Source organism: Ricinus communis, chromosome 6 (genome assembly GCF_019578655.1).
Source record: "Ricinus communis isolate WT05 ecotype wild-type chromosome 6, ASM1957865v1, whole genome shotgun sequence".
Lineage (NCBI taxonomy): Eukaryota > Viridiplantae > Streptophyta > Magnoliopsida > Malpighiales > Euphorbiaceae > Ricinus > Ricinus communis.
Genome location: NC_063261.1, coordinates 26,102,933 through 26,247,111, shown reverse-complemented (window position 1 = coordinate 26,247,111; position 144,179 = coordinate 26,102,933). Strand labels below are relative to the sequence as shown.

At 29.9% G+C, this 144,179-nt stretch overlaps 6 protein-coding genes, 2 long non-coding RNA genes and 2 pseudogenes across 15 annotated transcripts in view; 4 read left to right on the top strand and 6 right to left on the bottom strand.

Annotated features, from left to right (window-relative positions):
- LOC8270734 (ethylene receptor) overlaps positions 1-2,243 on the bottom strand; it is a 7,612-nt gene extending 5,369 nt beyond the window's left edge. The window contains exons 1-2 of the mRNA XM_002533206.4: positions 1,794-2,243; positions 179-1,120 (exon numbers count right to left, since the gene is read on the bottom strand). Coding sequence (XP_002533252.1) covers positions 179-1,084 — 906 coding nt within the window. The 5' untranslated portion in view covers positions 1,085-1,120; positions 1,794-2,243. The remainder of the gene's footprint in view (positions 1-178; positions 1,121-1,793) is intronic.
- A 25,302-nt stretch (positions 2,244-27,545) lies between these two features.
- On the bottom strand, positions 27,546-31,817 carry LOC107262481 (annotated as a pseudogene).
- Positions 31,818-32,132: 315 nt separating this feature from the next.
- LOC8259335 (lactotransferrin) lies at positions 32,133-36,327 on the bottom strand. Of its 4 annotated transcripts, XM_048376083.1 has the most exons (7): positions 35,873-36,325; positions 35,308-35,767; positions 33,716-34,303; positions 33,563-33,619; positions 32,765-32,914; positions 32,527-32,660; positions 32,133-32,422 (listed from the first exon to the last, which is right to left on the bottom strand). In XM_048376083.1, exons 1-7 carry the CDS (start codon positions 35,949-35,951, stop codon positions 32,310-32,312), a joined length of 1,581 nt encoding a protein of 526 aa, XP_048232040.1. In that variant the 5' UTR covers positions 35,952-36,325; the 3' UTR covers positions 32,133-32,309. The 4 variants fall into 4 exon arrangements, with proteins under 4 accessions (XP_048232040.1, XP_048232039.1, XP_048232038.1 ...); XM_048376082.1 differs by having other exon boundaries at positions 32,522-32,660; positions 35,308-36,327; XM_048376081.1 differs by having other exon boundaries at positions 35,308-36,326.
- A 12,581-nt stretch (positions 36,328-48,908) lies between these two features.
- LOC8260100 (serine/threonine-protein kinase-like protein CCR2) lies at positions 48,909-51,728 on the top strand. Its single transcript, XM_002529520.3, has one exon. The coding sequence runs from the start codon at positions 49,156-49,158 to the stop codon at positions 51,430-51,432; it is 2,277 nt and encodes a 758-aa protein (XP_002529566.1). The 5' UTR covers positions 48,909-49,155; the 3' UTR covers positions 51,433-51,728.
- Positions 51,729-61,338: 9,610 nt separating this feature from the next.
- LOC125370365 lies at positions 61,339-70,974 on the bottom strand. Its single transcript, XR_007216255.1, has 2 exons — positions 70,462-70,974; positions 61,339-61,567 (listed from the first exon to the last, which is right to left on the bottom strand). It is a non-coding gene; the product is annotated as an uncharacterized LOC125370365 (long non-coding RNA).
- A 6,533-nt stretch (positions 70,975-77,507) lies between these two features.
- On the top strand, positions 77,508-83,733 carry LOC125370482. 2 transcript variants are annotated; one of them, XR_007216505.1, is made up of 3 exons: positions 77,618-77,844; positions 77,935-79,141; positions 79,626-83,733. It is a non-coding gene; the product is annotated as an uncharacterized LOC125370482 (long non-coding RNA). The 2 variants fall into 2 exon arrangements; XR_007216504.1 differs by lacking the exon at positions 79,626-83,733 and having other exon boundaries at positions 77,508-77,844; positions 77,935-79,458.
- Positions 83,734-91,527: 7,794 nt separating this feature from the next.
- Positions 91,528-94,911, bottom strand: LOC8260101 (putative serine/threonine-protein kinase). Its single transcript, XM_002529521.4, has 6 exons — positions 94,494-94,911; positions 94,247-94,365; positions 93,944-94,154; positions 93,507-93,744; positions 92,653-92,803; positions 91,528-92,021 (listed from the first exon to the last, which is right to left on the bottom strand). The coding sequence occupies exons 1-6, from the start codon at positions 94,639-94,641 to the stop codon at positions 91,710-91,712; spliced, it is 1,179 nt and encodes a 392-aa protein (XP_002529567.3). The 5' UTR covers positions 94,642-94,911; the 3' UTR covers positions 91,528-91,709.
- A 10,878-nt stretch (positions 94,912-105,789) lies between these two features.
- Positions 105,790-105,889, bottom strand: LOC112536439 (annotated as a pseudogene).
- Positions 105,890-134,106: 28,217 nt separating this feature from the next.
- LOC8260104 (aminodeoxychorismate synthase, chloroplastic) lies at positions 134,107-142,560 on the top strand. Of its 4 annotated transcripts, XR_007216403.1 has the most exons (15): positions 134,107-134,398; positions 134,503-134,855; positions 134,966-135,097; positions 135,405-135,472; positions 135,610-135,674; positions 135,946-136,012; positions 136,652-136,936; positions 137,020-137,146; positions 137,640-137,947; positions 138,928-139,007; positions 139,163-139,265; positions 140,064-140,146; positions 140,813-141,430; positions 141,530-141,644; positions 141,754-141,893. XR_007216403.1 is itself a non-coding variant. In XM_048375852.1 (14 exons), the coding sequence occupies exons 2-14, from the start codon at positions 134,528-134,530 to the stop codon at positions 141,582-141,584; spliced, it is 2,319 nt and encodes a 772-aa protein (XP_048231809.1). In that variant the 5' UTR covers positions 134,108-134,398; positions 134,503-134,527; the 3' UTR covers positions 141,585-141,747. The 4 variants fall into 4 exon arrangements, 3 of the variants coding, with proteins under 3 accessions (XP_048231809.1, XP_015581113.1, XP_002529570.1); XM_048375852.1 differs by lacking the exon at positions 141,754-141,893 and having other exon boundaries at positions 134,108-134,398; positions 141,530-141,747; XM_015725627.3 differs by lacking the exon at positions 141,530-141,644 and having other exon boundaries at positions 134,110-134,398; positions 141,754-142,560.
- A 1,317-nt stretch (positions 142,561-143,877) lies between these two features.
- The window catches only part of LOC8260105 (chorismate synthase, chloroplastic), a 7,830-nt gene continuing 7,528 nt past the window's right edge, over positions 143,878-144,179 (top strand). The window contains exon 1 of the mRNA XM_048375947.1: positions 143,878-144,143. Within this exon, the coding sequence (XP_048231904.1) occupies positions 144,011-144,143 (133 nt within the window). The 5' untranslated portion in view covers positions 143,878-144,010. The remainder of the gene's footprint in view (positions 144,144-144,179) is intronic.

Below are 144,179 nucleotides of genomic sequence, written 5' to 3'. Positions count from 1 at the left end.
AGGCAGCCAACATTTTGCAAAACTGAACTTACAAACAATCACCCTTTAATGGACAAGTAAATAACATAACTCAAATAGCCAAACAAAAAAGTGCATACATGCATTTCATCTACGTTTTCAATAAAGTAGGAAAATGAATATGATAAATTGCAAGATAATAAATAAGGCCATTTAAAACCTGATCAGCAACTACTTCAACGAGCTCCAACTCATAAGCATGCCACTGCCTTGCACTATCTGAGGGAAGCATTAAAACCATCAAAGCATAACGTTTGGTAGAAAGCTCGGGCCAATCATTAATTTGGAAATTAGAGAGATGAAGAAGTGGCACACGAACAGCAACCACCTCCCCAGGGATATATTTTCCAGCAAAAGGCCGTATTCTTGCAACTGGACAATTAGGTGATATTTTAACAGCACGATTGCGACTGAATACTTGATTAATGACAGGAAGTTGGATAGGTACAGTATATCCAACAGGATTCTGCTGACGAAGAGTGTACGAAAGTTGAAGTTCCAACCCAGTCCGCGTGGGCATCCACAAGGCACACTCTTCCAATGCCAAGGTCCTACCTAGTTCAACAAGAGTGGTCTTTAGAATAGTATGCCTATCAAGTGTGCTTCTGATTTCATGAGTCAGCATCCTAACATGCCGGCCTGTTTCTTCCTGTGTACGAATCAGACCCATCTCCCTATCCAATTCTGCAGCTTTGTTTTTCAAAAATAGTTCTCTAGTTTTAACACTCAAAAGATCAGGAATAATGTGTACTAGCATAAGTGCAGTAGCACATGACACCACAGCAGTCAAAACTTTCGCCGTGGTCATTACAATGGCCACAGTTCGTGAGTGCATAGTAAAAGTCCATAAGTTAATAAGATGCGTTGCCCCACATAGAACTATAAAAGCACCAAACTGCACAAGCACCCATCGATATGGAAACACTGCAGATTTCTTAACAAAGTAAATAAGCTCTAGAGGGATGGAAAAATAGGCAAGAGCAATGAAGAAATCTGAAATATATTGGTACTTCATCAATAACTCCTCAGCTGGCCATGGTGGGTCAATGCAATTGCAAGATTCCATTTGAATCGAAAGTGAATGACCTCAGGCTCTACTTCCCTGATCAAAAACATGCAACAAAAGATATAGTCATATATATGCACTCCAACCATCACTAACGCAATCATCAAACAACATTAACCAGGCTTCGAAAATGGAGCTAACCAATCCAACATAGCAAGGATTGATCATAAAAGGACAATCAATATAAAATCAGCAAGTCATATTCTAAACAAAATATTACACAAACTCAACAAAGAAGAATTCAATTTAAACAAAAGAGAAAGAGTCCATAGTACGAATTTCCAGATACATAACCTAATAAAGGAAATCATTTTTACAATTCTTGCAGTTCTTGGATTTATTACCATTTCAATACCCAATTATCTCAAACGATCAATAAACAGAATTAGGATGGAGCGTGAGGTACAAAAAAAGACTTCTGATCCACATACTTAGATCTGCCTATCTCACAGTCTACCTTGCTAACAAATTAGGGCAAATTACAAGCAATCTAGGCTCCATATTCACCATTAAAATCAATAAAAAGGCAGTGCAAATAGTCCTAAAAGAGAGCTTTTTCACTAAAGCTTTCAATAATAACCCATCTCTTCTTCATTTATAACAACCGAACCCCAAATAAACATCAACAAAAACAGCTCAGAAGTCAAATTAACTCCTACCCATTTTCAAACCCATTAATAACATTAAATAAAGAAAAATTGAATCTTACTCAGTTCACTCCAATCAGCTCTTCCTCCATATGCCACCCAATTGAACGGCAAGCTTTCTCGCTAAAAGGACAAAACTATCTACCTCATCAAGGAAATCAAAAGGCTGGGTATTTTATGAATAACTATACAGCCAAGAGTACAATATTGAAAAGCGAAGAAAGAGACAAGACTCTCGTTAAGAGAGGACTGACTAGAAGGGTATTGTGCGACTCAACAGTGTATTAAACCAAAAGAAGAACTCTTGAAAGTATGGTAAGGGTTTTGGAAAACTGGGATTATTGATTTGGGAAAGTTGGGAATCGGCGGCCGGCTTTTCCATGGTCAATTTATACAATGTATCCGATTTATTGCTGTCTGGTTCGAGTCGGTTGAGTCAGTTTGTCAATGTAATGGGTCCCTTCCATGATACTTTTTCGTTGTACAGAAACGAAAGAAAAACAAAAGGAATAGTTGGTCGTTGGTGAATGAAAATAAAAATGTAATATGAGGCTGCAAAATAAGTTGCCCCAATCTTCAACTATTTAGTCAATTTTAGATTTTTAAAAATTGCGGTGATACAATCTTGCTGCTAAGTAAATTTTTTTAATTAACTAATCCTTTATTAGTAGGTTATACGATTATTATTATTATCTTAATTATAATTTTAATATTTAATATTAATTTATAATATTTTAAAAAATAATAACAAATTATTTTTTAGATATTTTTAATTATTTTTAAAATTTTAAATTTTTTATTATTGTAATAATATAAAAATTTATTTCTAAACGTATTCATTAATTTATCCTAATATTACATAAATTAATAGTATCAATATATTTAATATTATTATTTTTAGAATTAAAAATTATTATACAATTAAAATTAATTTACAATGAATATAATATTTAAAAATATATTTTTTATAATAAGAATCATTATTTAATTAGAAAAATAATTTACTAGTTAATATAATATTAAAATATAATTTATATGCTACTTTTTAAAATAATTATTATTTAATTAGAAAACTAATTTATTATTAATATGTTATTTCTTAAAATTAGAATTAGTATTTAATTAGGAATGTAACTTATTAATTAATAAATTAATAGAAAAGACCATAAAAGTTTATATAAGTTTGAATTCCATGTGTCAAAATAAGTAAACATATCAAAATAAAAGTCTTATGTATTAAAAATTAAACATACATATCGAAAAAAATTTAAGTCTCAAAAATTAATATGTATATAAATTATTGAAGTTTGAGTTTTCCGATCTTATTTTCTTCTTGAAATACTTCCCAAAAGTAATTTTGACACTATTAACCTAATACTTTATAAATAATTTAGGGGGAATCATATAAAAAAAAAATGTTTCTTTATAGTCAAGTTTAAAAGATTTTATTGTTTTACCATCAATAAGTTTTTCATAATCAACACCTAACAGTTTTTAGTAATTTGTTGCTTAATTCTATTTGTTAATCAACTCCAATACTGGAATTAAGTTCAAAAATATGTTTTACTTTTTGGGATTATTTTTTTGGTGTCGTACACCATTATTATAAAAACTTTATCCTTAACAAAAATGATATTTTTTAAAAAATTATATAATTAATAGAATAAAATATTAATATTATTGAATTTCTCACTTATATTGTCTATGACCGCTAAAAAAAGTAACTTATTATCTCTTTAACTAGTTTTTATCCAATGATTATAAATAAATTTAATAAATTTAATAATTCAAAATATTCATAACAGCGGTACGAATGTACACCAAATCATTTATCTTACAGTTTAATTTTTTTATAAATTTTTTTAATTTTCCACTTTTATTAAAATTATTATAAAATTCATAATTAAAAAAAGTCATCTAAAATCAATGAGCAATAATGAAGTTCCTTTTCATGCAAAATAATTCTCTTTCCATCCGGTTAACAAAATAACTTCATAGTCCACCAAAAAATCACAATGTAAAAGAAGAAACAAATTCCTTTTTTTTTTTTTTCAATTAGTAGAATAGTTTTATCATCAAAAGAAATTTTATAAATAAAAATACTTTAAATCAAATAGTGTTCATATCAAAAATAAAATATCATTCGATCACTAAAATTAATTGGGTACAAGTATAAATAGATGAGTTACAACTCAAGAGCATCTTAACTAATTTCATCTTTACTAAATTCTTTTAAAATAATGGTTTTTGTGGTTTATCTTCAAATATCGTTGAGAAGCCAATTGACTAATTTCATTTTTTTTAGTTTTTCATCGTTTATTCACTCCATAGTCTAGATCTATCAAGAATCGGAGAACACAGTTTAGTAGATATATTCTGTTTTGACCTAAGACCATGTAGATGATACGATAAATATTTATTCTAGTTTAATTGAAATCTCGAGTTCAACCATTGATATGCATTAACACTCTTGAGATGATACTCTCTTAATATATGTATAGTAAAAATATGCTTTGCTTTGCCTTGCCTCTTTACTAAGATGAAATCATTTTCATCCATGAACATCATAAACACTTGCATAAGTCTCATCGAATGAGAAGAAGAAGTCACCTAGGTTAAAAAATAATTACATTGAAATTAAATCTAAATGAAAAATCACTTTTTTCTAAGAATAATTTGAAATTATTAAATGCATTAATATTTTCCATGACAAGTTAGTATAATCGGATTTTTTTCAACCACGTAGTAGTAGAAGTGCTTTCACCAAGCTATAAGGATCTAGATTTGAATTCTAGAAAACAGTTCTTTAGGCATTTATACCTCCTATAAGACCATCTAAGTCATGCATTGATTGGATCTCATTCACTTGTCCTGAGGTTGGAACCTACCCAAGTGTCTTTAGTGACTACGGCACGACAAGACTTTTCAATCTAATCAAGAACATGCTAACTAGTCACAAAGATTAGCGTGTAGATGGGAGTCGCCACTTGGGTGACCGGAATAATTTTACTAATTAGTGGTGTTTCTTTGAAGCCAACTTTCTGTTTTATGTATATTTGTCTTTAGTTTTAGTATTTAACGAGTTATTCCTTATAAATGCAGCATAATATTTTTATACATCCAACACTACAGTAAGTGAGGTCCACTGAATGTCTAACCCTTTTTATTAAAGCCAAGCCCAATATTTAAAGTTATTAATCTAATTTACTAGTTAATTATGTATAAAACCCCATATAGTCTAGCCCAATTACAAGTTATATTTTAATAAGAAAGCATGTTAAGCCTAATTAACTACTTTTTATGGAGAGGCCCAATTTAGTGACCTTAAATCTAATATGATCCAATTTTAACCTAACTAAGCATAGAAATACCCATTAAGTCTATATGATTTTATATTAAAGCCCAATTACCATCTTAATTAAGTTAATAGACTACAGTTTTCATGCCAAGTCAATTTGAAGACTTGAGTATATATGGCCCATTTTAGTTAATTAATCACACAACACTTATTTAATCATACAATAAGCAAAATAAGGTGCAGGAAATAAATCTAGCTATTACAATTTACCTATAATTGAAAAAGGAAATAAATCTAAAACTAAGTACAAAACATAAATAACTTAACAAAAACGTCTAAAATTCATAAATGGTCGTGGGTTTTAGGGTGCAGAGCCAATCAACAATGATGAACCGAATCGGCTCTACACAGAGCCGATCAACTCTAGGGCTTTGGCAGGTGACTTTTGACGGTTCTTTCCTAGACCCGATGCCCTGGAGTCAATTACACATGCACAGGAAATGTGAAATCAATTAAAACGTGTAAAATTAAATATGAAATATAAAAAGAACATAAAATCAACTAAGAAAACCTTAAACAGAATATGCAAACCCTAAAATACCTAGACTAGCAGTAAGCAAGAAATGGCTTAATATAAAATTTTGATCATGTAATTTCTAAAATATTAAACTATCAAATCATTAAAGATTTACATATCTAATCTAACATCTTAATCATGTTACTAATAATTGAAGAAAATAAAATAATTAAAGCCCTACATGTTCATATTATCATATTCAATTTTCAAGAAGTTCTTATTATCATATTCAATTCCAAATAATATTATAACATGCAATCATCCACACAAAAAACCATTCTAATCATAAAAGAACATAAATAAATAAAAATAACTCTAATAATTGATGGATGTAATTATTACGTATATTTGAAATGACTTTTAATGAATTTTTTAGCTAAATAAATATTATTAATTGCTTAGAATTTTAGTTTAATTAGGAATATTTTAGTTTAGAGTTTCAATTAAGATTTTATTGTTTCTAGTTCAATGTCACGACCCGATATGTAGATCCGTGACCCGCACTAGAGAATGGGTAGCGTTAAGACCAACGAATCCCATAATAAGCCTTACAGACCAATAATTCGAATAAAAAAACTAATAAAATATTATTAATCATGACTGACATGTCATAAATAACTTTAACTGGTCTTTATAATATCCCACGTCCATCAGGAACCAAAATATTTATAATAAACTTAAAAGTACTCTACTGCGGAATGTGTAGTTTTCTAAAAAAAAGTAATAATAATAATTATTATTATTATTATTATTATATATATATAAAAGAAATTTTTTTCTCTCTTTTTCTTTCCTTTCTCTCCTCTCTTTCCCTCTTCCCTTTCCTTTCCTTCATTCTTCCTTTCCTCCCTCTCCCTCCTCTTTTCCTTCCCTATTTCCTCTCCGCCTCCCTCCCCTCTCTCATGCGCTCGTTGCCGCCGCAGCTCCCTCCTCCTCTTCCTCCTTTTTGCCGACGTCATCAAGAGTGAAGAGGCTGCCATTGTCGGATCGGTCTCCTGCCGGTGTGCTTTTGGCGATCCGACGCTGGATTCAGACTTTCCACCCGCGAAAACCCCAGGAACGACCTCCCTTGCTGCAAAAATCCCCACCGACAGCCTCGGGAAGCGTCACCAGTGCAGCCTTTCAGGTCCCGATCCGGCGCCTTTCGGCCACTTTCCGGCAAGAATTCTTGTACTTCCGGACTCCCCGCAACTCGAGCTTCGCGTAGGCGCTTCTTGATACGAACTCGAACCGGATACGTTCAAACACCAAGATAAGTAATGGTGAGAAAATCAAACTGATAAACGCTCTCCCTATTTAAGAGGAAGCACCCTTACCAATAAGTGTGATTTTTGCACAAACAAACTTGTGTTTCTTGGTTTTGTTGTTAGTAAAAATGGAATTCAGGTCGATGAAGATAAGGTAAAAGCAATTAAGGAGTGGCCAACACCAAAGAATGTTAGTGATGTGAGGAGCTTTCATGGGCTTGCAAGCTTCTATAGGAGGTTTGTCAAGGACTTCAGTACCCTTGCCGCACCACTTAACGAGCTTGTAAAGAAGAACGTGAAGTTTCATTGGGGAGAACAACAAGAAAACGAATTTAATATGCAAAAGGACAAACTTACTTCATCTCCCATTCTTTCACTTCCGGATTTTTCCAAAACTTTTGAAATTGATTGTGATGCTTCTGGTGTAGGTATTGGAGCTGTTTTAATGCAAGATGGGAAGCCAATAGCCTATTTTAGTGAAAAGTTGAATGGAGCTAGCTTGAAATATCCAACTTAGGCTTGCTTGAACCTTTTACTCCTTGCTCGTGTCATCGGTCCTCCATAGGCTAGTGGATCCATGCTAGTTGACTTAGATGCATCTTTGGTTGCATCACTTCTAGATTCGAATTCCAACACCGTTGACAGGACCGGCTTTTAGACCCCGATGTTTTCCATACGCCCGAAATATTACAATTTCGACTCGGTATAATTTTATTTAGACTCTAAAAATTATGTTGTAATTTTAGAAAAATATTGTGGCTATTAATTACATATGATGAATAATTTAAAAATTTATTGAATTTAATTAATTGAGTTGTGGTGTGTGCGGAGTCGGGAAAAATAATGCAGTTCTTGTAGCCCGAGTAATAGTATATTTTTTGTGTCTTTGGCAGGTTATGGACCCATTTTACGGGTGGTAAATGCTCGTAATTTAGGGGAAGTTCTGCAGAATTTTCAACAGATTTCTCGAGTCTAAATTAATTTTAGATAGTCTAATCTAAGGGTCTAGGCGTAGGGAAAATTTAAGAATGTCTATTAATTGAGTGTTTTCGTGAATAGATAATCAATCCTTCCCACCAACTCCACCCGAGGCATAGGAGCGAACTGCGGAGCGCGTCAAAACTGTGAGTTAAAGTCACATAATCTTTGTACTATTGTTAAGTCTAAATTTAATACGATGCTTTAGAAATTATGTTTAATATAATTATCAGTATCGCATTATAATAATTTCATTTAATTATAAATTATTGAGAATAATTTTAATATTATTATCAGTAATATTATATTGTTAGTTTGATATCATACTTAATGTTATATTAATACAATCACCATTATTATTTCTACACACAAATTTCATGTTTGTTTTTTCCGATTTTCTAAATCTTTATTTCGGTATGTGTTGAATGATTATGTTAGACTATGATTATTATATATGAGTTGATTATGATATTGGGATGAGACTGTAGAACATGTCACCTGATGGGTTACATCAGGACCGTGTGCGCACCGATGATGATTAAAGACAAGTAATAAAGTTATTATGGATTTTTTCCCTAGTCGAATATAACTCTCTAGGCTGTAAAAGTTGACTGCCGGAGAAAGGTTCCTGGTCGAGCAATGCTCTCTAGGCGCCGGCTTAGTTAGGAATCAAGCGTTCAGGCTGGATGTAAGGACCCTAGTCGAGTTTCGCTCTCTAGGTGCCAGACTTATTGGAATTAAGAGAGGCGAAAGGCTGCTAGTAATTGATGTTAGGGTTATACTGAACCACTCGTCCCACAAGTGTTAAAATGTATTTTATTTTTAAGTTTATGGTATGATTATAGTATGACTCGTATTTGATGTACATGGCATGTTATACTGATGTAATAATTATTATTTTTCTGAGAAGACTGAAATAGTCATAAGATTATTTGATTTTAACTTACTCCCAGACCACATGCATTGTGACAAATTCACTTCTTCTTCATCGAGCTTTTTTTTGTAAATAATTTGTACTTCCATATTTTAAGTTATTTTATACTCTAAACCTTCGGCAATAGAGTACTTTTAAACTTGTTGTGATTATTCTGGTCCCTGATGGACGTGAGATGTTATAAAGACTAGTAGAATTATTTATGGCATATGTCAGTTATGATTAATGATATTTTATTAGTTTTTTTATTCGAATTATTGGTTTGCTACGGGATTCGGTGTTCTTATGCCTACCTATTCTCTAGTGTCGGTCACGGACCCACATATCGAGTCGTGACAAAGTTAGTATCAGAGCTTAAGTTTAGTTTTCCTTCGATCTAGGTTAGCTTCCTTAACTATTGCAGAAATTTAGGGGAAGTTTTAACTATTGCAGAAATTTAGGGGAAGTTTTGCCGAAGTAATGGGTTGAGAGACTTGCAAGCTTTGGTGGAGATACAACTTCACTTAAAGTTATTTCTTACCGCATATTGTGTGCCTTATATATGCCTCTTAAAAATGAGTCTCCACTGCAATTTTGGCCTCCCAAGGTGTACCTGATGCAACCCTTACTCTTGAACTTGCCTAGTCTGAGCTAATTGACAGAAGCTTCACTTAAATTCTTGGCCAGACTAGGTTGGCTCTTGGTTCACTTATGCTAGGTTTAGAAAAAACACGCCTAAATAGGTTTTAGCGATGTAAAGTTCAAAAAGAAAAACCCTATAGAAGGGTTAGTTTTAAAAAGAAAAGAAATATATATATATATGTATATTAAAGTAGAAAAATAAAGAAAAGTAAGCAAGAAAGAAATTCCTAATGTCCATCAAAATCCTTCCTATTCATCATTTTAATCATTTTTTAATTTGTATCTCAACCTCCCTAATAAAACTAGAGATCCAGTGAATTTTTTTGTTGAAACCGCAACCAAACTAAACTAATTCCAATCGACATGTGTTTTCAATCTGTTATTTATCACAATACAAAACAAAACCAAAAGGGTTATGAATATAAAAAATCCAACAAAGACAACCAAAATAAAAACTATCCACATTAATAAAATGGAGCAATAACTTGTCAATTTCCTTGTTATTTTTTGTTTGTGCAATATCTCACACTAATTTCCATCATTTCTAGGCTTTTCTTTAAGATATAAATGAAGAAAATTTGCATATGTGTACAAAAGAAGGGAAATTGATGATAAATTATTTTGTTGGTATCAAATGTTTTGACTTTATATCCAATTGGTATTAATATCTTAGATTTTTTTTCTGTACCGGTACTTTTATTTCTATTTGAATTTAGGAAATTTATAATTTTTTCGATCTAATTTTGCTAATGTGGCCATCAGAGATCGAATATTCTTAGTTATTCGCTAGATCAAAATACTACCTCTCTAATAACTTATCTTACTATGCATACTGGATCCATCCTCAAATATATATAGTTTGAAAAAAATTTAAAAATGGACCCACATACTTAGTGAGATTAGTTATTATTGAATTGACATATAGCGTATCAATTAAGAATAATTTATTTCTAATAGACACATCATTAAAAATATGCTGAAAAAGTTGATAGATACCCTAAATTGAAGTAGAAATAGAAGTATTGGTAATTGAAAAGAAAAAAAAAATATTGGTACCAATTGGATAATTAGATCCAAAAATTTAGTACTAAGAGGGCAATTTATCCCATTTCTATTGCAATGGAGAATAGAGGATTTAAACTGCTGCATTTGAAAAAGCAGGAATTTAGAGAGGTTAGGTATATATATATATGTGTGTGTGTGAATTTGATAGTCCATAATTAGAAGAAAGATGTAAGAAAAAAAATTATAGATTGAATGTTTTTAAGCTTGTAAAATTTAAATGGAAAGACAAAACAAAAATAAGAAGTAAAGTAAAATAACGCAACAGAAGTGAATATGGGGGCCAAAATAACAAGAAAAAGACATTTTACATGATAATTGACTTAAGGGCAAATGTATTCTACAGAGTAGATATTAGGGTACAAATACACCTTCTCCTAACAAAGTTAATCAACCTTTATTAAGAACTATTAACTAATAAAATTGATAGAAGAAATAAAAAGGATTATCAAATAACAAAATTTATCATAGAAGTAGATGATTGAGCAAGAATATGGGTAACATGATTCCTAGATTTAATCTAATAGTATTGGAATCATCAACAATATTAATTATATTTTAATATTATATTAATAAATATATTACTTTTCTATTTAGATAATAATTTTAATTTTAAAATATAATATTTTAAATTAAATATTGTATTAATAAATTAATTTTTATTTATATAATAATTTCTAAGCTTAAAAAGTAATAATATCAATTATATAATACTAAAATCAATTAATAAATATTCTTAAAATAACTTTTACATTATTACATTAATAAGAAATACTAAAATATTAAAAATAATATTTAAAAATATTTAATTTGCTGTAATTTTTTAAAATATTATAAAAATACTAAGATTTTATTGATAAATTTAAATTTATAATTAAAATTATAACAATTATCATACAACACATGGATAACGATTAGTTAAATATTTATTTAAAATCTAATGATTTTTTTATGCAAAATAAACAATAAGAGTGTACTATTCGACATAGGCTCACATCTAAGGTAAACAAAAAATGGTGATAAAAGATAAATATGAAAATTGCTGGAGCTCTTTAATATAAATATATCCAAAATGCATAAAAAGTTAGTAAACGAGAAAGAACATTTGGCGAAGGACCCTACAAGCTATATTACCTTCAGAACCTGACCTTCTCACACATGCCAAATAAGGAGCAAATTCAATGCCGTTTATAGGAGGAAAATGCGTTTATTAAGTTTTTAGTTTTTTAATTTTATTTTATTGAACTTTTTAACTTTTATCAATTTTTACTTTAATTAAAAGCTATTGAATCTTTAACTAAAGTGAAAATAAAATATAATAACTCAATAAATAAATAAAAAGCTCAATAATTAAAGTGAAAATAAAATATAATAACTCAATAAATAAATTAATTGAGTCCCCTTCGTATAACACTGAAATTGATGCTGCGGACATAAATTTGTGGCGGTCTCACGCTAGAGCTAAATAAGAATTTATACAGCCAAGGAAAACCTGCATGGTGACGTCCTTCTTTGCCTTTTAGTTGACGGGAAAAAGAAGAGCCGCAAAGTGATGTGAAGTTTCGTTCCCAAAAATACATGCATGTGCACAAGTTTGCATAAATGACTTTTCGGCCATATTCACGCACGTAATCTCCAACCAGATTTTATGGGCTTGGCCATGCAATTAAGTTGGGCCTAATTTAATTCAGCATTAGCACCCTCGGATAACAATGGCGGTTGGAGGGAATGGCGTAAATTACAGCACCGACTATGTCCACGTAGCTTTGTGAATTCACGCTATTTTATTTATAAAAAAATTTACCTAATGTAATTATTTTTTTAAGAATATAATTTATATTTACTAATTTTATATTAATATTTATTATTTTATATTCATTAATTATATATGTTGAATGTTTATTGTTTAAATGTAAAATTTTTGATGTTTGTTAATTTAATTTTGTTAAAAAGATATGAGTTCTATAATATAAATATTTGTAATATAACTTTATCTTGATATTCTTTTTTTATTTACCAACTATGTTTAACAACGATCTTTATGTTATGTATATATTATATATGTTTATTTGAATGAATTATTGATATATTTTTATCAACGATGAATATTTATTGATAAACTAATGAATATTATACCTATAAATGATAAATGTTTATACCAATCATAATTTTTTTTCAGTATATATTAAAAAATAATAAAATATTTCATAAACAATCAATATTTTTATTTGAGAATATTGATAAACATTATATATAGAAACAATGAACATTGCAGTACCAAATAATAAAAATTAATATTAACATTGATGAATAATATATCAAACAAAATGAATATGAATATTAACTACAATAAATATTAAGTTAACATATAATGAATATTTCAATATAAAGAAAATTAATTATTATGAAATATTACATCTAATGCACATTATACATATAGGAAATGTCATTTTAGTACATGTAATGAATAAAAAATATTAATATGTTTATGGTCTAATATATTTTTTTTTAATGTGTTACTATATTCTGAAACATATAATTTTTAATTTTGACATGTATACTTATTATTGATAAATAGAATTCAAGTTTATGAATAATTTTATAGTTTCTCCTATTAACTTATTTATTATTTTTATATTATTAAATTAATAAAATTTTAAAATGTAAAAAAACTAATAAAGACGTTAAAAATATTTAATTTATTTTTAAATATTTTAAATAATTATAAAATATTAAAATATTTATTTAATTATATATATATATATATATATATATATATATTTAATTTATATTCAAACAGATGGATAAACAACTAACTTTCATAAATATATAAAATATTTATTCAAAATATTATTTTTAATATAACATCATTTTTAAATTTATTTATTATAATATAAAAAATAAAAATCTCATGTGTTAAAAATAAAATACATATGTCAAATCAAAAATCTTTAAAAGTGACAATAAAATAAATACAACAGTTGTATAATACGCAAATAAACAACTAATTTTTATAAAAATATATAAAAATTTATTTAATATATAATTCTCAATATAATATTAATTTTTATAAATTAATTTTATTATAATTTAAAAAATTTAAAAGCCATACAATTTTAAAAAAAGTGAAAAGTGGAGACATAGTCTAGTTTAAAAAGAAGTCATGAGTATTATGACAATTCAAACATGTGTTTTACTTTTCCCTCCCTCCGCGTGTTTATGGACTCCGGTACATATAGAATCATAGACCGAAGTACATATTATAAGAATTGGTGGATATACACGTGAATTAGATGCTGATGCAACGTGTGTTAGATGCTGACACGTGTCGGATGTTGATACGGACGTGCATCACGCTGACGTCCATTTAAAAAAAGTTATGTTCGTTAAATTTCTATTAAATGTTTATTAACTTATACTCATTAAACATGTATTAAATGTTGATTGTTTAAACGTTAAATGTTCATTGTTTAAACTTTTAAATGTTAATCGTTTGTTAACTTAATTTTATTAAAAAGATATATATACTATGATATAAATATTGTTAGTATAACTTTAGCTTGACATTTTTTCTATTTACTAACTATGTAAGAATGATTTTAATTATATCTATATTATACATACCCATTTGGATGAATCAAATGAATATAATTTTTATTAATGATGAATATTCATTAGCAAACTAATAAATACTATGTCTATAAATGATGAATATTTATATCAATTACAAAAAGTATTTCAATATGCATCACAAAAATAATGAATTTTTTTAAAAATAATCAATATTTTCATTTGAGAATATTGATGAACATTATATATGCAGATAATGAATATTATAGTGTTAGATAATAAATATTAATATTAACACTAATGAATAATATCTGAAACAAAATGAACATAAACATTAACTGCAATAAATATTAAGTTCATAGATAATGAATATCTAAATACAAAAAGAACTTGTTATTATAGAATATTACATCTAATAAACATTATTTATATAGAAAATTCATTTTTAATATATATATAAATGAAAAAAATTAATATTTACATGGTCTAATAAATTCTTTTTGACATGTGTTACTATATTTTGGCACGTATGATTTTTATTTTGACACGTATACTTATTATTGACATCTAAAGTTTAGGTTTATATATAATTTTTTAGTTTTTTCTATTAATTAATTTATTATTTTTAATTATTATATCAAAAATCTTTAAATATAAAAATAACAAAGACATTGAAAATATTTAATTTATTATTATTTTTAAATATTTTAAATAATTATAAAATATTAAAAATTCTATTTAATTTTATATATAAACTCAATTTATATTATTAGTTATAATCAAAATAATTACGATAGCCGTACAACAGGTGGATAAACAACTAGTTTTTATGAATATATAAGAAAACTTATTAAATTTTTAAATTTATATTGTCATAATTAAAAAATAAAAATTCTACGTATCAAAAATAATTACACATGTTAAAAGAAAAATCTTCAAAACAACGACGATGCATGTAAAATAATTTGAATGAATATATATATAATTCAAATAATTATAAAATTAGAATGAATCAAATTGAATTGAATTAAAATGAAGAATGAGAAAATAATTATTTTAATCATTATTTATAATTAAAAAAACTATGAAAATTGAATGATACGTGAATAAATTTCTATAAATATATATAAAATTATTGAATATATAATTTTTATGATACGTTATGAATGACATTAAATAATATTTAACTTATTATTATTTTTAAAAATTTATAAATAATGATAAAATATTAAAAATCTTATTTAATTTTATTTATAAACTCAATTTATACTATTATTTAAAAAATAATAATTAAGACAGTCGTATAATACACAGTTAGAAATTAATTTTTATAAGTATGAAAAATTTATTTAATATAATATTAATTTTATAATTTATTGTATCATAATTATAAAATAAATAAATAAATAAAAAAGAAAGAAAAGAAGCAGGAACTGTTGCATTCCGACCACAGTGGAAAGTGGTCCGGGGTGCATGTAATAGCAATTGAGAGAATGGTGTTGGGGATTCTATGAGTTTTGTTTTGTGTGATTGTGCTGCCAATTTCAAGGCTACAGCTTTGATTGGCCATGGTTATAAAAAATGATTTGCAGTTATAGGAGCAGAGTACCATATGAAAAAGGGAGAAGAGTGGTTTATACTTTTTTGAACAATTACAATTTTGTGTATGACTGGTGGTTAAGAGTGTGAGCTCTGCAGCTGCCATGTAAGTTCTCATTGTTCTTCTTCTTCGTCTAAAAGTGTGAGCTCTGCAGTTGCCTGCTTATTATTGGACCTTTATATCCATGTCGGGGTTACTCAAGCTTGAAATAATGATGCAAACTCCTGTAAATGTATGTGTCAAGGGCATGGACATATTGATGATTTAGTTATCTAGTGTGAATCGTTAAAGTAAGCACCAAAATTGTTAAAAGAGTACTCACTACCTGAGAATAAGGAGAGAAAGCATCTAGAGTTGAGTTGCCTATTTTAGAAAATATTTTAGAACATAGGATATACATCCTATTACATTATTAAGGAATATGGATTAGAATATGTACCTCCAAAACCATGATGTCTGATTGCTAACTATTGTGGAATAACTTCAACAATCAACTAAAGTACATGGGTTAGTGTTTGACTCGATCAAATCACTGTACTTTGTTTAAATGGTTAAATGGCTGTTTGTCAATATTCTTAACGGGGAAAGTAAAAACTGAGATTGATTTGATATACGGACAGCATAACCTATGAGTCTCTTTATATACCACTCAATTAAGTTCTTCGTAAACCCTAAGGAGCTACTATAGGTATTTATTCATTAGAGTTCATACCAGTATTCTTTCGTAATTTCTTGAGATTTCTCCACTAGATGATTTAAATTAAAGAATTTTTTTTATAAAAGTATGAAAAAGTGGGGGAGAGTTTTATTTTGACATGTATTTTAAATTTTATTTAATATATTTCTTTATATATTATGATATATTTGTTTAAACACACATTTTCATGTCATTAAAACACATTAGTTGCTATAAAAATATATATAAAATTATTCAATTTATGAATACCAAATATAAAGATATAAAATAAAAATGATAAATTTATCTCATTTGACTGATTTCACAATAGTACAAATTAAATTTACACTCTAATATATATATAAGATACTATCTCAGTATCTTATATATATACTCTTAATATTTTTTTCAACGAGATTTGAAAAAGAAAATTCATAATAATAAAAGTTAAAATAATAAATTTTAGGTATCTTTTAGGTATATATTTAATATTTTTTTAATAAAATTCTAAAAAATAAAAAAATAAAAAATAAAAATTGGATTTACAATAATACAAATTAAAGTTAAAATTCTTTCGGTATCTTTTAGGTATATTTGTAGTATATTTTTTGAACAAAATTCTGAAAACAAAATTCATAATAATACAAGTAACAATAAATAAACTTTACGTATCTTTTAGGTATACTTTTAGTATCTTTTTTCTAACGAAATTCTGAAAAAATAAAAAAAGACATAAAATAAAAACTAACTTCACAATAATATAATTTTTTTTTTATGTATAGTTTAGATATATTATTGGTATCCTCTTTTCTGAAGAAATTCTAAAAAAATAGTATAAACACAAATATTTGAAAAAAATCGTAAAGAAAACCTTTTTTAACCGTAAAAATAATTTTATAAAAAAAAGTAGTACCCGATGAAATTTCTATAAAAAACATAATTTATAAGTATCATCATGGCAATTTTAGAGCTTTAAGATATCAAGATACTTATTTATTTAGGAGTACTTTCTATAACCTACTTATTTATTAAATTAAGATTAAAAAAATACATTTTCAAATTAAAATATTATATTTGAAGCAATTATAGACATACTTTTTATTTTCGAAAAATATGATAGCCTGTGATGTAACTAATCATTTCTTTTTCGTTTATAAATTTAATTATTTATTATATTTTAATTTACGAAATATTTTACACTCATTTATCTTCATAATTTAAATTAAATAAGAATTATATTTATCACAAATTATTTTGATGTTTTCATATTTTTTCTAAAATAAAATATATTAAAGTAATAAATATTTTAAAATAAAGATTAATATATCGGTATATTTTTTATTACTTTTCTTCTTGAAAATCTTTTCTCAATTAATTATAGAATTAACTATATTATTTTATAATTTCTCTATAGTTATTGTTTTGCTTTTTTATATAATAGCATGAAAATCGATGTAAACCACTTTTAGTTGCAATCATAACTATGATTTTCTTTCATCTTTAATTATTTTTTGCATCAACAAAATAAATAAAAAATAGTCATAATCAAGCACAAAAAAAAGAAGTATAAATACTAAAAATAATTCTTAAAAAAATTAATTTCTAATATTTTAGATCTTCTTCAACATGTAAATAATAGTTCAAGAATTTAATTTTTTTCAACAAAAACTAATTTCTAATATTCTAGATTATCTTCAACAGGTAAACAATAGTTCAAGGAAGGAAATTAAAGACACTTCTTCATATATCTGAAATTCAACCAAACATCAACCAAACAATAACCAAATATTAACAAAATTATTTAATTGCATAAAGACTTAAAATAAATAAAAGAAATGTAAAATTTAGCATAAAAATTCTTAACGGAACCGTAAATAGAGTCCAAAAATTAGAAGACTCCATATATATATATATATATATATATATATATATATATATACCAAAATAATTTCTTACAAAAAGTTTTAAAAAAGTCCAACTTTTTACAAAAGACAAAATCCAACAAATTTAAAAAAAATTAAAAAATGATATTTTTTCTTTTATATAATAAAGAGAACTGCAGTGAGAGAAATAAAAAAAGAAAGAAAAAAAGGAGATTGAGACCCATAAGAAAAATAATAACATTTCAAGAAAAAAAATTGAAAACAATTATTCATAAATATGAAAATCAATAAAATGTAAACCAAGCATTAATCAAACATCAATTAAATCATTCAAAGTAACTAGTTATATAACACAAAAAGTACTTAATTTGATTTTTTTCTCATGTTTCTACAACATATTAAAAAACGCCGATCAATTTGTCAATGTAACCTATTATTAGTTTTTCATTTTTGTTATGTATATCATATGTATTAAAGAAAAAAAAGTAGATTATTTAAACTTATTTTTGTGAAGGTATACATATTGAATATGGTTGGATTTTTGTTGTTTATTATAATAATATAAATCTTTATTTTATTTAAATTTTTTAGTGGTACTGTATTAATTTAATACTTTTGAAACATTAAATATTTCGAGATAAATGTAGATGTGCTAATTCATTTTTTATTTATTATATTCGAGTTATTATGTTTCTCTTAAATTATTTTATTTTAATATTATATTTTATTATTATTTCTAATTTATTTTCTGCAATTATCATATTACGAAAAAAATATAATATTTGCACAAATACTAAGAAAAATTTTACCAGTCTCAACATACTAAAATAACCAATAAAATACCATACAAAAATATCTATACAAATACTAAGAAAAATCTTACTCGTCTTAATATACTAAAGCAACCAAAAAAGACTATGCAAAAATTTCACTAGATGACTTAATAAAAAAGTAACAAATTTTGAATGAAGCATGAGCTATTTAAAATTGCAATGAAATGCATAAAAAAAGTTAAAATTGATAAATATATATACTTTTCATATTTATTTACGTTAACATATAATACATACAGTTATATGATCTTTTTATAAAAGATTAATAAAGGTTTATAAATAAAAATATCATAAAATTAAAAATAGAATTTCTTTTTAGACTAATATAATTATAAATTAAATTATATCTAATATATAAGATAAAGTTTTAAATATAAAATTAATAAAATAATTATGCATGAGTAAATTGCTAAGTTTTGCCACAAGAAGTAAAAAATGAAGGATTTTATAAAAATGTGGCTATTATTTTAAATGATGAAATTAGCTTCTTTGTAATACCCGAAATTTTCCTTTAATAATGATAATGTTAATAATAATTAATAAATGAATTTTTATTTAAATTAACTTTATTTTATTTTTATTTGGTTTAAATTGGAATGATTTAAATAGAATTTTAATACTAGACAAATAAGTGAGTTATTTTCTATATCCAATTAGTTTAATTTTTAAGAAATTAATTAAGTAAATTCTTTGAGAAATAAATTTTTTTTAGTCATTCAATTTTTTCCAAAATGAATATCTGAATTAAAATTATATATTTGAGAATTATGAAAGAATTAGTAAATAATATTTTTATAAAAGAATTATTGGGAAAATGATATTTTAATTAGCTAATGGTGTAAGTTTTAATTGGAAAATATTTAGCAAATTGATTAATTAAATTAATTGAGTGTTAGGACTAAATTGAAAATTTATTTTGGAATAAGGATTAAAAGTATAATTTTATTAACATGGGTTTTAATAAAAATTTGTATGTTTGATATTTTTATAATTAAATATATCGGCAATGGCTTTTTGATAATTTTACTTTTGAAAGTAAGGGTAAATATGTAATTGTATATTTTCAATAATTCTAATTTGGCCTAAATCATATAGTTAGGGGCTTAATTGAAAAGCTAAAGAAAAATTGGAGGGTCAATCAGAAATTTTGTAGTGTGAAATTATTAGTAATTAAAGAAGTTGAGGGACTAAATGATAAGGAAGAAAAGTTTAGGGACCCAATGTCGATGTAGAGAAGAAAGAAAAGAAAAGGAGAAGAAGGGGATTGGGGAAGAAGGAGGAAGGAAGGGGAAGAAGCGGCCGAGCGATCAAGTGTTTCAGTAATTCTCTGACCCGTTGATTTTAGAATTCATTGGTAAAATTTATATGTTTATTGAATTGTGTTGAGCATTACAAAATATTATGAGTTAAAATAATTGTTTGTCGGACTATTTGCCATTAGTCGTGATTTATGTGTGTGGCGGAGTCAGGATAAATAGTGAAGTCTTGGGGACCCGACTCCCGCTAAAATAAATTGTTGAATATTTGAAGTATTTTCTGGCATACGGGGGGTAAACGTTCGTGTTTACAGGAGGTTCTGCCGAATTTTCGGTATAATTTATCCTAGTCGAATTTGTTTAGACAGTCAGTCCTAGGAATCTAGACCTAGGGTTAATTGTCAAATGTTTCAATGTTATTGATTAATTATTTTCCGTGATTAGATAATCCATCAGTTCGGCTCGCTCCACTCGAGGCATCAGAGCAGAGCTAGGAGGTCATCAGATCTGTGAGTTAAAGTCATATATCTGTTCACCTGTCATGCTAAGATTTTATGTGATAGTTTTGATTAACTAATTTAATTTTTTAATTATTTATTTAATCACTATTCATATATGTTTCATTTACTGCATTGTAGTTTTGTGTTGTCGTGTTGACTCGAGATGGGACGGCTATAGAACATGCTATCGATAAGTTACACCGGTATGAATCAGAGACAAAAAATAAAGAGGTAAAGGTTTGTAAATATTTAAAAGATAAATTAGGACTTGCCCCGGTCAAGCATTGCTCTTTGGGCTGAGTCGAGTGAGTTTTCCGGAGTAAAGGTTCTTGGTCGAGCATTGCTCTCTGGGCGTCGGCTTATTTGAAAACCTAAGTGACCAGACTGGAGCTAAGGACCTTGGTCGAGCTTCGCTTTCTAGGCATCAGTTCTGTTGGAATGAGAGAGTCGAGATGTTAGTGTTGGGATTATGGTTCTTCTGAAGTACTCCGTCCTGTAGTATGTGAAAGTTATTTTTATTTAAGTATGGCATAACACGCATTTTTTTAGAGGACTTTATTTCAAATTAAATAAATGTATTATTGAAGTGTTTGAATTTGTTTTTGGATATATGATTTTAACTGACTCTCGAGACTGACAGTCTCATTTTCACTGTTTTTCAGGTGATTGTTAGTCTTCCCGCAGTTCTTATTCAGCAACACGACTCCTTCATCATCGGGTTGATGTAATTGATTTTGGTATGCTTGACTTGTAAAATTTTAGATTCTCCGTAGTAGAAATAATAGAATTATCAGTTGTAATTTTATGTAAATTCAGGTCTTGCCTAATTATATTGGCAGACCGAATTTAATATGTAGAATTTAATGGTTAAGATAAATTGTGAATCAGTACTTTGGACTAAGTCCGAAATTCAATTTGTTTGAGTTAGTGAATAATCAGGCTTACTACGGGATTCAGTGACCTTACGCCTACCCATTTCCTAGTGCTGGTCACGGGCCCACAGGTCGGATTATGACATTCTTCACTCAAATTAAACTTATTAATCCACTGATCCACTAATTTTTATACTGAAACACGATCATTTCAAATAGTATAGTGTAAAAGCCTAAAAATATAATAAAACCAAACAAGAGATATTTTTATAAATTTTTAGAGTAAAGTGTACAGAGTGTGAATTTCTCTATAATTATTTACACAGTATAAAGCCCATATAATAATTATTAAGAATTTTCCTAACAGCCTAGTCCTTGCAACTCATACATAGAATTCAATCATAAATTACTAACAGGGTCCAATGCCAACTTCGTATTCAAAGTCAAGTCTCTGCAGTAACTATGCAGCTCTGAGTATTTTGAAAATGAGAATGAAGACCAAGTAATTTGACAACCAAACCATCTTGTATCGTTGATATTGAGAACTGAAAAAAGGGAATTTTCTCCAGTTAATATGTGATGTTCCTCCTCAACTTCTCTATCATGTTTATTTAGCACATCAGATTCCTGTCGCACAAAAATTAAGATTTTGTAATGCATAAAAGAGCGGGAGAGTGGTGGTACTTTGATAGACAAGGAAAGACCTGATAGTAAAAATGCGGCTTGGGTGTCAACGGCAATGAAAAGGCAGTATTTTGATTGTTGAACCATCTTGTGATGTCACTTTTGGGGATACGAAAAAGAGCCCTTTTTCCAGTTGAAATCTGGTGCTCATTGTTAGTTTCCAATTCCCTTTGTCATTTTCAAATACCTCACTGCCATCCTGCTGAACCACACATGAGAAAACCATGGTTTGGTAAGCAAGAAAGATGGATAAAGAGACACAAACACAAGAAAGGAATGGAGAAATCAACCTGATTGAACATATTTGTTATTATACAATGAACTAGCTGTAAATTAGCCACACATGTAGTGAATGCTTTGGGATCCAAGTTAATGAAATCAATCCACTTGATAGTTGATCCACACTCTTCTTTATCTTCTGTGGAAATACGTGCCACTGATTCTGAAGATGAGCAGTTGGGCACATTGTGAAAATAATGTTCAATGATGTATTGCTTTTCTATGTGAAGTATTCTGAAATTTATAAGGAATTATTGATTATATATATACACTATGATTAACGGTTGCCTATTTCTATTCTAACGGTTGCTCTATACCTATGTCAACGTCTAATTCTTCTTTAGGTAAGGTCGAAGTGACCTTTCCTTCATGGCAGGAAAGGTTGCTCCTTTTCCTGAGAGTCTGTGAGGAAAAGCCTATACAAGCTTTCTTGCCTGTATAGTCTCTGAGACTCCTTCTTCTGGAGTCCTTATTCTGCCTTTCTTCTTTAACACTCCCCTTCAAGTTGAGTTCGTATAAATTTTCAGAACTCATCTTGCTGAGAATTATTTGGTGATTTAGTCCATCGAGTGCCTTTGTGAATATGTCTGCTAGTTACTCTTGACTTCTGACATATGGTGTCTCGATCTCTCCTTTTTGTACTTTTTCTCTGATGAAATGACAATCGACTTCAATGTGCTTGGTTCGTTTGTGAAACACTAGGTTTGATGCGATATGACAAGCAACTTGATTGCCATAATACATTTTGATGGGTCCGTCATCTTCGATTTTTATGTCTTAAAGGATTTGTTTGATCCAAATGAGCTCACTAGCTGTAAATGCCATGGCTCGACATTCAGCTTCTGCATTTGATCTTGCAACCACACTTTATTTTTTGCTTTTCCATATCACCAGGTTTCCTCTTATAAAGGTGCTAAATCCTGTAGTTGATTTTCTATCACAGCTCCCTGCCCAATCTGCATCAGAGAAACCAACTATAGTATTAGAGTTGTTTTTCTTCATCCAGATTCCCTGACCTGGGGTCCCCTTGAGATACCTAAGTATCCTATCTATGGCTTCCAAGTGACTAGTACGAGGAGCATGCATGAACTGGCTTACTACACTCACTGCATATGTGATGTCAGACCTATTAACCGTTAAGTAGATCAATTTTCCTACTAAGCGATGATATTACCCTATGTTAGTTAATGGTTCACCATCCTATAGATTGAGTCTAACTTTAGTTTCCATTGGGGTGTTGGCAGGTTTAGCTCCTAGTTTTCCCATTTCCTTCAATAGATCAATAATATACTTTCTTTGTGATAGAAACAATCCCTTGTTTGGTTTTGCCATTTTTATGCCTAGAAAGTATGATAGTTGATCAAGGTCTTTGATGTCAAATTCCCTTTTTAGGCCTTGTTTAACTTCCTCCATCTCTTGATCGTCATTTCCTATTATTATAATGTCATCAACATATACAAGAACAATAATAGTGTGTTTTTGAGTGTGTTTGACAAACATGGAAGAATATGATGCACATTTATTGAAGTTAATATTTAAGAGGAAGAGTCTTAGTTTGGCATACCATGCTCTTGGAGATTGTTTCAGTCTATAGATTGCCTTTTTTAGCTTACATACCAGAGAAGTGTTTGATGCTAATTCATGTCCAGGTGGGAGAGTCATGTAGACTTCTTCTTCCAAGTTTCCTTGTAGGAATGCGTTTTTGACGTCCATTTGAAATAGATTCCATCCCTGATTGGTGGCTATTAATAGAAGAATTCTGATGGTGTTCATTTTTGTAATAGGAGCAAAAGTTTCTTAATAATCGACTCTATAGGTTTGAGTGAATCCTCTGGCTACTAGTCTGGCCTTGTATCTTTCAAGTGTTCCATCATAGTTATACTTGATTTTATATACCCATTTACATCCTACGGGTTTTTTGTTTGGTGGTAGTGGGACAATATTCTAGGTATCATTTCTTTTAGGGCTTGAAGTTCTTCTTTCATAGCCTTACACCATTTTGGGTTGGTATTGGCTTCGTAGAAGGATGTAGGTTCGGAGTGTGTTATGATGTTGCTTAGGTAGGTCCACTATTGGTTTGAGATGGTATTGTAAGAAATAAAGTTCTGGATTAGATATGTTACCTTATGGGACACATAGTCCCTTAATTTTACAAGGGGCATAGTTTGTCGAGTGGATCTCCTCAAGGTGATTGCTTCTACTTGAGGTTCTTCTTTGAGTGCTGCATCTTCTCCCCCTGAAGGAATTGGCCTTGAGATTGAGGGTGGCTCCCCCTCGAGGTGATAAACCTGTTCGTGACTACTGTGAAAAGAATCAGAGTTATGCGAAAATTATAGAGTGTGTGTGGTCCATGAGGGTCTGTTGAGGGTTCGAGGAGTCTATCCTTATAATAGGGTTTAGTTTAAACAAACGAGACATCCCGAGAGATATAGGTTTTGTGAGTGGTGGGGTCATAACATTTATACCCCTTTTGTCAAGAGGAGTATCCTAAGAAAAGGGTTTTGATGGAGCTTTTATCAAACTGTGGTGACGTTTGATGTGAACATAACAGGAGCAGCCAAAGACTCGTATATGCCCTAATTCGAGTTTCAGGCCTTTGAGGATATCTAGTGGACTGAGGTTTTTTAATGTGACAGTAGGCAACTTATTAATGAGATACGTGGCGGTTAAGAGGGCATCCTACCAATAGCTAGTAGGAACGTTATTTTGAAAAAGAAGAGTGCGAACAACATTAAGAAGATGTCTATTTTTGCGTTCGAAAACTCCATTTTGTTCAGGAGTATTAATGCATGTGGTTTGATGTACAATTCCCTTATGCTTAAAAAATTCTAAAAAATTTCGGTTTATGTACTCCGTGCCATTGTCGGAGTGACAAATTTTGATGTTGGCAGCATACTGGTTTTGAATAAGATTAAAAAATTCTTGGAAGTGAGAGAATACTTCATTTTTTTTCCTTTTAACAAATAAACTCAGGTGGTACGTGAATAGTCATTAATAAAAGTAACAAAATATCGGAAGTGATTATAAGATTCAATGGGGGCAGGTCCCCAAACATCTGAGTGAATTAAATCAAATGGTTTTTCAGACATACTAGATGATAAAGGAATAAGGCAAGCGAGTATGTTTAGAAAACTTGCAAACATCACAATTACTAGAATTTAAATTGTAATAAAATAATTGGTTTAAAACTTTATCAGAGGGATGCCCAAACCATCGATGCATCAACATGCCTTGATCAGTTGTGTTGTTTGACATAAGACACTGTTTGGGTGGATTTTTGAGGTATTATAACCCATTTTTTAATTTTTCCTCACCAATCGTCTTCCCGGTAATTCGGTCCTGAATTATGACTGAGGATGGTGAGAATAACATTACAGTTTAAATCACAAGTAATTTTGCCAACAGGTAAGAGATTTGATTTAAAGTCAGGTAATAGCAAGATATTCTTAATGTGTGTATTAAATAGTGAAGTGGTACCGCAACCATGAATTTTGGCTTTGGCCCCATTAGCAACTGTCACATGTTGGGATTTGCTAATAGGAGTTAAATTTTGTTATTTTATGGGATCCAAGTCATGTGATATGTTGCACCTGAATCAATAATCCAAGCATCATGACAAATATTTGTAATGTTTTGTAATGAATTTAAGGAAGTTTGGACCAAACCTGACCCACCGGGTTGTTACGAACCGAACCCATCGGGTTGCTAAACCAGGGCCTGAATCTAGGCCAGCATGTGAGCTAATTGGGCCTGGGTTGCTGTTGGGTCTGATCCAGTTGAAGAATGGGCCGGATCTGGATTATAGCTGGGCTGGGTCAGTGAGTCGGGTCAGGTATGAGGCTCTGGTCTGGTTACTACATGGCCTTCGGGGCCGGGTCGGACTAGGTAGTCGGGTCGAGCTAGGTAATTGGGTCGGGTCGTCATATAACTCTCAGCATATGATGACCCAACTCTTTCACCCTTTTCTCTAGGGTTTTCTTCTCTTCTGCTTCCCCTGCTGAATCTAAACCTTCTTCTTTCTCCTCTCTTCATTTCCCCTGCACCGCTTCCCTTCTCCCACCCTTGAACCGACCGTAATTATGGGTGTAGATGCCAACACTGGTCGCGATGATGACCCTATTTTTTTACAATGGTCGCATCGTTCGACTGTGTTAGGTCCTCCCCTTGTTTGGTTTCCTTTGAGGGTGTTGAGACGTCGAGTGGTGCACGCTTGACTTTCTGTGATGTCAAGAGAGAGTGAGGAGTTCATTAGGGTTCTTTGCGTTTTTTCTCGCTGTACGTTCGCAACGTCGATTTTTGGCAACTCCGTTGACAGGAGGATTTGGGACTTCAAGCTTTTGTAGCTTAAGTCCAAACCTCCCAAGTAGGTATACACAAGGTCTTGTTCTGCCCTCGTTTGTGTTTCTTCTGTGTCTGTTGTTGGAGAGAGATAATTTTGCAGTTCTTCCCATCGGGTTACAACCTTTGTTGCATATTCTAAACTGTTCTTTGTGCTTTGTGTGATTTTTGCTAATTCTTGCTTGAGATTGGAAATGTGTGCAAAGATTTATTGATGGCCATACAGTCCTTTCATTTTGTCCCAAATTGCTTTTGATGATTCCATAAGCATATAGAGCTTGGAAATTTGGGGCTCCATTGTGTTGATGAGTAGCGACATGACCATGTGGTATGTCGTTTGCCACTTTTTCAATTTTTCTGCCTTATACTCTGTTGGGGCTTCTGGCCTTTCTGGTTTGGGCTTTTGCTTTGTTCCTGTGATGAAGCCTAGCTTCCTTCTGCCACTAAGGCCAATGTACACAGACTTTGCCCATTCGAAGTAATTTTGGTTGCCTTGAAGAATGATTTTGGTTAGTCTGTGTTCATTTTGAGACATGGTTGGTTTGTTTGAAAGGATTATGAAGGGTAGATGATGATTACAGGCTCATAACCTGCTTTAATTCCATGTGAAAATAATATTCAATGATGTATTGCTTTTCTGTGTGAAGTATTATGAAATTTACAAGGAATTATTTATCATATATATACACTATGATTAACGGTTGCCTATTTCTATTCTAACGGTTGCTCTATACCTATGTTAAGGTCTGATTCTTCTTTAGGTAAGGTCGAAGTGACCTTTCCTTCATGGCAGGAAAGGTTGCTCGCTTTCTTGAGAGTCTGTGAGGAAAAGCCTGTACAAGCTTTCTTGCTTGTACAGTCTTTGAGACTCCTTCTTCTGGAGTCCTTGTTCTGCCTTTCTTCTTTAACTTTGTTATGCCTTTTTTCTTTAACACACATCTAAACATTTTAGACCCAGTGGAAGCTCTGTTAGACATTGAAGCCTCTTTCGATCCCTTAAACTGAGTGCAATTTGCTTAAAAAGACACTTAGTCCTTGCCGGAGTTTCCAACACTCCATAGTCATCGATGCAAAGCTTTCCTAGATGGCACAAACCTGTGAAGAAGCCAATATGATCAAATCCTTGACCAAAAACAAATTATGTATAATATTCAATATATGAATGGAAACTATAAATGAGCCTAGTTTTATACCACTATCAGCTATAAAAAGACTTCTCAAAGATTCTGAATTCTCTGGCAATCCATTCACAATTAGACAACTCTTAGGAATCAGTGATTCAACTGATTTTAGATTGCCAATGCTATCAGCAAAACCTGCAGGTTTTGAGCAACCCTCAACATCAAGCACTTGGAGATTTTTCAGATTGCTAATGCTGCTTCAGAGTCTCTCAAGCCTAGTGCAGGATGCCAAATCTAGTAGAACAAGTTAAGAGAGATTAGACGAGGGAACTTGTTCTATTGCAGTTCCACTTAAAAACAAATATTTTATATTCCATGGAACCTCCGGAAACTCTGTGATCTTTGAGCAACCGCTGAGAGAAAGAATTTCAAGATTTGTTAGATGAAGGCAACTTGGAAAACTGCTGAGACTTTTGTACTGCTCTACATTCAGATAAGTGAGCTTTCTCAGATGTCTAACAGATGATGGAAGTTTAACCAATCTTCTACAGCCTTTCAGACATAGATTCTCAAGACTCGGAAATTTTCACAAGTTTGGAACTTTGATGAGGTCCATGGAGTAGCTCAGGTCAATGATTTTCAACGTCGCAAGCTGCTGCAGTGAAAGAAACAGGTTAAGAACAGATTGACACATGTATCCAATATTGGCAAATAGAACCCAAATCATACCAGGAAGCATACCTGGACTCCATCCAGAAGCTCTTCAACCTGAGTATGTCACATATGAAGTTCAACAAGATTTTCTGGACAGAAACTTGATGGCAAAGTTTTTAATGGATATTGATCCCAGTAAAGGAACCTTAGATCATCAGGAAGAGATTCAAGGCCGTCATCAAGAAGTATTTTGATTTTTGAGGACTAAGGATTGTAGAACCCCAAGAATCGTAGATTATGACATGCTCTCAAAGGCTGTAGAACTCAGTTTTAGATCTCTAGTTCTAGATAAATCTGCTGATATGCCTTCAACAGCTTCGATTCCCTAACAAACAAAAGCAAAGAATATGTAAGAAGAAAAATGCTCCATACAAAAATCCTTGGATGGAAAAAGAAAAGCCAATGCTCTTACCTTATCCTTTGTTAATACATGATATATGTCCTTATAATTCCACAACCTGCTACGTTTTCCTGGCTGTTTAATGCATTGCTGATAAACAATGCGCTTGCCCATTTGCTGTAGCAAATTGTGCATCCCTAACCTGTTATTCTCAGAAATAGAAATGAGAGAATTATCTTTGAGATGGCTCATACCACTTTTTGCAAAGAAACCACAACCATCTATATATTCTCGACTCAATATTTGTACTCTCCTTTGAAAAAACATGCTATATCTAGGAATATATTCTTCTCATTCTCATCAAGCCCATCATAACTAATTTTCAGAATGTTTTGAATTTCCATTTTAGGAGAGCCTTGCAGTTTAGCCAACTCGCTTTCCCATTCTTCTATTCCCTGGTCACAGAGATCAGACCCTAACACTTTAAGAGCTAAAGGTATGCCTTTGGCGTAGTTTACTGATCTTTTCGACAACTCCATAAGTCCTTCTGTTGGATGATTTTGCTTGAAGGCATGTATTCTAAAGAGATAAAGAGCTTCAGAGTAATTTAATTTCTTAACCTCATATATTTTGGTGCAGCCATTCTTGAGCACTTGCTTATCTCTACTTGTTACAATAATTCTAGTTCCTAAACCATACAGGCTGAGCTCTCCTATTAAAGATTTTAGCTGCTGTGAACTGGTCACATCATCAAGAACAATGAGAATCTTTTTCTTCGAAAGCTTGTTCCTAATGAAATTGGGTAACATGTTAGGTGTGCCTATTTTCAAATTTTCTAGCCCTAAGACATTAGAAAGAATTTCATCTCATAAACGAACCAACGTGCTCTTTTTAATTCTTCCCTCACATCTGGAACAAAGAATTTCCCTTCAAATTCAGCAGAGATTCTATCAAATATAGCTCCAGCAATGGTTGTTTTGCCAATGCCAGCCATGCCCCAAACACCTATAGATCACACACCTTTCAATGCTTAGTAATGATTCGACTTCCTTGACACGTGGATCAATTCCAACTAAACCAGTCAAAATCACTAGACAACATCTGACTTAGTTTCTTGGAAATATCAGCTACAATTTCTTCAATCAGTTTGGATTCAGGCCTGGCATGAACAAAGAACAAACACCAGTAAGTAGTTGAAATGAATATCAAGATATTAACATATGAAATTTTCATTAGTGATATTTATACTTTTCCCACTGAGCCGAAGCTCATTCCTTGGTGCTCCTTTTTGAGATGTTGGCTTTGTTTCTCCAATCAAGTAGTCCAATTATATGGTTTTGGTTTTGTTTAGTTTTCTCTGGGTTTGTTTTTCCATCTACATGTTTCAGTTATTAGGATGGAAAATAATAGGAAAATTTAATATATATGAGGGTTAAATCAAAGAAAATTTAATATATATGAGGGTTAAATCAAAGAAAAGTTAATATAATATGAGGGTTAAATCAAAGAAAAATGTATGTAACAGAGTGGAAGGTTTGGAGTGATCAAAGTTAATGTAGTTAACATAAATAAGAAAAGGAGTGAATATTGAATGTTTTATTTCCAGTAATGTTTAAATTAGAAGAGGAAAAAGAAAGTAATGGTAAACTAGAACTTACTTAATGACCTGTGAATCCCATCCTTTTAGATTGGCAATCTCCATCAAAGCTTGGCTCCACTTCTCCACCTTGTCTAAATTATGCTTAAATTCCTTTCTATGCTTAACAAATGCATCTGCAAAACTTCCTGTCAGCTCTTGAACATCAGTTGGATCCACTTGGTAGAAAACTGGGAGGACCTTCTGTCCTATTGTCTCCTTGCATTCAACAATCTTCACAAGCTCATCCAAGGACCAAGAAGAAGATGCATAGTTTCTTGAGAAAACGACAATGGAAATATATGATTCTTGGATATTTTGGAGGAGGGTCGGTGAGATCTCTTCTCCACCATTAAGTTTATAATCGATGAAGGCATCAATTTGGTTTCAGTGTAAAGCATCATGCAGATGACTAACAAAATTTTGGTGGGTATCTGCACCTCTAGAACTAAGGAATACATCATACTTCCAAGGAGGAGCAATGATGTTAGAAGCCATACACAAGGACAACTTAACTCTCAGTTGCACAAATTCTGGAAACAGGAGATGAGCATGATATTCTTGTGTGCTTATGTGTAGTCAAAAATCTCAAGGCAACAAAGTTTTGAACACTAAATCATAGAAATAAGATATTTGAAAATTAATAGGCACCGAAAGAGAGACTTGAAAGATATTATTTAGGACTGAAAGTGATCAACTTTAACTTTTGATCTTTTTTCTATTTTGTATATTGATAACCAAGAGGGAAGAGCATTAGAACATGAAATGCACTTTCAAAGAAGCAAGATAATCCACCAACAAAAGTGTAAAGGTGTAGCTCTGCATGTGACACCAAAATAGAAGAATATTTTGGGTTCTGCTTTTCTGAGTCAGATTTCCAAATATCTAAATAACCCACATACAGTTTCCAATGCCTGTAATAAGCATTTGCATCGCTGACAGGAGAGTGATAATGTACTTTATATTTTAAGATTTATATCCAATAATGTGCCGTAGCAAAATTTCCATTTTACGAACAGAAAGAATTTTGGGACTATAATCTTAAAGTGCATGAATTTTAGTGAGGTTCCTGATTTAGTTATTAACAAGAAAGTTATCCTACATTTTCACAATCTAAAAGCATATACTATTGGCGGCATCCCTCAAAAATCAAATAGTCTTAGCATATAAAACTTATGCAAGAAATGAAGTTAACATGTGCTCAGAAAAGGGAGCCTTCATCAACAGTGTCATTGTGATCATGAGCCACATTACAGAAGGCAAAGAGATTAAATTCTTGGTGAATCAAACTTTGCTTTCAGCTGACAGCTGATAAATGTCAATTATCATGAACATATGATGCTACAATGAGAAAGTGCACGATAATTTAAGGAAAGATACAATTTCTCGAACTAGAATTTCATCATGCACTCAACTATAACATAATTGGTTCAAAACTTTGACCTGGCTAAATACAGTACATTTTCTTTTCCTTATCACTATGTATTATCCTTATTGAAAACAAGACTACTTTATGCGAAGTGTAAACCTGTGCTCTGTAGTGCTCACATTATAGAAACTCAAATGGCCTCTTGCATAATTGGGCGTGTAAACACCATCAACATGAGCATTGTTACAAACGAGGAAAAGGTGATGACCATTGAATGTTGATTGCATGAAGATGCAGAGATATCTGTTAATGGAAGTAAAGGAAAAAAGAAATTAGAAAATCAGAATTTCATCCAAAAGACTTATAACCATATATCATAGAAAAAAGAATGAAGTGGGTTACTTTACGTGAATCTGAATTATTTACAGATTGTATGACTTGGGTTCTGGGAGTATTCAGTTTCTGTATGTTCTGAGAAACTAAAGCTGAGTTCCCAAGGTATAACCTAGTGAGTTTCTTGACCGCTGCTAATTGCTGCATACTGCAAAATAAATTGATTTGGTCAAGCAGATATTTTCTTTTCTTAGATTTAGTTATTATGCATAGCAAGAAGTTGACAAGAAATAATCAAGGTTAGCCTATGACCTTGGACTAAGCAAGTGGCTGGAACCTCGTTTCCCAGCATGAAGAGCATCTCTCCAAGTATCATTGGTCAGTCTTTGGAGAATGAGCAATTTCTTTTTATTTCGTATGGAATTACTTGCCATGATGACATTTGCAGGGACTGCTCCAAATCTGATTACGTAATGAGTAAATTAGAACTTTAGGTTAGAGCCCAACTCTGGGACAATATCAATGCCAATCCGCCATAGGAATGAAGCATGTCAAGTTCTTCCATTTATTGCTAGGCGACAAAAGTTATTACATTTTTGTTCAGAATGTAGAATGAAATTAAAATTTCATTACAATATCTCACACATTCCACTTGCATACTCTATAAAATGGCAACTCATAATTTAGCACATTATAAAATAGTGCCTAGTTTCTCACAAAAGTGTATCATAGTGCCCAGTTTCTCCCAAAAGTGTATCATCTTCCAATTCACTGCTTATGGCATTAATGAAGTCTTTGTCATTACAATATTATCAGGGTCAGATGAACTAGATAAAATTGAATTAGCATTTATGTGTTTCAAGAAATATCTCTTGCTTTTGTTATATACTATAGTCGACTTTCACATAGAATTAGCAATTAGGTTGGGTCAGGCAGCTTCAGGTTGGATTGGTTCAATCTAATATCATTTCAGATTGAGCTATGAAAGGTGGGTGAAAGAGTAAAGCATCAGTTTAATTTGGATTAGGGTCATCAACTTCATAATGAACAACTTATGTCACAAAGAATTGAAAAAAGGGGCAATATATGAAGTCTGGTTGTAAGACTTACGAACAAGATCCAGGATAGCCATTGATTTCTCTGCAGCCCCCTTTTGGACAAAGATACCTACATCACATTGTAGAAACTAAAATTACCATGGAAAAACAAAAAAGAACTAAAGTAGAATAAATTGTAAAATCTTGATGAAACTAATGCACCTACATGAAGTCTCGGACTGACTTCTTCGACCAAGATTGATTATAAGGCCCCTCCATAGAGTACAAAAGAGCAGTATCTCCTCTGACAAATGCAAGATCTCCCAATTCCTCAACAAGGCAACGAAATGCTCCAGAATGGCCAAAGTACAAATTGTTAGAACCCAAAGCACATGTGCCATTCTCCTTTTCACACCCACTACAAACACCTTCTCCTTCAAACTGAGAAGGAGCACAAACCTTGGAGAAAAACTTTGTTGCAATTTCTTGATCATTCATTTCTTCTGAACCAAAAAATCTGTTGATATGATTAATTGGATAGTTCCAACCAGCAGCTGTAGAGTGACCTCCATGGCAAGATTTGTGGCCTTTAAAATCCATTAAACTGATATCCTCCTTTTCCTGGCATGATTTTCTGTTTACTAGTACCACGGCATCATAGCTTTTTGCTTGATCACAGTATACTTCATTGGCAATGGCTTTCATTGAGTAAGTTGTGAATGCAATGTAGGCCATCCCTGCTTCTAAATTCATTAAATCTGCTTCTCCATTTTTTATTGATTCAAGACACTCCTGAGTCGTATCTTTGTTTATACTGTATGCAGAAACAAGAATGAAATACAGCATAACAAACCAACTGGATATATTAAGCATATGCACAGTGATGAAAGCTTAAAAGAGCATGATAAAATAGGGAGGACTGGCAGTTGGATACTATTACTAATCCTTAGATAAGAGGGTGGGACAAGGACTTTCACATCTTAATTACAGGACCGCTTGAATTTATCACGGTTATGCTCTATTTGCTATTAAACTCATCTCCAGCAAATTGGTAAACAACATACCAAACTAAATTCTACATGAATTTAAATTGGATAATCACTAGCTTTTCCTTTTATATTTTTAGAATTTCCAAGCATCATTAACTGAATTGATTGAGGATTAAAACTTGAATTTGCAGACTAAGGAGCACAAAACCAGTTGTCTATAGCAATGTTTAATTTTCTTTTTGAACTGCACAGCAATGTTTAAATTTGTCATTCAAGTTGAGCTCTACTAAATTAAGAGTATAAAATAAAAAGAAATTAATACAATAAAGGGTATTATTTAATTTCAATCTTCTACAGTTGAATTTCCCAATTATTTTACAGTTTCTTTATTTTCTAGAAAAGAAATTGCAATATGTCTTATCTTATTTATTTATTTATTTTGAATGGAGATTGGTAACATTAGTTTTTTTTTTAATAGAAACACCTTATCACTGAAGTAAGGCACTCATTGGAAATTATAATAGATCTTATTTTATATTTAATATTACACTCACAAATTTAGCCTGACAGTATGTATAAATTTTAATTTGAATTAATAAAATTTAAAATATGTAGTGCTCTTCTATTGTTAAAATATAAACGATTGGATCCAAAATTATTAGATGTATATGCCTTGGACAAGCCATTCCTATTCACAATCATACTGCTGGTAAAGCTATAATTCTTTTGTCTTCACATACAGAAAATTGTAGCAAAAACAAAATGTAAAAGGATAAGCAAAATTGCAAATAAAATAAAATAATATTAAAACAATCAAAATTAAAATTACCATGTCCACGTGTAGTCGTCAGTTTCCTTCAAGACACTGACCAAAGACTGACACTCCTCCACCTCATCTCTCCCAGTGCACCACCTGATCACCCTCTCTGATCCTTCCTCTTCCGCAGCATTCTCCTCCTCCTCCTCCACTGGCGCCGGCGACGGAGTTACCTCCAATCCTGCACTCTTCTCCACCGTTGCTGGCGCTTGCGATTCCGGTGAGAGCGGAGAGAATCCAGCGATCGGGGATGCATTGCTGTCTCTAGAATCAGGTGCAGGAGAAGAAAATCTTACAGACGGTGATTCAGCGTTGAAGCCGTATACCGGGGCTTGCGATTCCGTTGATTGCGGAGAGAATCCAGCGATCGGAGATGCATTCCCATCTCTAGAATCGGGTGCAGGAGGAGAGAATCTTACCGACGGTGATTCAGCGTGGAAGGCGTAAATCGGTGCCGGTGCTGGCTCGAAACCTATAAAGGAATTACAATTTTTGAGAATTAAGGTTGATTGTTCAGTTATATACACACACACACACACACACACACACACACACACACACACAGACACACACGTACCTTGGATATTGGTGAAGAAAAGAAATGAAATGCTGAGAATAGAGAAAAAGAAGAGGAGGAGACTTCTGTGAATCTGCATTGTGGGATTGGTTTGTCAGGTGAAATTGGATTCATTTTGTTAATGAAGTAACGTTAAGTGGAAGGAACAAAGCAGTATTAGCTATATAGGCAGCCTTTCAAATTCAATTTATTTTGATATTTTTGTTAGGTGGCATGTTTTGATGGTTCTTGTAATTTTTGGATCTAGATTTTGTTGCAGAAAGAAAGAAGCGAGCAATGCAAGCAATGTATACTGTATGGTAAATGGTCTCAAGTGTTGTTCAATAGAGTGATCAGCACATGCTTCTTCTTGATTCTTGTAACCTCTGCCCTTATGATTCTTCCCCCCCTGATAGTATGCATGGACAGAGAGTAATGGAAAGGGAAGCGAAGGAAGTAGGAGGAAAATCAATTTTAATTATGTTTGACTTTCTAATATTATTTTATAAGGATAGGAAGTATTGGAGTGGAATATAAAAATTTTCAAATTTTAAAAAACAATAAAATTTAATTAATTGTTATTTATATTCTTATAACTTAAAAAATTTAAAATTTAATTAGTTTTTTTTTCTTTTAACAATTATTTATTACTTTTAAAATAATAAAATTCTTTTATCTTACCTAAAATTTCAAATGTGTTAAAATTTTTAAAATAGTATTTTATTATACTTAAGAATCTTATTCGATTAGTTCTAAATTAACTTATATGTCAGAAAATTAAAAAAAAAAAAAAGCCTTTCATTTCTCTCCCTTGACATACATAGTGTAAGACTATTTTTATTAGGAAAAATGGATAAATGGAAAAATTTGCGATTTGAAATTATATAGTCTACCTGCAATTTCTTTTTCTTTTGTATTTAGATTATATTATTCTTAAATTCAAATCCCTCTGCTCTTTTTTTTTTTTTTTTTTTGCCCATAAAGAGACAAACAATTGAATCTCATTTATTATTGTAAGAAATACTTTAGAAATGCAATACTTGAAATTGTACATCAGATGTTGTTAATTAGCTACAAAAGTTATGTTGTGTTAGAAGAGCAAAATGATTATCAATAAGTGCTTATTTAGCTGCCAAATGCTACGCAACTACAAGATCGAGGTACAAAAATAAAAGATACTGAAGAAATAAAAGAACTGTGCCAGAGCTTTGCAATCTTCAACTACAGTTTAGACTTCGATCGACTTGCCCTCTAAACCATTGACAGCATTTGTAATAATTTTAAGCCTTTCCCATCAGCCTAGTATTAGTAGCTTACTAGAAGTGACTGATATGACCTGACAGATGAAGATGACATTGCGAAAATTTGGCTAAAAGACCGACAATGGCAAAAAAAGAAAAACCGGAATTGAGGATCAGTCTAGTGCGCAGCTAGTTATGCTGTACTACCCCAGTGGAGGCTACTCCGGAGGTTCCAACTAATAGACCGAGCGAAAAAGCTACCATATCCACAGAAAGGATAGACACGACCGAAAAGATAGTAGAGGGCTCAGACTAGGACATGGCTTCAATAATAGCAGGTAGAGTTCAAGCTACAATCTGAGGCTCCAACTAAGTAACCTGAGTGAGATTTTACCACTACTGCAACAGTTCCTAGCCTATATTTATTACTTGTGGCTGCATCAAAGTTAATATTAACTGCACCCACTTGAGGATCTTGCCAATTGAGCTTAGCCCTAGACCTGCTGTTACTCTTCATCCTAGTTAACCAAGCTTCACCTTTCACTACTGTATTGCACCAAAATCCTCACACTCCTTGTAGCAATTTTATGTATAATTAAAATTAAATTAATAAATATTTTTATATTATTACATTAATTAAATCTTAAAATTTTTTAGATTTTTTTTTAAAAGACACTTAAGATATTTTAAATTATCATTTATTTTTTAAAATGTGATAAATTGAGAATTCTATTACATTTTGTTTGTAAAATTATTTTATATTATTATTTATATTTAAAATAATGAAAATAGTCATATAATGCGTGGATAAACGGCTAATATATACTTTAAATTTGCATATACTCTAATATAGTGCACTAGATATCCTCTATAGTGTATGTGATTTTTGCCCTCAGCAACTCTATGACAGATTTAATCCACCATCTATTTATATTTATTTCATCATCTATATATTATTTGCTTGTTTCATATGTAATATTTTAAAAAGAATTTATTGAAAAATATTATCTACCATAATACTATGTCGATGATATTTGAGTAATGCAAATTTATTAATATTAGATTATTAGAATATATATCAATCATGCAATGTATAATTATCTTAAGATTTTATTATTTTGATTATAAGACTTAATTGTAACTCTAATATACTTAAGAGTTTCTTTTTTAAATTCTACAAAAATATAAAATAACTATAAAATGCCTGTAAAAGTTCTTGACTACCCAAATAGGATTTTATTTAAAAAACATCTTAAAATGAAATTTTATTTATAAAAATACATGATTTAGTTTTTTAAATGAAAATGTACATGTTAGATATATTTTGAAGAAAAAATGTATATGTTTAGTATACTTTTAACAAATAAAAAATCTAAAACACATTAATTTTTATAAAATATTATCGCATTTTGTTTGATTTTGTGATATTATTGATAAATAAATAAATTTAAAAGGTAATTTTCTGATTTAAAGATTTGGAGATGTGTTGAGAATATCATATCTGAAAAATGAGATAAATTACTACAAAGTAAAAAAATAATATATTGAGTGTATATTAAAAAAAAGAGTATATGTCTGGTATATTTTTCACATAAACTAAATAAAATACATGTTGATTCTTAAATATATTTATGTTTAAATACTAATAATATGAAATATCAATTTCTTTCAATATTAAAATTTAAATAAATAATTTAATCAATATTTACAATATTTGCACATATTTTAAAAAGCTAAAAAGAATGTAAAACATTAATAAAATAAAAATAAATAATAGTAAAAGGTATATATTTAACCAAAAATAATATAATTAAGTATACGTTAGGTATCTCAACTTTTTTCAAAGAAAATAAATGTAAACTCAAAAAAACTGAACAACAAAAGGTTTATGTTTGCCAAATAATAATATATTTTTTGTATCTGAAATTTTTTTAAAATGAAACAGAATTTAACTCAAATTTTTTTTTAATAACAAGCGGTATATGTTTACTAAAATATTACATACGTTATATATCTGTAAAGTATTTAAAATTAATTTTGAAAAAACGAAAATATGAAAAAGGTGAAGAACGAGTACTATTGAAAACAATAGTGGATAATTTTGAAAAAAATAAATTTGTAATTATTTTTTTAAAATAGAAATAGTGAGACTTCCTCTATAATTAACACAATATTTAATAATTTAATTATCTCGAAAAAGTCTGCTATTAAATTTTAATAAGATCTGTCATTTTAAGATTACCATAATATTTTCAAGTCTGAATATTATTTAACTATCAATCCTTTTATATTTAATATTTAACAAAATAATAATTTTATTAATTATTAAATTCTTATAGAAGTAACTCCGTCTCTTATTGCATAATTAGTAATTCTATTATTAAATAATTAATAAATTTGAGAAAACTCTATAATTATTAATTGTTATATATCATTTTCTAGTGGCTGTTGTTATAATTCTTATGAAAAATAGTAAATTTTGTGTTTTACAAGAAATAAAAAAAATTTAAAAGTTGCAAAGAAAGTTATGAGATGAACAGGCAAATCAAATTCAATTATCAATGGTCCAGGAAAAAAGCTAGCAACTCTTTTATCGTGATTTGTTTCTTAGAAATCACCTATTGGGTTAAACTTGCATTTGTTCTGATAATTTTAATTATGTAATAATGTAATCATTTTTAATTTTTTTTCTCATTTTCTTTGAATACATTGATTTTATACTATTTCATAATTTTATTATTTATAAATTTAACAAATTAATAGTTTTAATATTGAATAAATTTTTAATGTATCAAATATATTAATTATAAAATAGTCGACTATAATATTTAATTTTTAAATTAAATATATGCACATATACATTTAGTATTTAATTAAATAAATCAAGATTAAATAATCACAATATTAGTTTTTATTTGATTTTATATATATTTATTGTTTTATACTTTTATTTTTACATAAGACACAATTGATATTGAAAATAAACAGTTGGAGTCAAATTAATAAAAATTGATACATAACCAAATATTGAAAGATTGAGATTTTTAGAATCCTAATGATAAGAAAATTAGGATAAAATGTAATCGATATATATTTATACTTTTCACTTAAAAGAAATTCTTCACTATAAGAAAAAAGTAATTAGCCATAGAAATTTGTATTGGTAAAATATATAAATTCATTGTAATTTTATTAATATAGCAATTAAAAAATTAATTAGAAGTATTAGAAGATTATTTTTTTGGTAAAAACACTATTGATAAAATTTAAATGGAAGTTTGCATTGTTAATTTCTTAGATTTTATTTTTTAATTAAAATAATAATCACAGTCTGGTTAAATATCAATTTTTAAATTTTTATATATCATTAAGATTAAAGCCAAGTCATCAAGCCATCAAAAAATAAATAAATAGCTAATAAATTGAAGATAAAAATATATTAACTTGAGAAAAAAATTAATAAGTTGATATAACAAAATAATATCAAAATAAAATAAAAATAAATAAATAATTTAGAATATAACATAAATAATATAAATTTATATAAATTTATTTTTATAAATCTGAAATAAAAAAAATAAGGTTGGAACAATACTGTTACAGAATTTAAAAATTTAAAATTATCTGACATGACATAAAAATGTGCATATATTCTTAAGAATATTCTTTTCTTAGTAGTCCCACATCTACATATATTACAAGTTTCCATTGCTATATCATTTATGAAATTTGGTATTCAAATTATTGTATAAACAGTCTGGTATCATTTTGTTATGAATTTAACAACCAGATGATTTTGAATGTAATTTTAAACAATATATTTAAAAAAAAAAACCAATATATGTAACATTGAACTAACACTTTATATTTTACATACAATGTCTCAAACTTAGTATTCGCAAGTGTATGAACCGAATCATAGTAACGATAAGTTTACTATGAGGTAATCTCACAAAGACCTGTAGAGCATGTATTATAAAGATTAACTATCACACAAAAATTGTTTATCACTATTTACAAGGCTACTTAAATATATGTTCTGTTTCTTCTTTTAATTTCTAATTAAAACAATATTCAATTATAAAGTTTTTGTTATATGTTTGTTATTCAATAATCTAATAAGTGATTTTTTTCTATTTTTTTCATATAAGCAATGGATAAAACTTAGATACACGAGCAAAATAAGATAAGTTCTAGATATTTGCAAGGAATAGCTAATTTTTTAGCATTTTCTTTCGTTAATGGAAAAATTGCATGTCTATGTGTTAATACATTTCAATATGCCCTACACATTGTCACATGTCATTTATTTGAGCATGGATTTTCTCCAAGCTATACATATTGGTATTTTCATAAGGAGTCTCTATTGACAAATACAGAATCTACCCAGAGAGATATGGAATCTACCCAACCAGGTCATTTTCAATATGATATGGCACAATCTAATTTGAATGTTAGACAATTCATAAAAGAAATAGTAGTAGGTTATGCTCACATTGGAGAAATAAGAGATGGTGGGAAGCATGTTAACTTCATGGATGAGTACAATAATTGGGATAATCCTAGAGAGTTAAATGATGAAGTTAAAAAGTTTTATCAATTCTTAAAAGAAAATGATGATGAACTTTTTAGTGGATGTAATCAATAAAATAAACCCTCATTTATATTAGATCTATTTCATAAGAAATGTATGGGTGGATGGAGCAATCATTCTTTTAAAGAGCTACTTAATACATTGAGGAAAACATTACCAGAGGGAGACAAATTGCCAAAAAGTTCTTATGAGATTAAAAAAATAATGGATAAATTAGGTATTGGTTATGAGAAGATCTATGTTTGTCCTAATTTCTGTATGCTATTTCAGAAGGAAAAGGCAAATGGCTAAGTATGTTCAATTTCTGGTGCTTCTAGATGGACAAATGAAAAGCCTTATGATGTCGGATCATCTACATCAAAGAGGAAGAGAAAAAAGAAGGCAAAAAAGATATTACGATGGTTTCTATTAAAGCTAAGACATGTCCTTCAAAACAGCATCCTTGATGAGATGGTATTTTGATGAATGCAAGGATGATGTATATTTAAGGCATCTTGTAGATTTTCATGCATGAAAAGATTTTCATGCTCGTTACAAGAATTTCTCAAAAGATCCTCGTAACATCAGGCTTGGGTTAGCTAGTGATGGGTTTAATCCATTTCAGGCAATGAATGTTGTTCACAGCACATGTCCAGTTGTTTTAATTGTATATAATTTGCCTTTATGGTTTTATATGAAACAACCTTCATTCATATTATCTATGCTCATACCTGGACCCGAGTCACCCAGAGACACTATAGATATTTTAATGCAACCTTTGATTGATGAGTTGAATGATTTATGGACTAATGGAATAGCGACATTTGATGCTCATACAAAAAGTACCTTTAATTTGCATGTTGCTTTAATATGGACTATTAATGATTTTCTTTGTTATGGCATGCTATCAGGGTGGAACATAAAAAGTAGATATGCATGTCCATCTTGTAGTTTTAATACTTGTTCAAAGTTGTTAAATAAGGGTGGTAAGTATTGTTTTATGGGGTCATCGTCGTTCTTTGCCTTTGAATCATCCTTTCAAGCATGATATAAATAATTTTGATGGCAAGAAGACCAACTCTAACTCCTACTACTAGATCTGTTGCCTTAGCATAGTTAAATGGTGAAGTGACTATAACAGGTATGGATGGAAAATTAGTTAATATGTCTGATGGATGGAAAAAGAAAAATAATTTTTTTCGCTTCATCATACTAGGAGTTTAATCTTATTCGACATAATCTTGATATGATACATATTGAGAAGAATGTATGTGATAGTATAACTCTCTTAATCTTTTTATTCCCTTTTATCCACCTACCTTGCTTCGATTTGATTCTCGAGATCTGATTATACTGCCTCCATTGAATCATAGATAAATGAAAAAACTTTGAGTTTTGATCTCCATATTTCAACCAGTTTAATATGGATTTATGGTGCCAAAACATCTCCTCCTACGATTGGGCCTCTTTGAATTGCCATAGTAGGCTAGCCTCTCAATCTTTATCTTCATATGTATACTCCTCGCCATGACATAAATCAATCTAAGTTTGCGACTATTGGATTCGTAGCTAAATTACCATACTCCCTCGCATGCTATTGAGTAAGCTTAGCCCTGCACTTTTGCAATTTCTCAACAATGGGCCTTGTGGTATTACCTCCTTCATCATTCAACCATGCTTCCTTATCACTTGCTTACATTCTAGAACCTCTGCCCATCTAGACTAGAATTTAAGATGCCTTTTAGCTCTATGTACATTAGCGTTCATACTATTAGTGACCTATGGTTAGATGGTATTAAGCTTTCATGGAGTACTTGTGCAAACTTAAAATTCCCTCATGCTACAATTCTAATCCACGATCCAATCTAGCCCTTACATTATCTTCATTTTTCATTTGATTAGTCCAGGTATACTTCTCTTTGTACTCCAAATTTAGGAATCAACAGTTATTCATAAACCTATTGAAAGCCACCAATTGATTCTAAATTACCTGTCTCATTCTCTTCTTCTCCCTCCACTCTACTACAGTAATTGAAATCTCCAAGTGCCAACCATGGTACTCCTTCACTGACATTAAGATGCTCGATTTGCCTCCAAACCTCCTCCTCCCCCTAGGCTAACAGAGACCCATATACCTCTGTAAAGTGCCATATAATCTCATCCTTAACACATAATATTAATAAAATTCTTTAATGAGCCCTAAACCTACACTTTTCAAACACTCTTCCACCATAAAGCCAAAATGCATGAATGGCCTATCATGTTCATAAAATATGCTTCATTAAACCCTAATCTTCTTTTATCCTTCTAGCACATCACTTTGTTGTTTCGTCTCCATCAAGAATACAACAAACGGGGTATGTTTTTCGATAAGCCTCTTGAGGGCTTGAATTACCAGAGGTTGCCCAAGCCCTTGGCAATTCCAGGCGACAATACTCATGGCTAGAAAAGTGGACTTTAGTCAGCACCACGACATGAGCAGTATTAGGATCTTCATTAAGAATTTGTTCACCACCTTTGGCTTTCTCTCGTTGTCTACCAGCTTCATTCGGAATTCTTTAGAATTCAGTATCCAGTTTGAAAATTTCCTTAACTTCACTCTTGTTATAGGGTTGACAGTTAATGGTATTTGACTAGGATAGAAAATGAATAGGTTCACGGGCCATCGTCTTAAGTTTATATTTTTTAGTGGGCTTTGGTGTTTGAGTATGTCTCATTGAGCTGCTTTTTTTTTTTTTTGGTATTCTAGTTAAGAGGTTATGATGTGGGCTTAGGATCTCTTGTGTATTTAGGCTTTGTCTACCATCATTTTGTTTGTTTTGCTTTTGTAGGGGATCCCCATCTACATCTCCCTTACTTCTCCTGGTTCATCATCCATTTTTCTTTCCAAACATGTTCTCCTTTTCGATTCCTATTTTTCTTCTCCTTCTACCTTACTTTCATGTCTTACCCCTACAACTTTTAGGGTAACCCTAATTGGAGACACCATTCTTAGCCTTCCTAACATATTTAAAACCTTCAGCAATCTCGCTTGCTCCTCTACCTCTTGCAACTCTTTTCTAAAGCCTAGAGCTTCCAAATGATGTGACTGGTATAGAGTGAGCTCCTTACCCAGCCCACACTTAGATGAATTCTCTGAAGCCATACACGGCTCATCTTGCTCAACCATTTCTTTTGATCTGCCTATAGCTTACCATGGAAAACCTTCCTATGTGTAAATGCATCAGTACAAATCCACGGGCCATATATTCTTCTCGACTTTAAGATCTCATCTAATGGTTCGTTAGTTTTGATATATATGCAAGCAGTTTGTCGTAGCATACTCTAACATTTCGCACTTTAGCATATTAAGGAGAGCCTTTATACTAAAAATACACCCACTTCTTCATGCCTTCCTTCCTATTCATGAAACCTTATAGGATCGATTTGTCCACATCTATCTAGACTTTTATCCTCATATATGAGTTCTACTCTGTTATATTGTCTAGAGTATAATCCACCTCTACTAATCCTGAAAAGAATCTTTGAGCCTATGAATTTAGCATTTTGTTTAGTCATCTGGAGTAAAGGGAGGTCCCAAACATGCACTCAACAAACTTCCTTCTTGAACTCAATGTCTTCAATTGGCTTTGTCGAATCCCACTCCTTTAAAATAATTAGATTCCTCTGAATGCTCCAGGAAGAACCCTTGTGCATCCTTCTCTTATCCCTCTCATTTTTGAATCTGAAAAAAAGTTGATTTATGGGGAGTCGTTGTACCTCAAAACCGTCTGATGTAGACCACACATTGGACATAATCGCCTTAACTAAACTGTTGCCATAAGTTTTTTCACCCAAGATCTTACCAATCAGAGCTACATTAGTGGCACTTGCCGCTTTTTCTTTATCATCAGCTAGCTCCAACATGCATGCTGACCAATTTAGAATATCTGTTTTAATAGACTGTGAACTCAAACTATTGTTGCTTCTTGATGCCATAACGAATATGAAAAGAGAGTTTATAACTACTAAACAACAACATTACTCGACCACCATTAATGCACCTAGAAATAGAAGATAAAGAGACGATTCAATAAAAGACTTGTTCCTTGGATAATATTCCACTATTTTCGAGATTTTGAGTGTAATTTAATAAATAGAGATGTCTAATAGATAGATTGTGAAATATCATGTATTAATTAACTAATTTATACAAATACAGGTGCTTGGCAATATATTATGTCATATAATTTAATCTATCTAATTATTATGTTAAACTCTCACTAACTGAAAAAAGAAAATCAAAGAGAGATATTATACTTACAAAATCCCTCCTTGAAATGCTCCAAGGATCATGTGCAAGAGGAATAGGAACCAAATATTGAATTAAAACTTGTTAATTAATTATGCAGTAATTCCAAAGAATGTGCCTTATGTCCCCATTGACTAAGTTTATTATATTCTCTATATGATCTGATGCACTACAATGATTTAACCATAAAAAAACCTTCACCTAAATTAAATATCATTCAGCTACGTTTGTTCCCACAGTAGTACGAAAGTACTAATAACCAATTTAGTCAACTAATTGTATTTATATCATTGATTTTTTTAATTAATCTTTTTCATATCTTTTTAAAATGCATTAATGCTGAAAACAAAAATGATAAATTTTTCGAAAAGAAACAATAATAATATAAATTATTTAATATTTAGTTAAAAGAAATGGATTTTAACTCGCTCACAGTATCAATATATTAAATTTAATGGTACGTGCATATTTAAAGCAAATAAAAAAATATATTTTTTATTGTAAAAGAAAAAATAAAAAATAAAATATTTTTTTGTCTCATATCTTTATCTATTATTATTTTTAAAATTACTTCAACACAGGACATGGAACGATGAATTCATTATTGTTAATTATGTAATTTTTTCTTTAAGATATTATTGTTTTGGTCAATAAATTCTCTTAAGATTTTTAATAAACAATTTTGGATTTTTTGATGGCAATCCCATGAGAGAGAAATTGGAGGTTAGGGAGCATGTGTATGCACAAACCCATGTTCTGTTTTTTTTTCTTTTCCTTCTATTTTTTATTTTTTCAAAATACCTTCTGAAATTTGACAAAACTTTTAGAAATATAAATTAATTACTCTAAATTATGAAACTTAATTCAGAAAGACAATTCTTGATGCTGCTGGTTTGGAGGCATTAATATAATGGTACTAGTCCATGATTAAATCTTGTCTGGCAACAGTTGTGGCATAAAATCTACTAATACATAGAAGATACAGAAAATCATCAAGAACAATATATATATATATATATCAGTGATGATCTATAGCAAAATTCATTAATGTGCAAATTAGGGTTAGGAGACATATAGACAAAAGAAACAGACTTCTGTGGACCTACACTAGCCTGCGTCATCTCCCCTGGATACATAATACAGCCTGGTTCTACTCAGAATGTGATCATGTCTGTCTCTTCCTCTTTGCTTAATCTCCATCTTTGTTTGTTCATGGCGTTCTTGTGTTTATCTAGGGTTTTCCTGATGAATATTACACCATTTTACAAATAGGACCAAACCAAGTACACTCCAGTACAAAGACAATGTGCACCAATTCCCATGCTCAAGATCTATAAACAACATTTCTAACTTCTTGCAAGTATTATTATATCAATAAGATTAGCCCTTTCTTATACATTTTTTGGACCTTGGCAGGCAGGCTCAATCTCAAATCTTTTGAAGTTTTGGTTTTCCAAATTATTTCACTTTTTTTTAAAACTCATGCAACGACTAATGAGCCATTTTGCATAAATATTCACATAATACAAAAGTAAAAACTTAAACTCCATACTTGCATTTTTCAATAGCAAATGCTTTTGCCATCTGCTGGAATTCTAAAAGAAATTAAGCACTCAAGTCATTGACTCAGCAAAAGAGGCTTGTTTTAGTGGCCACCAAGTGTATAATTTCACAGTGAAGATTGGGAGTTTAGATCCTTATAATTTCTATTTCACTTCAAAAAGATCTCTAAAATACTAAAATGAATTTGATGAAATGTTTGAAGTCAAGCGCAATGAATTAGTAATGGAATTAGATGTCAATGTCAATAACTAGCTATATATTGTCCTAGTTACTTGACTAATTTGGATAAAATACGTAAGCTACCTACCATTAAGTTAACAAGTCAATTATTAAATGACCTGGCTGAAACATATAAGGTTTAGATTTTAATCTATTTCCTTCAAAATGGCCCATGAACTTATTGATTTGAATATGTCAACAATTACATATATAATCTTTTAGTTTTAAGTGTCCAATTTGGCCCGTGAACTTATAGCTTGGCTCAATTTCGCTCTTTTTTTTTTATCTGTTCGATTATTTTAGTCCAAAATCATCTTTCATTATAAATAAGGTGATTTCAAGTGGTAGTAGTATATCCCAGATAGTGATAGTGAAATTTTAAAGAGTGGTGATGAATTCACTCAATTTAGATTATTTTTTACATATAATTTCATTAAAAAGAATGAACAAGTCATTGTTAAAATTTTCTTTTAGACTATTTGTTAAAATTTTCTTTTAGACTATTTGTTTGCTTACCACAGTGTCATCTCACGTAAACTTATCTGAAGAAAACTATATTAAATTGATTCAAAAATACCAACTATCAACTAAAAAGGCCAAAAGGAAAAGGTTAAAACTAAGGAAATTGAACCTAGCCATCCGGAGTCAAATTGGACTTCATTCCATACAAAAAACCGCACGCTAGCTAGCAACATTAGTAAACAACTAGAAACAGTGGATAAAGGATCAAATAACCCTCGAATTTGTACCTCATATTTTCAATTATTCTAGTAAATAGCCCATAACTTCTATTTTAGGTCAAATAGGTCCAGATTTTAACTACAACTTATAAAAATGATTGCAAAAGTACTTATGGTAATTTGATAAAGTCGATCGTAGTAGTGAAATAGAGACAATAATTATTAATTTTGATTTTCTCAATAAAACAAGAAAATATTTTTAATATATAAAAATTAAAATTTTTAATTTTTAATATTAGAAATTAATATTTATTTAATATAAATAAAAAGTATGATATTCACGTTTATAATTTTTTTTCAAAATAAATTCACTTAATTCTTAAATAGAAGTTCTAAATCTATTTATTTAAATTATTTAAAATTAGACTTATTTAGCCTTCACCTATAAATTGGAGTATTTGTTTGGCCCTACCAGATCCTAGAAAAACTTAGAACTAAGACAGCTAGGCGCGTGCACCTGTCATTTTAAATTACAGTTTTTTTTTTTTTTTTAACAGTTAACTACATGCACTTGAGTCAGACACATCTCTTTGACTTATAACTGTCTGAATCTCCACTCCTCCCACAAATAAAAATGGCAGAAACCCAGCTTAACAACACCTTTAAATCAGCAAAATATTATGAGACATATTCATATCCAATTAACCTTAATAACTAAAACCCAATAACCAGTAGACATGCTACTTCAAAGATCATGTCTCTCTGGCTCACCTCTGTTCTTTCTCATTTCTTTGCTTCTGTTATTGCCAATTACTGCCTTTGGATATGGATCATCAGGTCCAATAGCAGCTGCATTTGGCCAAAATGGATTCTTTTGTGCTATTGATGCTGGTGGAAAGCAAGCGATTATATGTTGGAATAAAAATGATAACTCTTCAGTTCCAACGGCAACAGCTTATTTTAGCTCTCTTCCGCCGATGGCATCTCTCTCTGGCGGTGAAGGTTTTCTTTGTGGCATTACATCAAACTCTTCTCAAGCATTTTGTTTTAGCTTGTTAACTCCAGGTACAGATCTTGTTCCAACAAGTTTCAAAAGCAATTCTTACTCACAAATAGCTGTTGGTAAATATCATGCTTGTGCTATTAAAGGATCTTACTTTTCTAGTATAGAATATGGAAATATAAATTGTTGGGAATTTAATCAAACATTTAATTCATTTCGCAATTCAAATGTTGATAGTCTTATTCTTAGGAGGATTGTTTCTGGGGATGGTTTTAGTTGTGGTGTGACTAATAAGGAAGGTGGTGTGATTTGTTGGGGACCCAGATCAGCTAATCTGGAAGTTCCAGCTAGTTTTGGTGATTTTGAGACTTTAGCCTCAAGTAGGAATTCAGTTTGTGGGATTAGAAATGCATCTAGAGAAGTAGAATGCTGGGGTGATGCTAATGATTATGGTGCTCCACTTTCTGGAACTAGATTTGTGGATATAACAGCAGGTGCACATCATTTCTGCGGCATCCGTGAAGACAATCATGGGGTTGAATGTTGGGGGAATGTTGATCTTTCGTCAGTTCCAAAAGGTTCTGGTTTCCTGGCAATTGCTTCATCAGATTATACTACTTGTGGTGTTAGAGAAGTTGACTTAGTTCTTGATTGCTGGGATGTTCATGGAAAGTCCCTTATGGATTATAGCCCTCCTTTGCAGCTATGTAGTCCTGGAGTTTGTTCACTAGGGTCATGTCCTACTGGGAAGTTTGCATTCAATGCAAGCTTGCTGAATGAACCGGAATTGACTAATTTATGTGTTAGGAAGGACTTGAAGATTTGCTTGCCTTGTGGCACAAATTGTTCCCAAGGCTATTTCCCATCCAGTACGTGTAGTGAGAATGCAGATAGAATATGCACTGCTTGTTCACTTTGTCAAAATAGTTCTTGCTGGGATGTTTGTGGACTTCCTTCTTCATCAGGGTTTAAGCAGCAGGATCAACAGATAAAGAAACTAGTGATTATCATAGGCCCTTCTTTGGTGTCAGTTTTATTGCTGGTTTTAATTGGTTGGTGTCTTTTTCCCCAGAAAGCTAAAGATGAAGAAAGCAGAAAACAAAGGTGCAGTTGTTGTCTAGCCAAGCCAGTGGTGGAGGCTGACCCTGATCCCAATCCTCAACTGCCTCTCTCCATAACCACTATTGGAGAGACTCAAGTGTTCCGGCTTTCAGAACTGAAAGATGCAACACATGGGTTCAAGGAATTCAATGAGCTTGGAAGAGGAAGCTTCGGTTTTGTTTACAAGGCTGTTCTTCCTGATGGTAGGCAAATCGCAGTTAAAAGAGCTAATGCTGCAACCATAATACACACAAACAGTCGAGAATTCGAAGCAGAACTAGAAATTTTATGCAGTATAAGGCATAGTAACATTGTCAACTTATTGGGTTACTGTGCTGAAATGGGAGAAAGGTTGCTGGTATACGAACTAATGCCTCATGGCACACTTCACGATCATCTCCATGGGGAGCTCTCTCCTCTTGATTGGAACTTTAGATTGAAGATCTCTTTGCAGGCTGCAAGAGGACTTGAATACCTACACAATGAAGTTAAGCCGCCCATTGTTCATCGGGATGTGAAGACTTCAAACATATTACTTGATTCTGAGTGGGGGGCAAGAATTGCAGATTTTGGACTTTTAAGCAGCAATGACAAGGATGTAAATGGGGATATGGTGAGTGATGTCTATAATTTTGGTGTTGTTCTGCTAGAAATATTAAGCGGAAGAAAGGCCTATGACAGGGACTATAATCCTCCTAGCATTGTTGAGTGGGCATTGCCACTTTTAAGAATGGGAAGAGCAGCTGCCATAATAGATCGGAATGTGGCTCTACCTAGAAATGTGGAACCCCTACTTAAACTTGCAGATGTAGCGGAGCTTACTTTGAGGGAAAATCCAAGCCAGCGTCCCAGCATGTCTAGTGTGGCAAATATGTTGGATCAGATTGTGAAGATTGGGTTGACATTATAAATACACACGATCAAGAATTAAAAGCTATCTGAAGAATTCAATGAGCAAGAGTTTGTCCACTGTAAAACATTTGTTGCAAACATGTGCATTTTTTATTCGTTTAAATTCCTTAATTTTACTCTTTTTTCATAAAGTGAAAGATATTGCAACTACTATAGCAAAGTTTTCTGCAGTAATTCTATCACATTGATAGTTCTTTGCTGGTTTCTAGTCTCATATTGTAAGTAGCATTTAGAAAGTTAGTTGGCAGGTCTTTATTTTTCTTTTAATATATCCAGTGAGAGATCACTTCTTAAGATGATAATTCTTCTTTCAGTCTTAATGTCTAAAGCTCCTACTTGTTCTGTAAATTGTCAAATTTTAATCCAGAAAATGCAGAAAAAGATGAAAATTCTCATCTGTCATATTCATGCTATGGTAGTGAACAAAGATTACCATATTTATGAGAGATTTCATTTTGATTTAGAGGCATCTATATTCAATCTAAACCAGTCTGAATCATAGAAAACCATTTGGCCCGAGCATAAATGCATTGGGTCACTTTACTACAATTCTTTGAAGCACATAGAGAATTATGTTAGTCGAAAAATAAAAGCCCGAACTTTGAATTGCCTGGACAAATGCATTTTGTTCTTCTTGGATATCTTTTTATGTAGGACTGCATATAAGTTAGCAACTAGTAGCAAACTTCAAATTCACTTTCAAGACTTGGTTGTATAATATGTAAGTCACGCTCATTAACTTCAAATCCACTCCTAAACCATCTTCTCAAATTTCTGCAGTCAATTTACATGACACAATGTAGAACTTTTACATAACTTGTGGTGACAACTTTAAAGCTCTCCCTCCTATGAGTATTATGGCCATTATCATTATAAGAATTAGTTTTTTTACTTTTCACCTTTTAGCGAGGGAATGGTGTATCGCTATAGTGTTATTTGTTATTAAAAGGAATATGTTAAAACCTCTCTACGTTGATAATCTTTACACAGTGATAAAAAATTACAGTTTCAATTTAGACAAGTTATAAATAGAAATAAACGTGCTGCAGTAATAAGTTATAAATTTTTTAAATCCCATCTTAAGAAAATATTCCTTCATATAGTAATTTTTGTATATATAACTTTACAAATATATGTTATATTATGTTTTATTTTACTATAGTATTATTTTATTTTATTAATCTTATTTGTATAATATGATTAGATATTAATATATTTTATCTCTATTTTATATCATTTCATTTACAAGATTAAATATTAAGTTCAAAGAAAAAGTTTAGTACTCCAACCTCCATTAAGTTATAATCTCTTTATAATAATAAATTTTATTTAGTTTCAAATGTGTGGATATAGAGAGGTTTTATTGTTTAGAGAGAGTTTGGTATAGTCATCGGATAGTACTTGTTCAACTTTTACTAGTTATAAGTTAACGAGTCATTCTAAAGCCCATAGCTGTATAATATCATATAAATGTATAAAATTTAATATTATTTTAATTTTAATAATTTATTAACATGATTAAATACTAAATTAGCCAATTGTATATAATATTTAGTTATTAAAAAATTAAATATATTATTTTTATTTCTTAAAATCTTTTATTTATTTTCAAAATCTAATTAGTGATGCTTGGTAATTATGAGATTTATTTATATAATTTTGACTCGTATAGATAATTAAAAGTTATATAAGAGTTCATTAACAATCTATATTAGTAGGACATATAAAATAAATAAATTATTTAAAATAATACCGACTAATTGTTTATAATTAAAAAATAGACTTATACTAATAGAGTGGCACAAATGGTACTCTCGCAAAATTCTATGTCAATACATTAGTAGTTTTTTCTATTGAGATTCTTTCATGTTTAAGTTTAACAAGATAAATCATGTTTGTAATTTAGACCTTTAATTTGAAATAGAAAGGTTAAGATTTTATTAAAAATTTTAATTTAATTTAAAAATAGATACTTTTATTAGATAAAAAATTTCAATCATTAATTTTGAATCAATGATCAAAGATAAAATTTTATAATTTAATTTCCATATAGTTTTATATTTTAACTAATCAATTTAAAAGTGAAAATACGGATTATTTCACCAGGAATAATATTCTTAATTTTTAAAAAGTTTCTCAAATGAAAACAAGAAATAGTATTTTATTTTTACTTGTATTATTTTCTTAAACTAAAAATAATTGCATATTTTCTGAATTATAACTAGACTTTGAAAAATAAACTTTAACATATACGTTGCTTGTTTTTAAATAAAAATAAAGAATTTTTATTTTTTATTCCAAATTTACCTTTTAAACTTAAGATTTTAGTTAAATAGAAAATAAAATTTTTTATACAATAATAAGTAAACATATTTTATAAATTTTTTATAAAATTAAATAGCTTTTATTTGCTTTGAAAATTAAAAAATAAGAACAAAAGAAATTTTTTACCACTAAACATACCTTGCCACCCATTCTCATTCCATCCATATTTCTTTCATCTTAATTCTCTTCCACCAAAACATTGCCATGCTAAAGAGCCTATTATAATTTGGACTTTCCCCTCTACAAATCCTAAATTCCTAGTTTCATATATTCCAAATTTTTTTATAACCCAATAATTTTATTAATATAGCCAAAGAACCAACTTGAATAAAGAATACAAATTGAACAAAATAACCCTCCTAGAAACTAAGTAACATACAAAATTATACATAGATTATTAAGTTGTCAAATTTTAACTCTTGGAATCCATTTTATAAGGTAAGCATTATAATATATTAACCAAAAAGAAAAAAAAAATTATATATATATATATATATATTATACATAGCTCTTATTTAAGGGAATGAAATTTAAACTTAATCAGAACATATTGTGGATGGAATAGGATGAATCCTGCGTTGATTAAGTACTACTCAAATAAATAAATAAATTTAAGAAAAGAAAAACATTATGACAGTGAAGTCCAATCCATCATGGTTGTGGACAAGTGTGGATGATCATATGAAATCATTATTAAGTCTTAACAGTTTTTTTCAGAAATGATTCCTATCAGTACCCACGAAATGACTGGTCGTTATATTTAGTCTTTTTTGTTTTTCAAAATAATATATTATCTATAATTATTGATATATTTTATTAATTTATTCCATAGTCTTTTAATTATATTTAAATTTCATTTAATTATAATACTAATATTATATGTTTATACAAGATGTTTTAAACAAATTGACTTTATAATAGCTCATGTTCCTCATTTCTAATTACTTTCTCATATGCTATTTCTATGTTATTCTTTTGTTTTTTTTCTTTAAATCAAATTTTATTATTTTATTAATTATTAACAACTTTATTCCTTTCAATTTTTAATGCTATTAATGGAGGGATTATTGACATAAAATTTATACGCAGAGGGTTTGATATTAACATTCACAAGGGCCATAATATTTGTATATGAAATTACTAATCTTATACAAGTAATTATCTTCATCTTCACCGTTTCTTTCGCTAAATACCGATTCTTCAATTTGTGTTTTTAATATCACATTTATTATTTTTATTTTAATTAATGGTATCTGATGAAGTTTTATATAAAGATAAATTATCATATGAGTTTAAAACTTACTAATATTTAATAATCCGCCTAGCCCACTAACATATTCCACAGGCAAATCATTATTCCATACAGCGATAAAATAGGAATCCATATTCTCATTGATCTTTGGGACCACGCCATATAAATAATTAGCAATTTTCTTATAAATACCCATTCAAAATAGCGATAAAAAACTAATATTAATACAATCTTCAAACACTATTCCTTAAGCCGCTATTTAAAACGAATTACGCTGATATTACTTTCCACTTTCGGTGATATTAGTACCCTTTGAAATTTTGATATTTTTTGCTAACGTGGTAATCAAAAATTCACCTAAACGTGATACTAATTAATTAAATCAGTAAAAAATCACCAGAATCCCAATAGATATTATTAATTGAAATAGAAATTATAGGTGTGGTACTAAAAAAAATTAAAAAATCAGTATCATTTAGATATAAGTTGCAGAATTTTAGTACAAATAGAGCAATTTAGCCAAAACCAGATATGACGTGAACGGTGAGTGGAACGCTGATGTGGAGCTCTACTCTCCATATCATAAAAAATTGAATGGATTTTCAATGACTATCGTTGCCTATAATGTGAACTAAAGTTTTGGTACAAAAAATATAAATTAAAGCATTAATACTAATTAGAAACATAAACCAAAATTTTAGTACCAGCAGAGCTATTCACCTTTTAAACCTTCATAAAATAAATTAGTTGTTACCTTACTAAGATTGTATCACAAAGTTAATTAAAAAGAAAAGAAATTGCAAAATCATATCCAATTTAGCTCTTAATTAATACTATATTTGATTGAAACCCACATGAGAATTTATTTTATTTTAGCAAAAAAAAATATGCGATAAAAAATAAAATATAAATAATAAAATTGAAATAAATATTTTGGTGTTATAGAAGTATTAATTTATTAATATGAAATCTATTTAAAAATCATATCTATTTTATTAGAATTTAATTTTACAATGATCAATCTCCTATAAATTTAATTATATAAAACGCTAAATTAACTTTTCCTCCGTTCAAAGCATAGTAACTTTAGAGTACTATGAATTTAATGGAGTCCAAACGATTGTTAGTCACTATCTGAATTCATAACTTTATGCCTCTTAATTGTATTTGTACAATTTGTTGCTATTAATGTTTGTTGTTGTTATCCAATGAATAGGGTTTTGCATATATGCTTTGTTGTTTGTTTGTTTGTTTATTTCGTTTCTTTTCTTATTTTATGAATAGGATAGATTAGAAATTTGTGACGTGGGGCTCAAATGAGCTATTTTTATCATTGTTATGTGAGACGTGGGGCTTTGGATTTTATTTGATTTTATATCTAGCATCACCCTTTATATTCAAATTTTGTTTCTTTTAGAGCAAAAGAGATAGTTCTATTACTCATATAAAGTTCATTACTTAATTATAGAAAAACTTTAGGTTTTGCAATGCAAAACGGAATCAATTGTTATGTCATGGACTTGGAAATATGATGTGTCATATATTTAGCATTGATATATGTAAATTTTGATAAATTATAAAATTAAACATGTGTTTATAAATCATAAAATCGGACCGATATAATTGAAAATCAATTAATAGTTTATGTTATTAAATACCTAATTGGCTAAAAAAAAAAAAGTAAAAGCAAATTAAAACCATAAATTTAAATTTATTGCAAAATAGATAAATTATTATATTATTTACTAATCCTAACTATTTATTTTGTATTATATTATTACTAATAATTTATTACTGTATTTATTATTTTCTATTTTTAGTGTATTTTATACTTCGTTTTACTGCATTACTAAATTTATTGTTAATAATATGCTAGCATTATTATTAAAAAAAAATACTATATGAACATCAATACCCAAATTTGATATACATTTTAATTAATAAATGTTTTGTAATTTATAAATGCAAAGGTTTATTTTCTTGCACACATAAAATATTTCGTGGTTAATAATTGGCTTGTTTAACTAGCACTGTGAGTGTGTGTGCAAATATAATTCAATAAATTATTTGTGAAAATTGAACATTTTATTTTTAATAAATGAATACTGATAAGTTTTCTTGAATACTAATTTGAAAATATAATTATACTTATTTGAATAATGTGAATATTGATTTATTTTTATATACATTACAATTTATTATATATATATATATATATATATTTATATTGTATACATCAGTATCATATTTATATATGGTGTATATTTTAATTATTGATGATGAATATTTTACATTTAATCAAATGCATATTGGATATATTTTAATTATAGATAATGAAGTGGTGATTGTTAAACTGTATGTTTATGTGTACATTTGTTTAATTGTTACTCATGCAACTAATATATGTTTCATACAATTAACATTACAATTTTGCATGATAAACATTTTTCATTTAACTAATGAATATTAGTCGTTTTTCTTCCATAGATATTAATTATCTTTTATTTCTTTCTCTATATTTTCTTTCAATCTAGTATTTGAACAAAATAATCTTTTCATTGTTAGTAATTTTCCATATGCCCTATACTTTTCCTTACTCTTTCTTACACCAAAACTCATTCTGAATGCATAATCGTTATATAGATCATAAGCTTTATTAAAAGATTTCACATACAATCACAATAAATCATCAACAGTTTTGAGTATCGACTATTAAGAAAAATAAAAGTGCTAAATATTATAACGACATTACATGAACATTAAATGTATCCGTAATGAACATTACAATTACAAGCGATGAAAATAAAATTATAATAGAACATTATAACTAATAATGAATAAACTAGTGTATATATAAATTTAAAAAAAAATAATCGACTCAAATTGAATTGAATCAGAATGAAAAATTTGAAGAAAATAATTGAAGCTATCGAAAGCAAAGAACAGCGCAAGTAAAAAGGAAGGAATTAAATATCTAAAAGATTTTTGAGTTAGTTTTCTTATTTTGTTTAAAATATGATTCATGCAACTTGAGTAGCAAGTGCCAAACATGCACAAACATTTGTTTAATTAGGGACACGAATGCATCATTGCAAAGTTAAAGGGTCTAAATATATTGATTTAAACTTAAGAGGTATAAAGCTAAAAAGAGATAAAGTTCAGGGCCCAAATATGCTTTTTGCCTTCATTAAGAGCCATGATGAATTCAGAAAAGATAAAATATGGCATATAAGTGATGGATGGAATTCTGTGACATGATAAGGAAATACAAAACATTCAGAAAATTTAAGGAAGAAAATATATCGACTTGTCTTCCGCAATTATTACTATTATATTACATTTAAAATAAAATAATAACAAATAATAAAACTTTTAATATTTTAAATATAAAATAAAACCACTTTCTATATGAATAGAAATAATTTTACAATATGTCAAAAGAATAAATTAGATACGTATCTCAAATTTAGCTGATTATTTCTAATGCTAAGTTTTTATATATACTAATTATTTGTTATGTGAACTATTGCTATTATTTTGATTACAAATTTATTTTAAGAAATTTGAAATTGTATTTTTTTATTTTTTTATTATCAACTAAATTTCAAACTTTATATTTTTTTAATAATTCTCAATCAAATTTTTTAAAATTTAAAAGTTAATACTCATATTTTTAATTTATTTTAAAAAAATATTTTTTAATGATGATTTTTATGATGAGGAAGATGACATAGTATATTGACTATATTTAAAAGAAATTTGTAATTCATTAAAAATTTGTTACATTTAAGTACAAATGTATGAAAAAATTTCATATATATAAAATTTTTAATAGCTATATTGTAAATTTAGGATAAAATCTACTGCTAATTTATAATTTTTTAATAAATATAGTGGTAAATCATAAAAGTTATTATTGAAGATATTTTTACCTTATGTTTGGTTAAAATTCATAAAATTTATAAAATTAATTTGTAAATTTAAAATTTATGTACTTTGAATGAAATGAAAGTTAATTTAGAATTATATAATCAAATTTATTTGAAATTATTTATCGTTAAACTAAATTCTACAAAATAGATAGAATTTTTAAAAAAAATTATATATTAGTCTATCTATATGCTTATAACACCAAAATATTATGTTCAACTATATTACTTTTATTTTATTTTTTCTTTTATATTTTTTTCTTAAATGAGAATGAATTTTTTAATAGATTTCAACCGAATATAGCATTAAAAATAAACTAAAAGGACAGATTATTTGTTTTCAATTTTTAAAGTGTTTGCTGTGTGCATGATCACATTCCAACAAGGTCTGTTGTTAATAGGAAGAGTAGGGAATCAATGATTTTTGCTGCCCAGTTTGTAATGCTTTGGTTATGTCCTGTCATATTCTTGTAGTGTGGTTGGCTTCTAATCTGTTCCTTGCTATGGGATCGACTCTTATTTTGCTTTATAATATCATCAAAGAATAACAAAAGGAGATGTGTTTTCTCTGGAATCCCCTGGTCCAGCCGCCTTCAAGTCCTTACATTGCTCACTGGTCTCAACATTCTGTTGGTTAAGGTAAAGGTTAGCATGGAGAGTGCCGTTTTTGAATCACAAGGATGCAATGGTATCAAAGCTCTATCATTCAGGATGACTCAGAAGGTTTGTGTCTGAGGGAAGTCATCGCTTGGGCAAACACAGGAAGGTGATTAATGCGTTCAAATAGAACCTCACTGCAAGCAAATTTTCAGGAGACAATGATGTAAATGGAAATGATGAGTAAACTTTGCATTTAACTTAGTTTTGGTTATAAAATTATAGTGTCTCATTTTAATGATTTAATATATAACCTTATCAATGAGGGACTGACACATAGCATTTTCTCTTAATTATTTTTTTCATTGATTATTTTTTAAATGTTTTAATATTTTATTTGTAAATATAACTAGATCTAAATATAATTAGAGTTGAATAATTAAAATAAAAATTTCATAATCAATTAAGAGTAAAATTTAAAATTATTTCAGAAATATTATTAATCACAAATATGATTAATATGTTATGTTTAAAATTATAAATCATTTTATAATCAAGAGAATAAATCATGTTTAATTAAAAACTAATTTATTAATTATATATTACTCTTAAGATTATGATCATTAAAAAACCAACTTATTAATAAATATAATATCAAAAATAAATTATAATAAATACAATTCTCTAAAATTAGAATATTATTTAATAAAAAATAATATATTAATTATTATAATATTAAAAATATTAAAATGCTATTTTATAGAACCAGAATATTGTATAATTATAACTAATTAATATTTTAATTATATAATAAATATAGAATTTATATTTGTTTGTCAAAACATAAGTTAAAATAAATCAAAAAATTCTTTTATATATATATATATATTCCGCGACATATATTTTTTTGACATATGTTACTAGTTTAATATATGGATTTTTTTAATATGTTTATTTTGGGCGGTGACTTCGGGCGTCCACCCAAGTGTCTTTCATGACTACGACATTGCAAGACTTTTCAATCTAATTAGGAATATGGAAAAAGAGAATCTCCACCCGGATAATCACTAGGACACTTTTTCTATTTAGTGGCGTACTAGATTTCATAAGGAAGCATTGTCACATCCAATAAAAGATTCGAAAGACAACTTTCTTATTTGTGTATTCCTACTTTTAATTTTATTAGTCAATATCCTATTCCCTATAAATGCAACATAGTTATATTTTATAAATCATATAATACTGCATATATTAGGTCCATCTACTTCTAGCCCATTTTATTAAGCTTAGTCTAATTTCTCGTTTACTTAATTAATCTAATTAGCTATTCAGTTATATAAATAAAGTATGCTTAGTCTTAACCCAATTATAAGTTATATTCAATTACTAAGTATTAATCTTAAATGGGCTATATTTTACATGTCAATGTCTGTTCTAATTTTTCTAAGTCTAAGTGGGTTAGTTCATTAAATTAAGCATAACAAAGCTCGTCTAAGTCGAATTCAATTTTATAATTTAGGCCCAATTTACCATCTTTTTAATCTAATGGACTATAACTTACATGCCAAAGTCTGATGAAGCCCTAAGTCTAGATGTTCATTTTTAGTTATCAATCACATAAAAGACATTTGTCCATCAAATTACCAAAAGAAATATAAGCAAAAATAAAGAAAAAAGGTAAAAACTAAGCTATTACAACATTTTTACAACTAAGCCCTAGGTCTAGATATCTATTTTTAATTATCAATCGTATAAACAGACATTTATCCATCAAATTACAGAAAAAGACATAAAGAAAAAATAAAGAAAAACGATAAAAACTAAGCTATTATAACTCTCTTAAAACTAATTAACTCAAAAATAACAGAAAATATACGAGATTGGCAAAAATAGTGAAAATTCTCGGAAATCAACAAAAACGGGCAATTAACACGAATAGCCGAGTGGCTGCATCACAAAGCTAATTGGCTCTAGAATATTTTCTAGGCTGATTTTGATAGTTTCATGCTCCAAACTCCCATATCCAAGATCTAAATATAAAAACATAAGAGGAATAATTAATACACGTACAAAGCATTGTAAAACGCACAATTAAACTTATTCTAAGGCCAGATATTACAAATTAATTTAAAATACACTTACAGTAAATAAAATTTTCCCTACACATGGCAATTCTCTAAAAGACATGAATATTAAACTAATCTTATGAAATCAATAAAATTAGATCTAATCATTCCAACACATATAAATTATCATTAAAGAAAAAAAAAAAATAAACCTAGCGTGTTGATCTATTCATAAGATTATCAAGTTCAAAATCCGACAACAGAAAAGTTATCTGATCCAAAACCCAAAAATATAAATATAATGGAAATAACATAAACTTAATGAAATCAATCATAATAATCCTAGATCTAGACATATAAAGCATTTGAAGTAGCTACTATCAAATATTCATGGCAAAATGCTAGAATGTTACTAATTCATAAGAATTCACAATTAAAAAAAAAAGAAGATGATGAGATGATAGAATTTAAGAACCCTTAGGTTGTCACCATATTGTGTAGATCTTCGAGTCTCAAGAGTAAAGGAGGAGTTCAAATTAAAAATTGAGTAAGAATCCAGAATATTTTAGATAAGTGTTTAGTTTTTTAGAAATCACAGTGCATGTGCCAAAATCTTACCAATCGTTCTATACTGAGTTACCAATCCCCTAACTTAGGACTTCCTTTTCTATTTATACAAAAAGTGAAGAAAACTATAGAGGCCAGGATCATCACACCTTTAATTATTGATAATTATTTAAAAGGGATTTATCAAAATCATTCTAATCGATAAATACAGTAAAAATAATAATTATTGATAAATATCCAAGTTTTCAACACTCTAAGAAAACTCCAAGAGTTATATCTCCAGAAACTTCATGTTCAGTCACGGAACTAAGGCCAGATGACTGAGATCCAGACGGTCATTGAATTGGCATCCACAAAAAAAAAAAAAAAAAAAAAGAACAGGATAAATCTCCTCTTCTTATGTATAAGGAAACCTTAGAACTTCTTGCAAAAGAAGGAAAGACTGTCATTGACATCACCTTTGATGAGATGAAGGTACTTTTGGCTCAAAAGAGAATTGTTTTTGGGCAGAAGCCTTCCACTACTTGCAGACAGGAGATTCACTCTGATTTACTAGCAGTTCAACCACCTCAGACAATCCAAAGCTGTTTCATTTCCAGCCTGAAGATTTCCCTCCCCTAAGGAAGTCCAAAAATAAAAGATCGGAGATCCTCCCCTCAAGGATTACTCCATCAGGATCCATAGAGCCTCTCACTCCACCAAAAGAAGTACTAAATTGGCATACTTCTAATTCCATAGTTCAGAATTCTTATTTAAAGAAGATAGATGGAAAATTAGATCAGGCTCTCCATTTGGCTCACAAGTTGGACCAGAAGTTGGATACCTTCTCTCAAGAAGTACTCCAACTATATTCCTCTCTAACCGCCAAATATCAAGCTTTGGATAGAGAGCTTCGAGTTCCCCAACCGATTATACCAGCTTTCATCTAGAAGGAAAAAGAAATTACAAGGCTCAAAAGGCAGATTGATCAAATTGAACATGACCTTAGAAAAGATCAGTCTTCTACAATCCCTTCCTTTACATCAGCAGCCTCTACATCTTCTGCAATTGCTCCCTCATACTATTCTGCATTTCCTTTCCTCCCACAGCCAGAACAAGAAGGAACTCTTTATCAACTCTTTGGTACTTTCTCACATCTTTATCCAAAAGGCTCCATAACCCAACAAAAGAAAATAATTCATCCTCCAGTCTCTAAAGAAAATAAATTGCCAGACCAATCACTAATCAGCCCTTATGATTCTGATTCTTCTTCAAATACCTCTGAGATGGCTGATATCACAGAAATTCTCATGAACACCTCTACTACTGAACCCAATCTAGAAGTAGTGGAGCCTGAAGATGGCACGGAGGATGCACAGTCATATTTTGTTCCTACTGGAGCTTCATACCCAAAATGGAGAGATAAGCTTTTTGAATTTTTGGCATGGATTGATCTTCAAATGACTTTTGATGGTGCCACACTTAAAAAGGTTCTTGCTGAATTTGTCACGAGATTCACAGGCAGTTTAAAGGATTGGTTCCAGTCACAGCCTGAGTATACTAAACTCCAATTTGTGACTTTGCCAACTCCATCAGCTGCGGTCACAGTCCTCCATAATCAGTTCCTTGGAAGTTATGATCTCATTATACGACAACAAAAATAGGAATACTTTGATTGAAAATGTTGTTCGTTGAAGATTAAGGATCTGAAAAGACATTATTCTACCATGTCCAAATTATATTATTTCATTGGAGGGCACGACGGCGATGATACATTGAAATATACTTTCATCACCTCATTACCAGATGAGATACAACCAGAAGTCAACAACATGATCGCCGCAATAAAGAAGCCGGTTACCTCCATTACTCTTGGAGAGATCTGGCAGTTCACTCTCTCCTCTATCAAGAGACTATATGACCAGTAAGAATTGTTCAGAAGACTGTTTCAACGAGATTTAATTGTTCAAAAGGCCTGTAACAAAAGCCACCTCAAGATTAAATGCAAGGCCTCCAATTGTGTCTGCTCTAGTCACAAGAAGAAAATTAAACACCATTTCTAAAAATACCCTCGCAGCATAAGCAAAGAATTCATAGGAAAAAAGCCACATATAAAAAGATTCAGATACTTCCAAAAAAAGAGGAATCAAGGCCACAAATCAGACAGATGCTACATCTGCCGAAAGAAAGGGCATTATGCTAAGGATTGCCCTCAAAATTCGAAAAAATCAGCAAGGATGGTCCAACAAGTTAGCATGTCCATGTCTCTACCAAGTTTATTTGAAGAAGATATAGAGTCTCTCTTATCAGAACAAGACGATCTTACTCTATAAAGTCTCTTTAGAGTAGAAGAAGAATATTCAGATTCTACTGAATCTTCAGAAGAGTCCTCTTCAGATTCTGATGATAATGAAATTCCAATTCTGATGATTAGTCTCTCCTCAAAAGAAAAGAAGGACATTCTGACAAATGTAATGCAGTACCCTTTTTCTCCATCTCCAATTCCTGAGTTATCTCAACTTGCTACTAAGATTCCTCCAATTCCTTATGTTCCTATACAAGTCTTGCCTTCAAGGTATGCAAAACCTGTTCCATTTATAGCTTTCTTTGACACTGGAGCTCAAAGAAGCATGATGAATCCTGAAGTCCTCCCATCTGAATACTTGAAATCTCATACTCAGTTCTTCAGAGCAGCAAATGGCCAAACTTTCAAGACTACCCTGATCACAAAATAAAAAATTGGAATACAGTTCTTTCCTGATTGTGTGGTATGGACGCACATCATTGGCTCAGATCTCCCAAATAAAGACCTCTTAATAGGTTTTGATGTTTATCATCAAGCTCAAAGGCTTCAAATTCTTCCCAATGGAATAAAGTTCAAGAGGCAATTTCGTCCATACATAGATACATCTAATCTGTTCACTATAGCAGACACAGAACCACCATTCCTGCAATACAAAGAAAAATTCCTTCCTTTTTATCCAGAATCCCATTCACATTTTCAACACCCTCTACCCTTGTGGAAAAATCCCCAGTTCTATATCAGCCTTCCTTTCAAGCTCAATGAAGATATCAACCCAACAAAAGCTACCCATCTAGGAATGTCTCCTACAGATCTAGCCCTTGCCAGATCAGAATGCCTGACTCTACTACAACAAAGCCTCATCGAGCCCATAACCTCACAATGGGCCTGTCAAGCCTTTTATGTGGAAAAAAGATCTGAAAAACTAAGGGGGAAAACGAGACTTGTTATTGATTACAAGCCTCTGAATCATTTTTTGAAAGATAATAAATTTTCTCTTCCTCGCATTTCGAACCTTCGAACCTAAAAGTCCACATTCAAAAGGCCCAATTCTATTCAAAATTTGATCTCAAGGCTGGATTTTGGCAATTGGGTATCCATCCCTCAGAAAGATACAAAACAGCTTTTTGTATCCTAAACGCCCAATATCAATGGACAGTCATGCCTTTTAGGCTCAAAACAGCCCCTTCTCAGTTCCAAAAAACAATGATAGAAATCTTTGGGCCCCTCCCTTACTCCTCCCTTATCTACATTAATGACATTCTCTTACTCTGAGAGACAACTGAGAAACATCATCAACTTCTAAAACAATTTCTTGCTATCATCCAAAAGTATGGAATCATGCTTTCAGAGAAAAAGAGTATTATTGGCCAGCAAGAGATAGAGTTCCTTGGCATGCATTTTAAAGACGGCCAATACACATATGGTCCACACTTGACAAAAGAGCTTGATTATTTTCCAGATGAGAATCTCTCTGTAAAGCAAATTCAGCAATTTTTTGGAATACTCAACTATGTTAGGGAAGCCATACCACACCTATCCAGTTACACATGTCATCTTTCCAAACTGCTAAAAAAGGACCCTCCCCCTTGGGGAACAAAACAGACAACAGTTGTCAAGAGACTAAAAGAATTGGCTCACAATCCTCCACCCCTTACCATTCCGTCTACAGGACATCTTATCCTACAGACTGACGCATCCGATCATGCATGGGGGGCAATTCTTCTTGAAAATCTCAATAACAAGGAACAACTGTGTGGTTATGCATAAGGACAATTTTCTCCATCAGAAAGGCATTACCATTCAACATATAAAAAGATTCTGACAGTCAAATACGGGATAAAAAAGTTTGAGTTTTTCCTGATTGGTCAACACTTCTTGGTTCGAATGGATAATTCTTTATTTTCAAAAATCTTTAAGTCCAACCAAAAGACCTTACCAGAACCTCAATTATTGAGATTAAAATCATGGTTTAGCATATATGATTTTGAAGTTCAGCATATAAAAGGAACAAGAAACCTCATCCTAAATTTCTTATCCAGACTGTCAAAGCCACAACCAAAACACCAACATATTGTCCTCCTCGCCTCAACGGTTAATCTTCTGATAATCTTCATGGCCTCTTCGTCCTCAAAAAACCCTCTGCAACCTCAATCACCACCAGACCTTCCCACAAATCTCACAACCAAACAAGTCAACAATTTTGCCAAAAATAATGATGTTTCATTATTTGGCAACAAGCAACAGACTTTCTCACTACCCATCCAACCCAATTTCTTTTATCCAGATTACCCTTGGTGCTTAATCTATCACCTTTCTCCTACCCATCCACAAATTGAAAGTGAATTATGGTTTCTCTGGTGTCTTTCCACAGTTTGTTATTATGCTATAGAAGTACCAGTCATGGACCTCCTATACTTCTTCAATATTGATACAAATGCAGGAACATATCCATGGAAATATCTCACTTGGTTCAAAACCCCATATCAATGGAAAAAGGATCTCCTCAAAATCATTCATGAAAATAAATTGTTTACAGACAATGAGTTCAAGGCTTCAGGATATTATGCCATCTATATCCTTTACAGGACTTACTTTAAGCTCTCAGAAAACACTTATGCCACCCAAAACATCTATCATTATTGGAGAACAATTGAAATGCCCTTACATCTTGCTCCTCCGCCAATAACAAGGAATTTGAAGCTCACTCTACAACTAAAAAATGATTTATGAAGGACCAATATTTCTACACCACTTGTCTGGATTTACAATGGACATTTATGGACTGAACACTCCATTATTGAACAATCCACTTTACCTATACTGTCGACCCCACTAGATGATCCAAGTCTGACCATTGAACAGAAAGATGCCATTATGCAAGATTCTCAACCCATAGACGATGATAGTGGTCCGTGAGCTGGCAATAAAGGCTATATCTCTCCTCCATAATTCAAAATGTAAAGATGTAAAAAGATGAGATTTCAATCTTATCTTTTTCGTCCTTTTAGGTGTATTATTTTCTGCTTTTCTGCATGTGATATGTAGTGTATTATTTTCTATCTTTTAGAGGATAGGTCTTATCCTTTTGTAAGTGGGAAATCTCATCTTTTCTTCTTAGGAAGACATGTGTAAAAGATAAGATTCTCACCTTATCTTTTCTGTCTTGTTGTATTTAGGCTTCTCTATATATAGAGAAGTCGAGAGTAATGGAAGTAAGCAAGTTTTTCTTTCATCTATCAATATAATATTCTTCTAATGGCTTTCTAAATTCTTCATCTCTTTCTCTCGATCCATTGGCTATGAGCTATTTGCTTGCACGATCTGTTCTTCTATGATTCAAAAGGACTAACTCGGCTATAAGAATCCAAAAGAGCACAAATACCTCATGGCAAAGGTGCCTCTATACGGTCTTAGCTTGAGGATTTATCTTGCCTTGAGTTTACAGTAAGTTTATTTTAGTAATTATCATTTAAAATTGAGAAAAATCAAAAAACGATGCGAAAATATGCGTTCTAGGCCAACCGACACTGTGTAGAGTCGATCGACTTGTACACAGAGCCGATTCGCTCTAGGTTGGCAAATTTATAGATTTTTACAACTTAGTCTCTAGACTTTATAATTTATTTAATTTTGGCCTAAATATTTAATTTTTAATCAATCTAATCCAATTTGATTTTAAAAATAATATTTTTCTCAATTAGACATAATCCTAATTGGGATTTGACCTTCCTCAATTCTGTGTGACTCGAGAGGAACAACAATTTTCATTATCAGATTTTTCATATTTTTCTCAATATTTATATTCAAAAAAATATACTTACACTTATTTATTTTTAAAACATGAGATTCAAGTTTATTTTATATGTTTACAATTTCTTATATTGCTTATTAATTAATAATTCTTTTGGCAAAATAAAAGGAGAGTGAGGGCGACAGTGATAGTAACTCGTAATGGGCGTGGTTATACAGACTTTACTCCGGTGCGAAATGTTTTGAACTAAGCCCAAGCCTGTCACTGTAACATTAATTTTGGGGCCACAAAAGGAGAGCCAACCAAAGTAAGACCCTATAAATATAACAAGTTATATTTTTAATTAAACAATGATTCTAATAGTAGGAAATTATATTTTAGATATTATAATACTTAATAAATTAGTTTTCTAACTAGACAATAAATTATAATCCTAAAAGTGCCATATTATTTCTTATAATTAATAATGAAGAAATAGAATATTTTTTTTATAATTAATAATGAAAAAATAAAATATTTTGACATGTGTACGCACTTTTAAAATATAAAATTTTTGACATAAATATTTATCTTTGACACCTATACTAATATAGAATTTTTTATGTTTCTTGTGTAATTAATAATAACTTATTTTTATAATTAGCAATGAGTCAAATTCTATATTAATTAATAAGTTAGTTTCTTAATTATAAAACTACTTTTAATCTTAAGAAATAATATATTAGTAATGTTTGTAGTATTAACTTTATATATCATTAATCAATAAATATTTAAAATTATATTGATATTATTATATTAATCAAATTTTAAAATATTAAAATGTATAAAAGGAACATAAAAATATCCTAAATTATTATTATTACTTTTAAAAATATAACAAATAATTTTAAGATATTCATATTTTATTAAATTTCTAATAAATTCATTCTACATTATTGTTTAAAATCTATAATATATATAAAAATAAGAAAAAAAAGAAAAGTTTTGAACTAACTAAAATATAGTTAAAATCATTCAGTAATTAATCTAATTCTAACCTAATCATATTATAATATTTTATTATAATTAATTTGATTTAATACTTTTTCAATCTTATTAGAATTAATTAGTAATTAATCTAGTTCCATCCTAATGCTATTATGATTTCATATACATTTCTTATCCTATAAAATAAAGAATTATTGTATTATACTATGTATATGGTTACGAGATAATCCAAATAGCTCAATTTACAAAAGTAAAAAGACAAAAGATCAAAAAGAAAAAATAAAATATTTTTAATTTAATTCTATTGATAATACTAATTCATGTATTTGTTATTATTTTATTTCATTAATGGAATTATAAGTGAAGTAGTTCAAGTGATCAATATTTATTTTTACGTTAAACTAAGTATATTGAGTTATATTACTATATTTTATTATAAATTTAAATTGTATGTTCTTTACCCTCAAATTTTGAGAGATTTTAAGTTCAAGTTATTTATTCTTACTTTTTTTAATAAATCTGAAAAAATATAATTTAAATATTTTATATTTTATATTAATATTCTGTTCATTTTATTATAAAATTTTAAAATTTTCATGTCCTATTAAACATTTTGCACTATTTTAACTTTAAAAAAATAAATTTTTATTTGTATTTAATTATAATTACACTACTATTAAAATTATTATATAATACAGTTAAAAAATAATTTAAGAAAAATTACTAAAATTAAAAATTATTTTATATTTTATTATTTATCAACATAGATATTTTTTAATGTCTTTTATTAATTATTTAAATAGTGAAACTTAATAATTCTAAAATTATAGATAAAAATAAATATTCAACTAAATATAATTTTTTAAAAAAATAAAATTCTAATAAAATATAATTAGATAACATAAATGTATAAAATTTAATATTGGTTATGGGCCATTAATCAAAATAATTTAAATATTTAATAATTTTATAAAATATAAGTCTTTAGATTTATTTGAATTAATCTTATAAAGTTACGTGCAAATAAAATTAATCAAAATTATTCTATCAGCTATAGAATGTATGGATAAATTATTAGTTATCAGCCAATTGACGCACACACATCAATTAAGCTCTATATTAACACGTGGTGACAACAACCTGCCAACAATAAAATTGGTTTATTTATTTATTTATTCTTACATCCTTTCTAACACATCAGATCCTTTTAACTCTGAAAAGATGAATTAAAAAATAAAAAGTGAAAGTAATATACAGTTTTCTGATTACCTTTTTGTGGCATTTGTCTTCGGTGTAATGCACCCAGTTCAGAAACTAGGGTTTCAATTCCAAACCCAACACACAACTCTAAAAGAAAGAAAAGGGAATTGAGAGATGAAGAAAAAAGAAAAAAGAAGAAAGAAAGAAGAGGAGAGCTGAATAAGAGAAAAGCAGCGGCGGGGAATATGTAAAAGAAAAAACATAATATTCTCAAAAGATGAGCAGTCGTATAGATACAAAAGGGCTGATGGTACTATCATAACATGCGTGTTTGTTTTGGTTAAATTCGAGGATACAAACTATTTCTTACACTATATTATTATATAAAATGGTTTTATTTTTAAATATAAAACTAAAATATATATATTATATAATAATTAAAAAGAAGGCTGCAAAGCACATGACTTGCTGTGAGAAACTTGATCATCATAATTCCAATTTGTGGAGTTCGAGGAGCATAGAATTAAAGAAGCTTACAATCTCTATATACAAAACCCTACATAGTCTGTCCAATCCAGTAACTTGGGCTTTTCTTTTAGAAAACAAAAGAATTATTATTATTATAAAACATATAATGTTTAGTGAGATTTATTTGTTTATTATATAAACATGTAAAATATATTAATTAAATGAAAAAAGGGAGAAGACGATGGAGAAGAATCAAACCGTGAGAGACACTTAGAAACAAACAGAGGAAGGGAGAAGAGACCCATAAAAAACACTGACAAGAGGATTCCCACACTTGTTCCTTCCAACACTATACACGATAAAATTCATCAATAGTTGTTGCTTTTTCCAATTATAACAACTGGGTTTTTATTTATTTATTTATATTAATCAATTAATTTTGTTATTGTTTTTTCTTTTTTTTTTCTTTTCTTGGTTCTTTCTTTGTTTAACCTTTTCTACATACAAGGAAAGGGAAGTGGGATATAAAAAATATAAATAGAAATTCCCCCACTTTATAATTAGCAGCCTTTTCAAGACATGGAAGATTGATCACACTCTCTCCTCTTCTTCCCTTCAGTCCCATTTTTTACTACCATACATTTTGTTTATTTCTCTATCTTGAAAAGAAAAAGATTCAAAAGAAACTGATGTTTTTGTTCCTTCATTAGCGGACAAATGGGTTTTCACCGTCTCTTACTTTAGTTAGCACAATTATTATCATTTGAATATTTTCTTCTACCATGCCTTTGGCAGCTTTTATTAGTAATTTAATTTTGCTTTCTTTTGATCAAGGTCCATTTTGTTCTTTGCTTTAGCTACCCTAGCTTTCTTTTGCTCAAGGTTTATTCCATTTATCTATGTTTTTTTCTTCTTTCTTATAAAGTTTGTCTCAAATGATGTATATTTCTTGTCATTAACCTTTGTCCTTAAGATTTAACTTTTCTCATGTTTTTATGTGCAAAACAAGTATGTGTAGGGGGTTGTCTCTTGCCCCTATCTTCCTATTGGCTTCCTTTAACTTCCATTTTTATACTTGTGATTATTGTCACACTTCAAAATAATTTTTGTTTTGTTTTTTCACTAATAGAATTTGGTGGGTATTTTTAGTTAAGTGTATGTTCTTCAAATAACTACAATTTCATTCCCCTAAAAATGTGATTACAATTCCAACTCATTTTATTCAAAAATAGGGACTAGGGAGTTCTCTTCTTTTCAGGCAAAGATCAATCAATTTTATTCCAAATTACAATTAGTGGTAGCCTAAGGTTTTGTACAAACTGTCCCTCATTGAAATAGCAGGTTAGTGATCAAGTATTTATCTCATAATATTACATATTATTATGAGATCAAATATGTCTCCTAATATAAGAGATAGCAAAAACAAATCCTAATAATCTCTTTTCGTTTTCTTTATCTTTGTGTTTGAGTTGCTGGATGTGAACCTTAAAATGTAGATGTGGATTAAATCTATCTAAAGTTTGTTAAACATCAGAGGATTTGGATTAATAAGATCCATGAAAAGAATGAACTTTGTGTCTGGATTTATGAATTTAGATTTAACATTTGGATTTCAAATATCAAATCAAGACTTTCAAATATCAAGTTCATAAATGTTTATCCAAATTATTTTAAATCACCATTTATTAAGTATATATCCAAATCCATTATAAGTTTACCCATTAATCTTCATTGATACAAACTCATGTGAGCTTAATAAAGAAAATTAAATCCATGGGTCCAAAATCCTTTCATCCAGACATACCATTTTTACAGGTGATGGAGGTTCGAATAATTTTTGAATAATTGATAGACATATATTAGCTTTTCCTTCAACATGCATTACACCTGACTATAATTATTATTAAACTATGATAAGGTATATATCTATGCAAATAGTTTGGGTTTAGTGTTCTTATAGGTTAAAGGTTCCTCTTGTAAAATTTCCATTATCATCTTATATGCAAAATCGCAATTTCTCTCAAAATTAAGTTTCATTTTTTATTAAGAATATTTGACAAATTCTTTTTCTAGTAATTTTTCTTATTCATTGCAAATAAAAAGACTATTTTTTTCAAAATGTATGAAATCTAGATTTCTAGTGAATTTCCATGCATCTTTCTAATCAATAAAAGTTGTAAAAAGAAAAAGATAAACCTACTATAATATAAAACATAAATCTATTTTAAAAGTAGGGTTAGTATTACTGTTGCAAAATTAAGACTAAATAAAAAGTTATAGAATATAAAAAATTTCATTGAGATTTTAGAAAATAATTATCAAATATAAGTCCACCATTTATTTCATTAAGTAGATTAAGTTAATTATAAAAATTCAAATTAGATAATATTTAATGATTTTGAATCAAAAGAATTATTATTCATATCCTAGACTACTTAAATCTTGAATGAATTTGAATTTTTTTATCCAATTAAAAAACCTAAAAATCTTAAGAAGTAGAATAAATTTTTATCAATAAATAAAAACCATATGCCCATTTATTTCCAATTTTTTTTTCCTTTATAGCCATTTTATATATAGTATGATTATTCTGAATTTATGAAGTTTAAATATATAATTACAAATTAATGCCTGCATTTGGACTTGAAAATCAGATTTTAAATATTAGTTTTTGAATTGCTAAAGAATTTCAAAAAATAGCATATAATTCATTATTATTTCAAGTCTTCACTAATTGATGTTTCAAATTCACTGTGAATTTTGTTCCAAATCCTTATTAATACAATTTCATATAATTCCTAAACATAATATTTATTACTACTTCGAATTTATGGTCCAAAAATTGATATCCAAAACTAGAGTACCTCATATTTAGGAATTCTCCTGAATAATTATAGATCACAAAAGGTTTTGGAGCTGGCTCAAGTATGTTGTGCTTGGGCTCCCCTCTTTTTTCTTTTTTCTTTCTCCAGTGCACTTTCTTGACTTGAGAATCAAAGCTTGGTCTATAAAATGGAGAACACTTTGAATAATTTGATTGATATTGAAACAGACAAAAGTGAGGATTATATCCAAAATGCAATCTGAGAATTGCAATTCACACCTAAAATGGGCAATGTGCAGCTACTTAGTCTCCATAAGTCAATGATTAATTTAGCTCTATCTTTTTGGAATTACATTATGTTGTCCTATACTCTCTCCTATCTAGCTTTGGACATTTTTGGTTCTTGTCTTGTCAATTGTCTCTGAATTTATATTTTTATATAATATTAAATTCAAAATTCAAAATATAATATGGTCAAAATAATTTATAATTTAAACAAATTCAGATTCATAATTATGTGTTATAATATGAGTTATGGTCCTATGAAATGAATTTTTATTCATGGAAGTGGGTTGGTCAAACATTCAAAAGTATGATCCAGCTTCTTACATTTCACCTGTTCGGAACTAAAAGGACAAGGACCTATTTATTCTAGGGTCCCATTAATTCAGACTTCCGATACATTTACAAAATGAATTTCTGAAATATAAATTAAAAAAAATAAAAGAATTATTAACGTTATTCAAGTGAGAATTTCTTTTATGTTTTTAATTATTTTTATTATTATTTTAATTACATTATTTTTCAATAAATGAATTCATGATTCTCCATAAGAAAAAAACTAATTTATGAAGAGGTGGATTAATAAAATAAATGTGTGAAAACTAATACATTTCTAATTAAGTATCAAACAAAGATAACTTCTTCAATTTGATTAAATTCAAAACATTTAAAACTGAATTATCATTTTTTTTAATGCTGTAATTGATGACTGAAAACATTTACCAAAATTTTTACAATCAATAGTGACGAAGCAGGCGGTGGGCCTCAAGCTTGGCAGCCTTGAATGAGACATGAGAAATTGGGAGACATAACAAATATAGACTGCTCTTTGGACGCATTGAATTTGTATATGTCTTACACTTTCAAGTTCACCTCCTTATGCATAAAAATTCACCTGCAGTATGACAGAGTTTGTGTTTATTTTCATGTTCACTGGATTTGAAGCGATTTCAACATTTAATTTAAAAGCTATAGTTTTATATTTTTAACTATACAAGTATCAAAAATTGTGTTTTATTTCACTTTTGCTGCTTTCATTTTATAGTTCAAATTTTCTGGACGTTTCCGACTGATGATATCATTTCATTCGGAAAGGATTACTTTGTAGCTAAGCGAGTCCAAAGCTACTAATGATGAGAAATGAATGCAAATTGACAAAATCAAATAATTAAAAGACCTCAATTCAGAAAGCAAACATTGTGAACAAGGTTTTTATGAACTTTTAAGTGTTAACTATGCATGAAAACTAAACATTCCAATTAGAATTATAATTTGAGGACTACATCTGTTTCGCATCAGCTTGCATTAGAGATTACTTTCAAACATATGATAAATCTTAAAGAAAGTAAACTGAGAAAGAAGGGTTAATTAATAAAAAGTCGATGAGGTTTATACACTTTTCTTCATTCTTTGAAAAAAATATAGAAATTATACTGTTGTCCCTAACTCTTTGAAATTTGATTACATTTGAATCCTTAAATGTTAATTGTATTACATTTGTTTGTTCTTGACTTTTATATTACAAAATAGTTTGCTTCCCCAAAATAACACAATTTCCTTTGATAATTGTACAAGGATGAAATGTGCTAATTATAGATATTAGGTATCAAATTATGTATTGATATAAACCTTGGGGGTTTTAGTAACTAACCCTAAAAAGATCAAGAAAAGGTTCTTAACCTAACTTTAAGCTATGTTAAACCCACTTCACTATGTCCCAAGGCAAAGCCTTTTAAACATGTTAAAAAGCTCCATATAATATACAAATTTGAGATGCTTTAGAAAATTGCCATCTAATTAAGAAGGAATCCATAGGAAACCTGTGTATTAAATTGCTGTCAAACATTGAAAAAGAAGTCAAAAAATAAGCAATTATGAATAGATGTTTCTTTCTTGGCCTTTAAAATTGACTCATGCATGTTTGTCTCTTATACTAAGTATAGACCTACATATGGAGAAGTAGGGGTATGATGGCTAGGGTTCAAAACTTCTGTTAGGTGCATATCAGCTTCCTATTCCATTCTCAGTCCTTGGTGAGAAGTGTTAGTACTAAGTGTCTTAACTTTTATTACATTGTAAGTAATATCTTCTATTTGGTACTTTGGAAACTACAGTTCTTTTTTCTTGTAACAGTAATATATATAGTTTTCTACATTGAAAAATCAAATCTTTTCTTTGTCTAAGATTTGAGAAATGTTACACATAGCTGGCTGATCCTAGATACAAACTTTCAAGCCTCTCTTTATCACATAAAAACATGGGTCGGCTTTGATCAATAAATTCTCTTAAGTACCTAAAAAAGAACAAAGACATTTATTAATATCAGGCCAAGAATTCAAATCTCTAGCTATATTAGTTAATCTCATGTGTATGTATATGTATAATCTTTATCAGTGTCGGACAAGACCATTTTCATAGAAGTGCAGATCTTGTAACATTTGGTATCAGACAAGGAAAACAATTAAGAAAATTTCAAAATTTAACAAAAACTAAATGGAATATATGCAAATTGTAATGATACAAATTTATAGTCATATCTTCACTATTTATTTTGATGTCAAAATTTGCATACCATCGATTAGATTTTGCTCTATTGTACAAGTAATTATAGTTAGAATATCATTAACAGAGAAAAAAGAAAAGGAAAGGAAAAGGAACTTTTAATAGTGATTAATAGATTTCAGCCCAAAAAATTGATGAATATTATAGGCACATACGAAGCACTGATATTAAAGGGGTGGGATAATAATTACATTTTCACATGCAATGCTATAAAATTATGGTATAAACAAACAATTTTGTCAGAAGATAATTCATGTGCTATAAACAAAGAATATTGTCGGATCAATGATTTTAATTATATAGTCTCTAGCTAGAAATTAACAAATCAAATTGCTAATATAATTTAAATGAAATGTTGAGAGGCACACAAGACGAACCTGACACTCCTGTTGTTTTTTAATGTCAACCCTAAAATTCTATTGGTGGCCTTCTATTGACAGGAAAAGATTCTTACAAGGATACTGACTATTCATAGAACAATCACATAAGGTTACAATTTGTATATTATCATTGAAATTTTTTTGGGTTAGCTGCTGCAGGAGTTCATGTACAAAAATTGGACTCTATATATATATATATATATATATATATTGACTGTTCCAGCTAGTAATTTATAATATTCTATGTTATGTTGGATTTATAAGGTAGAATTTTGAATTTACCAGATCCAACCAGAAGAGAAAACAAAAAGTGAGAGAAAGAAAGAGATATCTGTATGGCTATAGCTAGGGTTTCACATTCATCTATTCATATGTTGGATAAATTAGGTATTTGGAGAAGTGATGAAAACCTATAGTAATTAATTAATTAAGTTGTCTCAGTTGAGATATTTTGAATAAGAAAACTTACCTACTTCAAATAAAATGTTTTACATATGGGCATTGAATAATTAAAACATATTTTCATAATTTTATATTAATAAACATGTGTCTTTTTCTTTGTCTACATCTTTGGTGTATGCATAGAGATGAATGGTTTTCTTAAGTGGCAATCTGGGATGATAGATATATGTATATTTAAGAATAGATGAATGGACAGAAATGCAGGTGAATTAGGTAGCAAAGTAGAAAAGGTTAATTCATAAGATCTAAACAGAAAAAGATTAAGCAGAGAGAAGAGAGAATCTCAGTTGCTTAGAAATGTTATTAAAATCAGTATTAGTAAATATGTTAGATATGTTAAATTAAAATAATAGTAGTATATAAAGAAAGAAGAGGGAGAGAAAAAGAAGATGAAAAAAGAAGGAAGTGATGGAGATGATAAAGAATAAGAAAAAAAGAAAAAGAAGGGGAAAGATGCAGATGATAAATATAATAGTAAGAATAATGTTGTACATATATTTTTCTTCTTCTTTCTTTTATTATTATTATTATTATTATTATTATTATTTTTACTTTATTTTAAAGGGAAAGAAAAGGGGCAGACGAGAAAGAAAGTGGGAGATAGAGAGAATCCATGTATATCCAAGCACTTGCAGACAAAGTGAGGTTCAGAGAAGAAAAGCAACATTTGCTTTACGACCCAGAAAAGGAGATTTCAAACCACCGTAAGGGTTAGCTTAGGAAATTGCGTGGTTACTAACCCAACCACACCATTTCTTTTCTTTGTTGTTTTTCTTTTTTAAAAGAAATTTTTGTTAGAAAAAGAAAAGAATTTCTCTTCCATTGTTTCTTTACTTCAATTTTTCTTTTTTGCTTTTTCTTGATTCATATTTTCTCTTCCCTTTCTCTCTCATATCATGGTGTCTATATTTAGTTGCAAGCTGAGGTGCAACTACAACCCCACATCTTTCCTTCTTTCCCTCTCAAAATAACACATACAAACCCCACACATCAAAATAAAATACCAGGATTTAGCTTCTCTCTATTGCCTTCTTTTATGCCAATTCTTTAGGGTTTTAATTCATTTTGTTTTTCTTGTTTAATTTCATGTGGGACTTTTCAAACACCAATCTTCCCCCTTATTTGATTATGACCCAGTTCCTGTTTTCCATACATCTCTCCCCTCCATAAATACCACTCTCCCCTCCTCTCTCTTTCCCTTCAATCTCTACCCTTCTCTATTTCTGTCTCTCTCTCTCTCCCTGTCTGTCTTTGTTTGCCCTAATTTTGCTCCTCCTGTAGCACTTTCTTCTCCTCGAATTGTAAGCATAGAGAAGACAAATTTTTTCATCTATTTTAGATGCATACTTGTATATTCACTTCTTGCTCTTGCATTGAACATTCATGCTCATACATATATATTTATATATAATATAATATACGCATCACATACAATCATGGATCATACATAAGATACATGCTTACATAGTTAGAGAAATGCTTATTTTAAGCTTTAATCATCATGCATCATCATCATTATCATATCATGCATATAAACATATATTTTTGTATATGCCTGGCTCCCTGTATGCCATTTGCAGAGCCCACCGGAGCATCGATGGCCTCCGTGGATGGCGTATGAGGAGCCATGCATATTCCTATTTATATTATATATCTATGGTATATATATATTTTATGCAGATTGTTTTCATTTATGATCTTATCTAGCGAGGAAGATGGCATTAATGGAGAAATTTGAAGAGGGCAGCATTGTAATTTCGAAAAGATTCAGGTTCTTTGAAGTTACTTTCACTTTATTTATCTTCTTTCTGGAATATCATTATTCTTCTCATGATTTAGGGTTTTTATCTATTTTTCTTTTAAGTCTCTTCTTTGTTTTTATTTTTCATTGTGTGATGCTTATCTTTAAACCTTTGGCAGAGAGGATATTAGATGAATTATATTTAAGTTTTCTGTTTGGGAATAATTTCCATAACCAGAGGTCTCATGTGTACTCTCTATGACTTGATTTATAAATATCGGTATTACTACACTTGTATCGAGGGATCTGATAATAATAAAAAATTTCAAATCTTTCCTGCCTCTAAATTATTACAATTACATTGAAAATTATAAATACAAAAACCTGACATCATGGGAGTTATATACATATACTTATGATGCTACATCCATCTTGTAAGAAAGCTTGTCTCCTGGACACTTTCTATGACCTGTGGTTATGGTATGAGTGCCCTAACTAAAGCTTTCTTGCCCAGAAAAAAGAAAAACAGGAGATACAAAAATTAAAGAAAAAGAGAAAAGAGGCAGAGAGAGAGAATAAGTGTCCCAAAGGCAACCCAGTTCACAATTCACAAGACTGGCCAATTGTGCTAGTGTCCAAGATGCTGCTGTTGTAGTAGTGTTTGTGTGTGTGTAATATTAGATCAAAAGATCAAATAATTGTTTTGTCTTATTAACAAGGTTATTCATAGCCATTTGATGTCAAAAAGATTGTTATTTTTAGAGATATGGATGGCAACTATACAACTTCCCAGATTTAGAGAGAAGATATAAACATATAGAGCTAGCTCAATTATATATCTATATCTAGGGCTTCTTTTTTCCCATTTTTATATGGAAATTAAAGTGTATTATATGTACTACAACTTTTTTGCTTAGTTAAAAGGCAATTAAAGTGCCTATTATATGAACTACAACTTCTTTCTTTTAGTTAAAAGGCAATTAAAGTGTATCCTAATTGCTGGTTTTAAAGGGGTTAAAATTAAGAAAACGGTTCCTGAAATATGACTTCCTGTTATATAATTAGCAAAAAGACACTCATTTAATCAATGTTACACACAACCTGGAATTAGCTATAAGTATCTAAAGTACAAGTGCGTGAAGCAACAATTTTTACTGCATGGTTTTGGCAATTGATATTTATGGCACACTAATCGCATTCAGGAGCTACAGAATACCAAATGTTAATGATCTTCACGAAGTATGGTGTATTTTTCATGTTTCTGTTTACAAAGGAGGAAAGATGACTCCAGGTTGAGATATGGATCTCTTACTGTTTATTTATTTATCTAAAATTTTAACGAAATTATTTATCAAGCAATAGGAACAAGCTGTTACTAAATAGCCATTTTGTCAATGTTTTTGTTTCAGTTTTAGATGGGCATGTAGTTCTATATATAAGGAAGGGCCCTGCCCTCCTGCCCTTGTAAAACATAAAAGAAACACACAAATGACAGCACCCACTTGCTCTAGGGGCCCTTGATCATTTTCCTATTGCATGCTTTGATAAAATCAAAAGCAAAAAAGCAAATGGAATTTGAAGTTGAATAGTTAAATTAAATAATTTTTTTCCTTAAAGAAAGAAGAAAATAAAAAGCAAAGGGAACATTATGCAGATTTATATCTTATCAAGAATCTGTTCCTAACCCCATGTATATATTATCATTATCATTGTCCTTATTGTTTTTCCATAGCCAAGTGGAGAAGGAGGCTAGCTAGTGTGCAGCGATGAATAATCTTTCATGCCCAGATATAATTAAGTCACGCTCATTGTCATCACCATCCTTTGCTAGGTTTATCTGCATAAAGGGTTATAGGCATAATCATATGCTTTCTTGATATCTTGGTTTCTTGATAGATTTTCTTGAATTCTATACAGACAGAAGACATACAAACACACGTCTGGCCAGGGATTCAAGAAAATTAAAATAGAAAAAAGATAAAGAAAAGGGTATGGATTCTAGGGAAAGAAAAAGTGTGTAGCAGGAGCAAGATTATGATTATAGCTACTGGGGAATCTCAAATATATATATAAAGAATGGACCCCCCTTCTTCTCTTCACAATAACCCTTTCTCTCTCTATCTCTCTGTGTTGATTGGCCACTGGAGAATATGTTATACACGTTAAAAGCAGGTCAAAAGGACACATTGGTCAGACCATTTAAGGGACCACAATTTGAGATCTCCTGAAATCAATTGTGGGATTTTGGACAGCAATTAATCTCAGCTTTTAATTATTATTTTATTAAATTAATATTTCTTTTTCTTAAAACTTCTTTGTTTTATTTTTAAACCAAGAAACAGAAAGTGGAGAGAGAGGTTTTGGTTTTAATTGAATTGAATTTAATAATCTACAGAGAACATTCTCCCTGGATTGATCAGGGGATAAATAGTGAAAAAAGAAGATGTACTGCTTTTAGTAAAGGACCCACAAATTTCCTCAATATGTTATGTTGTTACAGGTTGTACCCTTCAGTGTTTCAGAAAGCAGATTCTATCCTATTCTATCTAAAACTCATGTGATGAATGTAATGGTTAAATATTTCAAGTACATTTAAATTTTTTTCTTTCTTACCTAATTCATGATTTCAGGTATCCATATTTAATATATATGTGCATTGTACATTTTGCTTATACATGATATAAGAAATTTCCCCTCTCTCTCTCATATATGATATATATATATACAGAGATAATGTTTTTGTACTCTGCTAGAGACACATGCATCTCTTTTGCCTATCTTCTTTCATTAAAATGGTAAACTTCAACATCAATGCTCTGAAAAAGCCTTGTAGATGTCTACCTTCATGGACTTTTCTACTATTTTGGTCGTGTGTATAAGAAAAAAAACAAACAATTTAAATAACTAAACAAAACCCTTTACTTGTTTCTCTTTACCAATATATATATATATATATATATATATAGAGAGAGAGAGAGAGAGAGTTTGCTTATGTATTATGTTAGTGACGTATATACATAATCAAGTACTTACCCACTTCAAGATTTCGTATCTCTAACAACAAGAAATTTATAGTTTCAACTACAGTCCATGCACATACACACACAGAAAGAGAAAAGAGAGAGAGAGAGAATGGAAATTACTTGTTGCATCAGCTAAATTTCAAGGAAACTGCAGTATCGTACTGTTATATGTTAAAGAAGTGTGAAGTACAAGCATAAGATTCTTGTGTTACGTACATACATACACACATACATGTATATATATAATCTATTTATTCATATGAAATTAAGATGAAGAGAAAGAAAAGAGACTGCTCTTCTTCTTTCTTTTTTTCTTTTTTGTCCCTTTTATTGTCTGATAACTTTTATTTGTTAGAACATGCATTGATGATATATGGATTCCCTGCTTATATCTTTCAGTGCTTTGAGAAGTTTGAAATTCACTTTTTCCATGAGTATATCTCTATTCTTGAATGCGTAAAATTTCTTATATGAAAGTTGAGAAATGGGAATCTAATTCCCCGTAACACAAACATCTGTAATTGGTTTCTTTGATGTACATTCTCAAACTTTATTATGTGTTTATAAGAGCTTATAAATTTTCTTTTTGTTATTTTTTCCACCGTGTTTAAAATCTTATTGTTTTAATTCTATCTTTTCGTTTTCTGATTAGCTTTATATATATAAAAAATATATAAGAATTACAAGGACAAATATTAGATGATTGGAACTGATTGTCATTAGTTACAAGAGTAGCTATTAAATGATTGGTACTAGGCCTGAAGTGGTGTTAAAGCTCTGGTTGTAACTGAATTTGGAAAAATTATTAATCGGACAAGATGGTTCAAGGACTGATCTGAACTATGATCTGAACTAAGGAAATAAATATTGTAGAATCATTTAATCGAGGTTATATAATTACATATATAAATACAATTTAAAAATCTTAGATAACATATATAGTTCGTTTTCTTAATTACTCATAATTAATTAGATTAATTGGATAAATAATTGAACTAATACTCTTTTTTTTAATTAGCTAAACATTTATATGTTCAGTTCATGAAATAGCCAAGGAAATAAAAAAGCTATTGCATATGAAATAAGTATTCGAGGATTTTGTTCAAAGTTAAACAAAGAATAAGTATTCTAGAATGCCTATTCTTCAATTTTGTAAAGTATCTATTCCATGGTTAATTGAATGACTATCACACCTTAATCAATAATGTATTTTCTTAATTAGTTTCTTATTTTAAATCCACTTGACATTATCATTATATTATCCACTCACCAACAACACCGTCGCCACCGCTACCACAACCCTGGCCGCCACTACAATTGCTACTGCTATTAAAGATTGAGACCCTGCGGAATTAAGGCGTGGGAATGCTTTAACAGAGTTGTGTGGCATAGATCTGCAAAGTTAAGATGTGGGAACATCTTAAGAGGGTTACGATTATTTGTCACTAGTTTTATTGTATTCATCTGTTGCAATTGTATTTCGTTTATATTTGTCTATTTGTATACTACTAGGACTGTATTATATAGGTATTTCTCTCCTTTATTGTATTATAGATAGTCTTGTATTATAATTAATAGTATACAATACATAATTTTCTACATGGTACTAGAGTCTCGTGGCTCAAAATTTTCTTTATTCATGGCCAACCAAATTACTGTAGCAACCTCTTACGCACCTTCATCCTCCTCCCCCGTCACTCCAACTGCCCATCATACTTTCACTATCAAGCTCACGCCACGCAACTATCTTCCATGGAAGCTCAATTTCTTCTATTACTTAATTACCATAATATGGCAGCCTTATCTCAGGTGTTCGTACAATACCTTTTGTCACCATAACATCTACTAATACCCAAACACTAACAAATCCGTCGTATTTCTATTTAACAATAGATTATAATGCTACCAGTTGTTAAGGAGTTGTCGCTGAAGTATTTCCTAATGGAAAAGCAGACCGTGGATAATTTCTGATGACTTTTTCATCAATAAATAGTCGTCTAGTGGTCAATGAAACAATTCTATTTTTTTGAGGAAAGATAAGGTATAGGGGCTGTTGAAACTGGATGTACCTATATAATCTTCTAACTTTACTTTTCCGAACCGAAGAGCTTCTAACTACTACTGCTTCTATTTTGATTCAACTCTTTCATATAAAACTATGCTATTCTTGAATATTTTTCTGCGGAGAAAATATTACTATCATTCTGAATATAAATATTAGATAAAATAATTTTAGCCAAACAAATATAATTTTATAAAACTACATAAATAATATTTACTTTCGTATGTATCTGAAACTGCAAATTATTTCTGATATAAAATCAAATAACTGCATAATCTTGATTTCATTTAAAAAATTTCGCTACTAATTTAATTTCTGATATCATACTAAAGAAAAACAGTAGCAAATAAAATGAATAATATATTATTAAAAAATACGATGTTATAAGTTTATCCACTCATCTGGTATGCAGGAAACAACCGACATACTTACGGTTAATTTTTTGCTAATTTTCTATTAGACTGTATAATTTTCCACTGGACTGTTACCCGAATCAACAACCCTAAAAATTCCACGTATAAACATCCTTTAGAATTAATCTTAAATCTATTTCTAATAATCCTTAATTAACATCTATTATTTTATATCTCACTTCTAATTCTAATCCTAATCTCTAATGTTTAATTTTAATATTATTTTTATATAATACTCTTTTTTATCTTCTTATTTCAATTAATTCTACCAAAAGTTTGGCACCACCTCCCCAATAATATGGACTAAATTCTTTTTCATAAGAACAGGTCCAAAACCTGCAATAAAAATTCACACTACACAATCCATAAAAATTCCATCTAAGGCCTTAAAGAATAAATTTTACTTTCCAATATTAATATTTATTTACTAGCCATTATAGTAAAAATTGATCTATCTCACAATTTAGACATCAAAACAATCTAATAATTATTTCAGGCCAGCAATCTTACTATCATATAGCTAATATTAATTCCACATATTTTCTCTAATCACTTAAATATAAATTTTACTACCTTTATTTATTCTAATTAAATATAATATTTTTCTATTAGTATATCCATTATCTACTAGTAACACAATTAAATTTAATTACAGACTACTCAATTAAAGTCTCAATCGAAATTTAGTAAATTAAATTTTCAAAATTTTTGGTTGTTGTTATTAAGTTCCATTAACTCAAATATTCTAACTAATTAGCTTCACCTCATTAATATTTATAAAGCAATTAATAATAGTCTTTATAAAATTATCACATTGATAAGTTTACTCAATTTAATGATACATATTTTAATTTTCAAAGATACTTATATACATTAAATTATTTTCTTCCAATTAATATCAATATAATTTTTAATTAACAAACTTCTCTCTTTTAAAAAAAATCAACAGGCTAAAGGAATTATCCAAACGCACGCTATATCGATCGATTCGCCTCCGGCCGCCGGAGTTCGATCGACCATCTGAAACGCGTCTACGAACTTGAAATAATGCATAGATGATGATTCTAGCATCTGATTCTCCGATTTGATCACAAGCATCCCAAAATCTCATCAGAAATTCGTAACTTTTGATTTTCCAAAGGAGTTTGATCATTATGAAATTAGTGTCTTCGGAAAATTCATGAAAAGTAGGTCTAAATTATATCCTCTGATCACCTGAAGCACGATGGCATTGACCGAAAAATCTTAAAAACTTGAGTTGTCCTTATAAACTTTTTCTCGTGGGATCTCTTTATTCCGACAGCCACAGAGAGTGGAGTTAGCGGAAATGGTGGCCCAACCGCTGCTGGTTCTTTTACGACCAAGATCGCTGCCAAAGGTTACTAAAAACACCATGAACAACGCCCAAGAGCTGTTGGTTTTTCCCTTGCCGTTTCCTGTCGCCTGACACCACCGGAGCTACTGCCGTCGCTGTTGCTGCACTCATCGACTTCTGCACCATCACCAGCCAGCTTCACCGTAGCTCAAACAAGCTCTCCTCTCATCTGCCATTGATGGCAGCACCAAGCTTCTCACCCTCCTCTTCCTTGTCTCCTTCTTCTCCTTTCTTTTCTTTTCTTTTTTTTCCTATATGCACTTTTGGTCCCTCACTTTCTTCTTTTAATATATTTGGTCTTGGTTTATATCAGTTTAGTCCTGAAGTTTTTCTTGTTCTTTCAAATTGCTACATAATCCTTTAAATTTGGGTTAAATTACAATTATTATAAATGTAAATTACTTGTCTATCCTTATCTTTATTATGGAATTACCATAACGCCCCTATTAACATAAATATTTACAAAATACCAGAAATGAAATTTTCTCATTTAAACCCTACGTTTAATCAAACTTTACTTTTAAACCCCCTTGTAAAAAATTAGATATCAAATTAATCCTAGTAACTAAGTAATTGAATAAATCAATACATTAAAATTTAAATACTTAAGTTATTACCACCATGAGACATTATAAAATACTAAAATTCACTCCTTAATTAGATTCTATACTTTTATATCATTTCTTAAAATAATATGCCTACAAAAATTCAGTCACCTATTAAATTATAAATGATATTCTCAAATTATATAAATAAAATTATAAAATCATCTTATTAAAATAACGTCATCATCTCTATTATCTTACCTCAGATTTATAGCCTTATTATTATTTAATTTCATGAACTGAAATCTAATTATATGCATTTAATTATATATATCCAAATTTAAAAAATATAGAGTCAACATTTAAAATAAGTAATTTATCCTTTATATACCTCACTTAATTAATTATTTAAAACTCAAACTAATTAGATATAATCTAATAAGCACATGTATTTTTATCTATCATTAAACTCCTATTTTAACTCACTCCAATTTAAATAAAAATCAAATTAAATTAATAAACTCGTTACTCTAATCATATCCATTAAATTTAAAAGACTGATAGTTTTATTATCATCATCATCATAATACTTATTATCACTATCATTACCATTACTATTATCATTTTTATTATTATTACTATTATTATTATTACATTATTATTATTATTATTATTATTATTATTATTATTATGTTACAGGTGTTACAGATAATATAGATATAAAATTCTTTTTGTCGATAATCATCGGTAAATTTTACTGGTGCCTTATTTAGCAACTGAAGAATTTTGTCTGTAAATTATTGTATGTAATTCATTAGTATTTAGTTAATAAACTGAAGAAAAAAGTTTACGTATGTTTCGTCAGTAATTCGTCAATAAATAGTAAATATACTAGGCTCATAATTTTTAAGTGGTTCAATATAGAGTTAAATTTTTTTTAGCTTTTGATTATATTATATAAGTCCAAAAAAATTATCTATAATATCTATATACACAATATTTAAATATATTTATATTTTTTAATTCAAAAACTACATCCGATCAATTATGTCATAAGAGAGATTGAACGATTTAACAATATTGTCTATTTCAAAAGATATAATAGTAAAGTTTTATTGCAACAATTAAATTTTGCATATAAATTCACAAGAAAAATTAAGAAAGATTGAGCCATTTGATGATATTGTCTATTTCAAAAAAAAAAAAAATTAGTAAAATCTAATTCCCACAATTTAATTAAATATTTTATATATGAAAACGTAAGAATCATTTTTCTTCTTAGATTTAGTTATGCATTAATTGGTTTTATTTGTTGCATCATGTCTGGTTTATGATTATGGAGTAGGGACGGTGTCATATTAAGTTTCCTTAAGGACTTTTACATAGCTTTGAGATACTTAGATTTTTCTCTAGCATATTTAGAATAGTCTATTAGCTTGGATATGTTGCATTTAATATTATGTTTTTGTCTGTTTTATTATTATTATTAATATTGACTCTTGTTATTAATAATATTGCATTTGAAATTTACTGAGTTAAAAGAATTTTACTTTTATTAAAAAAGATATTTATATAGATGAATAAAAGATTCAAGCTTTATTTTTGGGGGGCATTTCAAAAATATATTAAAATCAACAAAAAAATATCACTTTTACTGTGTAAAAGTTTTTTTTTTCAAAAATATTGCTTTTTTTTAACTTTTTCTTTAAATTTACAATGTTGTTGTTTCTCAATTAATTACAGTTGTTTTTCAGCCATTTTTATTTTCTTTTTATAATTTTGGCTGCTTTTTAGTTAATTTTAGTTGTTTTTCAATTGCTTTCGATTGGTTTATCTAAAAATAACCGAAAAAATTTACTAAAAAAATTTGAAAAAGTACAAAAATTATATTTCTGATATTTTAACACAATAACAATGAAAAATAAAAATCATAAATTTAATATAGAACTAAAATATGGTTATTTCAGAATTTTTTTTTACTTTTTAAATTGTCTTAGGCCACCAAAATGCTGGAGCCGGGTGTCTTCCCCTATGTTACTATTTTAAATGATTCCTTTACTATTTGGACAGCAGTAGATAAGGCTTTTTGATCTGTATCTCAAAATTATGAACTTTGCAGTTAAATACTCATAAGAATTAAAAAAGAATGATATGTCTGTTTTGTGATACTTGCAAAAACTAAAAAGTGTAGGTAATGAATTGATAGCAAGTAGGAGACTATTGGAAATAGCAAAGTTTAATGCAATTATATACCATAATGTTGGTACTGAATTCCATGTTATTATTACAGCTTTACATTTAAGAGTTGAACCTGTTTCTTTTAATCAAGTGCATTGTAAATTATTAGCTCATGAGATATTGTTGAAAAGTATGCAGGAGTTTTCTTTAGCTAATGTTGCAACACAAGCAAACTTCAAAAATGCAAGTGCTTTTTCTGCATCAAGTTTCGTTAACTCTTTAACTTTTCTATTAATGTTTGATCTCAAGAAAAAATGTTCAAAATAATCATCAACATTAGGGCCTTGCAAATTTGTGGATACAAGAATAATACAATAGATAATATTTGTAGGCATTATGCATCTAGGCAAAGTCAAGCTGCACAATAATTTGTTCATCCCCGACCTGTTATTCCTGTCTTTAATGGATGGTTACTCGAACTTAAAGGAATAATAATAATAATAATAATAATAATAATAATAATAATAATAATAATAATAATAGTAATTGTGATGATGATGATAATATAACTATAAGTTTTAAAAATTTAATGTATGCATTTAGAGTAATGAATTTTTTTTTTCAATTGGATGATTTATAAGAAATCATTATTGGTATCTCATTTTTAAAGATGATTTTTAATGTTAGATAAAAATAAAAAGATATATTAAACTATATATAATCAAATTAATTTTCAAATAATTAATTAATTAAGTTATATAAAGGGTAAATTACTCTTTATAAATGTCACTCTCTATATTTTTTAAAATCTAAAATATAATTGAATGTATATAATTAGACTTCAGTTCTTGAAACTAAATAATAATAAGTCTATAAATCAAAGGTAAAACAATAAAGATAATGATGTTATTTTAATTAGGTAATTCTATAATTTTATTATATAACCTGAGATTATCATTTAAAACTAGTAAATGAATTGCATTTCTGGAAGCGTATTATTTTAAAAAATGATCTAAAATTATAGGACTTAATTAAGGAGTAAATTGTAGTGTTTATAGTGTATCATAGTAGTAATAATTGAAGTATCTAAGTTTTTAATATATTTAGATTATTAAAATACTTACTTATTGGGATTAAATTAATATCTACTTTTGCAAGAGGGTTGAAAGTAAAAATTGGTTTTAAATGGGATTTAATTGGAAAATATCATTATTGGTATTTCTGTAATTAATTGTGTTGGTAGGAATATGTTATAACTAAGGGTAGATAAATAATTATATAACTTCTATAATAATTTTAAGGAGTAAATCTAACTTACTTATTTGGACCTAAATGAGCTATGCATAGTGTTTTGGAGCTGAAAGGTAAAAGTGTTAAATATCGTAGGACTAAACTGATTAGTTTGTTGAAGTGTGGCGTGGCAGCTTTAGAGCCACCCATTTTGAGCTAATAATATTGATTCTTTTCCTCATTTTTGGTGGACATCGGGTAATGCAGAAAAGAAAAGAAAAAACAGGGAAATAAAGAGGTTAGGGACAATTCTAGAGGGGAGAGAGAAAAAAAACGGAAGAGAAATAAGAAAGGAAAAGATTGATCTGATGATGATGGAGCGGAGAGAGGGAAAGAGATTGAGGGTAAGGGGAAGAAAGTAAAAAAAGAAAAAACTGATTAAAGACAATTTTTTTTTAAAATTTATAAATTCATATTATTTTTTGTCGAAATTTATAAAATTTATTTATAAATTTAAAATTTATATGCATTGAATAAATTAAAAGTTAATTTAGAATTCTATATATTCAAATTTGTATGAAATTGGTTATAATTAGACTAAATTCTACTAAAAGAGATAGAATTTGTAAATGAATTATATATTAATTTATCAAATATCTTACAACACTAAAATATATTTTTTTAATTTTATCATATTTCTATTTTATTTTCTCTCATGTATTTTTTTCAAATAAAATGAATTACTTAATAAATTTCAATTGAAAATAGTATTAGGGATTTTAAGTTTTAATTACATTGGTTAAAATCAATTGTTTTCAAGCTTACAAGAGAGTTTCGGGTGAGAATATTCAAAGGTAAACTTTGTTGATTTTGATTTTATTTTTTTTTAGAATTGTTGGGTTATTGCTTCCAAGGGTAAATTGAAATCATACTGCATTATTATTATTATTATTGTTATTATTATTATTTTTAGAATTGATTATATATCCACCTCCAAAGAGCAAATGCTCTTGCCATTTGAGTTAGATCTTAAGTGTATTTGTATTCAATTATTAAATGATATTGATCAAGTGTTTTATATTTGGGTAATTGACTTAATTATTTATAATATTTTTCACTTAACTATTAGATGAATGACTCATATTTTAGTGTTTTTAGTATATAAGTATAGACATATATTTAAATTAGATAAAAAAATTTCTTATTGTTTTATGATAGCATGACTCAGAAAAGTGATCCAATAAAGACAAGCAGTAGATGCTAGGGCAATGATAGAATGCATGAGCAAAGAGCGGCTTCTACAATAGCAACACTCTAGGGTACAAGAATGTGCATAGATGAATCGAATTACACATTGAAATGGGATAAGAAATGGTTGAAAGCATATATGTAAGGAGTTGAAACTAATTACATGATGTGTTTTATGAGGTGTTTTTGGTTGTTTGACTATCGAGTTGTAGAAACAATAAAATTAAACGTGATGGATCCGAAAAAATTTCAAAATAGTGCAGTTTCTAAGTTTAATAAAATGTTTTTTTTATTTATATATTTTTTAAGACTTAACCTTTTTTCTTTAGAAAAAGAGTAAACTTTTAGGATTTCAAGATGATTCTACTTTATAACTTGACCACAACAAGTGTAGCTATACTTTTTCACTGGAAATGTTTTGAGTTTTTACATTCCAAACAAGATAACAAACTACAAATCTACTCAATCTATCTATTGAAAGAAAAATTCCAACTTTTTAAAAAAAATGAAAATTATACATGTATTTACAAATTAGGGTATAACTGTGGGCTGCAAATGGTGGTGATGCTTTGTGAGCTCTGTCTTCTTTCTCCAATCTTCACATTCATGAAATCATTGATAAGTCCTGGCTTTGATATTTCTATACTGCTAATGTTGATTTCACCTCTCATCATCTTAACAGCTTTTGACAATTTTGGTCTGAGCCCACATTTCTCTTGAACACAAAGTAATGCAACTTTTAGAAATCTAATTGCTTCTTCCTCTATCAAGTTATTTCCATTTAGCATAGGATCCACTAAGTGCACAAGCTTGTTTTCCTTGTACATTTCCCATGCCTGCAAGTAAGTAAATCAATGAATTAATAATTATAGCATATGTGTGTCTTATAATGAGTTTTGACCACATCAATTGCCGAGCTTTGATGGTGATAACTTTATTTGCTATAATCAATATGCAAGTAGGAATTATTGGGAGATTCTTAAAATCTTTTTTCTTTGAAAAATGATAATTACATTCAAAAAGACAATACATGCATTTACAATCTTTAAAAGAACCTCCTTAAGAAAAATTCAAAAGAATTAAATCTTGAAAAGAAAAAAAAAAGGCAATCTATAGCCAATATAAATATAGAATAAAAATAAAAATCAATCTCAACCCTTATAAACAATCTGCAACAATAAAGTCCTGAAGCCAAAAATTGTGCAATATGTGTGAAATAGGTATATGGGTATGGAAATAATTGATTGATAATAGAAAGAGAGTGGATGAGCATAGCATTATTTGGTGGTGGCCTGGTGGGCATGTTTCCTATGACTCAGACATCAGGAGGACAAACAAAAACAATAATATATATAATTAAATTGCTTTTCAACTTTGTTTGGAAGCATAAAATTATATTTCACAGTCCAAAAAGTTTTAACCCACTACATATATAAGAGAATAGAATTTAGGATTAAATTAAAGTACCTTTTCGACAAGGAAGTGTTCCCCAAGTTCCAAGTCGAAATCAACAGCTGTTCTTCCACTCACTATCTCAAGAAGCAGCACTCCAAAACTATATATGTCTGATTTCCTTGTCAAGTGTCCGCTAATTGCATATTCCGGAGCAAGATAACCTCTTTTCACATACCCACCAAAAAAGAGAAAAAGAATTACACACTTGACAACATTTATCAACTTTTGCACTATATTATGAGCCAATCCAGTTCTAGATAGATTGATAAGGAGCATTTTTAGACCTCTTATCATCTTTTATAGAATTAATTTTTCATATAATACTTAAATAAAATATTTTCACTTTATAACGCTAACAACTAAAATATATTAATTATATCTGTTGGCAAAATAAGTAAGATATTATTATGAAAGTTGATAATAAATTATTATTATTATTATTATTATTGTACAGAAGCTAAAAGAAATTATTCAGTGATTAAATGCAAGTCTCATAACTATATTATAAAATTCTGAATTTGAACCCTACCGTTGCATAAGAATTAATGAAGTTGTTACTGTAGCTGACCCATAATTTCAAAATTTGCTCCTAAATGTAATGGCTAGCATTTATGTTTTGGTGAAATAAAAGATTGTCAATCTTGTCAGGCTGTGGTTAGCTCAACTTGTTTCATCTAACAGATTTTCCTTCTTTTAATTCTGTTCTATTTGTTTATTGCAAATATAACGGATATTTCTTGATTTAATTAGTATATATATTATCTAGCAATTATTGAGATGGGTGACACTTATGGCCCAAGCAATTAATATCATTCAACGAACATATTAAAATAAACTGATGATAAGGATTTAGAAAATTGACTTACAATGTGCCTGCCACTCTTGTACTGATGTGGGTGATATTATCTGCAAAGAGTTTAGAGAGCCCAAAATCTGAAACTTTAGGAGCAAAATTCTGATCCAAAAGTATATTGCTAGCCTTTATATCTCTGTGCACAATATGGGGTTTTATTTCCTCATGAATATGAGCCAGCCCTTCAGCAATTCCTAATGAGATTTCTCTTCTTACTCTCCAACAAAACTTTCTTTTAATTTTGTCCCCACCTAGCATATGAAAAGCGAATGAAAGGGACACAAATATCATTAAGCATTTTGCTTAAAGCAAATAATTAATTGTCTTATTGGTTTTAAGTTAAGGTGATTAATGAAGTCCATGTATAGATTGAGATGAAGTCTTATAACAAACTAAAAGTAAGTTTAACAAGCTTAAAAAATCAAAGTTTGTTCAAGTAAAATTGATTACCAAGCAAAATTTGAGCAAGGTTGCCATTTTCCATATAGTCGTAAACAAGAATTCTGCAGGGACCGTCAATGCAAGCGCCATGCAGTATAACAAGATTTTCATGGCTAATACTGGACAGTGAAGCTATTTCTGATAAAAATTCCTTGTCTCCTTGTCTTGATTCTGCTGATAGCACCTTCACAGCTACAAATTTCCCATTTTCTAGCATTCCCTTTATTATATCATATAACAGATTTCAGCAACGCAGTACATGCATATATATATATATATATATATACCAGAATTTATAATCATCAACATTACCTTATAAACAGAACCAAATCCACCTTCGCCAATTTTGTTCGATAGATGAAAGCTATTGGTAGCAACTTTCAGTTCTCTATATGAGAAGGCATGAACATTTTGGAGAATTTGCTGACTTCCTGTAATTATTATGAACAGTTTGAAATCACCCAAAAAAGAAAAGAACGATCATGAGAATTTGGAGCCCATTAAGTAGGCAGTAAAATCTAAAAGTTCCATGAAAATTGCACATAATATATATATATACCTTGTGAGCTTTCATCTGAAGAGGAAACTTCTGAGGAAGAAGAGAAGCATGTGAAGCAAGAGAGAGAAGTAACCAACGTGCTTCGATGGCTTAATAGACTTCGTTTCATCCTCTTCAAGATTGATGATGGGTTCTCAGCCACCTCCATAGCTATATTTCCTTTCTTGGCATTGAGAAACCCAAAACAAATAAGTAATAAAGAGAAGAAAGAAGACTTTCACATGGCCCAAATTCAGAACAAGCGGAGTTATATATATATATTACCGACTAATCAACCAAAGACAATTTTATTCATTAATATATTATGAAGCTAAGTAAACTCGAAGCAGTCGCAAGGCTAACTGATTAAACTTTGGCTGGCTAGAAATTGTATATAATTAAAAATAGGGGAGCTCTTCTCCCATTTCTGACATCTGATAAATACTCTAATGCCATGACTGAGAGTGACGTGAGGCGGCGCGGGGGATTTGCTAAAATACTTTTGTTTTTGTTCGATATGCATCGGCGTTGTTGGCTCTGTAGTATTATTGACTTTCTTGATTTAATCAGGACATAATTATTATGGCTGCAACTAATCATACGTATGACACAAACCAATATGGGAACCCAAAAGCATAATTATAATCCGTTAATTCATCCAAAGTCAATTTACTTTGTTCTTTTAAAATGGAAACAAATCTTCTGTATCCAACACTGGCTAGATTAGATTAGAAGAGACTTTTTACCTAGGCTAAGTGTCATTTTTTATTAACTAAATTGATATATAATCTAACCCTATTCATTAATATTAAATAATGAAATAAAAATTAATAATTGAATGCTAACGAATAAAATATTCATACTTATGTTATTTTTTTATATTAATGGTATATATAAACATTTGTGGTGAATTTTGGATTTTTTTTCTTCTTTTATATGAAAAGTTAAAACCTTTAAAGATGAAAGTTTCTCAAATTTATATTGTCATGTAATAGATTAAAGCTGATTCCATAAATTTTATAAAATTTCTTAATCCGAACCATTTTAATTTATTATGTATTATTTTTTACAAAATTTAGAATCATTTATTTTAAAAACTAATTTTTTTTTTTTTTTGTGCTTAATTAGTTGTCACCCTATAGATTCAATCCTTTATCCTCTTAATATTATAAGTGTAGTAGCATCTTTAAAATGGACAAAGGATGATCGTTTTGTCTCCGGAACTTGTCCAACACGATCAAATAATAGGGACATGAGCTGTTGGATAAAAACAAAACCCACGAATTTAGCATATTTGGGTTATTTAACTCCAATTCATTGCTGTTTAACGTGTCGGCAGCCATGAGGACTTCGACCACTGAAGGAATTTGAAACTACTTTTGTTATGGACTTTGAATCTTTTCAACTATAAACTTTTTTTGCTTGTATCAAAATATAGCAAATGATAAAGAAAATTGCATTTATTGTATTTTAAAAGTTTTTAATGTATTCCGATTTGATCTTAATAGATGAGTTTGATAATGGCCATGAGATTTATAAATTAATTTTATAAATAACTTTTAAAAATTGAATAATTTGTTAATTTTTTAATATATATACGGGATTATATATTATAGAGTCGTATATAAGTCATGCAGTCTTATTCTCACTGCACTAAGGTCACATATTGGTATGGTAAATCTGAAAACAAGAATATTGGCTCCAACATCAACAGAGTATTAATTGTAAAAAGGAAATGAACAAAAGATGAATTAGGCAAATAGGCCTATATATATGTACATATATATATATATATATATTCTTTCTTTTTAACAAATAGCAAAAACAAAATTGAAGGACACTGCAGATATCTTAGATATAAACAAAAAATGAAACAGAAACAAATCCAAAATATTCCATTTCAATTGAGAAAGGTTGAGAAGTGTTAATGGAAGATTTTGGGTAGTTGAAGTTTACTTGTTTATGAGGCTTTGGGTTAATATTCTACATTATCATATCTCCTAGCTATCATTTAAGCTAACTAAGTATTATAGAGAATTAATCACCAAAATTTGATATTTGGAGAATTAGAGTTATTAAAGGAATTTTGAAGATTTATGAAGGGTTTCAGTTCTCAAGCATTAAATGAGTTCTAACAAAAGGTGAAATCAAGTTTGGATGATCAAAAGTTAAAGATTCGTCTATTGTTGATCAAAGATTACTAATCTAACTTTAGGATTTAGGATTTTTGGGTGTAGTGTTTGAATATATGATAATTGTTATACTAATATAGTGAAATTCAATTGTTGTTAATGTTTTTATGTTGATATTGATTATAGACAGTATTTATTGAATTTAATTGAGTTTCATAAGAAATTTTTTATTTTTGTTTTTGGAGCATATTCAATGACGCTCTCTAGTTTTAAAAACTATAATTTTTATAATAAAAAATATATTAAAAAAATTTTAAATAATATTTAAATATAAAAAATAAAATATTTTATTTAAATCTAATGATCTCTTTATATTTTAGTTGTTATTTTATTTTTGTTTCTATAAGTATTAGTGGTTTTTATTTCTCTTTTCTTTTATTTCTAATTTTTACCAATAGAAAAATAAAACTTACAAATATCAATTAGTCAAATATGCAGAAATTTGGAGTACATTTATTAAATATAAAGTAGAAAGTGGATGTTGGCTCCTGTATAGAGAGCCAAATCAACTCTCTACTTTATATTTAAAGAATAAAGTGTATGTTAGCGTAAATTATTTTATGACTAAAGACACCCATAATTTTGGACTTTACAATTAAATTGAGTATTTTTAACCTTAGCTTTTAAGTGTTTTCTATAGAGGAATCATGCATTTAATGAAAAGGCTAAAGTTTAAGTGTGTCTCCTAAATCTCGAATACCATTAGCTTGTCATGACCGCAAATTTTATATTCAATTGACTGTTGAAGCTGATGGAGATATCGTGACTGCAAGTAGAAAGTAGTGCTCATAAAAAAGTGCATATGGAGACAATAGATATTATGCCCAACGTCACGACTACGACCAAGCTAGCTACCTTAGAAGCTTTACCTCTAGTAGATCGTGAATGCGCTAATGACCTCATGACTGCGACATCATATCTATTAGAAAGATCGCCAATGATTACTTCTGACACGACGAATCACTGAGTTCCACGTGGATTATAGTCATTGCTAATTTAAGAATTGTAACTGCAAAATGCTAATTGCGACCAAGATTAAGGTGTAGCAACCGCGACTGTGCTCTGACAGTGCATTTAATGCACTATTGTTAAAGAACAAAAGCAAGAACCAACAGTCCAGAATTATATAGAATAAGACCAACAGCTAAGGATCGAAGGTCAAGGCCTCAGGTCTTATAATGGAAAGAAGAACGTTGACGTAGAGCTTAGAGTCTAACAAAATAGCAATAAGACCGTTAAACTCAATGTGTATATATTAAGGTCTTCCTCATATATGTAATCTCAGAATACTCAATTGTAAATCATCACAGATAAATAGCAATATCAAATTACATCATTTTCACATGGTATCAGAGCAGGTTTGATCCTGTCATCATCTACCCAACCTCAATCACACAAAAACACTCATTCATCATGTCTCACAGTGACATTACCAAATTAACCAATATTATATTAAAAGGCAACCAAAAGTACTTCGAATGGTCGAGGGTAGTTTATATCAGCCTAAGTGATAAAAAAAAATTAAGATTCATCATAGGTACCCGAAATAAGCCACAGCCAATTAACCCTAATCAACCAACAAAAGAAGAAATTGAGGCAATATAAGATTGTTAGACGACTGACCATATGGTCATGTCACTACTCACCAATACAATGGAGCCTCAGATAGCCAGGCTCTGCATGCTGCTGGCTTCATCACAAGCTATCTGGGATAAAATGAAAAATCTGTATGGGCATGAGCAAAATTATGCTCATATTTTTAATTTGAAACAGGAACTAGCACAAATTAGACAAGGGACTCGGACAAGCACGAGTTATGCCACTGAGGTTTTGACTCGGTGGAAAGAACTCTAGAGTTACCTTCCACCAACCACAGACCTAGAGGAGGAGAGAAGAAGAGCGGAACAGGACTTAGTGTATACTTACCTGGGGGGCTCGATTCAAGCTACGAAGCTCTGAGATCATAGATTTTATTGTCAAGCAATCTGCCTAAAATTGATGCCTTTATAGCCATAATCCAACAGGAGGAAACTAGACGAGCAACTATGAGGATTGCGAGCAGTCTAGAAAACACAGAAAAATCCTACAACTCCAATCTCTCGCACCCTCGCGAGACGGCTCGAGCGCGAGGAGTGCCTGCCAGCGCCGAGAGGTGCAACCACTACCGAAAGAAGGGGCACACTCAGGAGCACTGTTGGCACCTCCATCCGCATCTACGATGAACCTTAACAAGAACGAAAGAGAGAGAAACGGGAGACAGGAAAAGGAAGTAAGAAACAAGTTTGGCGGCCTGGGCGTGTCTAACACACATAACCCTAATTGTTATGATGCGGGGTGCGAATTGGGTGAGGAGATGAGCAACGGGTCGGACAATTTTAACTTAATCCGACCGACTCCAATATCCTGAACCGAACCGGTACCAGTAACCCGACCCAGCCCGTGTTCAGCGACCCGGCCCGACCCGGCTCAAGCGACTCGACCCGGTTCGATTCCATCAATTGGACTGACCCGAATCCAACAGAAAAATCATAAATTTCTCAACTTATATCTCAGCTTCAGTCAATTATTCAGCCTCAGCAATCTCGTGGGTCAGGTTTGGTATCGCAAAATTATGTAAATTCTTTAAATAACTTACCAAATTGGATAATTGACTCCGAGACAATGGATCACATGACATGGAATGCCACAAAATTATGAAATTTTGTTCCCACTAATTCTCGTCATGTGACCGTTACCAATGGACATCAAGTTAAAATCTCTGGTTTTGGCTCTCTGAAATTATTGCATAATAATATTCACAATATTCTTCTCTTACCGGACTTTAAATCTAACTTATCATCAGTCGGTAAGATCACTAGAACTTTAAATTGCAATGTTATTTTCTCACCATCTGCAGTCTTATTTCAGGATCGAATCACAGGGAAGACGATTGATGAAGGTCGCTTTGAGAATAGCCTCTATTACCTCATCGACTCTCCTAACCAGTGTTTTGTCTCAATCAACCCTGTCAGTCAAGAAATTTTGTTCCATCGGCGGTTTGGGCATCCGTCTGATAAAGTCTTAAACCAGCTTTTTTGTCTAAGCATGAACACTAGTTGTTGTGAAATTTACAAATTTGCTAAACATACTAGATTACCTTTTCCTGTATCTTCTACTACATCAGACAATATGTTTGATTTAATTCATTCCGATGTTTGGGGACTGCCCCCGTTACTTCCTACAATCACTTTCATTATTTTGTCACTTTTATTGATGATTACTCCCGCACCACTTGGGTCTACTTGTTAAAAGGAAAAAATGAAGTTTTTACTTGCTTCCAAAACTCTTTCCACTTTATTCAAAATTAGTACAATGCCAATATTAAAATTTTTTTGTCAAACAATGGCACTGAATACATAAATAAAAAAATTTCTGATTTTTCTCCACCAAGGGAATTTTACATCAAACCACATGCATTTATACTCCCGAACAAAACGGCGTTTCTGAAAGAAAAAACTGTCATCTTCTTGAAGTCACAAGATCAATTCTCTTTCAAAATAATGTTCCTCATGTATTTTGGTCGGATGCCCTCCTGACTGCTTCCTACCTCATCAATCGCTTACCTAGCCCCAAGCTCAAAAATCTCAATCCCCTAGAAATCCTCAAGGGTAGGAAAATAGAATTAGGACACATTCGAGTCTTTTGGTGCACAGCCTTTATCCATATTAGACATCCCCATAAACTTGATAAAGGTTCTGTGAAAACTATGTTCCTAGGGTACTCCTCTGAAAAAAAAGGGTATAAATGTTATGATCCTTCCAAGCACAAGACCTATAACTCTAGGGATGTGTCATTTGATGAACGTACCCCTTATTTCATAAATGATTCTAACCCTACTCATGGGTCCTCTACTTTGTTATTTCCAGCTAACCTTTCCTTTTTTGACAGTTCAGTCTAGACTACTCCATCGGACAGGGAGCAGCTTCCAAAGGTAATTACCGAGGCCACCCCTTCAGGGGGAGCTAGTATCATTCCTGAGGCAACTTTTTCAGGGGGTGAGAATGAGTCACAGGTAAAAGAAATTGCCATGCGAAGATCATCTCGGCTTATCCGACCTTCTGTCAGACTAAGGGACTATGTGTCCCACAAGGTGTCGTATCCCATCCAACATTTTATTAGTTATCACACTGTATCAAATTCATATAAGACCTATCTAAGCAATCTCACCACTCACACTGAGCTCTCTTCCTTCTATGAAGCTAACACTAACCCTAACTGGTGCAAGGCTATGAAGGAAGAACTTCAGGCTCTAGAAAAAAATGACACCTGGGAATTAGTATCTTTGCCACAAAATAAAAAACCTGTTGGGTGTAAATGAGTGTATAAAATTAAATATAAGCATGATGGAACGATTGAGAGATATAAGGCTAGACTGGTAGCAAAAGGGTTCACTCAAACATATGGGGTGGACTATCAGGAAACTTTTACTCCAGTAGCTAAAATGAGCACTATTTGCATTTTACTATCTGTTGATGTTAACTCGGGATGGAGCCTATTTCAAATGGATGTTAAAAACACTTTCCTCCAAGGGTCCCTCGAAGAAGAAGTCTACATGACCCTGCCTCCAGGTTATAAACTTACAACCGATTAATCCCTGGTATGTAAGCTAAAAAAGGCTATTTATGGATTGAAACAGTCCCCAAGAGCATGGTATGTCAAGCTAAGCCACTTTCTCTTAAAAATTAATTTCAATAAAAGTGCTTCTGATTTCTCTATGTTTGTAAAACACACTCACACATGCACTGTCATTATTCTTGTGTATGTTGATGATATCATCATAACAGATAACAATAATAAAGAAATTGAAGAAGTTAAATAAAAACTAAAAAGAGAATTTGATATCAAAGACCTCGGTCAGCTGTCTTACTTCCTTGGAATAGAAATAGCCAAATCTCATAAAGGTCTATTTCTATCCCAAAGAAAGTATGTCCTTGATCTTTTAAAAAAATAAAAAAAATAAGGGTTAAACCTATAGAAACACCAATGGAGACTAAAACCAAACTTAACCTAGAAGATGGTGAATCTTTAGATGATATAGGGCACTATCAGCGCCTAGTAGGAAAACTAATTAACCTTACTATCACCGGACCTGATATCACCTATGTGGTAAGCATGGTAAGCTAGTTTATGCATGCTCCCTGCACCAGTCATTTGGATGCCATTGATAGGATTCTTAGGTATCTCAAGGGCACCCCTGGTCAAGGTATTTAGATGAAACATAATAATGTTAATGATATAGTTGGCTTTTCTGATGCAGATTGGGTCGGAAGCTGTGATAGAAAATCAACTTATGGATTCTGCACCTCTGTAAGAGGAAACCTAGTAACATGGAAAAGTAAAAAAAAACTGTAACTGCAAGATCCAGCATAGAAGCAGAATACAGAGCAATGGCATCAACGGCCAGTGAGCTAATATGGATCAAACAAGTGCTTGCAGATATGGGAATTGAATGCAAAGGCCCAATGAAAATATACTGTGATAATAAAGCAGCAAGACATATTGCTTCAAACCCTGTCTTCCACGAACGCACAAACACATTAAAGTAGATTGTCACTTCATAAGGGAACAAGTCCAATCTGGCGAGATTGAAACTCCATTCATCAGAAACCACGAATAATTGACAGACATTCTTACAAAGGCCCCAAACAAAACTCATCATCAAAACCTTCTTAGCAAGATGGGATCGGTCGACCTATTCGAACCCATCTTGAGTGTTGAAGAACAAAAGCAAGAACCAACAGTCCAGAATTGTACAGAACAAGACCAACAGCTAATGACCGAAGGTCAAGGCCTCAGGTCTTGTCATCATAGGCCTAAAAGCTGAGATTAGGAGCAACCTTTCTTCCTTAGGGAAAAAAGGTTCTACTAGTCTCAGAATGAAAAGAAGAACGTTGACATAGAGCTTAGGATCTAACAGAATAGCAATAAGACCGTTAAACTCAATGTGTATATATTAAGGTCTTCCTCATACATGTAATCTCATAATACTCAATTGTAAATCATCACATATCAATAGCAATATCAAATTACATCATTTTCACAACTATCTAGAGCTAGAAGCAAGGTAAGACCTATAAACCATAGTGTAACGTCTCTTTGGCTTTTATAGGGTATAAATACCTCTTCCATAAGACATGTATGATTGATCAACCTTCAATTATGCCTTATTCATTGCTTATTTCACACCTTTCTCATTAAAGTTTGTGTGTGATTAACCTAGTAAAGATTGTTGTAAGAGTTTTTATGCTCTTGTGAGAGTTTGAGTGCTAGCCTAAACACTTGAGATTGGGTTTAAAAGTTAGCCTAGATAAAACTCTTATAAGGGTTGTGTGTGAACCTTTGAAAACACAATTGTAAAACTTTGGTGTGCACTCTAAACACTAAGTTGGGAGTGAGCTTGGAAAAACTCCATTGTATTTGTGTAAGTGAATAGTGGAATATCCAATTGGAGATTACAGAGTGGATGTATGGTTGGTTAATACTCAAACCACTATAAATCATGTGCGTATTTATTTCTACCTTTTTACTTCTTCCTTTTATTCATTAAAAGTTCTGAGTTGGTAACCTCTCTCACATTCACCAATTCAAACCCCATTCTTGGTTCATAAGGGCAAACATAGTACATTGGAGTATTATTTTATTATATGACTATTTAAAATAAAGAGTTTAATATATATATATATATATATATATATATAAAGAGTGCATTAGATATGCGCTTATACATATGCTTTGAAGATATGTGGTTTTTAATTATGGCATTGTTGGTTCTATTATATGTGCTCGATTTCGAATTTGGTCTATGGATTGTTGAGGATTTGGTTTTATGTCCAATTTAAGGAAATTTTTGGATTTTGAAATTAATGCTAATCAAGTATTTAGACATTAATCTAGATGTATGTCAATTGGTATGCAAGTTGGTTTTAAGTTGGTTCTAAGTATGTGCTTTCGATTGGCCTAAATAACCCAAAAATTCAATATTACTATTATGAACTAGCCCTAACCAATTATGGACCAGTCTAGGTTGATTTGAGGGATAAGGCTACTGTCTCAAACCAGCTCACAAACTAGCCTTGTGGACTTCTTGGGTTTATGGTGGTTTGTATCAAAATTAAAATACTTTTGATAACTCTAGATTATAAGTATAATTTTTATGGTTTTATTGTGCAGTTATAGTCAATATATTTGTAATTTATAGAGTTTTTACTTGATTTAGTTACTAAGTTATTTATTTTGTGTTGTCAAGGTATATGGGCAATTCCAAGTAAGATTAGAGCTCTTCGGAGTATAAATTGATTCTTGGTTCGACTTAGAAGAGCATCAAATGTTGAAGAAGTGACTTAGGTCATGAAAATCAGAGTTTTATGCTGAACGAACCTAGAACTGGTCTAGAGGAGTCAAAGAAGCAAGGACTAGCTGCAGAACACGATGAAAAACGAAGAACATTTGACATGTTGTTGTGAATTGGTCCTTAAACTGGTTCACTTGAAGAAATTGGTCAAGAATGATTGAAGTACCGACCTAAGGGTGTGAAGGCTTATGAATCGATTCTATGACCGATTCATCAGTGTTTTATGGTCAGAGCCAGTTCATGAATTGGTTGGGATCAGGAAAGGTTATTCTGGACATATTTTGTGTATCTTTTAAGAGGTTTTGGATGGATTTTTAAGTCAATCCTAACCATAGACTATATATATGCTTTTCATTCAAGTTATTTGAAAGGTTATACGATTTTTAGAGACAGATATACATTGTTTGAAGGATATTCGAGTTTTGGCTAAAAGATTCAAGAAAGCTTTCTGACTCTCAAGATTCAAAGTATTATTTACTTTAACTCTTATTTAATTATATTTTCTTTAGTTTTTGGTTATATGTTTACTATTTTATGATTGAACAACTAACCTCTCGTTCTAGAGAGAAGGATGTAGTCGATTGGTTTTGATTATGGATTTAATATAGAGTTTGTTAATTCTTGATTTATTCTTCTTCAGATTATTATAAATGCTTTGATTGGCCACATCTTAGAATTTATATGAAAAATCGAAAGGAGAAATACAGGTTTGCATCTAGAAGAATAGATATAATGAATTAGGTAAAGAAAAATATATGTTTGTTGTGATGCAATAATTGTGGCTTAATAGGCTTAGCTAGATAATTATCATTGAAAATTGATAATTGCTTGATTAGATACAGATTAACACCTCAAAAGAGAATTGACATATTTTTAAAACAATTACATTTAAGAATGAACTCTAGAACTGATATCCATGATTAAATCCATCAGATGAAACTGAAATCTTTAGTATTATAAATCCTGATAATCAAATATATTTTATTAGCATTTTTAGTTTTTAATAATTTTTACTATAAATCTTTCCAAATTATTTTACACACTTCTTAAACATAAATATTTGAGTTATCCTCATGGGATCGACCTTGATTCTGTAATCCTATACTAAAGTTGCCTTATGCACTTGCATGTAAAAAATTTAGCGATAAAATATTTGGCACCGTTGCCAGGGATAATAACTAATTATATGTTTATGATTGTTATTTTCTTTTTGATTATTTATCTTTCTCTTGATTTTTGGTAGGTAATTTATGCACTTAAGAAGATCTAAGAATGCAAAGCGAGCAACAATTGTCCCATTCAATTCAAAACTTGAAATGATGTACAAAGCTAATAGGAAGAACAAGAAAGAATATATGGCAAACGAGAGGAATGTAGTTGTGGCATTAGAAGAGAACGCCCCTAAGCTTAGGGATCTCTAAAGGCCCAAGATTAATGCAAAACCGTCTTTCATTCAACTGTCTACAAATTCTAGGAATTATGAGCCAAATGCTATTCAATTGAAAATACTATCATATTATAAAGAAATGGATATTGGAGATCCACTATCGTTCATGAAGGAATTCTACAATGTAGTGTAGACTTTTCTTCTTAGGAATATGAATAGAGGAGAGTTAAGGGAAAATTTTGCTAGGACATGGTTATTGAATTTGCCTAAGGGTCCTTGACTACTTAGGATGAGGTGTATAATGCTTTTATACTGAAGTACTATTCACCTTAGAAGACCTTGGCTTATAGGTTTAGGATCTGCAATTTTACTTAGAAGGAAGGAGAATCATTCCATGATGCTTCGAAGAGATTCAAGGTTTATTTGATTAATGCCTGCATCACAACTTCCATCTTACTCTACTGGTGCAGTTTTATTATGATGAATTGACTGCGAACTGTCAAACCTTAAGTGATACAGCTTGTGCTGGGTACTATGGAGACAAGACTATTGAAGAAGTGCAACAAATCTATGAGAATTTAGCAATGAATTCTCAAGAAAATACCATTAGAGGAAGGAAGGAAATCTATGAGGCTAATGTTTAGAGTGATTTGGCGATGCAAGTAGTTGATTTGACTAAGCAAGTGAAGCTATTATTGAGCAAAGACACTTCCAACATGGAATCTTGTGGTTATTGTGAGATGTATGGACACCTGTCTAGTGCATGTATGAATGTTGATATGCCAATAACTAAAAGATAAGAGGTGAATTGCATGGGAGCTTACAAGGATTGACTCTTTTTTAGACACCTAAAATTCAGGGTGTAGGAATTACCCAAATTTTTCTTAGAAAGACCAAGGAGCTACAAAGCTAATGAGGCCATATGGATTTCTACAGTAGAGACCACCATTTTAGAATCATCAACAATAACCCTTTCAAAAGAAGAAGCCTTCATTAGAGGACATATTGATACAGTATATGGCTTCTCAAGATACTACTTTGAAGAAACTTGATAGAAAGATTATCAAGTCGTCTAAACAAATCAAACAACAAATTACAATCTTGAGATATAAATGGGATAGTTAGCTAAAAATATTGCTAGGAGAGGGCAAAGAAATTGCCTAGTGACATTAAATTCAATCCCAAAAAAGGAGTTATGGTCATTACTTTGAGGAATGGAAAAGAGTTACTTGAACATGTGCTTGTTAATAAAGTAGAAAAGGAGATTGTTATAGAGGAAAAGTCAAGTGCAGAGGGCGAGAAGGAAGTTTAGCAGAAAAATATTGTTGAAATGGAAATTGAACCGAAATATGATCCTTCTTTAGTCAAATCTTATGTGCCATTAATTTCATATTCATAAAGGTTTAGAAAGAAGAATAATGAGAAGAACTTCCAAAGTTTTCTTGACATCTTTAAGAAAATTTAAATCAACATTTCTTTTGCTGAAGCCCTTGCTCATATGTCATCTTATGCCAAGTTCTTGAAAGCGATCATTTCTAACAAGAATAAGTTGGAATATGCTATAGTTTTATTTACTGAAGAATAATGTCATTCTCCAGAGAGTTTTCCTATTCCTTTTTCTATTGGTGATATTGGTATTAAAAGTTATTTGTATGATTTATGTACTAGTATTAATTTAATTCCTTTAACTCTTGTAAAAAAACTTGGCATGATTGAAATGAAGCCTACCAATATTTCATTTCAATTAGCTGATAGATCTATTAAATATCTTTTAAGGATAGTTCAGGATTTTTTATTTACAAGCTAACTTTTTTGTTATAAACATGGAAAATGATGTGGATATGTCTATCATCTTGGATAGACTATTTTAGCCACAAGAGGAGTTATGATAAATGTGCCAATGGGCAAGCTAACATTTAGGATGGGTAATGAAAATGAATAATTTCTTTCATTATTAAGGTATTAAAAAAGTCTTTTGCGAATGATGTTTATTTTAGTAGTGATATGATTGATCCTCTTGTTGAGAAATTTTTTAGGAGAAAATCATATCAAGAATCATTAGAGGCAATGCTTAGCTCTGAGCCTAAATGAGGAAAATGAGAGAAAAATTGTAGAATGTACCTTAAGGCTAGAGGGGAGGGTATTCGAACTAGTAAGTTCGGTCTAAGTTCAAAGAACTTGGTCAAGAAAAACCAGATTCTTCGATTCAAACACTACTCAAATCTAAATTAAAATAATTTTTATCTCATTTTAAATATGTATTTTTAGGTGCTAATGATATTTATCTAGTAATTTTTTCTAAAAGAAAATACATTGTTAAAAATGTTGAGAAAATGCATACAGCGATAGCATAGTCTATTTTAGATATTAGAAGAATTGATCCATCAATCTGTATGGAAAAGATTTTGATGGATCAACTGTCCAAAATCAGAGACCTTTAAACCCCAATATGAAAAAAGTTGTGCGAACTAAGGTTTTGAAACTATTGATGCAAATATTATATATTCTACTAATTATGGTTGAAGGGGCAAAATGACTGTTTATCGCCTAAAGAGCCTCGGCCTTTTAACACAAGCCACACATTTGTAAATCCTTTCCTTTTAAGTTCGTGGTAGCTCACATAAGACACCTTCATGAACCGTCTTCTTTTTTTAATTCGTTCCACAATGAAGAAAGGATTAAAATCTTCCTTCGTTAAAAATAATTAAATTAAATAAATTAAATTTACCTTTGAAAGAGTTTAGGTTGGCAAAAATCCAAAGCCTATTTAAATAAATAAATTTACCTTTTAAAAATAAATATATAAATAAATAAAATAGAGTCTAATTTCTATTTAAATTTTTGTTAAGAAAAGTGAAATTATGTTCTGTTATATTTATGAAAAAAAATATATGAGATTAAAAATAAAATTATATCTTGAGTAAAAAATTAAATTAATAATATTAAATAATTTTCTTATAAAAGTCAAGAAACTTAATTGATAATGAAAAGATTAATTAAATAAATTCTCAATATTGACACCATTTTGAATTTAATTTTTTAATTTATATCACTTTTGTAAGTAAACTAAATAATTAAGTTAATTATTTTTATAATTAATAAAAAAAATTCTATTTTCTAAAGAAAAATACAAGGTAAATAAAAAATGATAGTTTAACAAAGAGGCGATCATGTAGATATAAAGCATAAGATGGTCCACTATAATATAGAACTTTAAACTTTGAATCTTCAACTAGAAAATTAAAAAAAAAATTAAATATGTTGAAATCAAAAAATAAAGTTAGATAAACTAATATGAACTCGATAAGTTAATCTGAAACTCGACTCGAAATTTGAGGCAATCTGAATTAGATTTTACCTGAATCCAACTCAAACCGAACTCATAATGTTTTGGATCCGAAAAATAAACAGGGCCAGAAAGACTTGCATTCGGCCCAGTCCAAATCTAATCCTACCCGAATCCACAAATAGCAGAATTTAAAATTATCCGAACTCGAAATGACTAAATTCGAAATTATTTAAAATCTGAAACGATCTTATCCAAACTCGACCCACCCGTTTGGTATCTCTAACTTTTTTCCGAACATCTTTAAAATATATCAGTATTAATTAATAACTAGTTATTATAATCATCAAATAAAATAAAGCATTCATTAATAGTAGGATATTTTATTAAAATTTATATAAAGAAATAACATCACTGATTTTACAATCAAATATTAATAATCCATAAAAATATTATTTTTAAATTTATAATTAATACTATATACTCATGATATTCACATTAAGGAGATTTTTTTTTGGTATTTAAGAAAAACTTACATACATTAATGCCATTTAAATTTGTACCCATCTATAAAATCGGCTCCGATATATATATTTTTTTCTTTTGCTAATAACACATGCATGTAAATTGTACAATCTCATTATGCATGCTACGTTTAGTGATTTTCTAGTGAAAAAAATAATAATACAAAATATATGAAAAATAAATTTAATAATACCTTTTACAGGCATTTAATATATAAATAATAAAAGTCCATAAAATTTTACCAAAGTATAATTCTTATTAATTATCAGATATCAGCTACTACGAACCACTAAACCAAATACTCTCATATTACTATATGAGTTGTTATAGACTTTTCCAGCACTAGAACAGGTTGTCTTTGCATTACAATTTCAAGTTCACAGCCCTGGGAAGTAGAGGGGTGAACTTTCCTTCCATAAGTATAACCCTAATTTTAAAATGTAAGGCTTACTGCCACCAAATTTAATCATTCTTTATTTCTCTATAAAGTATTGGCATAAGAAAAGAAATGGAAGGATTTCCTCAGTAGTCAGCAATACACCAAAACCCTTTAATTTTGTTTTTTTCCTGGTCCCTGGCAGTCATGGCTTACAATTGATTATAGTATATGGAACCTTAGAGATGAAATCAATGTTGAAAAACAAAAAGACCAAGTCTGTCTTAATTTAGAAAACTGAAAGAATGGTTTTATTCATAAAAATATTTCTTGACTTGTAAAATAGACTTGAAAAATGATTCAATCATACATAATTTAATGTGGTAATGCATTTATACGGTAAAGTCCATTCAAATGAGGAGGTAGTCAAGGTCACTGAGGAAACAGTCCCCCACGAGGACCAGTCCACCATCAAGTCCGTTACTCTCTGCCATCTCCCAGTACTGTTATTTCTAGCATCTCAAATCAAAGCAAACAAAAAAACAAAGAAATTAGGAAGCTGTTGGTAGAATTGGTGCATTTATGGTGGGCATGGGTCATTTCTAGAATTGCTTCCACTTATCCGGGGATCAATTGTACGTAATAAACCCAATGCATAATACTTGATACTTTGTGATGGATGTATGTTTGTCTATATATGGTTAAATTATAGTAGTGCTCACTAAAATTTATATTTTATAATAGAAAATATCAAATTTTTAATTTATAACTAAATAGTTATTAAATTTTAATTTTAATAATACCGATGAGATTTTTTGTTAAATATGAAAATAAGTTACAGGACTAGTCATATTTATTTTACATGAACTCTTTTGCTCTGCTCTTCTTACCCACTTTCTTCATTTTTTTTTACATGAACTCCTTTGCTATAGCTTTCAATTTGTTTTCTCATTGTTTTATTTTCCATTTTAATGATTTTTAGTTTTAGAATTTTTAGAAATATCATTATTTTGTAAAAATAATCATATTTATTTGAAATGACATTCAAATAAAACAATATACTTATACTGTATCCATTATTTCATATAAAAATTATACTTTTATAAGCATATTATCTTATGCATGTTTATATTTTATATTTTATTTATTTATAGGTATGAGTCCTTGTTATATATTTAATGAAACTCAACTCATATGTTGAAAAGGCTTTTAATTATAACATATGATTAGTGAATCTGTCTAATATATTTGATGAACCTCAACTAATAATTTGATGAATTTGCAGTTTGAAAATAATGAATCTATTCATTATAATCTATGAATAATGGATATATTGTTTTAATATATATAAAATATTTGATAAATCTAATATTATAATATTATACTGTAATGAGAATTTATAATAATTCTGTTGTTTTAAAATTAAAAAATGGAGTAGGAGGCAGCTGTAGAGCATGAGGAGTTTGCAAAGTTGCTCACTTTGTTTAAACTTGCAATAACATTAATAGAGTTTTTGTATCCCACTCGGTGCATATATGAAATCATAAATTTAACTTTTGGTCTCAAAAAATTTAACTGTACGGATACCAATAAAAGAAGATTAACTTTTAAATCTACTAAATTCTACAAATATATTCATAAAGAAAAATCTAAATATTATCATTTACTTTATGGAAAGAATCAAATAATTCATAAAAAAAGAATTAAAATTTTTTAATAATAATTAAAATTATTAAATTTACATCAAAGACAATAATATAAAATAAAAAGAATAAGATGCCACCATATATCTAAAAAAATAAATGATCAACAGTAAATTTAAAGCAAGAACTTAAATGAAGAATAATAAGAAAAGAGGTGGCTAGAACTTTTGACTTTCTCAATTCTCAAGACGTAAGGATGATCCAAAGTACAGGAACTAATACGCCAAAACTCTGAAATAAATAGTAATTGACCGAATGAAATTGGAAGTCAATTCTGCTTTCCTGTAATCAGATTTTCCGCAGCCATAAGACAGTAAACAATTCTTCGATTTGGAAACCACAACGCAGCCATCCCCATTTCACACTATCAAGTATTCTTTTTACATTTCAATTCCAAAGTCATAAACCCTACCCAATGATTAATAGTAGCAGTTCTTTTCTTTTATTTTTTTCAAAATGTGGAGATTATATCAGTGGCTGGGCCAGATAGGACCCATGTTGGGAAGAAAGAGACAAGAGTGTTACAGTGATTTTCTTTCTGAAAAGACAATTATTATATTATTGCTAGAAAGTATTCAAGAAAAAAAGGTTAGACATTCTTTAAGTGGTTCCCTGGTATAAAGTGGTAGAAATTGGTAAGCACCGTGGCTTCCTCTTTTTTTCTTTTCGGAATTATGAAAATTGAAGTATTAATTATTTTTCTAAATGCATGATTGCAGGAGCATATGCAGTATCAATTTATCAGCAGCAGCAATATTGTCTTGATTTTAAAGAAAGAAAAAAGAGTTCAACAAAATCACTGTAATGCTATTCCTATACATATATATACATACATTTATATATAAATATATATATATATATATATATATATATATCAAAAATTCGGATTGAAAATATTTGAACCGTATCTCATAAAATTTTTGTAATATTAATTTAAATTTGATTTTAAATTTTAAAAAGTTGATACAGTTTCAAAAAATTTATTCAATTTTCAAAGTTTTTCAAACCAATACTCACACTATATTCATTTATTATATGATAAGTTTTGAAATTAATCAATCGCATGTTTTTTATTTAATTAATTACAGTTTAGAATGTCATTAGAGCTGCATTGTGAAAACTATATATATATATTTGACAACATATTTTATATGTTAATATTAGAAAAATATACAGTTGAATTGGTGCAATGAACATATCTCAATGTTCAACAATAGTTGAAAAGATCTTATCAGAAAGAAAAAAATGGTTGAAAAGATTGACTTAGAACAGATAAAATCCGAAAATCTGGGTAAAGTTATTAATATGAACACAGATTATAATATAATATGATGGTGGGCCATAAATATGATAGTCAAATAATTATTTTGTATTATCCCATCTAAGCATACAACTCCTTTGGTATCAAAATAAAATCTGAAATAGGTATCAACTTTTAATTAAAAAATTGTTAAATTAAATTTGTCATAAAGCACAACTGAGAGTTTCTTTTCCCATGATAATTGCGTGTTAGTTTTTCACTTTTTTTATATAAGAAATGAGTATTTTAATTTATTCATAAGGTTGTATTGAAATTACGGCCGAATAAATTAATAGTAAAGTGTGAATTTTCTTTGGTGATTGGTCATTAAAAAGCATGGCTTGAAAGTTTTCTTATAAACGACAAACAATTAATGTTGAGAGGTAATCTACAAATAACTCTACATTCAGGAAACTAATTAGTATATGTGAACCTAAGAAAAAAGATAAATGGCAAAGATTTTTTTTTATAGTTTAATTAAAATTTTAATTTTTTTATAGTTTAACTAAAATCTCGAATTTGAAATTTAAAAATATAACTGCATTAAAACTCTTGAGGTAATGCTATTATTTTAAAACCTTTAGCTACAGTCTAGCAAGTAGTAACGACAAAAAAAAATTACTAAAATAAAAAGCTTAATTACTTAAAAAATCCTATACTTTCAATATTTTTTTCAATAATGTTATGCACTAACTAATTTCTCTAATTTAATACCAGACTATGACATTTTTTTATGTTAACGTTCTAATGAAATTGAATATCTAAAAAGTTGAGTCAGCAATTTTTCCAGCAAGTTTTCTTTTAAGAAAAAAAATGATTCAGCAAATTATATTTTTAAGACAATAATAATAAAATGACGTCGCTGTCAAAAAATTAAACCCCAAAATATAAAATAATTTGTCTTGTTCTTCCTCCCCTATTGCCATTAAAATATTTAGGGTTCTAAGTGGCCAAGAGAAGAAAATTTGATAGGGTTTACAGCTTTAAAACAATTGATTTCTTAGGTGTAAACGATTAGGGTTATGTTATTTGATTACAATGGAAAGTGAAAGCCTCTCCTTTGTCTCACCAGAATCAGTCACTTCGCAACCTCGAGCGCGCTCTCAACATGGTGCAACCTATATGTACACCTCATGGAGTATGAGGGATCCAAGTCATCGCTTTATTTAATGTCTTTTATGGAAAAAGGTAAATGAAATCTAGATACTTGATATATGAAGTGATTAATAACAGGTTGGTTATGGGTTTTTATAATTTGATTTTGTAGGAAGGAGATATTAAGTTCTTGACTGGATTGAGCCACCTATAATGGAAAGACGAAGGAGTTATTACTGGAGCTACTTAGGAAGAAAGAAGTTTTAGAAGAAAAAGTTAAAGTTAAAGAGGCAAGAAGCAAAGAAACGGATACTAAGATTGAATTATTACTGAACAAGCTGGAAAGTAAAGCTCATAAGAATTCGAGTTTGAAGTGGGAACTTACATAGTTCATAAAGAAAAGAAGTATTAGAGATTAAAAGGAAGAAGCTGAAAATGGAGAACAACAAAATGAAGAACGAAGTTGCTTAAATGAAAAGGAGGTGTATTATGTCAAATATAGTTATTTTTGGTGCTTTCATTGTAATCATGGTTATTGTATGTAGGCCAAAAATTGAAATACCAAGTTTGCCCTAGATTGTTTTTTGGCTCCAAAGAAAGTAGTTATTGTCCTTTGACTAGTTATTAATGAAATATTAAATTTTGGTTATTTTAATTCTACTATTACATTGAACATGATACTTATAAGTACACAGTTGAATAACAGTGACCTGTATGACCCCAAAACACAATGAAATAGGACATACAAAATCTAGTCACATTACAATTGTTTCATAGATAGTAAGAATTGGCTACAAAAAGTTGTCTTGTCATAATAAAGACAAATCATATGCCTAATGACCCTAAAAGATAGAATGTTTGAGTCAAATAAAATGAGCTCATTAGAAGTTTATCGAAACAAAATGAGTTCATAAGAACATTATCCTATGCCTAATCCTTAGTGACATCTAATCATTGGTTATAAAAGAATTTAACTTGATTTTCTGTGACTGAAGGGATTGAGCTTGATGTTTCCTAGGTTGTACTTTAGTAGGTACCCTAGATCTTGACCTTGAAGCTACTATAGTTATTAGTTTAGTAGAAGCCGGTGTAGCTGTTGCTATAGCACCACTAGTGACATAGTTAACCTTATTTTGATCAAACATTTGCAATAATAACACAGCAAGAGACTTATAAAAATTATAGAAAGTTCAATCCTTAACATACCACCACGAATATACATACCCTAACATACACATTTCTTGTATCTATAAAAATACGTACTCCAAATTCTTGCTTAGTTTGAAATAGAGAAAAAGATGAGGTACTAATGAGATGCAATAGCTCATCATCTTTGCAACATACTGATAAATCTAATATCATTTACAAACAAAGCTTAGCTATTTCCCTAAATTCCTTTGTAACAGACTCATCAACTTGTCTCTTTAGTTTTCTAAGCCTAGGTTGAGCCTTCCTATAAGCAGAAATTGGTTGGTTTCCTTTGTTTGAAGCTGTAGTAGTGCCTTCCTTTCTTGCCGTGCCGTGTTTGGTTTGTATACAAGTCATAGATGCATTAATTAGCTCATATGTCATTACTAACACACATTTTAACACATAAAAGATAATGTGCATTTACCTTTGGCTGTGTAGGTTCAGTCTGAATTTATAATTTTTATTTTTATTTTTATTTTTGTTACATTTTGTATTTTCTCTAATTTTTCAAATATGTGTGTTATATTTACACTTTGTTTATTTTTATTACATTTTACTTTTGGAATTTTGTATAATTTATATTTATTGTTTTAATTTATTGATCATTTTAGTTTTCTTAATTTATTAATTATTATTTTTGTTTATATTTTTGTTGCATTTTATATTTTCTCCAATTTTTTAACAAATATGTGTTATGTTTAGGGTTTGGATTAGGATAATTTAATTAATGATTGTGTATTTTAATATATATGTGTGTTATATTTAGGATTTAGGGTTTACGTTAATTTGATTAATTTTTTTGTGTTTTAGAGTCAATAATAAATTTTATGTGTGTTAAATTTTTTTGCCAATATATGTTGTGATGTATAGGGTCGTGCAAAAATACATAATTTGGTGGCCTGACTCGATATTTACATTAGAAGTATGTTTTTTATAGGAATGTTGACCCATTTTTATGGGGAGTTTTGATCAATTATTAGAAAAAATGCTATCAAAATTTTGATAGAAATTACTCTAGCATTTCATTTAATTTTATAATTATAAATAAAATTTACAATAGTTTTGTAATGTATTTACTCTTTCTAGCAAAACAATTGACTAAATTTAAATCTAATTTTATTAAAAATATATATTTACGATTTTATTAGGATTTAGTTTTTAAAATTGATATGAATCAGAATTAGTAAATGATTCTGATTCTTTTAGTTGTGCGTTGGAAAGTGGTTGTTATTATAGATAAAAAATAATTACGTATAATACATATTATCTTATAATTTAATCATAAAAAAAATTGGCATCTAAAAGTTATAGTGTAGATAGCTAGAGGTTCCACTGGTGATAATGGAGATGGGCGATCATGAGGCGGTACGGTGACATCAACTCCACCATTTACTGCATTACCATCAGCTGCTATGTCGACAACTCCAGTTGCTACTCCACCACCCCACAGCTTCCAGATAGATTTATGACTGTTACTCCACCACACCCACCCCTACAACTTCTAGAAACATCATCACGTAGTACATGAGTAGGAAGTTCAGCTACTAAGGCTTTCACCACGACTAGACCATCACTGTCCATTAGTAAGACGACTGGATATTAGTCGCGCCTCCTCGAGATTGATCCAGCAAGGTACTTTTATATTATATCAACATAGGATTTTAGTTTCATTTTACTTATTGTGTTACTTTAATTTGTTAAGTTTCTTTACTTCCGATGAGTCACGCCTCCTCGAGATTGATTCAGAGTCCTCTTCTACATTTACATGCAAGTGGCCATGATTAGAAGAGCGTCCGAGATGACATTATTGCCTTCTATTGGGATGAGTTCATGGTAAATAATTATTAAATATTTTAATTATTATATAACTCAATATATATATATATATATATATATATATATATATATATATAATATTGATTTAACTTATCTTATTTATTTTTTAGAAATTGGAGAAGGTCCCACATTGGGATCCTCGACTCGATACCTTGTGGTATCGAAAGTGGTGCGCACAGGTTGGCACTCGGTATGGTGACAAACTTTGCAAGTGGAGGGCCAAAGGATAGAGACTGGTTAGGATTTGAGAGGAGGGAGTAGCTGGATGGTTCATTCGTCCTTTGAGTAGTTTTAGAAGAAGCATGATGCTACCTCTAGGAATCAATGTAGCGAGACTTGAGGGCGAGGGATAAGGACCATCACTCCAAATGGGGGATTCAATCTTTATGGTTGAGTGAGCCAGGAAGGTGGTACGTAATCCAACTTTAAAATGTCACAGTTATCAACTTAAATTGAATTATATAGACTATTATCATGTTACGTTATAATTACTGCTTTTTAAATGTATAATTAGGCACGTGAGTTAGGCTAGGAGCCCAACCTGTTGAGCAATTTAAAGCCACGTACACTTGGTAAACACCAGATGACAATCGTCAATACATCGACTAGTGATCTCATGATGTAGTTATAAGACTAAAATGATAATTCAAATATACATATTTATAGTTTTTTCCCAAAATTATATTATTTTAATATTTAAATTTTTTCAGGATCAGTACCATCAGTTGGTAGAGATTGCTTCTCAATCAGCTGAGGGATCCATAGGGCCACCAAAGCCAGGCACTACGAAGTTATTCCTCCAAGTGGCAAGCAGTGAAAAGAAATGTCGCGTCTATGGCATGGGTGCTAAGGCACCCTCTTTCTTCAGCCATGGATCATCTTGCAGCTCCACTGCCAGGTCCCAAACGACAGGCGTCCCGGATCCTCTTGAGACACTAGTCATCAAGACTGTGTAACATCAGTTGTGGTCTGTGCTAGATGAGGACCGAATTGTCTATCGCAGGAGCATGAGGAGGTGACTTCTAGTATTTGTACAAAGGTCTAGTAGCTCATCTAAGAGGTCGTCGCAAAGTTTTTAATGCCCGACACATCCTCCTCTGCCCCAGCCTAGCAGCAGCAGCAATAGGAACGAGGATCAACTAGATTCTAAACCGTAGTTTAGATTTTTTTAATTCTTTATATATTTTTTACTCTACACTATAATAAACATGAACAATGCTCATTTTTTATTATATTATATTTTATATATATATGTCAATCAAATCTGATTTATTAGTTAATATTAATAAATTAATATTTTAAAATTATTAATCCAAATAAAAATAATAAAAAATAAAATTGCAAGGGATTAGCAACAGATAATTTATCGCTAACTGTGCTACAATCATGGTAAGATTAGTGACGAAAAGTCCCTCGCCAACTTAGCGATGGATTCAGTGACAGATAGTGCCTTTTGCTATATTTCTAATAACGTATATGTCGCTAAACCTAGCGATGGTTATGGTTGCTCAACAATTAGTGACGAACTGTTCCACGCTAGAAGAGAGCCATAAATTCAGTGTATTTAGCAACATAAAATTTCGTCACTAAACTATCAGTTCCTTGTAGTGATAGAGATTCTGAGAGAAAGAGTCTCTCACAACTATGATGAGAGAGAAAATTTGGCATAAAAATAAATATCTATTATTTTTTAGATTTGCTTCTATTCTTTTTGTCTATATGATTTTGATCTACTAAAGGTTTTCTCATTTTAGTGTTAAAGGTAAAATGTAGCTTGATATTTTATTTACTCTCGTTCAACCTTAGTGTGACTCTTCCTATACTTATCATTTCTTCTTTTGTAATTACACCTCCTTTCTTTTTGACTTTTACTTTTGTTTTTTTTGTCCTTGTCATCCCATTCCTTGTTACCATGCAAATGGACCACATGCAAGTTGATCAATTGGGGATTCAACATCTGAAACAAACTAGAATTCTTAACTGTCAAGATCCAACATTAGACCTTACAGTTCATGATTCTACAGATGATGAAGTAGATTATATCCTCATAGAGAAAGTTACCAATACTAAGATTCTTAATCCTTATATGGTTTTTGATGCTCTTTGAAGTGCTTGGAAGCTAAACAATGATTTCAATGTCTACCGCTTTGCTAAAAAGAATTCACTTTTCATTTTTCCAACTCAAGGTATTATTAGAAAATTTTGGCGTGTGGTATATGGCTAGTTCAAAAGCAACTTATAAACATCCAAGTATGTTGCTATTAATGATCTAGACTACTATAAATCACCATTTTGGTTGTATGTTAAAGATCTTCCACCAAATCAAATTAATAGACAAAATGTAGAAAGAATAATGGCTATTTTGGAGGTTTATTAGCTCTTGATACTAGAGGATTATAAGGGTGTGACCAACCACCTTTCATGTGCATTAAGGTTTATGTGAATGTGGAAAACCTTTGCCAAAAGAATTCGACAATAGGATGCATGATTTGGTGCCTTTTCAAATTTGAAAAGTTGCTTGATTTATGTTATTACCCTGGTATAATGGGACATATCACACATCTTTATAATATTAAGGAACAGGATGATGAGCAACGCATTTTAGTGACTGGTTCTAGAGAGACTGCTTTGTTAAGGTCATCCTACGAGGACATATCTAGGGGCATTCACATCTAAGGGCATTAACATAGGGAAAAACAAGGTGATGTATCAAGGCCTTCTCATGGTTCAAGCAAAAGAAAATCTAGTATTACATGGTGTTCTCTCTCAACCAAAGCTTATGGAAGAAGAGAAGTTGACATAGCTTGCTACATCACCATGTGGAAGCTCACATAACTAATATTGGAGGGGCGACTCTTCATTACAAGAGGTAAATTATTTAATGGTAGAAGACTTTATGGCTCCTACACTTCTTTCTAAAACAATTATCATAGCCACCTATCCAAGTTCTATAGACAAAACGAAAAAATTTTAAATATGTAGATAACAATTTTAAAATTATGAAAGTTAGGGAATCCACCTCCATCTAGCGTGCTTAATGTTGTTTGTGTAAAAAAAAAAAAGGCTTAATTGCCAAATAAGGAAATAACGACCCTAATGATCACTTAACTTTGCTCTAGGTTTTATTTTGATCATTAATCTTTTTTTATTTCATTTTGGCCATTAATCTTTTTTCGTTTCATTTTGGTCACTCTACTTTTATATTGATAGCAATGATGGTCATTATGTGGTGAATATACAAAAATATACTGACATATTTAAATTGGGCTATGATTATATTATACTGACGTATTTAAATTGAACTTAATTGGGTTTAGGTTCGATTAGTTTAGGTTTGAGTTAGTTTGGGGTCGTTTTAAATCACTAATTTGGTTTTGTTAGTGACTAGGATTAGGCTTTAGACACATGTCACACAATCATAGGTCAATTAGATACGTTAGCATATTTTTATATATTCACGATATGATGACCATCATTGCTACCCAAAAGAAAGTTGAGTGATCAAAATCAAATGAAGAACAATTTTAGTGACCAAAATGAAACCTGGAGCAAAGCTAAATGATGTTAGGGTCATTATTTCACCAAAATAAATCTCGTACATTACATTTGTTATGACATCTAGCACTTATTTTTTAAATTTTTTAAAAATTCAGCACCATGTTTTAATATAGATTTTAATTTTAGCATTCAGTGAAATTATTAATCAAGTGTATTGATGTAATGTGAACTTTGGCAACAACGAAAAAGAGTAAAATCAATATTACAGTTATTGACTCAACTCATCACTAAAACATTATCGTTTAAGCACATAAAAATATATTTTTTCGTTTCTTAATTCTAAAATTTCATCAATCTTATATGCTTAAACATTAATTTTTTTAGTAGTGAGAATACTAACTCAATCCCTATTTTTTCTATTGTCGCTAGAATCATGCCACATCAACAATCTGGTTGATAATTCTACGAGAGGCTAAAATTGAAATAAACGTTAAACTGCGTTACTGAAAATTTAAAATCTAAAAGTACGTGCTAGGTTTGATAATAAAACCAAAGTACATAATTTTGTTGGCAATTAAGGCAAAGAAAATAATAGGAAAAAATTAATTGAAAATACAGTGACTTCCAGTAATAATCCAAATATATTCCTTGTTTCAAATTGTTTTTTCCTCCCTTTGTATATAAGAAAAATACTAATTTGTTATGATAACATTAAAATACTTATGTTATACCGGATGTTTATCAGTGCTGTAGATAATTTTTTATATAAATAAAATTTTATTTCTGGAACTTTTTACGTCTATAAATAGAGGTTGTAATTAGGGGAATGAACACATACATACAAAAAAGTTATTCTCTTTTTTCTTTATCTTCTTTATTCTTTTTTTATTATTTTTTATTTTACAACATAATTCCATTTGTGTTATCCCTTGTTCTCTTTTCTACCAAGTTGGTTTTGGAATGTGCTTTAAGCATATCTGTACACTATTTGTTTGTTTAAATAATTTTTATGAAACAAAATTCATAACTAAATCAAATAAATACTGAATACAAAATTTTCTTTTAAACAAAGAGGGAATTGAACTTTCAAAATAATATAGTTTAAGTATAAATTAAGATAAAAATATAGCTAGACTATTTTATACGGATTGAAGACAATATAGCCTTCTTAATATGTTTATTTTATATAGAATCATAAATATTTTATTCATTGCAAAATAAAATTACAATTGGATCAATGTGTACCTAGACGATTTTATATGGATTAAAAAGACTTTATAATCTTTTTAAATTTTTTATACAAAATTATGAATTCTCATTCATTAAAAGTTAACAGTATAATTGGATCAATGATAAAAATAAAAATATATATAATCAAGAAGTATAAAAAATCATTCAATAATAGAACTTATGATCATATTTGTTGACGTACATATCTCTTTTAATTTATACTTTAGCAATTAGTGTGCTCTATTTAATGAGTATTTTAAAGTAATTATTAATATTTTATTCTTTACATGAATATGATTGTAAGAATATCAATAATATTATTTTAGATTTACAATATTCTACGAATACATCCATAAAAAGAATCACATAAATATACTCCATAAAAATCTAAAAAGAAAAACCTCAATGATGATAACTATAAGAAAACTAACAATAAACAGGGAAAAAAAAAAAAGAACAAATAGATTTGAGAGGTTTATATTTATTAATCAAAATAAAATAACATAAAATAAAAGGAAAGATGAACCATCCCCAGTTCAAATAATAATTGAAGGGTCAATTTTTTTTAATGAAGAACAACTCTGGGAATTAGAGTTTTTCTTTAAAAAATTGGAGTGGAAATAACCAAGCTACTTTCTTAATGTTTTTGAAATTCTTCCTAATATTGGAGTTAAAATACTTAAGTGAATTATAAAGAAAGCATAACCTTAAAAATCATGGAATCAGATGTTAGTATGAGAAGGATAATATAATATTAGATTCAAAAACTAAATTCTTAAGAAATTTGGAAAAATGAACATCCAAGAAAGAAGCCTAAGAGCTTTATATAATTAGTTTCAAAACTTAAAATTCTTAAAGAATTTGAGATCTTGTCAAAAAGAATGGCAACAGAAAGAGAAAGTCGGCAGACTTACTCCTTTTTAATTTTAAGAAAAAAATCCAATAAAATAACAGCAACGACCACTTTCTTTGAGCCAAAATCCATCCTGAACCCATTTGAACTTTGTGAAGTTTTAATCAAATTCCAAGCACTGAGAATTTGATCATTCAATGGGTCAGGAAGCTCTAGCAGATTTAGAAATATCAGCGTCACTGCAATACCTCTGAAATATGTAAATAATAATAAAAAAGTAATTCTTATCTCTCTAAAGTGTATAAACCGCAACAAACAAAAGAGTGACATGTATATATAAATTGTCTAAATAAAAAAGTGACATATATATATAAATCATTTAAACTTTAGAATTTGATGATTGACACATGTTCAATTATTTAAAATTAATAAAATATATGTCAGTTATATGTAGTGTATAGATAGAAACATACACTTAGACAAGAAAAAAGATTTTTCATGATAAATTAATCAAATAATCATGGAATGTTTGTAGCGCTATAGCTAGTTTGAGACGGAGCCTATACTTATTACTGCAATACTAATTTTAAAACTAAGTAGAAGAGATTCGTGACTTAAGTAGTTTTATAAGAGAATATATAATTCTATAGGAGAATAAATACCTCAAGAATCGTCTCATGTGATTGAACCCAGAAACTTACAGTTAAGTGAAAAGATTTTTAATTATTATACTGCAACCCTAGGTGGTTTATTTTTAATGAATCATATTATGTTAATTTTTCACTTTTTAAGATCATGATGTAACATGGTTCGTTTTGGCCCAAGTCTTAAAATCATCATGGGTTTCAACTTATATTCCATTCTAAGGACTAATGTTTACCTTGACTATTTCTTTTCTTTAACATTATGTTTACCTTGACTGGGTTATTAATTTAATCTTTACGAATACTTTTGCCTAGATTTTGTCCATTGAACAATTGAAGTTAATTTTAATAGCTATCACATAGCATTGTGGTCAAATGATAAAGTCACTCGTCTCCTTCTTTATTTTCTTTATTGTGCAATGTCGTTGAATTCAATCTCTACTGGGATTATACAACACATTTTAGTTTTCACAGGTGAAAAGAACTGTTGAACTTTGTTAGGATGAAAGAAATGTGCATATTCAATAAAAAGAAGGGTCGGTAATGTTTTTAAAGCTAATTTAGTGGCTATTGGGCGATATTAATAGGGTAATTTGCCACCTTTTGTCACAAAAAAAAAAAACGGAAAAGAAAAAAGGAATAAGTAAACAAATAAAAAAAAAGTGCTTTCACTGTTTTACAAACACAGAAAAATATATAGTTATAGATCAAATGACAAAAAAGAAAATGTATCTCACAATTAAAAAGTTTTGATATGTAAGAGTTCAGTCACTTTTTCTAATCAGTCATTATTATTATGTTACTCGTATTTGATAATATGAGTTTGGAACTTAACAACTTATAATTTCATTATTTGACTATTAAATTACGGTTTAAACAATTATTAATTTAAAAAAATCGATTTAATGGTCAAACAATACGTTTTAAGTTATTAAACTCTAAACTCATTATTAAACACATGAAATATGATAATAATAGTTGATAATAGAGAATATAGCTAAACTTTTATCAATTTATATTTTTAACAGTAAAAAAAATATTATCACGATTTTTAGTTATATATATTTTTATCTGAAAAAAATTACATACTCATCAAAATTGTTACCGGTACAATTTAAAAAAAAAAAAAGATGTTATTTATTTATTTATTTGGGTTCTACAGTCGTCTCTTCAAGTGTAATTTTGAGCCTATATTAAATTGGGCCGAGCCTAAGAAAAAGTTTTATCCAAGTTGAATTTGATAGTTAAGTAGGATTCACCACTAAGTTAGATTTGTGCACATTGTTGCATTAAGCCCAATCGAAATTTTAATAAAACAATAAAGACAGAGTTTTACTATATGTATTTTTTCCTAAATATATAAATATAATGTTAATATATAATTTTTATAATTATTTAAATTATTGTATTAATGATATTGTAATATAATTATATATATCAATTCATATATTTTTTTAGTTGGATAATAATTCTAGTCTTAAAATATAATGTATAATTAAAATGTTAATTAATAAGTTATTTTTTAATTTAAGCTGATTTTGAATTCGTATGAAATCCAATGATCTTGAATTCTAAAAATAGTATAATAAGTTTATTTTTAATATTAATCTCTATAAATGTAATTAATAAAAGGTCTAATTAAAAATTAAATTTCGAATTTTATACTTTTTAACAATTTTCTTATTTCAAAATTTTAAAACAAATACTTATTTTTTAATTTATTTTTAAAAATATTTTTTGATGAAATTTTTTGAAGTTTTACAGTAAATAAAATGTACTTACTAAAAGATTAATAATTATGAATACAAAAGTAGTTAATCCTAGACTTAATAATGTAATTATTAAAAATCTTATGTGTGTGCATTTTTTCACATATTTTATATCTAAATGTAATAAATTTTTTATTAACTCACTAATTTTTATATTAGTAAGCATAAATTATCTGACATGTCATTTTCTTATTGTAAAATTTAAAAAAAAAAGTATCAAAAAATATTTCTGAAAATAAATTAAAAATATAGGTATTTATTTTAAAATTTTAAAATAATATAATAAAATTGATAAGAAATGTAAAATTTAAAATTTAATTCATAATTAGAACTTAATAAAATAACAAAATCTTCTCATTTTATATAACGTATTTTGATTTCATCTTTTATCGAATTGTTATTAAATATATTCAATTTAGGGTCAGTAAAAGTCTATACATATAAATAATTTCTTAAAACAGAAAAGTAAATTAAACTTTATGCATTGAAAATACTTATAATTATAGTAATACCAATTGCCGCACATCAAGAGAGTAGACAACTAATATTATTATATTATACTAAAATAAAATAAAATTATTAAATTATTAAATATATGAGTTTAATTTGTTTATTTAATTTATTTAAGTTTTGGTGATTATAATTTAAAAATGCAGAATTGAACCCTTTATGGTCAAACAATGTGAATAGTTCTACTAATAATAATAAAATTCAAATAATTTAAAGTTAGGAATGAATTCTTTTTATTTTTATTTTTTCTTTTAATAAGCCAAATTAATGTTACATTTGAAGAAGAGGAGAAAAGCTTGCTTATGAGAACAAAAGCAATTGAAAAAATCTTTACAGCCGTTTGGTACACGAGATTACTTAACCCTTGAACCAAGCAATGGGACATTTACTTCAGTAATTAAGTTGGTTTTTGTAATGTGCCTCATTTCAATACAATTCCCCGTCCAATAATTATTATACTTTGTGATTAAAAATATTATTAAAGTTATAATAATAAAAATTATAAGAATTAATTATTATTAACGTACTTTAAGCAAATTATATATGTCTTTATTGTCAATAAATTATAAGGTAAAAAAGTAATATTCTAAAAAACCAAATTTAAAAGTTTAGCTTTAACTAATTTATAAGTTTACATTCTCAATAAATCTCTAATATTTTTCAATATCAGTAATAAAAATAATAGAAGCTTATTTGCTTACTGTTCTAATTTTTTAAAAAATATTCCTTTGAATATTTAGTAATTTACAAAATATTTTAAAATAGCAAATTATTTATTTGCTACAGTGGCAAAGAATTATTAATATATCAAATATGAACACAGAATTGCCTTGTAAATTCTTTACATCACCAAAAATAATATAGGTACCTTACACGTAAAGGACAAGTGAGCAGACCATGTTAAGGAAAAGTTATAAAGAAATAAAAATGACTCACCAACTCTCACTTAATTTTTTAAATTCAAACTTCCATTTGATTTCTTTGATTCACTGATAATAACAATCCTCTAATTCTTATGTTGATGATGAAAAGGTGACATATATGCCAGTTTTATTAGCATAATACAGAGTGCAAACTTTTATATATTTTCGCATGGGTTTACCAGAACAGTTGAATTTTGTCAGTATTGGCGGGTATAGAAGCATTTATCATTTAGTTGTTGTGTGACCACTTGGATCCTTTGAACACAAGTATTGGCGAGGAAAATGCTTTCTTTCCTTATGGTTTGACTTGAGGATTTGAAATTGTATCAATAAAAGTATGTGCCAAACTGGTATCGGTATCAATTGAGCTAAATCTTAAATCTTGATTTTGGCAGGGAGAGAGTTGGAGGGTTATTACTCAATGGAGGAGCAATAATAGAACACAAGAAGTTAGAGATGTGACGAGTGATATCAGGGATACAAACTTTAAATTAGAAAAATAAAAATTATAAGAGATGGTTCACCATTAACTAATTCAATTTTAAAATATTTTTACTCTAAAAGAAAATTCATGAATTTATCTTTGGTTTTGTAACGATTCGAAACCAGATCACATGGAACCTTTTTCCTTTTCACGCACGTACGCATTGTCTGACGGGCTTCCCACATCTCTTAGGATCGACTAACTCATGTGCAAGTGCCGTTCACATAGGTTAGTCGATTCTAAGAGACAGGGAAAACCCGTCCGATAGCACGTCTATGCGCGAATAGGGGAAATGTTCCATGTGATCTGGTTTCATATGGTTACAAATGATACGCGTCGGTCTGCATCCTGATGCCTGGCCTAGAGAAGCGGTCCCAGGAGAGCGAGAGTGGACGCCGGGGCAAAAATAAGATGTCTTGACAAAAAGCGGCTTCTAGCAGGCTTCTAGGATGGCAGCACTCTAAGGTATGGGAGTACATCAATGAATTGAATTGCACATCAAAATGGGACGGGGAATGGCTGATACAATATATGTAAAGAGTTGGAACTAATCATATGAGGTACCTTTTGTTGTTTGGCTGTGGAGTTATAGAAACTCTAAAGTTAAACGCATTTGGTTTAGAAAAATTTCAGAATGGATGACCTCTTGGGAAGTCCCAAACTCGTCAAAGGGACAAAACTGTAAAGCCAGTGAGGGACAAAGCGGACAATATTTTATGTGATCTGATTCCATGTCGTTACAGGTTTAGCTATATATCATGAAGGAAGAAAACTATGCACGCGAGAATCTATAAAGGAATTTAGGAGCACATAAATGGACATTCACCATTATTAGGAAGGTGCTCCTACGAGAATATTATTAGTCAATGCTCAAGGATACTAAAAAGTTTAAAAACCCTTTGCCATTAGTAATATGAGGGATGGACATCCTAGGTCCCTTTTTGCTCCTGGATATTTTTTTTTAGTACAAATATAAAATCTTAAAATAAAGAACCGTTAAAGGTATGAGATTATATTTAAATGATATCCATAAAGTTATAAAATTCTTTGGGTATTTAATTAAAATATTTTTTAGTAAGATTTTGTTAATCCTTACATTAAATAATTTTATTTCTTCTTCACGAGGAGTGATATTGGCATATATGCTTGCAGCCTTACTTTCTAGATAGTTATATTTTAGCAAGAGAATGTAAGAATGTAAAAATTAGTAAAGTATACATTGCATCTTATACTAGTTGCGGCTATAACTAAAATTCTCTTACTTCAATAAATGTCAGTTCTTTTTATCAAATTAGTGATATCATTTACATTATTAATCAATTTTAAAAAAATTATTTATTTTCTTCTTTAGCTTAACTTATTTATTTGCTTAACATGCAAAATAAAGATGGTTTCCACTTTTTATCCACAAAACTAACATGTTTTTTACACTACAAAAAAATGAGTCAATATATATGGTCACACTCGTTAGCGTGACTAAAGAACATCCCAAAGCAATAAAAAATGTGGCCATATGTATGGCTAAATGCTGCGTCGAGAGCAAAATAGCCATACTTTTAAGCTCGTGTTGGGGTATTGAGTATCGGCAATAATTGGCCATGCTTTTTAGCGTGGAAATTGCTTTTCTTCTATGGTCATATTTGTGTTATACTACTACCTTAACCACACAAAATAGTGTGGCCACGTAAATCATATAAATCAATCTATTTATTGAATTTTAAAAATTCATGTAATTTGATAATATACACACAAAATATACATCATATAGATAAACACAATACTCACAAATTCTAAATATTTCAAAAGTAATTTTCTTATATTTGTTTACTGATTTGGTATATTCAATAAAATGAAACAAATTTGAAAATAAGCCTAGTAAATCTGAAAAAAATAGAGTATCCACCTAAAAAATCTAAAATAAAGTTTCCAAAGTACAACTAGTAGAAGAGAGACAACATAGAAACTCATTAATGAAGTTAGCCTAAGAACGTATATATCTTAGAATTTCTTCAATAGTCCACTCTGGAATAACTTCAATTTTTTATGTTAAAGAAAAAATGATTGCTTGATTATCTTTTACAATTTCAACCTCTATTAATTTACGACCATCCTATAAAGGAACAAAAATCCAAAAGTAAGTTTAACATATCTTAAGTATAGAAAAAATATATAGACAAATAGAATATTGATACACTACAATAGATGCACCTTATCAATGATATTTTAATCATCCCCAACATTCAATAAACAATTCATGATTTTTAGATTTCCAATATTAGCAACAATATGCAATAGGGTGGCCCTTCCAACATTCAAATTTGCAAGGACTGGGTTGTATGTATATAAATTAACAAAGGGTATATTTACCACCTCTAGTTAAATTACTTATTAAAAATACAAAAAGAAAAAAAAAGCAAAGTATATAAAGAAATTTATAAATGAAATACGTTGGCTCTTTGTGTATTTGTTGATGCATGGCTTTTTATAAAACTCTTTAAGATAGTAGTTACTTCACGTAGTTCAAAGCGCATAAATCCGAACTCTGCCTTTAATACTTGCACCTCAGGATTTTTTCCCCTCCCTCTCATTTTTCTAACTTCAAATTTCATTCCAAACAACTGACTAAGGGTAACACCCATTCTATAACCTCTTAAACCTATTTCTCTACATTACTTGTGGAGCTAGAGAACTCAAAAGTGTCGATTTGTTCTTTAATTAAGGACCTAGCTTTCTACTATATCATAAAACATAAAAATATCATTAAACTCCCTTGTATTAAGTTAAATCACAATTTCAGTATTAACTTCATATCATGAATTGTCTTAAGTCTTCATCAATCAAATTACCATTCTTGTGAGTATGAGTAATACTATAAAACTCAATGAGTCTAGGTTCTCTTTCATTATCTTTTTCCTGTCATAAGTTAATAATCAAGTTAAGAAGCCAAATCCAAGTTTTAATACTTCAAAAGCATCATACGAATTCATCTTGCTTTCGAGCATAGCTCATGGACCCTGTGGTATGTGTATCCTTTTGAGAATCAGAGGCTTTCTTTCCATTACCAGAGAGCACATGTCAAAAGATAATAGACTAGTTATAATATAGATCTCTAATATCGTATTCATATTACATCAGCACGTATTCATGTATTCATGTTTTAATTAGAAGCATGCATGCATCTTCTAGTAGCTAACAAATCAACCATTATAAGAGAGTTTGTGATAATTACAAGAAGATTTGCAATTTAATGATAAATCAGCAAGTTAACATATGTACATCTAGAATAATTTATCTTTTAAATTCTTAAGTGATAATTATATTATGTTTTAAATTATACTTAAGGGGCCTAACTATAAAATTCGAAAAATGAAGAACTCGTCAATGTTTGTTGTCGGCAGTCCCATAATTTCTGTGAGCTACTTCTTTCTTTTAGCTTTGAAGATAAAGCAATGTCCGATTTATTTTCTCTTTGGTTTTTCAGATATTATCATTTAACTTAATTATTTTATTTTAAAATGGTATATAAAAGTCATATTAAGCAAGTATACTCAAAAGTATTTTTAATAACTCTAATATTAGTGACAAAATATATTCTAAATAATGCCTATGAAATTTATATTCTAAATATTAGACTCTCAACTTAGTTCAAATAAAAATTAAAAATCTATAAACTCATCATGCAATAATCAAAGACTAGGTAGAGAGTACCTTTGCCTTATTCATGTATCAATATTTCACAAGATCAACCCAATGCTCGGATTAACATTAGGAGACACGTTATTCGAAACCTCAAGCATAGTATGACCTTCTGACTTGTACTTTTCTTTGAGATCATATTTGTACTCCTTCCAACATCGACTTGTTATCTTTAGAATCCACTTAGCCATATTTTTTATTTGAGGAATGATAAAACTTGGTTGCATGTAATATTGAGATATAATATGTAAGTTATTATTAATAGTTCTATTTTACTAATTATAAATATGAAATTGTAGTAGCAAAATTATTGAATGTGAATGATAACTCACATTGACATATTAAAGGATCATTTTCTTATATGAATGGAAAGACATAGCTTGCCCATCTAAATACTTTAGAGGAAACATACTAGATTCTCATGCAACAATCCTAAGAAATCCATATAGTATTCTACCACCTTTAGTAATTGGTTGATCCAAATCATTGCAAGAGACTATTATTCTTTCTCAAAGTGGCAAAATCCACAAGTTCTTTGCTCGTGTAGGACCTCTTTTTCTTTTGATAATACCATCTTTATCTATATAAAAATGATTGCAATGGAATTTAATAATTTGAGAAATTTTCTCTTTCATATTAAAACAATATCTTAAAATTGAACTTGAAAGTGTCTACAACATGATTAATATACTAATGATTCGTAGCTCGTCAAAAAATTTGCTCGTTTCAACTTCTAATTTCAGATTGAACTTTTAATGGTTCAATGCTTGCAGTAGATTGTACTTCTACAATAGATTCTTCTTGCAAGGATTGTATTCTGATTTCTCTTAATCTCATAAACTTTCTCATATTTCTTGCAATGATAAAACTTATTTCAAAATACTATGTACCAAAGGTTGAACAAATCACATTTCAAGTACAATTACACGAGTATAGAAAGCTATTATACGTTTATCAGTAACAAAACAAGTTAAATGCAAATAATTTAAAAAAAAAAACTCAAACCACTAAGCTATGAACGACAAATAGTTGTAAAAGCTAAATCTAAATACTAATATAACTCAAAAATATAATCCAAATATCTAATATAAAGGAGTACAACTACAACAAGGCATAAACTTGATAAATAAATATTAAGAAATATTCTTTCAACTAGTTAAGTCATTGAATTCATCATCTCCTCTAATATATTGAGCTATGCAGGGGTATGTGTCTCACTATCATATTCTTTATCTTGTAATCTCAATCTCATATCATAAAGATTGCCAAAATAGTTGCCATATTTTTTAATGTGGTAAAATTAGTTACCGACGTAAAGAACATGCCTAATTAGTAGAAACATCTTAACATAGGTAAAAGAATATGATGTTTTACTCCCAACATAGCATTTAACAATATATGTTGGAACAATCTTAACGCGGTACAATTGTTTCTTGATGGAGGTAATAAATTTCTATTAAGACACGTTATATGAAGATGATAGGAAGTAAAATATTATGAGTATTAATGTGTTAAAGTGGTTGTCTTTTAATCTACCATAATTTTTAATTTTAAAATTTAAAAAGTAATTACATAATTTGGAAGCAAGAACTATAAGGGTAACAACCACCATAAATTTTAGAGCAAAATTAGCACTTTGGTTAAGAGTATAGATATAATATATATATTGGATGAACAATACAATAGTAGGTAAATCTATAGTTTGGACATGATCAAGAATAATAATATTACCGTAAATAAAAAGAATTATGCAACAATGTGATTTTTAAAAAAGAGCAAACATAAATATCTACACTGAAACACTTTCTTTTAAAGAGGGATGAGCACTAATGTTAGTTGCCAAATCACCTAATCTCATTAGAAAAATGACTAACTTAATCTAAAATAACTACAAATGGAAAAAAAACAACAAGCTTAATTTATGAGAACCACGTAACCAAACATACTAGGACTTAAATTGAAGTATATGGAAGCTCCAAAGAGTACTTATTGTAGTGGAACAAGTTAGACCATTGTATCCCTAATAAGGCAAAAAACCAACATTATGCTTATATAAAGGAAATCTTATGAAGAAAAAAGGTAATTTAGAAACAAATAAGTAGTTCATTCGCTAAATACTCTTTTTATTTTAGGAAACTTGTTTGAAAGTCATTGGACAAAACATCTAAGTTTTTTTTCTTAATGTTATAAGTTTAATGTATTCAAAATATTCTGGACATAGGTTTTAAGAATAAAGTTCAAATAGGCCCTTGAACTTTAGCGGCAAGCCAAATAAACTCTTTTGACCTTTTTAGGCTATTTTAATACAAAACTTATCAATTTTAGATCAAATTGGCCTCTTTTACGTGCATGTATGTTATTGGCTAGAGTGAATGCGTGAATAGAATATTTACTATCTCTTTTCATATTTTAAAATACCAAATAGAAGTTAACAAATAAAAAAAAAAATATTTAACAACTAGTTACATATTTTTCTTAATAAAAAAACTAGTATTGCCATTATAGAACCACTACTCCTATTGTCAACCAACACCAACACAACCATCAATACCATCAACGCCACTTCTACCACCATCTGCAATAACAACAACAGTCTTAGTCGTTGTTTCGTCATTATTGTTGTCACTTAATGCTGTCTCAGTTGTCGTCATTGCCTATTATTGTCGCCTTAGCCGTTATCGCTCATTGTCGCCGCCTCAGTCGTCGTTGCCCATTATCGCTGCCACAGACATCTCTTTTCTGCCTCACTAATGCCACTGGTATTGATTTTTTTTTTGGTGATTTAGATAGAATTTTTAGTTAGATTTTGCTTTATGTAGAATCTTTTTAGTTAAGAGTTGAGTGGGTAGGATTTATTTATTTACTATAAAAATAATAAAAATAAAGAAAAAATATTTTAATTTTTATTTTATTTCTTAACTATTTTTATTAATAATTTCATAAAAAATATTTTGATTAATAAAATAAAGCAAGTGTAACTCACTCTTTTGATTTGTCCAAAAAAGGAGTTAAAATGAGTCAAATTTGCTGAAATTTAGGTTAAAATGGCTCTAAAAAGTTCAAAAGGGGCCAGTAAAATTTTAGGTGCCTATTTGAACCTTATTTCTATTTTTATAAGAATCTATTGATACCAAAAAAATTCTTTACTTAATTTAATGTTCAATATGAATCTAGAACAATTTTTAAAGAAATTACCTTTGCAAAGTTTGTTTTAAATTTATTTAAAGTTTTTTTTTTTAAGTTGGGATTCATATCCAAAACCAATAAAAGAAAATATTTATACAAACAATTCTTTAATAATTTATATTTTAGTGAATAGTAAAATGATTAAATATTAAAATATTAATTTATTAAATTTTTATGATATCGTCATGAGACCAATATCTATTTTATTATACATAGAGTTAAGTAAGCTATTATATTTATAAAAAAAAGTACTAATATGTAAATAAAATAACTGGTTCTTAATCTAACAAGTACTTAACAAGTGAAAACACTATACTCTTACTATAATTGAGTTTATTTTGTTCTCAAATGATAAGAAAATAATTTGGTCAACATTACTTTTAACTTACAACAATATTATATAAAATATAAAATATTTATTAATAATTAACAACAATAAAGAATCAATAATTATATTATAAGGAAATAATTTATTTTTAAAAAAATTTATATTTTAATTTATTAAACTATCAGATATAAGATATTCCAATGGAAAAGAAGACAGAAGAGTCCATAAAAGACCCTTGGGAAATAAAAAAGAACACAAAACCCACGATGGGTGGATATGATGATTCATTCATTCATTCATATTACAGTTTGCGAAGGCAGCCAAGAATAAAAGAACCGAGTCCCTCACCATTCAATGAACAAAGGATTCTCCAATTTGACGGTTCAAACAGAATCTAATCCCTTCCAAGTTGGTCCCGCCACCATCACACCAAACATTTCCCTCTCATTCCTTTTAGTTCCACCGCACACTTTTTTCTTTTTCCACCTTTTTTCCTCCACATGTTCTAAGGTCTTTCTTTATTGGTATGTTTTTAATCTTTATGTTTGCGCTTGCAAGATCTGTCTTGTATTTGGTTTCTTGGATCTGGGCCATTCCTGACAGCAGAATCTTTTATGTTTTCTTGCAGAAAAGATAATAAACAGTTCTGAAAGATGAAACTTGCTTTATGTTCTTCTTTGGATCTTGCAAATCTTTCTGTTCAGGGTCTTAGGTGTAATAGTGGTAAATCATTTGTTGGAGTTGGTTTTGTTGCCAATAATGACTATGTTCAAGAATCTTATAATTCTTGTAATAATGGTAGTAAAAGAAAGATGGCTGTTTCTTGCCATTTAATGCCTGGACATTTAGAGGGTTCTTTTATGGGAAAGAAAAAGTTGGAGGAGCCTAGCAGGAAGTTGGAATTTTTCAGGACATTGTTGATTGATAACTATGATAGTTATACATATAATATTTACCAAGAGCTCTCTGTTGTTAATGGAGGTATTTTTTTATTCACTCTCTCTTTTGTTTCTTTGTGTAATTTTTGTTGTTATTGGTAATGAATTTGATTTTATTTCTTTTTATTTGTTTTTGTTAATGGATGCATTTAGTGCCTCCTGTGGTGGTGAAGAATGATGAATGGACATGGGAGGAAGTGTGCCACTACTTGTATGAAGAAAAAGCATTTGATAATATTGTTATATCACCTGGCCCTGGTTCTCCAACTTGTGCAGCTGATATAGGTATGATTCAGAATTCAGTTGTTTTCTCATCCTTTTCGTCTCTTCAAGTTTGCAGAGGATATGCTCGATTATGCCATGCAATTCTCTTTCACATGTCTGTAAACTGAATTAAAATTGCAATTGATAGATGGTCACGTGTTCCTGAATTCTACTTTGAGATCTTACAAAGACTGAAAACCGCAGTGCAGAAAATTTTAATTGAACTGTTATTAGGAGTGGTGGTTATTTGTGTTGACGTATTTTTTTTGGTTCTTAATTTCGTTGAAGTTTATTTGATTCCATTTCAGAGTCCATCTGAATCTTACAGGAATTTGTCTTCGGTTGCTGCTTGAGTGCAGGGATATTCCTATCTTAGGTGTTTGCCTTGGACACCAGGTACTGCTATTATGTAATTTTGCTGCTTACACTCAAATTGACTATTTGTCCTTTTGTTACTCTTTGCTTTGTAATTGTAATGGATAAATATTTAGCTGCAATTGCTGTTGATTTGAATATGGATTTGAATATGACAGGCTTTGGGTTATGTACATGGTGCTCAAATTGTCCATGCATCTGAACCAGTTCATGGACGCACGAGGTAGGGGAATAATTTTTGAAGGCTGTCTTGTGGCTCTGCTGTCTACTGGTCATTTATTTTCTTATCTCTTTCTTGGATGTCTGTTAGGGGTTTGATATATTATGAATTGAATCTACCTTTTTGAATGGTGTTGTCTTGGTCTATTACTCATCATTCGTGGTAGAGACTATAGCATGGCCTTTAATTTGCAATAATTAGTTATTTGTATTAATAATTTTATGGCTTTCTAAACATTTAAGCCATTTTATTAACATTATGGCTTGTCGTACAGTGAAATTGAGCATCATGGGTGCAGGCTTTTCCACAATATACCTTCCGGCAGAGAATCTGGTTTCAAGGTCAGTCTGTCTACTTAAGAGTAAGGATTGTATTTTGGGTTGCTGTATAATGTTTCGCTTTCCATAGGAAGTCTTTGTAATAGTTGGAACTATGTTCTCTGTATTATAATTTCATTGTTGTGATACCTTTTTATTCCCCCAAGAAGATGTAGATTGTTCATTTGTGTTGTTTTCTTCTTTTTCTTTTTTCTCAAAACTTGCTTTTCCATTCTCTGGATGATAAAATATCCAGTAAAAAGTAAAATGTTTTATCACCATGAGACAGTTAAAAGGCTGATTTCTATTAAGAAGAGCACTGCATTTTTTTCTTCTTATAAATTCATTGGAAGAAGACACAGCAAGGAAACTTGAATTGATAATTAGAATAAACTTCTGAGGTTCAGGAGGTCGAATTACTTGAATCTAGATTGCAAGATTTCTTTTGTCAAACTGAAGTACGTAAGAAAATTGTGCTTGCATGCTTCCTATATTATGGTGTTGTCATCCTTTTCCAAAATTGGCAATTTTAATTATTATGAGGTTAGAGCTAGTGTCTTAGAATTGTTAAACTGGGTTTGTAGCATATGTGGCATTTATTGGGATTGAAGTGGGGCTTGCTAGCATTACAACTAAGTACTATTTACACTCTGAATATTACAGGTGGTTCGCTACCATTCTCTTGTTATAGATGCTGATTCACTTCCAAAAGAACTTGTACCAATTGCATGGACAACTTCTGTTGGCACACGTTCTTTCCTTGAGTCCCAGAATTCTGATCTTATCCCTCATGCTTATGAGAGTCAGATTAGGCCAAGTATTTCCTCTGATATTTTTTCATCAGAACTAAATAATGGAACTTCTTGGTCTTTTAATTACTCAGAAGTGCAAAGCAAAAAAATTCTTATGGGTATTATGCATTCTGCAAGGCCTCACTATGGTTTACAGGTTTGTCTCACTATCATTGTGTTGTAGTTAGTTACCCTGATTATTTTTCTGTGTGTTACATTCTTGATTCCCTTCACCTCCAGTTTCATCCTGAAAGTATAGCAACCTGTCATGGGAGGCAAATATTTGAGAATTTTAGAGAGATGACTCGGGATTATTGGCGGAAGCTGAGGTCAACATTTGTGAATGAAAGAAATTCCTTTTATACTGGTAAACTAAAAGCTCTTCAAGTCAATTTAGACACTTTTTTTTCGGTCAACTTGTTCTTGGTCACTCCTTTATTATATTTCTATGCATGCATCTGCACCTGCATATTTACTTTTTGAACATTTTATTTATTTTATGCACCAACTCAAATATGTCTGTTCATTTTAGCTGTCATACTCCTGTTAGCATATCCATTTATGAGAAAACATGGGATTACTTGATGCAATTTTGGGAAAATATTACTATTTCATTGTTGTCTAACATATGTGAGAGGCATAATGCTACAAACAATATACTGAACATAGCAGCATGATCATGTACATCCTATATATGCATTGATCAACTGGTTCAACCCATTCTCTGTCTTTAGCACTCCCTTTCAAACCTATTTGGCATTACTTTGCTATGCCTATGCCTCATTTCCAGATACCATTTATTTTTGGACATGTGTATAAAGAACCTTTTATTTTTCCTCTGAGCAGTAAAATTTCTTTAGCATGCCTGCAGGTGCCTGATGCTAGTGAACTGTTTGGAGTTCCTAGACGTGGAGTATTGGGATCCAATGAAGATGTACTACCATCTAGAGAAACTTCAAGAAGGAGGCAATTATTGGGTAATATAGACGTCTCCAGCTTATTGAATTTTCCAGAATCAAGTGTTGGTGTAAAGCACATAAAGTTGAAATGGAGAAAGTTTGACAAATTGGCTGCACAAGTTGGTGGGGCCAGAAATATATTTTGCAGACTTTTTGGCGCTAATAAAGCTGAAAATACATTTTGGTTGGATAGTTCCTCAGTGGAAAAGGTTTTTCTCTTACTGCTCAATCATCTATCAACTTTAAATTTCAATGCTCAGTGTTCTTGACTTTTTCTATCTGCTAAACTGGAGTTTTTAAGTTTTGCTGATGCGCGTTTCTAGAACGAGCTGGTGCCTGAAAAGCATGGCTTCTTTACTAGTGAGTTAATAACTAGTGGAGTGTGTTTAGTGGTGCCTAATTCTTTGGTTTATATATATTGTTTTAAATAATTGAAAGTTGTCTGTCATCTCTTGCTACCTTTTCTTTCTGGAATTAATATATTTGAAATCAAACTAGGTAGATGATGGATGGAGGATACTAGAATTTGATTGGATGGTTTGTTTTCTTTTTGATTAACTTCTTTTAAACATTTGGGTCTTATAATTCGACACCAAGGTTTCAGCATCTCAGAAGAATTTAATTATGGAGTCATACAAAGATAACTTGTGGAGCATATGGAGAAATGCCGTAATTGGTGGAAGTGTACTATTGAGTTCGGCCTTTATATTTTAAATTTTATGCATGTGTAAATTAGGGTGTCCATATATATAATATTCACTGTGTGCACGAAATTATAATGTAGGTATTGGCATAGATATAGAAGTGCCCAGTGCAAATGAAGTTTGTGTGTAGTTTGCTGATGTCTGATCGAAAGGCTATAGAAAGTCAATTAAAGGAATTGAAGAGAGACCGAAGAAGAGAGTATAAAGTTTTCCAATGTGACAGACAGAAGACATTATGAAAAATTATGCATGGTTTAGAAACAGGAAGCTTTAGATTAAGTGCAGATGGATCTATTTTTTAGGTTTTGAAATGGGTAGGGCTTAAGTGTACATATTTTGTGGTTTTCTACAGTTTGATCACCAAATTTAGTGGTCTTATTAAATTTGTTTTAAAATTGTTTTTGAGTTATCTTTTTCACTTCAATCTTATATTGTTATTTTAATTCTCCACTCAAGAATTTTGATGTTATCAATTTTATGCTTAGAAAAGGGCACGCTTCTCATTCATGGGGAATAAAGGTGGATCACTTTGGCAGAAAATGACTTTTAGATTGTCTCATCAAAGGTTTGTTTAAACTTTTCTCATTTTAACTTTTCTTCAAAACCCTCTTTTGTCATTCTTAAACTTTTTTCATCTGTGCCCTCAACTGTTGGGAATAATATTCTGCTTTTGTTTTATACCTTTATTGTCAAGTATAATGAATATGTTTCAATTTTCAGTGACATGGATTTTAAAGGTGGAGGTTATTTATCGATTGAAGATGCCCAAGGCTCTATCAGAAGCGTGTATTTGGAAAAAGGTTTTCTTGATTTTTTGAACCAGGTAATGGTTGTGGAGTTCTTTAAAGGTTATTGTATGCTGTTCTCATTTCTTGGGTGAGCATCTCATGTTGACAATGTTAATATGATCTACAAAAGAGATTTATACTTTTAGCTATATGAGGCAAGAGTAGCATCATTCTCACAAATTATACCATTGTATAGCAAGTTGTACTACCAAAAAGAAAAAGAACTGTATTTTCCTTGTTTTATTTAAATTAGAAGATGACAATGAAAATCAACTAGCTGGAAGCTGTGAGTACCTTGTACACCTACCCTAGTTATCTGATTCTAATCCTGTTTATCTTTCCTAGTTCTGTATGATTTTATTCGTCTAGTCAACCACTTGGGTAGTGTTTTCTTATGACCAATAAAAAGTATGTTACTTGGTGATGCTTTCCCAGCTGAAGTTCATGAATTCTGTTTACTTTATTTTCCATGCTGCATTACCAATCATTTAGTTCCTTTTTCTTCTCTCTCTCTCTCTCTCTCTCTCTCTCTCTCCTTTTATGAGAGGGTGTGGGTGTCTTGGTGCGGCTGGGGTGGCAAAGGGCATTTGGCTGGTTGTGTACGGATGGAAAGATGAACCACCCAGTCATAACAATTTTTAAATCTGTATGCCCTTAGGATATACGTCTCCATCAAAACTGTAGATTTAAGAATAAAGCATGTATATGTGGAGGATTATCGACGCATATGATGTGTGCTTTTTCCTGTGCTTGTGGTGACAAACAGAAAATACTCCATTCTCTTAATGTGCTGATTGGATCCAGTTTCATTTTATTCTATTAATTGTTTGTAGGAACTCCAGTCATTTCATTACGATGAAAAGGATTTTGAGGGACTGCCATTTGACTTTTATGGTGGATATATTGGTTATATTGGGTAAGTTTATTCCAATGTATGTCTTCAATCTTGTCTGATTGATGTCATGGATTCATTTTATTTTATTGGAATCCAGAATATGTCAAAGATGGTTTAATATCATAGTTATGCTATTCTGACTATTCTGACAATGGATTGTGCTTTCTTAATATGTCCTTCCATGCTTGCCTTGCACATTTTTTCATGGTCACATATTTCTTCGAGTGTCTTATTGACATTTGACCTGTATAGGGATTTATTGTTCTTTAACTTGCTAGTTTCTTATGTTATGCGGATATGTTCTCTTCTCTCTGATGGCTGACTAAGACCTATTCTGGAAATATTACTCTGATAGCATTTGATGATTGCACAATGTTAATGTACATCTTTAACAGGCTGTTTTACGTAAGTAACATAATTGATTTGTTTAGTGGCAAAAAGAGAATTAGAAGAAATTATTTTCTAGTTAAAAAAAGATATACATCTGCCTAGTAAGAAAAAAAGTTCTGATCCTTTTTCACCATTCCAAAGAACTTGCATGGAAAAGGGAAAACAGATGGACCAATTTCAATCCAACTAAAATTTAAATATCTTCTCATGTGAGTTGATTTTTACGCCGTACATTATGTTTCAAACACTCCCACATAGTCTGATATTAGTTCTTAACTTTTTTTTTCTTAAATTCAGGTATAACCTAAAAGTTGAATGTGGCATGTTATCCAACTGCCACAAGTCCACGACTCCGGATGCTTGCTTTTTCTTTGCTGATAATTTTCTAGTCATCGATCATTGTTATGATGATATTTATATAATGTCTTTACAAGAAGGATGTGCAACCAATACCCAGTGGTTGGATGATGTTGAACAGAAGCTCTTACATTTGGAAGCTTCTGCTGCAAGAAAATTAGGGCAGCAGACTTCACAATCTGCATCATTTTCCTCGAGCAATGCAGGCTTTCTTGCTGAAACATCTAGAGAGCAGTATATTAGTAATGTGAACAAGTGTCTGGGATATATTAAAGATGGAGAAAGCTATGAGTTGTGTCTAACTACTCAGATGAGAAAAAGGGTTGGAGATATCGACTCTCTCGGACTTTATCTTCACCTTAGAGAGAAAAATCCAGCACCATATGCTGCTTGGCTTAATTTTTCAAGTGACAAATTATGCATCTGTTGTTCTTCCCCTGAGAGGTTCCTACGGTTAGATAGAGATGGTATTCTGGAAGCAAAGCCCATTAAGGGTACTATAGCTCGTGGCTCAACACCAGAAAAAGATGAACAACTTAAATTGCAGTTGCAGCACAGGTAATATTAATCTCTTCTCTCTCTCTCTCTCTCTCTCTCTCTCTAAGCTTAGAGTAAAATGCCCATCATAAACCTCAACCTCTTGCTTCATGTTTTTAGAATATGGCTGGTTGCCAAAACTGCTGACTATCTTGTGCTTTGGCATACTCACTAATACAACTACTAAATGTGTGCTAACACCATGGATATCCCATCTTAGAAATTTTGGTCTCATGTAAGTTATATCGAGACAAAGATCTCATTCAATTAGACAATGTGTTTTGAGTACAAGAGTTGCTGAATCCACCTAGCAACGGACCGACGACTCTCTTTTTCTGTGGCAGTGAGAAGGATCAAGCTGAAAATCTGATGATTGTTGATCTCCTGAGGAATGATCTTGGCCGTGTCTGCATACCTGGCTCTGTTCATGTGCCAAATCTTATGGATGTGGAAACATATGCAACTGTGCATACCATGGTGAGTACAATTCGAGGAATAAAGAGGTCAAATTTAACTGCAGTTGACTGTGTGAGGGCTGCATTTCCTGGTGGTTCAATGACAGGTGCTCCCAAGTTAAGGTCTATGGAACTTCTCGATTCTCTTGAAAGTTGTTCCCGTGGGATCTACTCGGGTTCCATTGGATTTTTTTCATATAATCAGACATTTGATCTGAATATTGTGATAAGAACAGTTGTAATACATGAAGGTGAAGCTTCTATAGGAGCAGGAGGGGCTGTTGTTGCTCTATCAACTCCTGAAGATGAGTACGACGAAATGTTATTGAAATCGCGCGCACCAGCAAAGGCAGTGATAGAATTTCATTAGGATTAGAATCATCATTTTAGAATAGTATAGATGGTTGTATTCTTGTTCCTTTTTTCCAGCGTCTTATTATCTCACACCAAAGCATACTAAATCCTCAAGATAAGCGAGGAAATATAGCCTCTGTTTTTTTTTCTTCTGAACATTTTTTCCTGAGACCACAGATTCATTCTGTCAGAGATTACAAGCATTTTCTTTTTCTTTCTTTTTTTTTTTTTCTTTTTTCTTCTTGTTGTGTCGATCATTGGCAAGTCATGGCCCAGTGCCTTGATTTTGATTTGTTTTCTATTGGTTACCAATACAAACATATATACAGTTCTTTTCTTTTCTCTCTTTTTATAACTCTTGGCAAGTCATGTTGAAATGATTTACATGTTCAAGTTATACTATAGCTTCCATCAAATAGAATCATTGTCTGCCTTGGTCAATGCAAAGAAGGAAAAAGGCAAGAAAAATAAGTAACAAAAGAAATTTTTTATGCTGGTTCTATAATCTTTCCTTTCTTGTCCAACCTTTTAAACTGAAAAATGTATTTTGATGAGAAAAGAAGTGACAGGAAGGATGTCCTGCACTTGCAATAAGTGGGTCATGTGGGTGTTTTTCAGGAATATGATTGGCTAATTAGTGTATGTATTCATTTGCCAAGGCAGGTAAAATGAAATCTAAGAGTAAAATTACACAAATTTGTGCATTTCTACATCATGGGGACACTGCATAAACGAAATTTTATATAAAAAAAATCCAAATAAAACAATTTGGTAACTTGGATTGTAATGGGTTACAGGAGTAATTTGTGAATTCAAATCAGAAATAAAAAGTTTACATGGTAGTTGTTCGTGGTAGGTGACAAAATATGGATACTATATTTTATGATTATACTAAAAGAATATATACTTTCTCATTCCAACTTTGATAAAACCCTTTTAATTTATATAAAAATTAAGAAATTTAGTTTTTTCAATTAATATAATTATTTTTAACCATTGTTTTATTAAATATTTTCTATAGATATTTGAATGCAACTCATAGTAATTTAAAAATTAATTACCAATTTATTTATAATTTTTGAGATTCAAATAAAAAGAGTTTTTGTATTAAAACTTAAAAAAGTTCGTTTAATAATATATAATTTAAAAGTTAAAATAGTACAAATAAATTATAAGTATTGATATTTTATATTAACTAATGAAATGTATTTTAAATATTTAATCATTCAACTAACAATTAAAAGTGAAAAGTAAATTATAATTTTAAACGGATCAAAAAAATAAAAATAATCTATTAAAATTAGACAGAGGAAATATTTGCATATTATTGAATCTAGAAAATATTAAATAAAAATAGCCATATAATTTGTTAATTAATTTATATAATATATGGTTATTTAAATTATAATTTTTATTATAACTGTGAGATTTATCCTATAATTCTATAACTCTTTAAAATTAAATCATAAAATTTAAAGAGAAAACACACAAATGCATGTACAATAATTCTATAACTCTTTAAATCATAAAATTTATTTTAATATAAATATTAATTTATAATATTTTTGTTTAATTTTGCTCATAATTTAATGTTACTGCTAATGAAAAAAAATTATATAAAAAAGAAATAGAAAAGAGGGTAGGTGGCTACTGACTTCCTTTAAACGCTGCTACTGCCACCACCACCACTACCAACCATAAAACGTACCCACCATTAACAAATAAAACCCACCATCTCACCACCAACCCAATAAAATCAGTTTTTCTTTTTGGTGTCAATTGTTCAATTTCGATGGCCTCTTGTTCTTCTTCTCTTGTCTCCAAGCCTTTCCTGGGTGCTTCCAGACTCAACGGCTCTGATAACCGGAAGCTCTCTATCTCCACCGTTCGGATCTCCTTCAGTCCTCGGGCTCCAAAAAAGCTTCGTAAGTCTTTACGGTTTACGGTGTTCGTATTAAGGA

Bases quoted from the DNA above. Each gene is read 5' to 3' on its own strand.
- LOC8259335 (XM_048376081.1), bottom strand. From the start codon at position 35,951: ATGCAGATTCACAGAAGTCTCCTCCTCTTCTTTTTCTCTATTCTCAGC. The intron at 34,304-35,307 runs GTAATTTTAATT...TTCTGCATACAG, and splicing joins GACGACTACACGTGGACATG to TATAAACAAAGATACGACTC. The intron at 32,423-32,526 runs GTAAAGTAACCC...TTCCATTAACAG, and splicing joins TGTAAATAATTCAGATTCAC to ATATCTCTGCATCTTCATGC.
- LOC8260100 (XM_002529520.3), top strand. From the start codon at position 49,156: ATGCTACTTCAAAGATCATGTCTCTCTGGCTCACCTCTGTTCTTTCTC.
- LOC8260101 (XM_002529521.4), bottom strand. From the start codon at position 94,641: ATGGAGGTGGCTGAGAACCCATCATCAATCTTGAAGAGGATGAAACGA. The intron at 94,155-94,246 runs GTAATGTTGATG...GATATAATAAAG, and splicing joins GATTTGGTTCTGTTTATAAG to GGAATGCTAGAAAATGGGAA. The intron at 92,804-93,506 runs GTAAGTCAATTT...GTATGTGAAAAG, and splicing joins ACAAGAGTGGCAGGCACATT to AGGTTATCTTGCTCCGGAAT.
- LOC8260104 (XM_015725627.3), top strand. From the start codon at position 134,528: ATGAAACTTGCTTTATGTTCTTCTTTGGATCTTGCAAATCTTTCTGTT. The intron at 135,098-135,404 runs GTATGATTCAGA...TGAATCTTACAG, and splicing joins AACTTGTGCAGCTGATATAG to GAATTTGTCTTCGGTTGCTG. The intron at 141,431-141,753 runs GTAATATTAATC...TTTCTGTGGCAG, and splicing joins AAATTGCAGTTGCAGCACAG to TGAGAAGGATCAAGCTGAAA.